The sequence below is a fragment of the Mugil cephalus genome, chromosome 12, assembly GCF_022458985.1.
Source record: "Mugil cephalus isolate CIBA_MC_2020 chromosome 12, CIBA_Mcephalus_1.1, whole genome shotgun sequence".
NCBI lineage: Eukaryota > Metazoa > Chordata > Actinopteri > Mugiliformes > Mugilidae > Mugil > Mugil cephalus.
Window position 1 is genome coordinate 19,238,160 of NC_061781.1, and position 111,554 is coordinate 19,349,713.

General features: G+C 43.4%; 4 protein-coding genes and 1 long non-coding RNA gene across 11 annotated transcripts; all 5 read right to left on the reverse strand.

The window, feature by feature from the left end:
- Positions 1–19,483: 19,483 nt before the first annotated feature.
- impg2a (interphotoreceptor matrix proteoglycan 2a) lies at positions 19,484–43,858 on the reverse strand. 5 transcript variants are annotated; one of them, XR_007113818.1, is made up of 23 exons: positions 43,500–43,858; positions 43,173–43,403; positions 40,797–40,963; positions 40,674–40,699; positions 40,545–40,577; positions 39,666–39,712; positions 39,363–39,427; positions 39,114–39,269; positions 38,100–38,158; positions 37,995–38,015; positions 35,182–35,393; positions 33,754–33,797; positions 32,756–32,939; positions 31,599–32,491; positions 30,002–30,289; positions 29,677–29,896; positions 28,642–28,852; positions 27,335–27,523; positions 24,778–24,979; positions 24,153–24,232; positions 23,614–23,677; positions 21,770–21,991; positions 19,484–20,095 (listed from the first exon to the last, which is right to left on the reverse strand). XR_007113818.1 is itself a non-coding variant. In XM_047600008.1 (22 exons), exons 1-21 carry the CDS (start codon positions 43,576–43,578, stop codon positions 23,635–23,637), a joined length of 3,450 nt encoding a protein of 1,149 aa, XP_047455964.1. In that variant the 5' UTR covers positions 43,579–43,858; the 3' UTR covers positions 19,484–21,991; positions 23,614–23,634. The 5 variants fall into 5 exon arrangements, 3 of the variants coding, with proteins under 3 accessions (XP_047455964.1, XP_047455966.1, XP_047455965.1); XM_047600008.1 differs by having other exon boundaries at positions 19,484–21,991; XM_047600010.1 differs by lacking the exon at positions 40,545–40,577 and having other exon boundaries at positions 19,484–21,991.
- Positions 43,859–46,202: 2,344 nt separating this feature from the next.
- Positions 46,203–63,868, reverse strand: senp7 (SUMO specific peptidase 7). 2 transcript variants are annotated; one of them, XM_047601538.1, is made up of 23 exons: positions 63,703–63,868; positions 62,558–62,637; positions 61,860–61,925; positions 61,640–61,755; positions 60,216–60,467; positions 58,431–58,555; positions 57,824–57,942; positions 55,983–56,283; positions 54,840–54,985; positions 53,662–53,793; positions 53,547–53,580; positions 52,365–52,592; positions 51,790–52,208; positions 51,241–51,380; positions 50,378–50,494; positions 50,165–50,281; positions 49,967–50,062; positions 49,702–49,880; positions 49,568–49,614; positions 49,426–49,469; positions 49,235–49,303; positions 49,003–49,153; positions 46,203–47,563 (listed from the first exon to the last, which is right to left on the reverse strand). In XM_047601538.1, exons 2-23 carry the CDS (start codon positions 62,612–62,614, stop codon positions 47,408–47,410), a joined length of 3,111 nt encoding a protein of 1,036 aa, XP_047457494.1. In that variant the 5' UTR covers positions 62,615–62,637; positions 63,703–63,868; the 3' UTR covers positions 46,203–47,407. The 2 variants fall into 2 exon arrangements, with proteins under 2 accessions (XP_047457494.1, XP_047457495.1); XM_047601539.1 differs by lacking the exon at positions 61,860–61,925.
- A 1,382-nt stretch (positions 63,869–65,250) lies between these two features.
- On the reverse strand, positions 65,251–67,383 carry LOC125017553. The gene is made up of 3 exons (XR_007113852.1): positions 67,236–67,383; positions 66,723–66,812; positions 65,251–66,347 (listed from the first exon to the last, which is right to left on the reverse strand). It is a non-coding gene; the product is annotated as an uncharacterized LOC125017553 (long non-coding RNA).
- A 449-nt stretch (positions 67,384–67,832) lies between these two features.
- atp6ap2 (ATPase H+ transporting accessory protein 2) lies at positions 67,833–72,356 on the reverse strand. The gene is made up of 9 exons (XM_047601640.1): positions 72,203–72,356; positions 70,633–70,763; positions 70,413–70,541; positions 70,204–70,299; positions 69,974–70,111; positions 69,824–69,877; positions 69,579–69,728; positions 69,374–69,493; positions 67,833–68,705 (listed from the first exon to the last, which is right to left on the reverse strand). Exons 1-9 carry the CDS (start codon positions 72,276–72,278, stop codon positions 68,511–68,513), a joined length of 1,089 nt encoding a protein of 362 aa, XP_047457596.1. The 5' UTR covers positions 72,279–72,356; the 3' UTR covers positions 67,833–68,510.
- A 3,309-nt stretch (positions 72,357–75,665) lies between these two features.
- On the reverse strand, positions 75,666–109,935 carry bcor (BCL6 corepressor). 2 transcript variants are annotated; one of them, XM_047600593.1, is made up of 14 exons: positions 108,546–109,935; positions 99,754–99,835; positions 96,465–99,644; positions 94,915–94,971; positions 94,152–94,326; positions 92,668–93,000; positions 91,251–91,541; positions 89,481–89,794; positions 87,864–88,154; positions 79,954–80,120; positions 79,355–79,500; positions 77,295–77,372; positions 77,016–77,169; positions 75,666–76,906 (listed from the first exon to the last, which is right to left on the reverse strand). In XM_047600593.1, the coding sequence occupies exons 2-14, from the start codon at positions 99,754–99,756 to the stop codon at positions 76,576–76,578; spliced, it is 5,520 nt and encodes a 1,839-aa protein (XP_047456549.1). In that variant the 5' UTR covers positions 99,757–99,835; positions 108,546–109,935; the 3' UTR covers positions 75,666–76,575. The 2 variants fall into 2 exon arrangements, with proteins under 2 accessions (XP_047456549.1, XP_047456550.1); XM_047600594.1 differs by lacking the exon at positions 94,915–94,971 and having other exon boundaries at positions 108,546–109,933.
- Between the last annotated feature and the right edge of the window lie 1,619 nt (positions 109,936–111,554).

Sequence of the window (111,554 nt, forward strand, 5' to 3'; positions counted from 1 at the left end):
GGATCAGGCCTGCAGCTTAGGGCTGACAGCAGATAGGATACTAGACAAATCCACAGACTTAAAGTAAGAATCTGGCTCCGAGACTGCAATACAAAAACACACAGATGTCGGGATCATAAAAGTCCCACTTTCTGTTCTGCTACTGCACCGTAATTTTATTCTCAACAGTTTAAATTGACCTCTATACACATGCTCCCTTGTCCTGACAAAGAAACTACACTTTTTGGACATATTTGTTCACCTGATTAACAAACAAAACACACAGTATTATTCTTTGTCATCAGTCATGACTGATTGTAGGTGAAAAACAACAATAGTGGACTTGCATAAAACTCCAAATTAGCGTTTGCATCATCACACATGTGCATGAAAGAACACTTTCACAGTATATGCTATGTATGTATACACACCGATCAGCCACAACATTAAAACCACTGACAGGGGAAGGAAATAACTTTGACCATCTTGTGACAACACAATGTTCTGCTGTTTATAAATGTATGTTAGAATATATTTACATGCATATGCATATACATGTGTGGGTAAACTAATTGTCCATACAGCAAATACCTGTCTATATATTAACATTAATATTACATTTGTAATACAACCAACAGTATGCCAACATATTGATGTGTATATGTACAGTGGTTATTTCAACATCATTTTCCTTTAAGTAGACGATATGAAAAACGATTCTCACCCTCGAACCACCCAAATATATGAGTTCAAACTATTTTTCTTACATACATTTCTGATGGGACTGTATTCAAGCTGAAACAGATTGTTATATTATTCTATGACAAGGTATCTGGAAGTAAACAATGCTTTGTTTAAGACTTTCTAAAAAAAAGCTTTAGTGCAATTGCAATATCAGTAGTGTATAATGGTGAGCTGGTCAGTACATGACCAGCTCAATTCATTATTAGACAATCATATGTGAAATGCTCCATGTTTATTTCCTTAGTATGAAGCCAATTATAAACACATGAGCACATTTTTTGAGTGAATCCGCAGCTGTAAAACAGATTCAGCTCAGATATTTCTATATCAGATTTCACAAAGATAGGAAGAACTGGATGCACATCTAAAGTTGGACGTTGTCTGTTAAATCAATACATGAGGGGAAAGAAAGGTTGTGTTGGACTTCAGGGAACTGCAATAATCGCTCAATATCTGTCTTTTTGCACAGGATAAACAATCATAGTCAACTGTCGTCATCTGTGTCCAATCTTTGTGCTAAGCTAAGCTAACCGACTACTGCTGCTTGATATGAAGCACACAGATATGAGTTCTCTTTAATCGAATTATTTGCAAATCACGCAGTTTAGAATATTACCCAAAAGGTTAAACTGTTCCTTCCATATCCTCGAAGGTTTCTGTGACTAAAGCAGAAAAATGGTAACAGTGAATTAAAGGAAAATGTGGATAAAGAAAAAACATTAGCTGAATGCCAGTGAGGTGTGTTATTAACCACTCAACGATCATATATTATAATATTGACTGAATTCTCCCAAGATTCCATGATTGCACCGGTGCATTTAGGGTCCAAATTCAAAACACAGACCAGTCAAACACAGAAGAAGATGCATCCTTCACAATAGTTTAAACAGCAACGCTTGCGTAACATATTTATGGCTAAAATCACATAGCAGATGTGCATCATGCTAAAATCATCTTCAGGCCCTGACACGCTGAAAACTATTTACCTCTGTCTTCTGAAATCGAGCATCACATTTAGTTTTAATGTTAAGGCACGCGATGAAATAACATTTTACGTTGGAGCATTGGGACGGCTATGAGAGGGCAGTCTTGTACAGTACATGACTCCTGCAGAGTAGGTTAGTGTGCGCAGACGCTAGGAAACACAGGAGGCGTTCAGAAGCCAATGGACAAATTGTTTAGATGTGTTTGTACACACCATACGTCCACGCACGTCATTACTTACTGTGCCTAGACATCATTGTTTGCGTTATTGTGAAAATAATTAATGTGCTGTAAATAAATGTCTTTCTATAAATACCACAAAAGATTGTGTAAGCATGCATGTCTCGGATTCAACAGCTACAGAATAGGTTGTCTCAACAAGGAGAAATGTTGACCACAAAATGTATTTTTAATGCTTTCTTTAAATAAGAGAGATGGGCTCAGCAGCGAGGAGACATAACCTTGACTGAAGTGAGTTTGTTTTCCTGGCTCTGTGATATGATTAAACTAAAGCCTTCTTTTCTTCTCGGCTCCGTCTTTGTTCCTCTGGGTGATTAATACAAATAAACCATGGGACCGAAATAAGACAAGCTCTGGAAGACAGAGTGGAGGAAGACAGAAGGGATTTCAACATATTTAGTGCTGTTCAGCCCTGGAGGTAAAAGTAAACTCGCCGCTGCTGCAGTGGGTAGTGGAAAATAATCACCCACTCCACATCACATCTTCAGATCATTTCATACTGACTGAACAGACTGAACGCCGCATTTTATACAGTAAGGCCTGATAATCGTCACTGTAACGCTTTCTAGAAAAACGAACTGGTTGCGCTTTTCATTTTTCTATGCGTTTATCTGTTAAAACATCTGCACTCTGAAAGGGCCTCTTTCAGAGAAGAATTTAGCTGGATACAACCCAGAGTAAATCAACATGTGACAGATGATGAAGTAAGAGGCACTAAATGGATACACAGCAGTCCTTGTTCGACCTCACAGGAGATGCATATAACTCTCAACAGGTGTCTCCGTAGGGTTTCATCTATTTGTCTTCATGTCAAATGGGGGAAGGTTGGCGCGGCAGCAGAGCGGGTTACTGCATCGTGCGCTGGCTGGGTTTGGCTTATAATTTATTCACAGAATGATCGATTAAGGGAAAGAAAGAGGAAAAGACTGAAAGAATTGGTCTGTTTAAGCCACAGAAAACAATAGTTAATAGAAGAAATTGATTCTCTGCGCAACATGGAACAAAGCATAATTTCTTGTAGGGTGCTGAAAATATGAAAATATAAGGAATCAGATATGAACGTTCCGCCTTTTTACGATATTTTCCAACAATACGTCCTTGGTGAGCTTGTCCATGTGGCAAAGCTGATGGAGAATGGATTATGTCAAAGAATTGAACTTAAAAAAAAAAAAAAAAAAAAACACAGAGGGCACATGCTAGGTTAAGCTTTAAGCAATTTTTTGAAATTACCCCATGAAAAAAAACACACTCAAATTCAGTCCATAACAGCTCCACATCTGTGCGGCCAAAAGGAACAATCTTGGACTTTATGTATGAGAGACAGTTGGGGTAATTTAATGCTGGGCTCAGACAACGGCATTTTGGAACATTTATCCTACAATCCACAATTAGCGAAGATATCCGGTCTGGACCTCACTCTGTACCGAGGCTCAGCCCAGATGAACTGGTAGCGCGCGGTGTTTACAGATCTGCTCTTAAACCTCCACAACCACTCACTCATAAGGTTTATTATTGGAAACTGTCATTATATATCGATTATGAGTAAAAAAAAAATAAAAATATGGATTAATAAGATCAAAAAGGGTGAATTTGGGTTCCTTTGAGCCTCCTTCTGCACATCACAAGCCCACACTGAGATGTGAAATACTCAAATCAATAAGGTAAATTAGTTGCAACTCTAAAACCTTGGATGCAGCAGAAAGGAAACACAACAAAGCTTTTTTAGACATAGAAGTACTGAACAAGCCGCCTGTACATTGAATGCACCACACGCAAATGAAAATGTATTACAACTATTTTATCTTATCTGTGTAGTTTTCACCTGGTAACAATAACACTGCGCTCACGTTGCAAATATTAATTGTTGAGCTCTGTAATCATGACATCATTTAAGAAGTGAGACATGACAGGAAACATGAGCGGACTGTGAAGCATTCAGATTGGAGGCAAGCCAGCATTTTAGACATATTCTCTAAAAGAAAGCACATGTGAAATGTCTGTATTAATTCCTCACTGCACAGGGAGACTGCTATGGTAAGTACAGTAGGTCAAAGGTGACGGGGAAGCCTGTCTGTAAGCTTTGATAAACATTTGGAACAATTTTAATGTGTTCTTCAACATAAATTTGGTAATAATAGTCTGAATTCTTAACAGCTGAGCTCTGGACTGTTAAATTTTCAGTTTTTCTACCCCTGTTTACTGTTATTTACATCCAACACTTAGGACACAGTTGGGACACAAGCAGTATAGTGTGTAAGCTCATGTTGGGTGTTAACGGACAGGACAGAGATAGTAAAATTATTTATAAATCAATTTAGTTCATTGGACTCTAAAGATGGACCCAGAAGAGAATCAGATAAGAACAACTGCAAAGAGAAAATAATAATAATAATAAATAGTGCAAAAGTCATGAGACCACTAGCCTGAAGTAACCAGACTCATTGCTGAATAATTATCTTAATAAGCACCAAGGGGAAAGTGGGGTTTGTTTGCAATTACCCACAAATACTCAGTGATGTAAGTGATGCAGATTTAGATCTGGATTGGATTAACTCAATCAACACAGACACTGATGCATCTTGTCTTAAGTGAAAAGCTTGTGAGCAGCAATGTGAGCCAGTAAAGCAAAACTGTCGCTCAAAGTAGCACTCCTGGTGGAGACGGACATCTTTAAACTGCTAGAGACCTGTGAGCCAGTGGTCAATAGTTATTTACCATGTTTTTAATCTCCTCTAATGACAAAAACACCCTGTTCTAATTCACCACAGGTAGGGAGAGTTTCTCCTCTGCAGGGGAGGATCACAGAAAGGAAAAGTGTATAATTACAACTTATCAGAACCACCCTGAAGCTCCAATAAAGACCAGCAGCAATCCTTACACAGAATGCAAACGTATCACGATCAAGCATAACATTATGACCACCTTCCTGATAGTGTGTCTGTGTGGTGTCTGGAAACAGGATGTTGTTAGTGGGGAGGGACCTCTGTGGATCGGGCTTGTTCCAGTGCATCCCACAGATACTTGATCAGTTTGGGATCTAGTGAATTTGGACACCAGGTCAACACCTTGTGTTGTTCTTCATGTTTTTTGGGTTATTCCTAAAACATTTTTCTGTGCGTGCCTGTGTCAGGCTGCAGGCAGAAGCAACTCAGCACTACCAACTAGAGATGGCAATCAGCGTTACTTCAATATTAATTCGTTCTCCACAGAAACAAACCACTGGACCACACACATGGTTTTGCATACTGTATCCGCTGACTGCAAATCATATTGAGTTTATTTTACTTTCCCCATTTCCCATTTTCCTGACATTTTCAATTGGATATAAAAACAACAACCTCCAGATACTTTTACTTACAATTTGCTTGAGAGTTTATTTTGCCAGTTTCACAATACTTCATTGTCCAACTTCTGATTTCACTATGTGCAGAGTGCATCCGCATATTGCGAATGGATAATCTGGGACACTGACAGAGTTAAGAGTGTCAGCATCAGGAGAAAAGATAAACAACTACAGTCTCTGATTCACAACATTCATATTTATTTAATTTTTAAAAAATGACAGGAAGTAGGAGCTTCAATAACAATCCATCTCACATTATCAATGTTTTTCTTGCTGGTTGCAACGCCCCCACCCCAACCCCTGCCCAACACTCAGCTCATTGGTGCAATCAGAAGAACAGACTTCATTCTTTCTCATAAATAAATGTCAAGAAGAAAACCACATTTCTGGCACAAACCCTGACTTCATCTAAACATGCACATGTATGTCCAACAGACATGTAAAATGTGAATGGATATTCACGAGAAGCAGAGAACTGCAAAGAACCTGACAACATGTGCAGCATGTGGGAGATATTCTCCATGGCAGCAGTCGGGGTCAGGTCTGTAACAACCATGCTAATGCTTGATTGCGTTTAATTTGATACAAATGAGCACATTATTCAGCCATTTTATCGGGAGCAATTATTACATAATACTTCAATTCATTACCAGACAGGGTTTATGACTGGCATGTCACAATAAACACAAGAATAAAGACTGATTTGTGAATGTGTTTAACTCTCTAGGGGGAGTCTTCAATGTGGAGAGAAGATGAGCCACTGGTGTAATGAACTACGATTCCCTGAAATACTGCTGAAAGATCCCTGACAGAAACAGGCCAACCTCTAATTGGGACTGGAGGAGAGGGACGTTCAAGCTCTTAACTCTTTTTTTTTTTTTATTATCCATCGCTGTGTTTCCCATTAAAATAGTTTCCAGCCACTGAAAGGAGGATTTGAAACAGCTAGCTTCAGGTAGTACCTGCTTCCGCAATTGCCAGGCAGTTGGGCTGAACTCTAGACCCTGGTTCTGATGGTTAACACTTTCCAATAACATTTCAGCCTTTGAGCTGCAAAACTGTCTTCTATCTGTCCTTTTTTGAAATCCAAAGCTCTGCACATTATAGTCACGTCGAAAATTAGTGAGAACTGTGAAAGCTGCAAACGTTCAGACTAACCCTAACATAAATGTAAGTGCATGTCAAACTTTAACTTTACCTTAGGAACAGACTAATACCAAGTGCACTGAGACAAAGTCACATAACCATATGGAAAATGTGTTGTGTGTGAAATAAGACATTTGACAAAGGAAAAAATGTACTCCAAAATAGTTCCATCTGTGGGGGAAGGGGGGCACAGGACTATTATCCAGCTGGAAAGCCTCTCTCTGTTAGAGGAGAGTTATGCTTACGGGACCATTTTGTTTACAAATTTGAATCCAAAGAATAGCAAATGTAAAGAATCAATCAAACAAAATCTACCAAATTAAGTTAGGAAGTCTTTAAAAAGACAACTTTTATAAGTGGTAGCGTATTTTGTAGCTTACTAATGCTGGACTGAGTCTGCAAACATATTCTCTGATTTACCCTTCAGCAACAATCCCAAGACAAATTTAGTATCACATTATAGGCAAATGTGAGGTGATTAGATTCAAATCTGGATACGTCAGAAGATACGGTATCGGGTTTTTCACAATACCCACTGAGAAGGAGGACGCTGCACGGACGCGGAGTAAGTGAAAACATCAATGGTAAACATTCTAGCCAATTTTGTTCCCATTTGTACATAAAAAGTTGCACGTCATCATGTTTAACATGGTGAAATAGGACAGAATGGAGAAAAGGTAAAGAGAAACGACAGGGAACCAAGAAAGGTTAATGGACATTGATTATGTTGAAGATATTTCCTTGTGTTGATGATCATTTTTGTAACAAATTATGAGAATTCTTGCAACTATATATGGCAAATGATCAGAAAAATAAAAACTAACCTAAGATCTTTCTAGCCATACTTACATATACATTGATCACCTCCAGACCTGAATAAAGAACATGCACCATAGAGGGAATAAGGAAAGAAATGCAGGTCTAATTGTGAGCAGGTGACCAACGGACGGGCTGGAAAATCTGCCTCTGCTTCAAAATGCCACAGCCACCCCGACTGGTTCTTCTCCTTCACAGGGCTTTTTAATTTTTCATGATGCACACGGTGTACTCAGGCACACACACACAAACGAACACGCTTACTTCAACCTTGAATTATATCACTAGTGGATGGATGTGTGTGGGCAGCTTTCACTGATGCATGAAAACCACGGAGAAAGACCCACAAAAATTAGTAAGTGAAGGACGACCAGGACACAAAGAGGTCTATGCTACATACCAACACATAAATGCATTACGTCATAAAAGATTGCATTTTTTTTTTTTTTATCTTTAGCCTGCAGATTGTTGCATGAGCCGCAATTTCTTGATTACACTCACTGGTTAAGCCCTTGGAAAATTAGTTTGGGCACAGGACCATCTGGTTTCCATATGTCTGTCACAAACAACTCTTACAATTGGCTGGAAACCAAACAATATCAGCAGTTTGCCCGAGCAGCTGGTCCCTTTCTGAAGCGAACAAGAGAGCCCGAGTCTGAACTATTAAACAACAAACACAGAGAGGGATGGTTCATGCAAGTTATGTTGCGAGTGTGAATGAGCGTCAAAAAAGTGTCTTTATTCCCATGACGCCCAAACACTACAACTGCAAATGTACTAATTATTTATTAAAGGGAGTTAGATCGGAGAATTGACTCAACATTTATATTGTTCTGTTATATGTGATGCCACGGCCAGATTAGTTTAGCACATACACAAGAGATAAGGGGACACGGAGGTCACTGTTATTGAAAACAAACTGTTAATGACATGCCCCCCACTTGGTTTAAATGGGGGATTATGTTTGGTTAAGTGTTATGATCTGGCATGTCTGCTTATCTGGCAAGACAGGACATAACTGCACTCAACCGATAAATAGTCTGACACATAATCCCTAGTAAAACCACAATGTGTCAACTTTCTGGGCAGATATTATCTTGTTTCCAAAAAATAGCAAAAACCTCAGACTATACTGTAAGAAAATATGAGGTCTGGTGAAAACATCGAAAAGTGTTCAAGAATTTGTTTTCATAGTGGAAGAGTTATTTTAGTGCATTGCTTTTATATTTCTTTAAAAAAAATAAAATTTACTGAAGTCATTTCTGCTACATAAACAATTCTTTGTATAATATGAGTGTTCGCTCCAATTTGTCACCAAGTAAGTGGGAAATTAACACTTTGATGAATGAAAAAGACTGCGTTAACCTTTAAGTTTGCTAAAGCGACTGAGACAACAAAAAGATAAAGAGGATCAGACAAGAACAGGAGGCAAAATAGTAAAAACAACATCTGTGATGAAAAAGAAAGACAACTGTAATCACAGATGATGTAAAACATCCCCTACTGTTGAGCTTTGAATAATACTTATGCTTTAGATCGGTCGGTGAGCCACTGTTTCCTCCAAAAAGCCCCATGTACCTAAAACATTATCGCTGTCAACCACAGATATGATGAGAAGTAGCTCAACAGAAGGGCCAAGCAAAACAAACTTAAGGATTGAAACACAGCAGGGCAGGTACAGAAACAGTTGTACAGACTCTGTTTTCCTTCATCCTCCCTCTAAGCGCTCCTTGAGACATCGTATGTTTAAACATGCTCCCTCTTGTTACAGATGGAACCAGCAGCTGGTTATCTTAGCTTAGCATAACATAAATATTACTGGAAATAGAGGTAACACGATCTGTGCACCAGCATGTCTAAAGCTCACTAATTAAGTCATTATATTTAAGTGTGGGTCTATTTATGTGATTTGACTTCCTGTAAAAATGTCCTTTCAAGGTATAAACTTTCCAAGATCCATTAACTGTTTGCCTTTATATTTATGGAATTTATTTTATTTATTTATTTTTTCAGTGTGAATTAAAACAACTATTTTTTATTTGTTTGACAATACTGGAAAAGTGTGGGAACTGGGATTCCTCTAGGTCTTACAAGTTTGACACAGTTATGTAATGGTGTTAGGCTGTGTTAGCTTGGATTCCTGTCAAACTCAGATTATGTGTCTACATAAAGAAAGCCATACCAAAATAGTTTGCTACACTGTCTTTGGTGTTATTGTCTTGGCTTACAAAGATTAAAAATCAAACGCGCTGTTGAGTCAGTTAGCCGGCTTTGCTGCAGTAAGCTGTGCTTGTAGTTTTCATGTGTTCTGACACTGTTTAATAGATGGCCCCATTGGTTTTATAGCTGTTCCGAGGCCTGGGAGAGCATCCAGTCCCAAGAGGACAAGAGAGAAGTATAATGTGACCGACAGAACTGAACTGTCTGCTCCTCATTTATCATATAACACAGTTAAACCTGCAACACAGCAGAGAGTCCAGTCTGTTTTTATCCCATAGATAATCAATTCATCTGTGACAGTGACATGGAGGGTTTTCCCTATCACTATAAAACTTATGCACAGCATCTTAAGTTTTTTTTTTGCAACCATTAAACCAGATGACAGGGAAAAACTATGGTGAGGGATTTCTACTAATCTGGAATGCATTCATTCATGCATTCATTACACAGGATAAAATGTTACAATCCCTTGTGCCAAGAGGCAAAACACATTTAGAAGTCCAGTCCAACTCAGCTACTAACTAGCAACCAACAAGAAGACACCAGCTAACTAGCCTAGCCAGCAGCAGTAGGCAGTATGCAGCACCTCATTGGGGTTTTCAAGTGGGCACCTTCCTTTACCAATGTTTCGTTATGTTAGTCCCATGACACCTCAAGAAGGCGAATGTGAATTCCAGCGTCCTGGAGTCACCCCCCTCCAGGCTGCCACCACACAACCGTATGACTTTCAACCAAGAGATTACTACTAACAACTAAAAGTATGCTCCCCAGCTAGCATGTTTCCTCCTTAGCCCCACTCACTTGCTCACTCTGCTGCCAGGGACATGTTGTTTACTGCGACCCTCTGTTCTCTGTTACAAATGCCCAGCTCATACAGGAGAGCAATGGTGGATTTTGCCACAAATCCACAGCAACCCACCTCCACCAGTAGCACACGGGCGCTCCACCCTTGCTGCTCAGCTCCTGGTGCGAACTCTGCATATCTAGCTCTATTGTGCTCATTAGCCTCCTCGACTCTGTCTCCTCACGAGACAGTAAGCTCAATAAAAACACTAACTTCTCTACTTAGGATACTGTATTGGCCAGAATGAGGCAGAGGACATCATAGATAATGGGGCAAGACAATATAATGTTCAACAAAATGTGTTTGGTTAGCCTGTTAACCTGTAGGATTAAAATGCTTGATGTGATAACACTGCTCCTTCAGTGTATAGACATTTTACCAAGCTAATGAGCAGTTAATCCAATAGGTATATAAGGCAAAGGTATCAAATACGACAAGGGGGGACTTTCTCATGGACTCATTTAACAAATACAGTAAAGACAATGGCACACAAAGACACCAATTATGTAGAGTTTTGTAACATGTTTACCATTATGGAAGAAGCAAGTATGTGGAAGTCTGAAAATGTGGCACCTATGACCTCCAGAAAGCTAAGGAAAACATTGGCGTGTAGATTTAACTAAGGTCTGTGTGACACACACACCAGATGTCCAACCTTAATTACATTCTTGACAATGGATGGACGGATAAAAAGAATGGCTTGGTGCGCTCTACACCAGACCATCCAAGGTCTCAGACTGATGTCTTCCCTTCAGGCATCAGCACGCTATGAAACATTTAGTTGAGATAATCAATCAGTCACAGCAGGGAATATTAAACCACAATATTAAATTCATTTTTTTCCCCCCAAAGTTAACCTGATGCCCAGTAATACAGTCAAAAGCTGGGCGTGCACGAAACTCACATCATCCTTTTCCTGACATCTATGTTTGGTCATTGTTTATCTACAATACATGCTGCCAAGTACAGGCTTTAGGTAAATCTCTGCCAGCTGCTAAGATTTGAACCACTTCAACATGCTAGATTATGTGTTGCACGTTTCGGTCCTCGTTCATACCACAACCAGAGACCACTGCTACCTATAAGGCAGGAAGTCTATACAAACGTGCCTGGAGTGCTTTAGAATATTGTGAGAAGTGATATATGACCATTTGGTGAAATACATCACATTTTATGTTCCATTAAATACAATTACTGATGATTAGAAGGCTGGATTATTGTATATTATATTCTAGTATTTCATTTAAGGCCACTGGCCAGGCCAGAGCATCAAACTACTCAATTTCAATTTTAAGTGCTGTAAAAACAATAGGCAGTGAGAGGTCTAAAAAGTAAAAAAATGAGAAAACACAAAAAGTCCCATCTTATTCCTACCAAGTGTGTTTGGAGGTCTTTTTATAATGAACAATCACTCTTTGATTCTCTAAGTTTATGAACTTCAATCAGACACTCCAGCTCCTTTCCATATAAGCACAGGACCTCAGAGGGTTTTTGGTCTTCTCTTTTTCCACACCTGCATACTGTCTCAGAACATTTTCTTTTCCGCAGAGTTTTTTTTTCATCCGCTTTTCCTTGAACCTCACAGCAGCAGGTCATACAGATGACACATGTGGGGTTCAAAACGAAAGGATGAACTGCAGCCATCACAAAAAAAAGTATTTGGACATTATTAGTGGACAATGAGAGCCAAACTAATACTTAAGGATCCAGATGCTGGGAAAACCTCATTCAAAATCCCTGTGGCATTTAACTAAACGTCCAACCTTGGAATATGGTCTTTCTGAACAACTATGAAGCTCACATCATGTGTCAGGGTCTGGAATGATTTACAAAACAATACAATGTTAACATTTATTTAAGAGTTAATTAATAAATAAATAGTACTGTAATAGTAGCGTTCTGTTTCTATCAGTTACACTTAACACAAACCAGCTATGCAAAAATGACAAATACTGAGGATGTACACACTTGTCAAAACATTAGGTATACAAATGAAAATAAATATATCAGAGTATAACATGATGGAAATGTGGCTGTCAATCGGTTTAAGATGCAAGATGGTTTAAGTGTCTTGCTCAAGGACACAACAGACAGACAAGGGAAGGACAAGATAGAACCGTTAAACTTTCGGTTATTGGTAATTCAACTGGACAATCATTATGGAGAATGAAGTTTGTGGTATTGTTAAACACAAAAGTGAATCTGTTGTAGCCTAGCCCATTTACTAAAATGGGATTGTCATATACATGTACCTCAAAAATGAAAACACAGTGGAATCAACAACTCTCTCAGTTATTTTAACCAAATGTTGAATAGGACGATTATATTAGGATGCATAATTTTCACTAGTGTCCAGTGCAGTTGATGCTTCTATGTTAAATGACACACAGTCTCCGGTGTTAACACAAACCCCTATGCAGATCTTCGCTCCATAGCTGACGTGCACCTCCCCGGAAATGTACAACTACGCGCTGTGACTGGTCCACTTGAGAGTAGTGTGTTTCCAATTTAGTGGAGTAGTCAGTCAGTCCAGTCCAGTAGGCGCATTTTAAAACTGCCGCGCGAGCTGGGAACGAATTGGGTGAGCTGCGAATGAGGTGAGCTGCATCCGGACTGTAAATAGCACTGATGGTGGAATGACATAGGTCGGGGCGTGTTTTCCAGGGGTGTGTGTGTCGGCATAATGCAACTCCCTGTAGTTGTCACAAGGTGTTTGGCAAATTTTCTGTGAAACTTTGAGTCACCATTGTTGAAAGTGAAACAGTTCATAACTTGTACTGTAAACTCTTATTAGAACTCAAAAGTTTCCATTTGTAACAGTAAAAATATATGAATACAGGTTGTGATTGTGAATAAGCCGTGAAAGTCAGATCTGGTAAACGGAACATAAAGCTTGGCTTGATTTTAGTCATGTTACACAATATAATGTAAGACCATGAGCAGATTTTTGTTATTCCATACAGGGAGCTGACTAAAGTAAATAGGGAGTGACATTTAACCTTGATCTAAATTTGTCCAGGATTGTGCCTCTGTGACAGTCTTCCCTCATTAACAACAAAGAGCCGACTGTTACGCAACCAAAACAGACGACCTCCAGATGATCATGCACAATGTAACAAAGCCAGTACTGTAAAATTATAATTTCAGACAGAAAGCGCCCTCATTAATCATGCGGGAGTACCAGGGTCATTAGGTTTTCCTATTTTCAGCAATTACCAATAAAATCTGACTGACATCAAACTGTGAGCCCAGTGGTTTGGTGAGCAGCGTCTACATGATCCAAAGAAGTAATACCTGTCCCCTCTATAAGATGAGGCATCAATGGGACAGAGGAGGTTTCCCTGTGACATCTATTCTCTGTGAACCGCTTGTTTCCATCCGCCCCTGCTGAGGTCTCTGCTGACACAAGGTCTGGAACAAGGCGGCTGAGATCATGTTTTTCACACTGTTGATTTGGCTTTTCCAGGCCAGTTATAAATAATGTCACAGAGCAAGTACTCCATTACGCCCGTATAACAGAGAAGGAACGTGATCGGAAAAAAAGATGAAAACTAGTATTTGTTTTGCATTTTTTTATGTCAGTGGGGACAAATGCCTCATTGCATCAAAGGGGTTTTTCCAAGTGTTTGTACAACTCAACAACAATCACCAAAACAAAAAGGGACAATCAGCGCCAAACATCCAACTGATCCTTGCAAAGGAATAGTCAGCTGTTAAGTGTTGTTGCCAAAGAACCTGGTCTGAATCTAACCGTGATTAAAGAAGGATGACTATAAGACTTGTTTTCGACAGAAAGCATTTTAAGATCAATCTGAGCTTCTTCACTGCAGGTAGAAAAGCTACGTTTATCATAAAACATCTCTTCCTATTCAGAAAATTAGAGTATCAATCAATCTGATGGCGAAGACCTTACTTTCTAAGAGTTGGATCTGCTGTACAATCTACACCACCTGTGCTGGATTGCTTTAAGAAATAAGGTTAGGAGGCGTACTTGGGATAAAGCTTTCTGTGTAGACACAGCTTTACCCTCAATCGGAGTGTTCATCTGATGGGCTGTAAGACTAGTGCAAAAAGATTGGCTGTAATATAGCATAACGTGTATTTCCTTGATACTCCAAGGATAGAGTGAGGAAAATGTACAAAAGCTCTTTTCATTTCAGTGCCATAGGACCATAAGGGTTTCCCTTGCAGACCTATTTGGACACCTCTGCATCACAGCTAATGCCATTACACAAATCACACAGACATGCATACACTACTTCCCAACAGCATGACCGCTCATCCCAGAACATCTGTCTGGTATAAATCACAGAGAAAGAGGTTACTTCACAAACCATCAGGTCTCAGGGTGACAAAGAGAGAAACCCTTGGCGGCGACCGCCAAGCAAGAGAAAGGAATTTAACTATCACAAACAGCAATACATCATTTTTTAATTGCCAAAACACTTAAATTATGGTCAGCGAGGGATTTGAGGCTGTAAAATGGGGTGATGCAACAGAAAGATGAAATCAATTACTCTAAATACATCTCCAGCGGTCTGAATAACTGAAGATGTTAACCTACTTGCTTAAGATGACTAAAATGCTATGAATAATATGATGCACAACAGGAAGGACACATACTTGACTGGTAATCAGCTGAAGTTCACCTGCAGCCTAGGTTTCTGGGTCAGCATCAGTGAAAGTAAGAAGACTGAAAATGCAGAAGACATGCACATTTATCAACAAACTTATAATAAAGCAAAGGAGCACGGCTTAAAAGCAGGAATACTGCGTATCCTGGAAGTTTAACAATCACAAAGAGTGTATTGGCTTCCTTGCAAAGCAAATATTTCTCACACATTTTGAAACCTCCATGTTTATTTTCTTCCTTTGCTGGCCCATTGCAGCATCTGTTGTCATCTCGTTTATTCCATAGGGGAATTTTGTGATTCTCTAGTTACTAAATGCTCCACTGAGTTCAGCTGCTGGTAACCGTGTCTAATGAGCATCTGGTGATAAGCAGTGGACTTTTACACCCACTACTAATGACAATGATGAGAGTTAACCAAAACAGTGAGCTCATTAATACTTATTTAGTTTGACAAATTTGAGGACTTGTCTGTTTTTTTTTTTAATAATGGACAGACTGGGGCCTAGAGCAATATCTATCAGGCCATTAGGACTTTGAGAAAGCTTATGATGACTTGCAATCAGCCAGTGAACTCTGGGCACCCATTTCAAGCATTACACCGCTCGTGTAGCACGTGGGCTGAAAAGACGGAGGTATCCAGCCACGTGTGTTTTCTGAGTCTTTGTCACTCGAGCCGATTTGCTCTACTCTTACATCCCTCTAAGACACACACAGGAAAAAAAAAAAAAAAACACTTGAGACATTTATGGGCCCACATCAAGCATTCAAAGAAAACACTTAGGGACACGTTAGAAACAAACTGTGACCATTAAAGTGTTTGGAAAGTCAAAGATGACTCCATTTGGTGTTGGAGTAAAATATCTCCTGATCTCCAGACACAACAAACTGTCTTAATCTTAACCAACAAAAACCTTTCTAAACCTTGAATAAGAGTAATATTTGTAAATAGGGTCACATTCAGAGATTGTTTGTAACAAACATCAGGTACAAGGAATAAACTCTACGTCTGACCTGTGTTTCACGGCCAGCTCATGACAACCAGGGTTGCACTTCCTGAGCACTCTGTCATTTATCTGCTCATAAATCAGCTGACATTTATAGGACATTTAACAAGAGTCTTCACAGACATCAGGGAATGAGCTGCAGGCTTATTGAGATATCAAATAACACCTCTGCATCAACATTTCATGCTGTTGTTGAGACGCAGATTTGTTCACTTAAAGAATCCTGGAACTCATTACTGTCCTGTTCGATCACACGTTAATTCAACATCGCGCTGTGTGTACGAAAAAATCGTGTATACTGTAACGAGAGGTAAACATCCATAAAAGGCTTTTCATCGCCAACCACTGAAGAACTCAAAGAGGTAGTATGGGGACAAAGCAAAGTTTAAAACAGCTCTAAATTATCTTTTCCTACGTGAAATACGCACGGATGTGCAACATATGATTCACAGTCCACTGAACAGAGATTGATGCAGCTGTCATTTAGAGGCAGACGAAGCAGATGTACGGCCCTCTTGTGGCTGCAAACAACCACTTCCTGCACGCTGTACATAAGCAGCGCAACTAAAAGGTTTCTTCCTTTACAAGCACGACTCCACTGGTAATTTAGAGCGACTGGAGACCTATCAAAAAAACATACCTTGAGGAAGTTGATGTACCGCTCACCGCCTACTCTTGCTGAAGTTTTGATATAGTTAAAAAACTTTCACAACGTCAGACCTGAAAACATGAAAATATTCATAATAACTTATCTTAAAATGTTCCCCTAATATCCCACTGTTAAAAGCTAAAAAAAAATGTATTCATCTTTAATCTAGATATGTATTTTTAATGTTGGTATTAGTAAACAAGCCTTGGATTAAATTTAATTTTTTCCTTAATTAGATTAGGAAATTTACTATATAGTACAATACTGTGTTCTCCTATAGTATATATTGTATGATTAATACCAAAAAAAAAAAAAACATATTCCCTCAACTGACTAATACATGTTGTCACGTTATTTTCCAAAAACAAACATGGCAGCCCACTGGTTAGCTGGAAAAATAATTAAATTAAAATCTTTTAATTACTGACATTATTTGCCTATATGTAAACCATTCATTAAGGACTTCTAAGGTCCTTGTTGTGTTATTTAGATCGTTGCCATGGTTTAATGTTACTTTTAATTGAGCTGAGTCACAATTAACACACCTGTACTTTCCATAGCCAAAATGGCTGCCATGTAAAATACTTGGCTATAGGGTTTGTAGCGGCCTTGTTCGCGATTAAAATACACACTGACAACCACAAAAAGACATAAAGAGAAAATATCAGACTCACTATTTGAGGAGGAAGTCGTGTGTCTTCCTTTCCGTGGAGATAACGTGTCGTATTAAATGTTTTTCTGGTCAGTTTGTTGTCCATCCCTGCTAGGTAGCTAGCCGAAGCTAATATCATCAACGTCGCCTGTAACGGTTGTTCCATTACATTTAAATAAAGTTGTTAGCTTTCTGCAGCTAGTGAAGGCACAAATTAACTGGCTTTACATTTCACTTCGTAATTTCTCCACAGTTTCGTACTGACCTGACCGCTGATCGAACACGTCGCCGTTTGATTATTGATTGTTTTAATCACAGGTCACCTGTCGTCGCTAATTAAGACTTCGATAAGACTGCTGCAGTACCCTATTTGACCACAAACTGACTTGCGTTTACCAGCCGTTACAACTCAGGGGGGCGCTGTTTCACTCATTCCAGAAAAACTCTATTTAAATTACTTAAGCAAAAATTATTCTTCCACCTAGACATACTCGCAGCTGTAGAGTAACACCATGTCTCATTCATTCACAATCAACAAATGTGCTATTACTTTTAGAATAAAAGTTAAAATATGCACTATTTTCACTCAGAGTCCATTTTGGTATTTGTGCAATGCGGGGTTTGGATTTTTGCACGGACAAGGCAGTTGCAGGTACTAAAAAAAATACAGCTTGAACTATAGATCGTTGATCAGCTCAGTTAAACTATACTTTTAACAGATGAATTTAAGATTGGACTTCTAGTGTCAAACGATATAATAACTTTAAACAAGTGAAGTGATGTTGAAGATAGAATTTGCACAAATTAAATGCCCAGACACTTGGCAGCAGGTTGACTAAACGTCTGAAGCCAAAGTTTTTTCTCACATAGGCAACCTCAAATGACCTGGCCAGCAACATTCCTCACTACTGGGACCTTTCATCTGTTCCTCACTCCTCCGTCCAATTATCCTCCAGCATAAAATAAATGACATGTCAATCTGTCAGTGGACGGTCATGATTTCCTCCCTTACTTGCTGTTTTCCATTTTTCACCAATGTTGTCCTACACTAAAGTGACATCATGCTGGTAAACGGTCCAAACTGGACCGGTGCAGAGCGACTTGTTGCCGCCTGCCACTCTTCATCCATCATTAATATTTAACATGATAAAAACCCAAAACAGCGACACCCTCCTGCTCAATGGTGATTTTTAAATATTAAAATTAAATGACGACACCGCTGGCGACCAACGTGACCGCTGACCTCACCAAACCACACCAATATAATCAAAACCTCTGGAACAATGGTAATACTAAAATATAACAATAAAGAGGCAGCTGGAATGTTTTTTTTTTTCTGCTTCCAGTTCAATGACACAGTGTAGTATTGTTTCACCAGACCAGTGGTATGTTTACACAATGTCCTTAGCGTGTGCATAGGCATTAAAATGCACAGCCACTTCCTGGCACATGTGCATTTTATGTGTGTGACGCAGGCTGATTACTGGCATGCACTCTTTTAGAAACTGTCACGGCTGCAGACGAGCCTATAATCCATACCTGCTGAGAGTAATCTGCTCTTTGGATTATCCAGGAGCGGCTAAACACCTGGTCCAACAGCCCAGTGGAAGAAGCCAATAAATCAGTGACTCTATGAGGAGGAGAAGAAGGAGCAGGGTCTGTTTGCACACTTTCTGTGAACTAAAGTAAATTTCACTTTCTTCATTCTATTTCAGATTTAAACAGCAAAACATGTGTTATGAACCAAATGTAAAAGCGAGGGCGTTGTTATACACCGATCAGCCACAACATTAAAACCACTGCTTGGAAACTTCTGGTTCTGGCATTTCTGTGGATGTTACTTGGACATGAACGCTGTAGGAACAGCTCAAAAACATGGAAAACAGCGCACGGTGTTGACCTTCAGTAGATCCCAAACTGATCAAGTATCTGTGGGATGATCCAGAGAAGATCCTCCCCTCAAACCATAGGACCCAAAGACCCCTACTAAGTGTTGCCAGATACAACAAAACATCCTCAGAAGGTCCATGTCGATTCTCTGATGAGCCACAACCGTTTGGGATGTACACAATATTAGGGAGGTGGTCATAATGTTATGTCTGATACCTGCTACATTATAGCGTTGTCACAATGTTTATTTATTTGCTACTGAGCAGTTTAAATTAAAATAAATCCCTTTTCACGAGCTTACATTGTTTTAAAGTTACATACCACCACTGGACCACATCCTACTTTTTATATAAAACATTTTATTTTTGTACCGTTACACCTTTTTCTTAGTCATTTACACAGCTGCACAATACGATAACCGCGTTAACATGTGTTATCAGTATAAAAAAAATATGTTCATATATTTAAACATGGGAAACACACATGATTTACATCCTACTGCAGTACAACTCCTCTCATACAATCATCTACAATGTTATTTACATGACGGAACACTGTATACTGGGGTGATTGGCTGTTTTTACCTATGGACAAGCTGTCCACGTCAAAGGGCCGGGACGGAAACTGTATGCAGACACACACACAAACGGATACATATAAAAATAAACACACAGATTGGAAAAGGCAAGACACTGTCCCAATAGTCTGCTACGCCCCGGTCTTTTACTTGTGTTAACGTCTGAAGTGGAAGGAAAAGACAAGAAGGAGGTGATGTAAACAAGGAGCTATCTCTGAGTGATCTATGCATGTGATTGTGGCCTCCTAAGAGAAACACACTGGCCGACAATGAACTGAAAGTCTACAGATCATAATCAGCTGCAGCTGTGAGGATCCACTCGAGGGACGAGAAGGGTCAAGTACAACAAGTCCAGAGCAGAAGAGATGAAAATACTAAAAAAAAAAACAAAAAAAACACTGGAATTAGTCTGTCAGAATGTTTCAAATTGAGGAGCAGGATCGTAGCCGAATAAGTAGTCACAGGACTGATTTTAGTTTTTTTTTTTTTTTGAAGAATCGCTGGTGTCTTTAAAGTTTCTTTTTAAGCAGGAGACGCAGCTTGAAGTTGTCTTTCCAGACGGCATATGTTGTTTATCAGCTTGCTTTTTCCTGGTTTTCCTGCTCTTTCAATTGCATTACATATGACATCTGAAAGCAGACCATTTGATCAAATCCCTGGGCCGCCTGCCTCAGAGCATTTTTCCACTGAAACGTGTTTTCACTTATTTCTGGATCACGGAGCTATAGAGGGTTCATGCTCTCTGCCTTTCTTCCCTCACCACTGTTTTTTCGCTCTAGTCTGCCTTGTCATACATTCACAAACTCTGAAGCTTAACGCTGATGGAGCTCTTAAGAAAAAGGCAGAACACCTGCCAGTAGAAAAATACCCGAAATGAACCATCTACTCAACATTCAGACTGCGAAAGGCTGTTTTTATCATAATGCATGAATGTAAAAACAGCCTAACACATACAGGAGCACTGTTTGGCCACGTTAAAGGAATAGTTTGACATTTTGCGAAATGATTTGCTGTCTGGCAGAGGTTTGGATGGGCAGAACAATGCTACAGCTTGTCGCCAGTTAATTTAGCTTAGCATAAAGGCTGGAAACAAACGGGAACAGATAGCCCGGCTCTCTCCATAGGTTGCGTAACCAGCCTTGAAGGCAAATCCAAACAGACAATGTTTTCAGAAGGCTAGCCGTCATGCTTCAAGTCAATTTCACTTTCTGCGTTGAGCGTATTATATAAGCGTAGTCTCCAAGGACAACCATGTAAATCACACAAATTTTATTGTCCGATCAGGCTACTAGTGTCGCCGGGAGCTTTCTGAACACCTCCCAAGAAAATTTCCCCCGGCTTAAATTAACGAATCCGCTCGTGAAAACTGTGGCGATTCCTTCCAGCCGAGCCAAAATAAAAATAACTCTTTTTATCCCGTAAATTTCTGGCGTCAGCATGTGATCAAAAGCTTCAGCAGAACTGAATCAATGCCAAAGCTCACAAATTAATCCAATGAATCTTGTCTTTTAAAAGATGTGTAAAAAAAAAAAGAAGTGTAAAAGCAACCATTTGCCATCTAATGAGCAGCTTTAATTCACTTTGTAAAGAGTCGTACGTGTTTCCAGCCTTTGAACGTCTTGTCCAACTCTAAAAAGTGCATTTAGCAATAAGCCGCTTTATTCCTTTAATGTAAAGCAGTACTGGAATTTAAAGGAAGGTTCTCAAATTGTAAAAACTGCTCCAAAATATTTAAAATAATGCTTATAATTACTTGAAATTGAAATAGCACCATTAACTACAAAAGACCTAAATTTGAGCATTAGAGTGACAAAAAAAAAATAAATTAAAATTTAATCTTATTTACTAACAAAAACATCTGTTCAGCTATGTACATTATTCACAGTTTAAGTTCTTCCGTTTTAAGAATGGACAGAAATGACCAAAGAAACCGTTACATACTACTTGTTATAGTGTTTGACAACTTTTCAAGTAACAGGACGCGGTAAGTTTTTTTTTTTTCAGTAGACGAGCAGCAGACACGGCCCCTGATGTCACAGCGAGCTCACCCAGTCAAGAGAAAGGCACCGAGGACGGAGGAAGAGGAAGAACCGTCGTCACCTGTGTGCGCACAGGGTGGGACAGATGCAGACTTATTGCTGAGATTATAAGAGTAGTACAATGAAAGACGATCCCTTTTGTGGAAGTTTGCAGTCCAGGCTCTGAGAAACATGGTGAATTAGAAGAAGGTCTTGACGAGGAGCTTTGTTTTATAGCACGGGGGCATGTTTCTGTGAAGATAAAGAGGTGTGTAAATAGGAGTCTCAACCTCAATCAAATGTACAGCACATTACACATACATGCACATAGTCTCCAAACACCGAAATTCCTACTTTACTTTTATTTATGCGCAAAGAGGATACAGGTGAGAAAGCAGTTAAGCGTTTCAAATTACGGGAAATAAATAATTCACTCTCTTTTGCAGAGGGCTACATGAAAAGATTGATATCGCTCTCATGTCAAAGTGCAAAATATGAGGCTGGTGCCAGCAGCAACAAAGCTTAGACTAAGACTGAACACTGGGTTCTGCCAAAGGTAAAAAAAAAAAATATCCATACAACTATTTCTCTGTTTTATGAGGGAATATGTGCCAGATTATTTTCCTGAAGTTTCCACCATTTACCTTGAAACTGCTCCCAGATGAGATATAGCGTGGCATATAACCTCCTACAGAAAGGAGCAATTTATCTCTGCTTTATGTTCATACTAAACAAATAGGATATAATCTGTTTATTAGCTGGCTTTGAAGGGGTGGATGCTGTTAACGTTTTTTCCCCTTCTGTTTTCCATTACTTCCTGTCTTTAAGCTGAAACTAAGCTCTTGGTGGTAGCATCGAATTAGCTCTAGTGTACAGAATTTATGACAGTGCAGTGAATAATGGATTATCTTATTTTATCTCATCTTATCTTCAATTGATAATATCTTTATGCTTTGACTGTTGAGCCTTGAAGGGACAAACGTGACACTGGCTCTCGAGGGGATCTGTCGCATCTCTGCGATGAAGTGGAAGCAACGCTAGGTCCTACACACTGGTCCTTTAAAGATCATTTTGAGTCTTAAAAACTACTTCAAGTTTCACTTACAAGACATTTGTAGTGTTTTGATAGACCATGGTTAATTTTTAGTGCAGAATTGATGACTAATCATTAATTTTTTCTCATTGCATGGTGCATGCAAGCGGCTGGTCTATAGCAATCCTTAAAAATTAGAAGTGATAGCCTCCTGTATTTGCTTCTCATGTGCCCTAATTCAGGGGTCTTCAGTGTTTTTCAGGCCACGGATCCCAAACGGATGGAGAGATTAAGTAGGGACCCCCTACCTACTATACATGTTCTATAATAAACTCAGCCTAGTGCTATTTATAAATATACATTATTATCATCATTTTGCAATCAAATATTCATTTTGTTAATTGCTCAAAAGTAGGGTGGTCATGCAACTGCTGTAAAAATAAACATACTTGACATAAACATACATGCATACACCTGAGGACTGATCAGGCTCTCTTTAAATTTGTGGGGGAATTTTAAAAAAAAAAAACATAAAAATGTCTAATCAACCAACGATTTTGTGACCCCACTGCAGTACCTCCATGGACCCCTTGTTGAAGACCTATACCCTAATTTGTTCCCTTTCCAGAAACTGGAAAAAACTTGAATAAAAAACAGATTAAAATAAGAATCTAATACAAATCCACCCCAATTTCTCTAATTGGGAAACTAAATGTGATAAATTTAGTGTATCTGTTACATACAGAATATGTAATTACCTGAAATTTTTATCATAGCTGTCAAGGAGGATAATTCAATAAACCTATAAAGCTCGCACAGTGTTCACACGAGGGATAAATACCTTGTTGTTAACAGGAGCGTTTCATGCCTGCACAGAGGAGCTCTCTCTGCGAGTATCCAGGACACTGCAGCACATGAAAACACGTAAACAAACACATTAAATTTAATCTTCTCAAATCTGTGACTTTATTTACTGTACAAACTTCGTCTGGCACCAAGTCTCTCCAATGGCACACAGAGGGGTGATTTACAGCCAGATACGACTTACAAACAATCACTGTCGCTACATACTGCTACAGCACCGCAAGGGCTGTTGGCAGTGGAAGGAATGTCTGCATCTCGTAATGGTTTCTGGCTCACTGCATCAGCCTCAGGCCTGGATGGTGAAGATTTAGGAATGATAAATCCATCTCCACGCCGGGTTTGGCACGGCCCAGACCTCTCATCTCCTCTCCACTAACAAAGTTTCTTCGCTCCGATCTTGCCAACCTCCTGTATCTCAAACTCACTTCCCCTTTTTCCCCTCATCTCCTGTGTTATTTGGCCCATTTCTTTATCTCATCACAGTCTCCAAGGGGTAGAAACAAGAGAGGCACTTACGCTTGATGCTGCCGTACAAAGTCAGCAAACTGCCGGTCCTTAGCGTAGAGCTCAATGATGCGTATCCTGTCTTGGATTTCCTGCAGAAAAACACATGATATCAGTCAGGAGAGAGCATTACATCACTGACAGATAAACAGTAAACTGAACAGGCTGCGGTTCAATCAAAACATGACATTTTAAAGTCAGAAAAACACAACAATGGCTTTTTTCATGGGGCTGCGAAAATCCAGATGATGTTAGCCACTTGAGATTTCCTGATCAGGTCCTTGACAGGTACAATTTGGATAAATAAATGGGAAGTAATGTGTGTTGCCTTGGGTCAGTAACTGGAATCCAGAAACCCTTCAGCAAAACACATTTCCCACCTGCTCTTTCATAAAAACTGTATAAATTAGGGACTAAGGGACTAAACTCATTGTTTTTTTCTGCATAAAACTTGAGCTTTTCAAAACATTCTTCAGTGCATGTCATTCTTCAAAACCAACTGATTTTGTCAGGGACCACGGTATAAAATAACCACTGCACCAGCTCCAGAGGTGAACGACTTGGGTGTTACTTCTGGTTAATGTTCGGCCAGACAGCAGAAGTAACGGTGTGTGGAAGAAGACACACACACACGCACCTCCTTCGTCAGTTCGCTGTTCTCGTAGATGTGTCGTATCTCCTCGCTGCTGAAGTCAGTGGAGGCCTCCGCGCTGGCGCTGCTGTACAGCGTAGCTTCAGGATAGCGCCGGTAGTAGTGGCTGTAGCCTGTGGTGGCCTCGCTCTCGTACATGGGGTTGTACTTGGTTGCTCTCTCCAAAGATGGAAGACTCTCTGTTCGCCTGCAAAATAACGTGAGAAATCATTCACAGCGTGGAGACAGGATTAAAAAAAAAAAACAGCTGTAGATCAAATAGGGAGCCAGAAAAGAATATTTAGGTGCAGTGAAGAAGTCAGTAGTGAGGATTTAACCTTGAATAACCTTAGAAATAGATTAGCACAATATCAGATCGCCATCAGGACCAAAACCACCCAGGCCATCGCTCTCCCTCACCCCCGACCATTCCCTAAGACACCTTTCCATCGTCATTACATCACTGTATATTTTCAGCTTTTTATTTTTCTGAATTGTATATATTGCTTTTTTTCTTATTTTTTTTGCTAAGTTAATTAACAAAAACAGGTAAAAAAAAAACAAACAAATAAAAAACGTCAAATTCAATAGAGGGTAAGCACATGACGTCACATCCGGCAGAATCTCCGTGGTTACGGCAAAAAGTGACAGTTGAACATAGAGATTAGCCACAATAGTTTGAATCATAGACTTTAATAGTATCTAATTTGTAAAATTTTAATTTAAGAATAGGTGAAGAGTTGTTGTGTGATTGGCTGTACCAACAGATTTGAAAAGCAGTCATTTATTTATTTTAACAGACATCTCCGACTTTGAAAAGAGAAGTAAAATTATCGCTGCAGAAGAAACAACTGGAATCCAGGTACAGAAACTTGCAAAACTTGCAGAAAGGTGCTGTGGTTCACATTTAGTGTCAGGTAATATTAATTTATGCTGTATTATACTGTATGAAGTCATACTTTAAGTTACTTCTTCACTTACGTTCTGGAGGACTGTCGGATATTTGTCGATGTTGTTGTTTTGGCGTAGTTATGGCCGACAGTAACTATTTAATTTCCAGCAATAACTAACAACAAAACAAACGTAATATTTGTGATCACTCCTCGTCATCCTTTTAACGTCTGGTCGGATGCTACAGTATTGTATTGCTAACGTCACGTCTCAGTGAAGCTCTTAGCATTAGCATATTTTATTTAGCAACAATTATCATACCTCAAATGAACAAAAACTAACCGAAACCGAGGCTAATCCACTTTTCCAAATCCATACTAGTTCATATGCATCATTGTCGAGTCCAGTTGTCCTTAATTTGATCTGATAATGCACATTTTGTTTTCTAGCTGTATTTACCGATACGTTTCACCGTGTTTTTACCACTCAGAGGGGCGTGGCCTCGAGCGGAAGTGACGTCACGATATATCCTCTATAAAGAGATTCTGATTTTGATTCTGATTAAATGTTTGAGGTTAACGCAGGGAATGTTAACAGGCAACTCTGAGATCCGTACCAGACACACAGGCATACTGATGGATAGCAAACAAACACTTTATGCTTGACTTTAAAAGAAAGACTAAATAAACAAAGGAGCAAACAAAGGCATCACCAGACTCCAAACACCCAGGCAGAGGTAGCTGCACTGCTCCAAGTTAAGAAGGATAAAAAGATGCTCCCGTGGATAATTCTGGTCACCTTACTGACAATGCAGACGTGGGATTTCTCAAATGAGTTGAAGAAAATAAGCAGGCTTGTTTCCTAAAAAGCCCACTTACATTTAAGGAGGTAAAGTCATCGGACAAAGTAAATCTAAGCATATCTGTTGACTATCAAACAGCCACAGTTTGTTTGGATTCAGGGACACAACTCACTCCCTTGGAAGGCAGGTAAGAAAAAAAACTGGCAAGCCCCAAATTGAATTAAAACTGCATTTAAACTGGTGGCAATGTGTTTTTTTTTTATGCAACTTCAATAGATGCATCTGAGTCTTATAAACATAACTGAGTATTTGTTATTCTTAAAATTGAGCTTTGTGTATCTTGTGTCAAACACGAAAATTTGTTAAAATGTCCTTTAGGGTCATGTGCCGAGAAGATCAAGAGTTTACAAGATGGGAAAATGTTCTCGAAAGTACAACGATTAGTTTCAAAATTGTTTGGCTACAAGAATCGACGTCATAATTTAAAACTCTGACACGTGTATATTTGCACAACTGGTTTTCAAGTCGGATGATTTTTTGGCAGCTTCATCTGTCTGTTTCTTACTGTTTGACGAAGTGTAGCCCCATCACTCAGCATATTTACAGAGTTCAGTTACTGCTTCATTTATTTTCTTTCAACCTTTTGCAGTTTCAAATTATGCCATAATATTAATCCCATAAGAACCCTTCTTTTTTTGGCCATTGTGTTACCTCCGTTCACGTGAAAGTTTGCAAGATACACGCGTCTTGTAGACTCACAAATAACTCTTGCTGCTCTGTGCCATTTAAAACAGTAACATAGCACAGATTACACGTCGTCTCCGAGGATCACCAATGACCGTTTGAGGGCGTTGGACCGGTAATCCTCACCGTATGGGGTCCTCTGACTCATCCTTGTCGTACTGATCCCGCAACGTCCTGGCCAGGAAGAAGATGACACCGGAGGCCACCAATAAGAAGCCGGCTACGGAGGCGATCGCTATGCCGACCACAAGCGGCTCGGATACGTACTCCTCGCAGTGTTCTCCTCTGTACCACCAGTTCTCCCCAACGCGGCACCTGGAGGTGAAAAGTGCCAAATTCAACAGTGATAAAATAATTTCCACTCAAGCTACAAGAGCCAAAGGTTACACAGTGTAAATCATGTTAAAAAAATGTTGACTTAATGCTCAGTGATGTTGGTCCTTAACGAGGTTCATAACATTAAGTTCTGTATTCAATTACTAATACTTTGCTTTGGAATAAAAATCTCCCTCACGTGTTTGTTTCCTCTCTCCATGGAGCACGGCTCTTGGCTGGACGGCACTAGGTAAATAACAATCCAACAGAGCTGCATGCTTGTTTTATGATGTGGTAGTGGGTGCGAAACAAAGGTTAGCAATCGTCTTGGCACGCGATCTCGTCTGTGTCTGTTCGTAATCACTCAATTTAAAGCTCGCCACACACAAAAGCCTGAGCAGAGCCAGCAGACATGTTTCTGACACTGATTTCCATATCATCTTGCACACATTAACCCAACGACAATGCGTGTTTGGACACTGGAACACATGCACACACATTAAAACACACAAAATATGTTTGTGAGGATTATAATGATCTAAAAAGTATGGTTGTCATGGCATGCGCAACATTGCAGTAAACACAATCTGATAATATATGTCCCAAAGCTGAAAAACGGAACAAAATTCTAATTAAATCTTAGCAATTATCCCTCTGCAAATGGTGGTCATTGTTTTCATTTGTGTACACCACATTAAATGCCGTAGGGTGTAAATAAAAAATAACACACTGGTGCCAAATGTTGACTTGACGAATTTATTAAAAGCCAAAAATATAAATCTCCTTTAGACACTTAATTGGTTTTTGCAGCCAGAAAGGGTGCAAAAGTAAATCTTTGTTTCATTTAGTTGTTTACGACAATAATTCGTACAGATATATATATATACAGAAAAACAAAGAATGATTTGGGGTGCATCCCTCCATCTCCACATGTCCAACTTACTGCCAAGCGCACCAGCTTTAAAACTAGCAGACTCTGGTCTCCTGCGTGAACTGCAATAACACTTGAAAATCTGTTTAGTGTTACGTGACGGAGTCCCAGCCTTACAAACCTGCAAACTCAGACACTTTTTCCCCACACACACACAAGCAGATCACTTCCCCTAATCCCCACCCACCTGCAGATGGCTCCCTGGCCAGGGATGATGTCACACTTGCCGTCATTGAGGCAAAAGTCAGTCTGCAGCTCACAGATACTCTGACAGGGCAGGCCGTCCACGCTGAAGTAGCCAGCATTACAGACGCACTCCGCCTCCCCAGACCATTTGTTCACTTTACACTCCGCATATTCGTTGCATGCCTGGAACTTGCACGGGTCGGCCTGGTCGCCTGGAAATTACAGACATGGAGAAGTGCTGACTTAAAAAGTTGGAACGAAAGCGTTTGAATCTTTTGAAACAAAAGAGATCTGTGTTTTGTTTTGTTTTTTTTGTTGTTGATTTCTTGGCAGCGTTCAGTTACGAAATGGTAATGACACATACAGTACGCACAAATCAATATTGAGCAACATGTTTTTAAATGGGATGACGTCGCGCTTGTGACGCAGACTTATGTCTTTAGCACTGGGTGTCGATTAGTCATGATTGTTACAATGGAAAACATTTTTTTTTCGTAACCAAGTTTTCAGGCTGAGATGTCCCAATAGTTTAATATTACTGGCAGCACGAAGGAGAAGGACAGCTCGTGGCTGGACAGACTGATACAGAAGGCGAGCTCTGTGGTAGGGCCAGAGCTGGAGCCCCTGACATCCAGTCCATCATGAGCAATGTCCACCACCCTCTAAATGAGACCCTATTTAAGAGATAATCAAGTTTACTGATGTCCTCACATCGGTTCAATATGACATAAGGAAATGCTATTATACAAACTAATAGGGATGAAATGCGTTCCGTGTGAAACTGCTCACACAGTAAGCCTTTAATAATATGTGTTAGCATGGCTGCAGTCCAATGTAGCCCTGATTAACTCATCTCAGCGGATGTGACACCTTATGAAACTACGGTGTGCGATGCGTCACAGCTGAGAGTTAACCCTCAGGTCCTTTCAATAATGCTCTGAGATTGAGTTAAGAATTCTTCGACATTTCTGGGAGATAGCTTAAACAACACCTCGCTGCACTGTGAAGCGTGAAGCGTGCATCACTGACAACCCACCTGATTCAACGTCCAACGAGTACTTATCGATGGCGAGGTTCATGGTCTGGTAGGCTGTGTTACAGAAGTCCTCAAGGATCAGATAGACGGTGGTCGTAACCCCGCGAGCCACGGGCCTCCCGAATTTCATCCGACTGTTGACAACAATGCTCCCATTCCTGAAGTTCAGGATCTCCAGGTTCTCAAAGTGGCTCAAGTTCGATTGAAGGTAGGGAACAAGCTGGTAAAGATTGAAAAAAATGTGTAATTTGATGTGGCATGGCAAAGAATATGAGAGAACAGCGGAAACAATGAAAGTCACAAGTAGTGTAAAAATGGTGGTTACCAGCTCTATGAACCGTTGCTCCAAAGCTTTGTACTCTGGAGAGCTCTTGTTGAAGAGGTCCTCTGAGAAGGCCATGTTGGTCACTCTGAGGCTGAAGAAAACAATCAGCGCTCGTCCAGGGTTTATAGGCATGGCGATGCTGGCCTGGTCCGTGCCGTGCCCCACGCTGAACGGGAATCCGGTGCTGCCCTCTTCCGAGTGGTTAGTCAAGCCGTAACCATAATGAATCACGTCAAATCCGTTGTCTCCAATAGTGGCATCGTCCAAGCCTTCATTACTGGTCTGGATCTGAGGAGAAAATGTGCCAGTAGGTTGGTGTAAAAATCTCTATTGACTATGAACAGTTCAAATATATTAATTTGGTTTACAACAAACAAGTACAAATACAAGTTAACAAGATGCAAGGCCAACGTTAGATGTTATTTAGCCCTAGCTGTGATTTGAGCACTGTTCATAGGTTAATGTTTGAATAGCTGAGGTGACATGCGTTTACATGCACAGCTTAATCAAGCTATGCTCGAAATTTGACATTCTGAATGCGGTTCTTGTCCCAGTTTACATGCAACGGAGAAAATCGAATAACTGACGGGAACATGTCCTCCTCCTCCACACCAGGTGGCGATGTTGATGTCTTTTCAGTGTTAATACGCCCCCTTTCCGGTTGACCTATTACGTCATATAATAAACAACCAGTGTCGGTACCAGATCTCCTCGTGTGAGTATTGGGAGCTTCCAGATGCTGCGATGATGTAGGGGACTTTGACGTTGCGTTTTATAATTCGTTGGACAACAGGAAGAAGCGGAAGTGAAGAGAGGTTAGCAGTTTTAGCGGTTAGCGGTTGTTATCGAAGCAGAGCAACTTATCGGTTTTGTTTTGTCCTTTTGTTCTTTGGATAAATTGATAAAAGCTGTATTTTACTTAATCTACTATACAAATGAATGGATTGAACATATTTTACGTTACTTTTTCTGAATAATGTGCAGTCATTGTATTTTTTGCGTTTTATGGAAAATTAAAAATTATAAATAAAAAACTTCATCAAGTAGGCAAAAAAAAAAAGATAAACAAAAAATAAATGAAACACGTGTTGTCTATACACAAACTGATTTCGCAGTCCATGTTGAATGGAGTTGAATGTCGAACTGGAAATGCTGGATACTCACCCAAGCAGATCTGGTACCTACGCTGGAGTCTAATGTGGCAGACCACCATGTCAAACAACAACAAGATGGATAATAGTACAGATTTTTTAATCTCGTACATAATGTGAGAAAATCAATTTCCAATCACATTAACTGGGTGTCTTAATTGAATAAGGAGAACTCTGATTTTAGTCGGAGTAACGCGTTCACATGCCCTTAAGTTGTCCAGTTAAAATCGGATTAAGGCAATCATTTGTTTTTGTTTTTTCATGTGCATGTAAACATACTGAAAAAAAAAAAGCTGTAGACAAAAATGGACAAAAATATATCAGTGGTCAGTAGCTTACAGCAGCATATCTAAAAACAAAAGTAAAAGAGCTGCATCTTTTTCCGCAATTTTTTAGACAAAAAAACGTGTTTAACCCATAAAATCTCCTTGATTCTTTTGCTGTACCTCCACCAGTGAAGGGATGTCTATGTCAGGCAATCCCTCAGAACCAGGGCCAACGTCAGAGACACGAGTGAAAGGTGACTCCTTCTCTGGAGACAGGGCAGTCGTTTGGGCAGGGCTTGGAGAGTCGGTCACTGATGGCTCTGGATTTTCTATATTCACCAGTAAGATCTCATCCTCCGTGAGATCCTCTGTCGAGATCACTGGAGTTTCTGTGGTCTCGTCTACCAGCGGAGCTTCAGGTACAGTCTCGTGCTTCGGCTCATCTACTAACACAGGTTCCTCCAGTACCACATTAATGGCTGCATCTTCCTCCGCTTGTTTGGTGACAACTTCCTCTTCTCCAGGTGGAACATCTGGGAGGTCGGACTCTTCCTCCCCAACAGGAAGCAGATCCGTTTCTGCCGCCTCTGGCTCTGACGTTTCACTCACAGTATCTATCGTTTCTGGAGATGGGACTAGCGCAGGCAACACTTGTTCTTCTTCAGTGGTTTCAGTTGATATTGTGGAGACCTCAAGCTCCTCAGGAATCTCCACCTCATTCTCCACAACCTCTTCCACAGATGCAGTTGGTTCTTCTCCCACTGCAGCGACTTCAACTTTCTCTGCTTCAGCTACAGATGTAGCATGTGTACTAATGTGGATTTCTTCTGCTAACAACACATCCACCGATGTGGTCTCTTCATGGGACGCTTCGTCTTCTTCTGCTGCGACTGTAGATGGTTCGAGCAAGCTCTCTATTTCTTCTGTGCCTGAACCAGAGGCCTCCATTTCCACAGGCGGTTCAGGCAATGTGACGCTCCCTGGGAGATCAGCTGGAATTTCTTCGCGTGGGGGGGTCTCGGCAGCAGGAGTCTGCACAATGTCCTCTAGCAGCAGACCCTCCTCCTCGATGCCTGGAAAAACACAGATGAGGAGAAATTCAATCTAATGGTCTCCTTTTATAGCAACTGGCTGCTTCTTTTCAGAGCTCACAAAGAAAATATTTGACTTTAGGAGCTGAAAGATATAAATTTAAACAAGTGGGTGGTTAATACTTCCAGAAAGTGGAGGAAATAGTTTTTTTTTTTTAAAAAAAAAGGCCGGTAGCAAACCTCGGAAGGAAAAATTAAAAGTGACACAAGATAATATATATGTGTGTGTCAAAGGTCAGCGCTTACCGTCAGCTTCAGGTGCAATAGTTGTCAGGACAAGAGGAGGAGACACAACGACACTCTCCTCCAGAACAGTAACATCATTCTCTGCTGTTGCAGCTGTGTTGGTTTCGAAGGGTTCCTGCAGGACATCATCTTTGATGTCCTCTTCTAGAGTCAAGACCTCTGGTGGCTCATCAACAGCACTGACCTGCATCAGAAACAGACTTTATTATCTCACTGTTATCGCTTCCTTTAAGAGCCTAACCTTAGAGATTCTTCCGAACACGATGATAATCATAACTATTAAGAAACTAGGTTCCGTGTTCTCAATTGCATTCAGTAGCAATGACAAAAATCTGCTGTCTATAACCTTTATTGAAGGGGTGTTAAGCATACACGCTGCATACTTTTAATATCATCAAAATGAAAAACCATGCAGCTGAACCTAAAGTATTCCGAATCAAAACAAGGGCAGCAAAGTGCTTCAGTGGCACAGTAGCGCTGAGCTCTTGCTTGTAAATCAATTACTGAGATGAAATTTGCCAAACTGTCCCAACTCATTTAATGAGTCAAATTAATCACAATAAAGTGAACCAGCAGACACATTTAGCGCAACCCAAACTCTGATCACCATTAAAGAGCATACTCAGCCACAAGACAGCACAAATAAAGATGGTATTACTTGTCTAAATAAACTCATATGTGCAGTCTCTCCACTCGACTCGCCGTGGTGCACTGCGCTCCCGTCTCTGCCCCAGAATAGCAGTGGATTATTAGAGCAAGAGCCAAACTAATCCTGAAAGCTTCACTTCATCCTCGCTGGTGAGCTCATCCCCTACCTACACTGGTGGAGTCTGGATAACGTCTCAAGCCTGTTACAGGTTATCGCAACATCACTCATGCTACAGTCGTCAGCATCCTCGAACAAAAAGTTATTCATCAACTTTGCGGCGCTCGGAGCAGCTGGAGCACCTGGAGAGAGATTGTTGTCATGACAGTTGTGGAGGTAACTTGTTACTCACCGTGGCTCCATCTGCAGTGTTGACAGACTCAGGAACCTCAGACACTGTGGAACCAGAGGAGAAATAACTATTAATACAAACTGACATACAAAAGGCAAGTGCGCCAAACAGCCTAAATATTTCTGCCTGCCAGAGTCTACAAAATCCTTTAAACTGTAAGCATTTCAGTGCTGATATCCTGCAGTTTGACAGCGTTACCTTCAGGGGTAAATATCTACAAATCAGTGCAAAAATCTGGAGTGAATATCAGCCACCGTCGGCCAAGGCTATTACTGCACCACCTCCAAAGGAGAAAAACAAAGCCAAGCTGTGTTTTTAAGTTCCCCAGCCACACATGTCAGCCATATGAGAGTGTTTAGCCATTATTTCAGATGTCACAGACTATAACTAATGCGAGCATCACGGGGCATCCATTTCCAGAGGAGCTCAGTAACGCAGTAAACTAATGACACGCATTCTTTGAAAACAAGAAATCTCGCAGGAGGTGGAGGAGATGGTATAGACATTATCACATCATTTAAGGGACGCAGGCAGCAGAAAGTGGGAGCTAGCTAACCTACTTACGGAGTGGCTGAATCTACGAGTGTTGGCCTTGCGTCTGCAGCGGTTGCGAGTTAAAGGAGCGCTCCGCCAGTTTTGCATGAAAAGGTTCACGTGGGGATGATGAGGCCAGTAGCTAGCCAGAGCCAACGGCTACTAGCTTAACACACCTAATCCTTAACCGAATCAACTGAGGTGCATTGTGCACCAAGTCTTTTAGGGAAAAGAGGCTGCCCGGAATATTAAATTAAGGTGTCTGCGCTCCTTCTGCATCGATTCTGATCTTGTTTTTCGGAAACCATCCATCACGAGCACGATAACGTCATGTGAGTGCAACGCAAGATCCGCAAAGTCCTCGTTTTGAGATTGTGCAAGCCAAAATAAAGGATCAAAGCAAAGCCAAAAAAACAAAGTCCTCAAATTTCAAACGTCATTTTTGCTGAACCCCTCTTCGCCGACCATTTAATGACAAGGATTAAACTGCAGCACAGAATAAATACACAGTTCCTATAACTGATGACTCTGTTATTTGTTCATTAAAAATGGTTCACTTTTGGGCTAAAACTTCTTATAAATACATCTCTGTCGACTTTGACAGAAAAAGAAGTCAAATAAGAAACAGATGAGACTATTAAAACCCTGGAATGTTTTCTCAAGTGGTGTACCGTATGTTGTAATATCAATGCAGGGTCTTCTGTGGCTCTATTTGATGTGACACATGGAGGTTTGCCCTGCACTTCATGCGCCACGGCTGCCAAGGCATTCCCGGTGACTTCACTGCCATGCAAATTAAATAAATAGCTACACTGGAGGCATGTGGGTGTCCTGTTGCACTGCGGGGAATATCTTTAGGAAGACTGGCAGCGGTGCGCAGGGCCATTAACTCACCAGTCTCCGGCTCGTCGTAATGAAGGGCGTCAGTGAGGACGTTTTTGACCTCGCTGATGGTGTACGCCACCGTGGGGGGCTCTTTGATCTCACGGTATGAGTTCTCCACTCGGTTCGACTGCAGGGTCAGGTAGTCCAGCTGCTCACCGCTCACTCCCGCTCCATCCACCACCACCGTGACGGCGTAGTCCACCACCACCACGCCGTCCGGCCTGCAGCCACGAAAATGGAGTTGAAACATCCAATCAATGCAAGATGTTAAAAATGCACAAAAACGCAGCCTTAACATCTGGCCCCTAGACGTTTCACCCCCATTCACACCTTGAGACTGAAGCCTCTTGCTGACAATGGATTGTTAAAGCCTTAATTGGAGAAAGAAGACATTTTCCTCCAACTGCACGTACGTATCTGGTCATTAACAGACGCTAGTCACACATGTTTCTGATGAGCAGCATCCACAGATGTTTGTCTTTAAACTCCCAAACCGCTCTCTTAGGAGTGAAGAAGCTACTTGAGTGAGTGCTGAAATGTCTTTGCTGCCCTTGTTTTCAGCTCTTTTTGGAAATTTGGAAATTCTTCCTCTTCTTCTTCTTCTTCTTCTTCTTCAGACAGATTTGACACGCCACTTTGAGCATGTCAAATAAAATTATGATTCACGACCAGCGCCATATTTTTCTATTTCCATTTCTATTTCTATTACTTACCTCCAAAAGGTGGAGGTCTTAACCCTCTCTGTTCGCCTCAGTTATTAACCCCCTCCATCTTTCATTACAGGGGTCAGGCTTTCCAAGAGGTACCCCAACCTCTCAGGAAGTCTCACTCCTTAGGCTCCTTTACACCTGAAGAGCATCCTCCCTCATGTCCTGTGTACCAATAAACCTCCTTGCATCAGTTTTGTCAGTAAAGGGTAGATTTTGACTGAGGTTGAACACAGTTTATCTTAATGGTACATTTTATTTGGCATCTGACAATTGAGTAGAAATCTGCAAACATAACAACGTTTATATTAAAGTTGCGATCTCATTTTGTTTTCTTTGGCGGCTTCTGTGGCGACAAGTGTTAATTGTGAGTGTTTTTTTTCTTTTTCTTTTTGGATCTATCACTAGAAATAAGTTCCAAACACTGTAAACACAAGGATCATCAGTGGGTCACGGGCTCAACAGTTATTTTACTCCCTCCTTAGGGGATGTTTGCCATTCATAGAAACTTGTGAAATTTACTCATCCCTCCTCCAATTTTTGTTTTGTCCTCCGAGACTGCTGCTAAAGATGTATACTGTGGTTTTCGCTTCAGCCGTCCAGAAGTTATTATTGGCGTTAATTAGCGCAGTGGGTTAGCCGCAGAGCTAAAGGGCAGCTAAATATTTAACTAAGAATGAAATGGTTTCTCATTCACTGTCATGAAATTCCCCAGTCAATATATCACCACCATAACATCTAACAATGGCCTCACGTGCACAATAACAAAAAGAGAGTATGAGAGATCAGAGTTCTCTGAGAGGACGAAAACCATTCGGGCATTAGCTTGATTTAACGTCAAACCTGTTAAAAGAGTTGTAGCGGGCTAGCACATGACTGATGACCGCGGTGATTTATTCCTGTTTGGAGCGCAAGAGCGCGACTGTATAGGGCAAAAACAGCCGAGTCAGCACAATGATCAATCTCATCATAATAAACATGGAAACCTCACAAGAGATTCCAGGCTCTGGAAAAAGCCATCTATCAGCTTTCATTTGACTACTGGGAGCCCTCCACTCTGACCTAGTTTGTTGAGCAACGTTGTTCCAGCCAAAAGTCGGCCCTATTTAGGAGGAGATCCAGTCCCACCACCCCTTTAAGTTTCACAGACAGGCTGGCGGAGCTTTACTCCTGCTGAGCCATGAAATCTGCAGTTAGTAGCTGCATTGATTAATTGCAGCAATAATCATAATTCTAAATGCATTTAATGTGTATGTGTGTGTGCACCACTGTGATTAGATGATATATAATGTACAAGGAACGTACGTCAGAAATCTCTTTTGGTTTTACTTCAGCGTAAATTTTCTTTTTTTACTACAATTTACATAAAAAAACGAAATGTAATGAATTGTTATGATATAATATCAGATTTTAAATGGAATATTTCTTTTGAAAGGTGATGACGAAAACAACACGATACAGGTCCTGGTCGAAAAATAAAATGATAAAAACCCAAACCACGCACTTCGGTTTTCGTCACGATTAAACAAACCAGATGTTGGTGTGTTTTAAAAATGTCAGCCAGGCAGTTTTTGGTACTTGCGGGCAAAACAAGGCTAGATGTTTCCTCTTGTTTCCAGTCGTTGTGCTGAGCTTAGCTATCAAGCTGCTGGCTGCAGTTTTATATTGACCCTATAAACTCATCTGAATCCCTGTATATTTTCCGTAATGTAAACTGATCCCTACTACTTACTAATTGTGATTGTAAGTGCATTTGCGAAACTCTTCCCGAGGTAACCCTTCCCTCCCCGCTGACCACCCCGCTCTGCATCCTTCCACCGGAGTCTTACTGGTGGGGCCGCAAAGCTCCGATAATCGCCTCTGTGGAGGAGCACCTGCTCGCTGGGTCCGACCCATCTTGATCCCACTTAACAGGTGAGTGACCGCATTAACATCATTAACACGGGCAACTAGTGACACACCTTAACACGTGCCCACGCTCACAGGTAAACACGGTTTGAGGATGAGGGTGAGGCGACACACACACACACACACTAACGCTGATAGGGATCTGCGGGCTTAAATACAGGATAGAGACAACTATGCGAGATCAAATTGCCACTACTGATGACTCACCCTTGAGCGTCCTTCTGTGGTCTATATAAAACAAGGAGGAGCTCTTTAATATCTCCTGATAGATGGTGTTAGTGCTGCAAAGACATGCGGACAGTGGGAACTCACCTGAAGCTGATCACAGACACACTCTTAAACCCAGGAAGCCCCTCCAGCGCGTCTTCTATCTGCAAAGACAAACATTCAAAAATAAAAACAAAATAAAATCAAACATCAGACTAAAGCTAGTTTGTTTCTTATTTTAAGTGGTTAGAATAAAACTGCTTCCACAATAACTCATATTTACTGTTCCAAAATAATTCTTGCTGTTCAAAGTAAATGAAAGGTCCTTTGTGCTATGGCCCACATCATTATTCCGAAAAGGCGAACCACTGCCCTGCAGTCAACTGGCAAGGAGCTCTTTTTATTGGTGCCGATTATTGGTCTTTCTTCTCCGCACAATGCGAGAAAAAAACAATACAAACACTGTTACACAGACTTGCTGACCCAGTTAATTTAATTTTACGGGGGAGAAAAAAAACACGCAAATAGGTCTCCAGAGCCTTTTGTCTGTTTACTTGTCCTCCAGTCCTCCCATCTCCGCACTCGTTTACTATCATGTCCTCCCCTCCACTCGGCGGCACACATTGAACTTTAATCTTTTCAAGGCCTGTGAGCATGCGTGTGTGCGGCGCGTGCTGGCACGCCAAGGTGCCTGCTGATCTAATGAGTCTAGCAAATCCCCAACGACAATAAAAAAGCAGGTTATCACCCAGAAACGAGAATGTTGTTATTTACAAGCGCGCGTCGGTGCGCGCACTGCGTTCATGTGTCGAGACGACTTGCCAGGAAAGAAAAAGCCTGTTAATTTTCAGAGTAGCTGTAAAAAACCGCTGTGGTTACAAGGTGAGTGCCGGTGCATGCATGCACAAAAGTATATCTATTCCCCAGATGTTTCATAAAGCTGTAGTCTCCACCACAAACAACTATTTGCCTTGAAATCTGGATGTGTTTTAAAACCAGGCCTCACATTTTGGGTTCCCCTCCCGCTGCTGTTAACCTACATGTTATTGTCTCAATCACGGACTGTAAACCAGTGGATATATCAGGTACAGGCCTGAATCTAAGGGGGGGGATGCAAACCTTTTCGGCGAGCTGTCTGCTGAGTGTTTGGTACTGGAGGCTCGCCGGATCTTTAAGGTCATCGCTGTACGTCTCTCCGGTCAAGATGATGCTCAGCTCCACTACTTGCTCCAGCACAGCTGGCGTAGGAGGCTGGAGGGCAATGTCATTGTCCAGCTGTTGCATGAAAAAAAAGAAAAGGATGAACAGTCACGCTTGCAGTTCAGTGCACACATCAGTAAAGCTTCCATATCTGTGTGTGACACTCACTGGACTGTCCTCCTCCTCCTCTGGTGAAACCAAAGCAGCGTCCTCTTCTACTTTAGCTACATCTTCTGGATGGTTGACAAAGAAAAAAATTAAGAAAAGATTGTTGGTTTATTTGAATTGGATGCGAGCTTAAACCGTTGGCGTGTGCCGTGTTGGCTGATTAGACTGTTCTGACCCCGGGTTCAGTCTAAATCTTGGACAGAACTGGCCTAAAGCCAAGCGCGACAGAAAGTGAAACAGCACAAGAAGATTAAATGGAGGCAAGTGGACCTCCCGTGCAGCGTTATCAGGAGTGACACTAACCGAGCTCAGGAGCTTGAGTGACTTCTGCGGCGGCTGGCATCGGGGTGCTGCGAAGTAGTAGAGGATCAACAAGGTGAAGTCACATGTAAAGTAAAAAACGCACACAAAACACAGTATTTAAGGAGTTCTGCACACTGTGGGATGACACACGGCTAGAAGGTGAAGGATTTCAACAAAGAGTTGTTTGCTGCTAACAAGTCTCGGGGAAAACCAGAAGTTATTACAGCACATTAAAACGGGCTCGCTGTCGTATTTTTGTGTGTTATGACGACTACCGGAGCCAGAAACAATGCAGTTTTTCCTCTCTTTTTTTTGACATAATTGAGAACGTTCCGGAATAAGATCCGTGTAATATTACGGAAAAATATACTTTAATGGCTCCCACAAGCTACATAAACGTTTAATAAAAGATTTTTAATAGGCCGTCCTGTGTTGGTAGGTAAATACTGTAAAGACATCCAAATTAATTGATAACAAAAGACTTATATCTGCTTAAAATTACATTGTAGTACGTTGATTTATGATTATATTGTGCTTATAAATCCGTACAGGGGAGAAATGCAGTATAATAGCTCCTCTGTGTATTTTGAATGGTTTATGGATAAAACAATGATGTGTTTTATCGTGCTGCAACCACTCAGGCAGAACTCGCTGACGGTTTTGTCTTTTGACTGGATTTGTTGAGAACAATAAAAAAGATAAAATACTGCAAATATTGTTAACCTTCAGAGAGGAAACTCAAACAGACAGCTGGGACACTTGGATACTAGCATCCAAGTCTGGGACACAAAAACTCCAAAAAACAGAGAAACGCCAGAAATCTGAAGTCTGAAGTGGGAATATGAACAGATAAGGTTGAAAGAGTCTTGACAACCTCACCTGCACATATGCTGCCAAGACCTGGTGGGCTCGCTAAGGATCGAAGGAGGAATGACACATTTACAGGCTTAATGAGATAGGACATGTACTGTTGAAATGTTACACTTAAAGGTGAAGAGTTTATTTTACCTTTTCAAACCAGGCATCGACATTCGCTGGAAATGGAAAAAAAAAAACAACAACACAATGAGCAGAGTCATTTATTAATCCGCTCTGACTTTGGTTTAATCATGTTAAAAGTTACCCACTCACCTTCTCAACCAGAGCCTGGTGCTCCTCCGATTGGCTGAAATAGCTGCCGATATCCTGCGCAGTGACCGTGCCCTCCTGGCACCGGCTCATCCAGCTCTGGTACTCGTCCTGCTCCGGGAGGCGGTCCCAGAAGATCTTGAAAGCCTCCCATATGGTCTCCTGACACACTGGTGATACCGGGCAAAGACACCACTTTAATAGCCCGAACGTGCAGGACCTGCTTCCGTGTCTGGCGAATTACAGCTAATCAACGCTTGCTGATTAGCGGTAGGACTGATAGGTTCAGGAGGTCCTTTGTCCCCACATCCATCAGACTGTACAACACCACCGTTTAAATATTCCCTTGTAAAAATGTAAAACTGCCAGTGAACTGTTCATAGTTTGGAACGGCCACTACTCAGACATTCAAGATTCAAGATAACTTTATTGATCCCCACAGGGAAATAGTTTTGTCCAAGAGTCCCAAGATAAGAAAGAACAAATATGAACCAGACATAAACATAAGAATAAAAAATGAAATGAAATAAAATAATCTTAAATATTGAATATAAGAATGAGGTCGTAAAGAATTGAGATATATAAGCATTTGCATAAGATATACAGACAATTTAGCCAAAGTGTCTCAGTGTGAGGTTAGATAAAGTTTTTTTTTGCACGTTAATACAGTCCCATACATATTAACAGTCTTCCATTAGCATTGCTCATACTGCATACGTTGATATTGCTGTTATGTTATTTTCATGTCACTTGAATTTCCCCCCTGGGGTTGGATAGAGTGTTTTTCTGTTCCATTCTTGTATTATATTCATAGGTATTATTTGCCTCAGCTTTACGTCCACGTCATGACACAACGGCTTCTCATGAGTCAGACGACTGGGCACTTGTCCAAATGCACGGACATGTACGCTCCAGTCTTCTTCTCTAATCAATGCTGCCTGTGAGACCTGAGAAACCGGAGTCCACATCCAAATGTTACCTAACTGACCTCAACTTTTTACTGTCACAAACTGGCACAGATCTCCTCTTAGTGCCAACAAGATCGTCTTAACATCCAGCAGCATGAGTTCAGTTACCGGTATGGCACCTTGATCTCAGCCAACACGCACACATCACAGATAAGACTGTCCATGCACTTCTTCCAACGATGCATTTGTTTGAGGGGTCACCTAACCCAAATCCACTCAAAATAAATAGAAACAATAAAAATCTATGTGGAAAATGTGCATGAAATATTTAAGTTGAAATATCAGCACCATCAGCAAGTTTCAACATAAGTATTTTTATATTACTGGTCAGTTATTGACACTTTTAGGTTTTACTGTTTTTGCAAATGCTGGAATAAATAATTTTATAAACATTTATCATCTTATACAGTTAGAGATTTATGTTATAACAGCATCTCATATTTTATGTTTAATTAATACATGATTTAATACATGACTTATTCAATTTATTATTATTATTATTTAATATAGTATTTAAGAAGGCTTTGCTGGCCCGCCACTGCATTATAAGATGATTTCATGAATCCAGGTGATAAAAATATAATAAGATTTATACATTTAGTAAAGCAAAATGTCAAAGATTAGTATATAACCCTCAAATTCATACTTCAGTACAGAACGTACAACTTGTTGTTGGTATGCAGCCTCGCTGACAGTTTTGTTTTTATGTGTCTAGGGTTCGAGTAAGTACGTAAAGGAATAACCACTGAAAAATTGCACTTTAAAAACCCAACGGCAGCATGACGTTGACTGGAAACAAACAAAACAGGCCGCAGTAAATCTGTGGCTTTGCTGTTGATTCAATGCTGTGAGCAGCTCAATTTAAATTACATTCAACCCCACACAAATGTACACACAGACGTTGGTTTGTAGGTTTTGGGACGGACTACTATTTACAGCAGGTGAAAAAAAAAAAAAAAGTTTGAGTTTCTAGAGAGAGATCTGTCAAGCTGATAAAATATCCCAAGCTTTGGTTTTTGGCTGCGTTAGTTGGACTTGAAGCCAATTAACTTAAGAAATAAAGTTATTCTGAAAAGTCAGACCATGTGGGTAAAGTTAAAGGAGTATGACACTACAGTACAACTCGCTCCTATACCTCAACAACACATTAATTTATAAGTAGATTGCAGTTTATTTAAATGCAAATCTCATGCGGTCTAATTGCTACAAGTCTCCAAACAGATGCTACTAGATTAATGAAGTGGATGAAGTGGAACAACCTTGTCAACTACTTTTTGCACACCGTGGACGTGAAGTAGAGGGGACGACTGAATAAAATCCTTGAAATCTGTTGGTGTGCCCTCACCTCTTTTGTAAAAAAAAAATCATCTACACTTAACTGAGATCTAAATTCACCTATGTTATCTCCTACCTCTGAGGTGAAAGTAGCTCAGATGGTTTGCAACAGCTTGCTGAGCAGTCTCTTGTGTGCACAGTTTGACTCCACTGGGGAAAAGGATGTTCCTTTTGCGTCGAGAAATAACTGCATGGCCTTCATGAGCCGCCTTGACTTCTGATACACGAATGAGGTGTGGAAGCACCACGGACTCCTGAGTATAAGGCAGGTCCAGGTATCCCATCGAGGAACCTTCCAATGATGCATCTAGAGTGACGAGAAAATAAAATATTTAGGACTTTAGCATTTGTCTACGCTTTGGATTGTCAGTGCGCAATAAGATTTTAACTTCTGATACGTTACCTGTCCTTATGTCCAAAAATATCACCACTAAACTGAATACAACAGAGTAGAAAACACATCTCCAAGCTTTGATGTTCATGTTAAATCCCGTGATTGTGTTTAAATCCTTGGACTCGGGAAAGGATCACGCAGATACGTAGTTCCCCTCAAGTCACGTGAAAACGATATGAACAGCTTCTTACAAGTTTGCATAGTTCAGAATTCCTCAGACACAAAAAAGAAAAGCAGAACCCCAATCAGAAACCATTTGATGAACATACTGGTTTCTTGCCTTCCCCTGGGGCTGATGAGAGGTGTGTCCCATGGCGGAGTGAGGATAGTGCGTGGCCTCAGGTAGAAAAGGCAGATGGCTCTTGGAGAGCGGGGGATTTTTTAATGCTCTCTAATCCTGTTTACTCTAAGCCTTTTAGAAGAGCTCCAAGAAGTTACTGGAGCAACACGGGGAAGGGAGGGCGCTTAGCGTGGAGGAAACATGGACAGTGAGGAAGGCCATACGGCCAACGTCAAGCAAAGAGTTGCATCAAAGTATTTAGATAAATATGAGGGAGGATGGGGATTAGGCACATTTGATTCTTAATGAAAAGCATTGAACTCTGGTCAATCAGTTGACATTTTAGCTGCTACCAACCCACTGCAAACTGCTGCACAGGCTATTTAAAGAAGTGCATTTACAACTGATGCTGTATCAAAGATTTCCTACACATGTGACATACACAAATTAGAAATTGAAATCCTCTCACTATGTCTACTCATTTCAATCATTTCTACAGAGTTGGTACTTTCTGCCTCTTTGAACTTGTATCTGCTGCAGTGGATCATAACTTGTCAACATTTGCTTTGGAGAATATCTACAATAGTCATAAGTTGTGTGATTATAGCATGACAATGTCTACACATTTCTACATAATTTTGAAAAGACAGAAAAAGACAACTATAGAGCACTTTCGTTTAGCATTAGCATGCTAACGTTTGCTAATTACCACAACGTACCTTGTAGGCTACAGGCCAGAAGAGACTACAAAAAAAAACTTTTACTGGTGGTAAAGCGGGGTTTTTCTGAAAAATTCTCCTTGGAAAGTGGACTTACACTTTCCAAAGTAAAATATCTGGACAAAGCATCTCTGACGAAATACAACAATTCAGTCTGAAGAGATTGAAAAGCTAGCGAACAGTCGGCGTAGCTCACTGTTTGTGTACTGAAGTTAGCATGATGCTAGACGGTTTTTATAACGTTTTGTATATTGTTGGGAATATTAACAGTGACCAGAGTCATACATAAAACTCTGTAACTGGCTGGAAAATGAAGCCAACGAAGAAGTGCCAAAAATAACCTCTTGTCTCAGACCTCTATGTTAAAATGCACAACGTTACAGCAGAATTAAACATGTCTACAACCTTATTCTTGTGTCAATAGCTATAATGTTCCCATTCTTGACAAGTATATGGGGTTGAGTTTTTAAATAATTTGATTATTTAGATTTTATTAAGGCTGAAAGTTAAGCTCTCACTCCTTACTTTTTTTGCCCATTTGTGAAGAGAAGTCAAAATGGCGACCACCAGAGACATCCACATTGAATTTCAAAATTAAATGGGTACTTCTGTTGACGTCACAAACGATTTGTCCATCTGTATATACAGAAACTTGGCATGATAGCAGTCTCGTTGTCTTCCAAACCTTGCAAAAGATCCAGAATAATTAAGAGTGCTGGATGTTTTGACATATTTAGAAATGGTGGCAAAATCATTTTGGAATCTAGACTGATCCTCTGAGGATCTTAAACATCAAGCTGTTGTTGAGATATTTCAAACCTCAGCTTCGCAGCTGTCAGACTTCACTGTGGTCCTTCTTGACCAGGAAGTTGATTGCATCCGATATTTGTTTAGAGATTTCCATCTGGACCACACAAATACACACAAATGGAGTGGCATCATTTGAGCAACGCCACTGACACAGTTAAAAACACTAACCAGAACCATTTTTAATAGCAGAAATTGAAGCTATTATTCAGTGTTTTGAAGAGCTATTTGAAGTCAGAGGTGAATTTGCGTTCCCTTACAGCCTTCTACATACTTCGGGCACCTAGACAAATAACCTACTAGTAATGTCTATGTTTAACTCTGTGAGTGTTTGATCCTGTAAGCTGAAATCATGGAGCCAAATAGGCCTGCATGGCTTTACTCTGGCAGTTTACTTACAGTTTGGTTGCGTGCATCCCTCACTGATGCTACTCATCAACATAAAACAATATTGTAGACAGTGGAAATGGCTTAGCGTCCATAAACTTTAGATATTGTGGTGGCAAAATGGCTGAACAACCTTGCCATGCACAACGAAAGGAGGATTATTGAGTCAAAGTGTGAGGGGATCTGACTAATTGAGACAGTAAATACACCTAAGCTGACCATATAACCCCGTGCACAGATTATACCAGCAAGCAATGCAATGCAAAGCCATTTTCAGACAAAGGCAGAAAGAGAAAAATGGTTTGTGGAATGGGAGAATGCTTTTGCTATGTTAAAACACAGTCTGTTTAACCAATTTATGGTGCTCATCCTCTTAGGAAAAACCACAAAGAAAATAAGTAGTTCAGAAGCCAGAGCTACATCCAAAGATTTGTCCAGTTGATAACACTGGCAGGGATGGTAATTCACTGCAACCATGTCATTTCAAACAGAAAACCAGGGAAAAAAACAGAACTAATGTATTTTTGCTTAACCAAATTTTATTACACAACTGAAACCAAATGCATTTTTGGTTCAGCTACTGTACATTCATCCAGCACAATGCCTGAAACAAAAATGGTCACATTGAGGGCGTCATGGAAGTGTAAAAAGAGAAATAAACATCTGAACGAAAACCAGGAAAACCTACAGAACTAAGGTACCAGTAGGAAACGTCTGCCACATGTGTGAGAAAACATACCGCAACACTTTTTGCAAACTGTATTTATATCGAACAAATCGATTTCTCAAAATGTAAGTTTAAAAAAAAAATAAAAATAGGCTTTACTACAATGAGGCTCTTCATACTATCACAACACACATCCATCTACGTATGGGTAGATACTGAAGCGTAAGTTACATTACAGCAGCTGCTAACTTTTAAAGGGTCAGCTAACGTCGAAGAAATTTCCAAATACTATTTGAGGGTGTTTTATATGCAAAGTGACAGTATGCAGTAGGCTGAATTCATGTAGGCAGAGTAAATTTCCAAATTTGTTTTCATCAGCAAACATTGCAGCATCCCAGTATTAGTTTGTGTCTACGGAGGATTGTAATAAAGATAGAGTGTCACAGATACAGAGGGGCACGAAGAGTTCAGCTTTGTGGCAAAGAGGAAGAGGTGACAAACTGCCACCTCCTCTCTGAGCTCACCATGAGTGAGTGATGCACAGTCCTTAGGGTCCAGTAACATTTTTCATAACAGGATGTTCTGCTGTCTACGTCAGATCTCATCGAGTATAAGTGTAGTCAGGCACACAAAGGCAAAATCAGAATGACTTTGAAAGGATTGAGCCATTAGTCACACAAAACAAATATCAGTGAAGCGAAGAAACAGTTCCCATGTTCCTCTTCAAACTACAACTGTTACACGTAAACTCAATATTTGGCTTGACTTTGATTCTACGTAGAAAATTAAATACAAATGTTCCTCTTTATAAAATATCTAGTCGCATAAAAACAAACAGTAAAAAGTCTTGTGGTGTACAAACGTTTGTCTAGATACACTCTTAGCTTAAATTAGCCAGTGGCTTCGTTCACTCGCAAGACCTACAAACGGTGAAAGGTTCAAGTTAATGCACAAAATGAAAATCTACTTCAAAAGGAAATATTTTCACTTTCTTGCTGAAATGTCAGTCGCTCAGTGTGAGCAGTGATTAATAGTGGCTGCAGGGACTGGGACGCACTCAGCTGCACAGCTGCTTCGAATGTTTATTGTCCAGTTTCTGGTGTCGATAGAGGTTTAGTATCAGATCTCTGATTTCATCTCGTTTCCTCCGCACCTGCTGCCGTGGAAACCATCGTTGAAGGTTTAAAGGGAGGTCAAAGTGCACCACGGGATCCTGAGAGAAGAAACAAGAATCCATTACTCGTTAGGAACATGCTGTAGGATGAAATCAAGTAAAGACGGGAAGCTTCACTTATCATCTATTCATCCTTCCACCAAACCCTTTTGTCCTCCGTTTCAGACACCGTCTTGGGTCCATAGTTTGCCAGCCACTGCCTGAGACAAAGCCCCTTAATGCCTGATGCCATTATTGATTCTGCTTATCGATCCGATTCTTTATCGATCCCCTCATTAATTCCTTCTGTGAATTTTTGGTCTAGGAAAAGAACTCGTTCGTGGTTTTGTGTAAACAATAGAAATTTTATTGAGTTTCTAAGCGAAATACGTGCGCCGTCGACAAATGTTTCAGCATGTCGGTTTTTCTGCCGCCCTTGCCTGAAATCACGGTGCTGCATAAATTGCACGGTGCGTTGTTACAGTCCCTTCTAGTGAAGCGAAGCCACATTTTGGACCGTTTCAGCCTCTCCCTTGTCGACACGTGATGTGAATGACGTGCTTTGTCATAAAGATTCTTCTTCTTTCGTTTTATGGCAGTTGGCAAACAACTTTTAGGTGCATTACCACCACCTTCTGGACTGGGATGTAAAGATTTGGCACGAAAAGTATCGATAAGTGGAATCGAAGCTTATGATATTGATGAACTGAGCCAGTTGAAACCTTTAAAAGAAGCGGTTATCGTTGTCCATCCCTAGTCGCATATATCTGCATTCTTTTGCTCTGTTAGCGTGAACACAATCTGTCCTGAGTCACATTAGAGACGGACTATACTAAACAGGGTTGATCCTAGATTTCTGCCTCATTCATTCAGAAAAAAAACAACAAAAAAAACAACATACGACTGCTATTACAAATGTTTGTCTAAAAAGTAAAACACAGTGAACATGAGTGATGCTTGTTCATTAGTAACGAGAGCCTTTTAAAACTTTTCAGACCCTGCAGCTGTCCACTAACGATGTTTACAAATTCATACTTGGATTTTATATTTATACTTAATATTTATACACAAGTGTGATTATATCATTAAGTAACATATCAGCATGCCATTAGTTACTGATGCAGCCATGTTGACGCTTGAGAAGCCACTTGTGGTTAAGTATTTCCTCAATCTCCGATGTCTTTATTTACCTTTATTACGTGGACATTACGGTGCATGTGCGACACTTCCAGGAAGGAGATCAATAAATAATAACTTAACGTACGAACCAAAGTCATAAAACAGCTCTGTTCTGGGTTCTGGAGCAGTGGTAGAGATCTATTAGAGACAACAGCTGTTAAAATATTCGACTGCACGCTTGTCAGCGCCAGGTCTGAACACACGTAACCTAAAGCTGGTCAGCTGCAATTTGATTGATCAGATGGGATCTTAATAACACCACAAAAAAAATAAAAAATCCTTCTCCTGCTTTTTTTAATCCTGGCTTGTGAAGCGATTACCTTTAAAAAGCATTCTACATATTGTAGCAGGTAGAGGCCACAGTCGCTGCTGTTGTCCTGAAGGGGAACTCGACAGTACGAGCTTTTCATCTGATCTGGACCAAAGTCCCTCGATGAACCACGACGAGCTTCCCATTCTGACTGCAGGTAGCTGTAGGACAGATTTGTGTCGTTTAAATTAAAAACACACACACAGAGCTGGAGGAAAACTGATTCAAAGTGCCGCACTTACTCCCGTATGAGTTTGAAGACTCGCTCGTGAAGGGAAAGTTTGAGGGAGTCCATGATAAGAATAGACGGCCTGCAAAGAAAAGAGACATCTGCAAGTTAGAGTGTATGTATGTATGTATGTTAGCCAGGTTTAAATGAACATATCTTGAAGGGGTCAAATAGCGACTATGGCAGCGGAAAATTGAAACTCACATCTTACAAACCGCCTTATTCTGGCACGTCAGCTCTGTGCAGTTCTACCAAAAGACACAAAATTAGAGCAAATTAGAAAATAAATAAATAAATAAACAATATTATTACTATTTCCAGTGAGTTAAAGTGAATTATTTCTTACTACTGGACCAGGGGGAGGGTCTTTGTTGGATTCTTCTTTAGTATTTTCTAAAACATGAAACAAACAACAGTCACCATTTAATTTAAAGCCAACAGGAGCCACAGTGGAGACACGTGTCATTTACTCAAACGTACCCGTCTCTTTGTCTACACTGTTTCTGTGGTTTAACACAGGTGCTGTTCTTGTGTTATCATTTAAGCGTTTACATCCTTGGACCTTATCTTGACTCCTTCCCGCGTTTGGACCCGTCCAGTCTTCGACTTTGGGCTCCATTAGTCCAGGAAAGCAGATGACAACTAAATACCAATGAGCTCTAAACAGAGGGAGGAAAAGATCACATGTTTAATGACACACACAGAACGACACACACGTTTAATTTTTATGTTGAATTTAACTTACTCCTGATTGACAGGGACAAACAGGAAGTCTTTTTTGAAGATGTCTACATGCCGAGTCCAGGTCTTCACCCGTTGGTGCCTCCTCTGCCTCTGACAGCTGCGTCAGAAAGATGTTAAATGTAACTTAAAATATAGATGTAATATAGATGTAGTACTTCACAGCATCAGAGTCAGTTTAGCTTCTAATAAAACAACTCACGATTCACTGCTGGTGCCTTCGCTGGCATTGTCCCTCCGTGTCAGCTGCTTGTAGAAGAAGCTGCTGAAGATGTGCGAACGCTCGGCCACAGAAGCAGACGCGTTCTGGAGAAGGTACCTGGTTCAAAAACACAATCCATTTTAAAAGCGTCTCTCATTGCCCCCCAACCAAAAAACTGAGCCACTTTGATGCTGTTTGTTCTAAAAAACGTACTTGAGGTAAAAATCTATGATAACATCGTTGAGGTACTGCCCACTGTCAAGGCACTGCAGGTCCTCCATTGTAACAGTGATTCCTCCTTTCAGAGGAGGAGGAGGGAACTGGATCAATCTGAGAACAGGAAGACAGTAGATGAAGCTGAGGCATTAAGTTGCATAGAAGAGAAACACAAAATTCAATGTCATTATTTGCAGTTGCATATACACCAATCAGGCATAACATTATGACCACCTTCCTAATATTGTGTGGGACTCATCGGAGAATGGACATGGGTCCTCTGAGGGTGTCTTGTGGTGTCTGGTAACAGGATGTTGGGTCTGTGTTGGGTTGAGGGGAGGGGGCCTTTATGGATCTTCCCACAGATAATTAATCAGTATGGGATCTAGTGAATTTGGATGCTGTTTTCCATGTTTTTCCTAAACCGTTTTTGTTTGTGTGCTTGTGTCAGGCTGCATCCTGCAAGGGATTTATCAGGATGAATAAAGTGTCCATCCATCCATCCAAGATGGTCAATGTTATTCACCTCTCCTGTCAGTGGTTTGTGTCACACATAGGGGTGGGGAAAAATATCAATATGGCATCACGACATTCTCAGTGAACTATGCAGAATACTGCAATATATCGCAATATCATTATATCGCAATAATGTATCGTATCGTGATTCGTATCGTATTGTGAAGTCATATCCTGCACATAAAACGCAGCTACATCATTAAGGTAATTGTAAAATTCAATGCTGTCGACTCAGTTTTACTCTTGTCTTTAATAAAAAAAAAATGATACACTGTTACACTATCCCAAGAGATAACTGCAAAGCCACTAGTTTGGTAGCTAGATGCTAAAGAAAGATTACTCACCTGTGGGGCAGACCCTGATGTTTGAATTTAACCCAGTCAGAGTTTGGTTTACACATCGACACAGAGCGGGATCCTTTGGTTCTACGATGGCACAGTGTGTACACAGGAGTGGGTTCTCCTCCTTTCACCCCTTTTACTTTCTGTGGGAGAAAAATGGACATTATAACGGAGAGGTTCTCAGCTTATGTGTCAGGAACCCCAGCAGGGGACATAAAATAAAATATAAAATAAACCTAAAGAGAGTGCAAAATGGTTTTGTTCAGATTCAGGGAGAAATTTTGTCTTTTTGTGTTCGGAGCAATTGAAATGAAGTGTGGACACGTCTTCAACCCTACGGTCTTGCAAAGTGTTGCAACTGTTTATAATTTAGGGGGAAATTTTTCAGAGAAATTACTATAATCAAAAAGGGAGCAACATTAAAGAGTGCACTGACATTTATTACTGTTCTGTAGTTTTTGTACTTGTTTTTTGGATATGAACGACACTGAGTGTCTACGTTACATCCAGAAAAACAAGGTTTGTGTTGAGTACAAGTTGTGAACCACTTACATCAGAAGGATGTTCAATCTCTCCTTCTTTCTGATCCTCCTTTAGTTTGACATCAGACGCTTTCTCCAGCTCTGGAACGGGTTCTTTGTGTGAACCGTCCTCCAGCAGAGTGGGTGGTACGTCTCCGTCAGCGTGCGAGCTTTCCTCGTCCACGTTCAGAGCAGGGCTGACGCTCCGCAAGCCCAGTGTGGAGAGAATTTGATCATTCGGTCCAGTTCTCTTAATCAACTCTATGCTATCGGCCAGAGACAGAACAGGAGCCGCGAGGTCCAAACCGCAGTCTGTGCCATCGGTCACAAAGTCTGATTCATGTGTCACATTGTTAAGACAGTCGAGGTCCAGGAAAGAGCGCAGCAAAGCTCCCTCCATTCCTTCCAGAGGTTCTCTCAGAGTCAGCAGGATAAATGGGCTTGCTTTTCCTGTTAAAACAAAACACATAACAACATAAAGCCATTTCATAAACTTGACAACGCTGCCAACAGTTCAGAGGAAATCGAGTCTGCGCCCATTAAAACTGGGCCCTTCTGTTTGTTTAGACTAGATTGTGGTTTTGTGATTTCTTCCAATGGTCTCACCAGTGTTTGTGGCTCCATCTTCTTTGACACACAGCGTGGAGAGGTCCCGCTGCACGGCGGCTGCAGCAGTTTCCGAAACGCACAACAGCAGCACAGCAGCGGGGCAAGGCGCGTCCTCGTCCTGGAAGCGAATCTCCCGTGCCTCCAGTTCGTGTTGCTCCCAAACACTGTACCTCCTCAGCTCGGTTCGCTCAAAGCTGAGGATCACCTCCGACTGCTCGCTGGGGTCTGAGGAAAAGAGGAGGTCCGATTAGAGTAATAGCTTCCAGTGTTGGAATTAAATGATGCACTGACATGTCCCCAAAAAAAACATGGAAGTAGTGCTGAGGTGAGGTTTCACTGTTGGTTCTGCAGGATTAGGTTGTTTGAATAAAGCCTTGTCAAGCAAAACTAAATTAAAACTCATTAAAAACACAAAAACTCTAGTTACCAATGTTCTGTCCATTGCACAGTCTTATCAGTTTTGTTTTGTTTAATGGCTTCTTAGCAAAATAAATATTTAGTAGCTTCAATTTAAGTTTTATGTGTTTCACAATCTATTGATGCATGACACTCGGTTTAACAGGCACACCCAGGTAGATTTTTTTAGGACTTCACAGTTCTTTGCATACTGACACTTATTTTCATCTGCACAGCTGCTTTGCATGTTTTTCGAGGGAAAAAATAAACTGGTTTTCTGTCATCCAGTCTTTCTCCTAAAGAAAATAACTCTCTGCTTCTAAAATAACTCTAAACGCGTGTATGTCGCACGGTTTTCCGGGATGTTTTAACGCTGAAAGTCGACCTTTAACCCATCTTCTTCAAACAGACACATTTGCTGCAGACACAGAGTCGGGATCAAACCTCAGGCAACAACAACCTTTAGTTCCCACTGATAGGCTCAAAGGTGAAAGTGTACGGGGGTCTGGCGGGTCTAATCCGAGGACACAAACACACTTAACTTAACTGTCTGAAATAGATCTCTAAGCTGGGACGTGCAGACAGATCGAGTAAAACAGGATGAGGAGGGTTCCTTTTGTGTCATACTTTGTAAGACCTAGGGCAAAGGTTGCAGCGGGGCCTGACGTCACTACGACGCCACCACTATCCTCCAAATTAACAAGGAACTAGTTCAGATACTCAAGTGCAGTGTAGACCAAAAAAAACAACAACATATACATATACAAATGCAACTTTCATTACCTTTCACTGGGATGATGATATTTTTTTCCATTATCTGTGAAGCGAGAAAACAAACACGATTTTCACACTGAAATTTGGGCATGAATGCAAAATGCAAAATGCTATGATGATTTACCACAATTCTTCCAAATGCTTTGCCTTGGTAACCTCCACAGTACAGGGTAGAGAAGGTAACCCCCACATAGGGGTCCACAGGAGAAGGTCTCCTTGGACTGGGAAGGGGATCCTCAACAACAACCTGAACGACCTGCAACACACAGTTTGTGGCACAAAAAGGAAAACACCGTCACACACGGTAGCACAACACAATAATCCAATAGTGCACAAGAACTCTGTGTGATGTTGATTTAATTTTAAATATTTTCACTGCTACTGTATTGAAGGATTAGAAAAAATCGCTTTGGCCCCATCTAGTGGCGGCTGATAGGAAGTACTGCACAGGTAAATTACCTCAACGATGTCTTGTTACGGCTAGAAAAAGAATAATGAGTCAAACATAGAGTAAACAACTCTGATTAAAAGCAGGTTACTGCTAAACTCACTATAAAATAAATATCAAATGAAGCTCCTGTCTTAAAGTGTTGTGCAAACGTACTGGCCTCCCATTTGTTCTTGGGTCGTTCCCCTCTCATCTGTGTATGTGCATAAATCCAAAACCTCCCGTGAGTTCTAGGTGCAATTTGTTCTGTTTTTGTTCTTGCATGACCTGCAATGTGGTGCATGACCCGGAGTCATTTGATTCATGAGCAAACAGTTGGAGCATGGGTGGAAAACCTGTGCACCCGCCTGTCACTCAGAGCAGCCACATCATAATCTAATGATATCATTTCAACAGGTGAATAACATAACAGTTAACTCCTGTGCAGATGTCCTGAATGGAAAAACAAATAGTTATAGGGATTAAAATGTTTTGCTAAGGAGGCTGTAAACATGTTCACTTCTCTTGTAAAGTTGGACATTTCAACACGGAGTTCTATGGGGACTGACTCACTTTTGGAACAAGCCTCAACTGAGGAACTGCACTTATATTCATTTTTCAGCCTTGGATGTTATTGCTTGTCCCAAAATCCTTCATGTGCATGACTCATCTCTACTCTCTCAGACAAAAGACCAAGTGTCTGTTGCACAGATGAAGACCAGTTCGCAGGTGGTGAGTAGGAAACCCCTGGGGTGAAATAAAACCTTAGGTCCCTGCATGATGCATCTGAACACTCTTGGTGATGTGAGAAACGTGCTACACGAGGACGTGTTGAGGTCATTTGTTTAGAAACCGATAACACACTCTGTACCAACCTGCATGCCCTGTATGTGTTTGACAATGTCTTCCTGGGAGGACTGGTCCTGAACTGCTGCGTCTTCCATGGTGACCAGTGCGCGGACGGTTCGGCTGCTGCACTGAGAAACGTCACCGCTCTCCTCGTCGTCACTCGACAACACAACTGAAACACACGCATCAGGCAAAAATTTACACCCCTGTATTTGAGGCCACACGAAGGAGATGTAATGGGGACACTCAACTGAGAAAAAAATAATAAAAACTCAGACCCACACGCTGCACAACTAGAAGGTTCCACACAAAACATGACAAAAACTAAAAAATATATTAGTTAATAAGGAATTAGCAAATTTCTACACATAAACATAAAGAGGGCGTCCTGTGGTGGAGGTTTTTACTAGAATTATCTACAGTGATGAAATCTACAAGACCACACAAGGTACAAATTTATTAAAATATTCAAAAGTTTTAATTGTTTACTTTAAATATAGAAAAAAAAATACACCATCTAATTACATTTTGCCACATAATTAATCACAGTTTGCCAAAAGGTGCTTTGGTTTTACCAGGCTAATGTTTTTAGCCGTTGTTAGCGCCACATGAACTTGTAGTTCCCATATAACACATGAAAAACTTAAATTATACTATAACAGCATTTCAACATACGTATGTGGAAAAATACCGTCTGTATGACCAATTTAACGCAACAAAAACTAATCAGAAGTGCTAATAAATGGAACATCACAGGACCGTCTAATTACTGTTTACACACGGGGCGGCCATCTTGGAAACTCAATGTGGGGATAACGAGGATTGTACGACTTTCTGAGTAGAAAATCCGACTTCGGGATACGTTCAAGTTGAAAAATCCAACTCGGAACTCGGAAATTACGACTTATGAGTAGAAACTGAACGCACCATATGTGGCGGGGGCGCCTGGTCTGGTGTAGGTGGGTGGTACATGTCTGAGTCACATCCACATGAATGTAATGACATGTTCTCTAGAGTCACATTCAGAAACGGCGAATAGATGCTGCTGCTTTTTGTTTCTTTTTTTAAAATCTGTTAATAAACTACACGATGCCATTAACTCGCACAAGAAAATCTGCAGTAAAATGAAGTCTTAGAGGAGAACCAGACTCCTGTGTGTAGGTACTCACTTGCTTCGTTTGTTTGGGTTGTGTTGTCATGATTGGATGATAATTCTTCACCGTCCAATCTGGGCCTGACGACTGGGAGCAGAACTTCTGTCCCGTTATCTTCCCCCACTGTGAACTGAACAATGCAGCGGTCCAAGCTGTCCAAATCCAGATCTTCCACCGCGTCCTCCTGGCAAATGCTCGGAGGGGCCCGTGCTACGTCCGTCCCCTCCTCCCCGGTGAGGCGAAGAACACTCTGGCGGGGGCGTTTGGGGGTGCTCATTCCATTGCAGTGCGTCTCTGGATCCTTATATTTCCTCTTCTGTTGAGACGAAAAACAAAACACAGTAAAATATTTATCGCTCTGGTTTCCACGGTAAGCTCCATGGATATCTTCAAACCCAGAGTCAAACAAGCAGATTATTAATACATCGCTGGTTTATGGATGGTGCAAATCCTTTTGGTGTCCATTCGAAATAAAAAACAACGGTGCTGCTGTTGCATTTGGGTTCTTGTTCAAATTTGAGATTTCATCGACTTGGTACCAGGTCACTTGTGTCTCTTCCTGTGGGTGAATGACAGCGTTTTGTTTGTAATTAAATTGACGAGCTACACAAGTCCAGCTACACATTTGTTTTCCAGAGAGACCCTGTAAACATATCTCAAGAGAGATAAAGAACCTTCAGGGAAATTCCAGTCTGGAAACGAGACGACTGGCCGATCAAGCATAACATTATGACCACCTTCCTAATATGGTGTAGGTCTCCCTTGTGTCTCCAAGACAGTTGTGAGTCATCAGAGAATGGACGTGGGCGTCCTGTGGTGTCTGGTAAAAGGATGTTGGTAGTGGGGGGCTTTTGGGTCCTATGGGTTTAAGGGAAGGGGCCTTTGTGAATCAGAGCACCCTATAGTGATCAGTTTGGGTGGGATCTAGTGAATTTGGAGGCCAGGTCAACATCTTGTGCTATATTTCATGTTTTTTTTTTTAATTGTTCTTAAACTGTTTTTGTGTGCATCTGTGTCTGGGGATGACTCCTGACATCAAGGAGTGTTATTACTATGGGGTGGGGGTTCCTGGTCTGGTCTAGGTGGGTGCTACATGTCTAAGGAACTTCCATATGAATGTTTCCTGGCAGTGGTCATAATGTTATGCATGATTGGTGTATGTTCACTGGAAAGACGTGGGAGTAGAATGAATTTAGTTGCCTAAAAACTAAAATCCAAACCTTCAGATTACCTTCCAGGACTTCATTTTTTTTGCATTTATTTGAAAATGGACAGACAAGAGGTTCGTCAAAATGAATAAATATCACCGACACTTCCCACTACAGACTTGCAAAGACATATTTAGCGGTCTTTGTTATAATCTACACTGCAAGAAAATGTTTCTAGAAAGCAACAAATCCTTGTGTCAAAGAAATACGTCTTATATTTTGTTCAGAGACAAGAACTTTGTGCTTATTTTAAGAATTTTTGTTAAAAAAAAACACCCATTGGCTGATGTCTTTTCTTGCTACAAGATGATTTGATTGAATATAAGAATATTTTGCTTCTTTCTACTAATGCCGTTTTTTGCAGTGTATGCCAGTGTTAAAACCTGGATTATTTGCTAGTTGCACGTGAGGTATTTCCCAAGATGATAGACTGAAGCGGTGTGGTTACCTAATAAGATAAACACCAGACTTTTATAGAAAGTAGCTAAATACTCTAATGACAACACGAGGCTGAGGTGAAAAGCTGTGTTTACATTATGAGGTGCACAGGTGGCTGATTAAGATATCCTGCAGGACAAGTTAGGTTTATTAACCGTAAGAGTTTAAAAATTAAATAAACTTCAAAAAAAAAAAAAAAAAAAAACTCACCGAGCTTTGCTGCAATTCTTTCTCTGGCTCTGACCACCTGTCCCTGATGCTGGTTGGCGTGAACTCCCCACAGCCTGCTGTATCCTCATTGGGCTCCCAGCTCACTGACAAACCACAATCTGTATAAAAAAAAAAAGACACGTGACGCCATATTAGACACATACAGAGCTGGCAACCTGCAAATGGAATTTCCTGCAACATGCTGGGACATTAAAATGCAGCAAATAAGATTTTCCAAACCTCCTAGCGACTATTTAAAATGGTCTTCTATAGGGAGGCTTGTAATGACGCTGTGCTTTCAATGAAGTTTTTCCGTGTTCAAAGTTCACTTGTGTTGAGCAATACACCACTTGCTGGTTTTTACTATTGTGAAAAGCACAAAATAACACTAATAAGCAGGATCCTATTGCGGCTCCTGTACCTGGACATTAAAAAGACATCTGGGAGAACCCTCACAGCGAGGAGGGTGTGGAAAAGGGAGGAGCACTGGTTTCCGAGGAATAAGACCAATGATTAATTCAAGGTTAAAGCAACAAAGTGGAGCGAGAGGGAGGCGGAGAGCAGCATTAGATCAATAACTGCGTCTGCATTCTTCGCATCTACTTACCTACAACCTCAGCGAATCTGTCGCCTCCTCCGTCGTCCTTGCCTATAACCACCTCCTCGATGTCTTTGCCGTCTTCTTTCTCCCCTTCGTCGTCAGCGTTGAGCAGTTTCTTCCTGAGTCTCGACCTGAAAGACATGAAAGAGAAAACGACATGTTGAGACTGTGCAGCGTGTTCTTTTTTTTTTTTTTTTTTTTAGCAAAGCCACGTGATGTAAATTAACTAAACAAAACCAAACACAGGAAATATTTAAATTTGAACCACATCTCGATGTCGAGTCTTAGTCCGCGAGGTACTACTCCAACAAAAACGTCATCTTCTGCCTGAAAGCCTGCGAAGCCAAACTCCATTAAAAAGCGATTTGTCTTTAAGCTATCTGAAAACAAATAGATGAAAATATCCAAATAAATAATTCCTCACTCTGCATTTGTTGGCACTTTTATTGCCTGGTTGAGTTAAAATCGTTCTCACTTATGCAGCATCGCATGCGGAGACAGATCAAACAAGGCTTCTCTATTTCCAAATAAAAACCATGCCTGAAAAGCAGCAACTTACAAAAGTGTCATGTGCCATCAACCAAAGCTCGGTTTAAACCTCTGCAACACATCTACTCAGAGCCCACGCCGTAGCCTGCACGGTTGGCCCACGGTATCGTAAGCTTTAATCCTTATGCGGCGCTGTATCGTGCATCGTTCTGTAAATGCTACTCAGCTGTGTTGAGCTTCTTTGTGAGCTTCAAACAAGTTTAATAAATGCAGAACAGCTTTATTTTAAACACAATCACTGCGTCAAAAAAAACAACAGAGAAGATGTCGTAGAGTATGTCGTGTGGAGGAGGTAGAAGGAGAATGTTCTGTGCGTATTGTAAGGCTGATGATAAACGTGGACCTATAAATCCCACACACAAACTTAAATCTGGCTTAAGAACAGCCTTTTAAATAAAGTACAGGAATTTTGGGTCCAGCAGGTTAGAAATTATACTATATTTACCATATTTAGAGTTTATGGATATCACACCAATCAGAGAGTCTTCATATGTCTGGAGAATGTTCAGTAGTCACACTGATATTAAAGTGTCCTTCAATAATGTGCACCCTGAAAAGCTTTCATAACAATAAAACAGTTTCTCATATTTCTGTCTGTCACATCCTTAGGTCTTTGTTTTTTTGCTTGGAAACCTAATGTTTATCACAAGACTCAAGGAAGTTGCTCTCCAGGACGTAACTGTAAATTGTAAAGAAGAAACCATTTTGTTTTTTCACTTTGTAAAATTCAAAACAAAGTTCAGAGTTGTTGGTAATTAATCCATCTGCTTCCAGTCTTTGTGTTTTGGAGGCCACATGCAGCCCAATGTGATCTCAAGCAGGCCGGACCAGTAAAACAACAGCACAATAACTCATAAGCAACATTTGTTTTAGTGCAAAGAAGAAGAGGAAAATAAGAAGAATGTTTACATTTAACAAGCTCCTTCAAAAAGAGATGAAATTTCTTAACAAAAATAAGTGTAATTTGGGCACATTGCTTTCTGCTGTTTAGTCCTGGGTCTCACTGTTGTGTTCTGTCCACTTCTCTGACTAAAGATGTGCACAAATCAGGAATAGCAGCAAAAATGTGCAGTCTTCTATGTTATTTTCACACTTTGCAAATTTAAGCTGTGGGTCAGATTAGACCCTGTGACCCTCCTTTTGGCCTGCGGGTCGTATGTTTGACACCTGTAGTGAAGGAAAGTGAGGGAATGGAAACGATCCTTTCTAAGATGGATTCTTCCTTTAACAACACTTCGCTACCTTTGTGATGAGGAGGGTGTGGTCGTCTGGCTGCTTTTAGGCGTTACATTCTTGGTGCTGGCCCTTCTGGTCTCCCTCCGACTGGGCCGAGAGTCTTTGCAGGTCAGAGGTTCGTCTCTACACCAACCACTCTCACTCCGCTGACTCATCTGTTCTCCGTTGCACCCGGTGCTGCTCTTTTTTATCCTTTCCATGTACGCCTTGCCCAGATCGGTCTTCAGGACGTCTGTCAGGATCAGAAGGGGCATCCTCCTGCGGGACAGAAAATATTTATCCACAGCCTTCCTTGAGCAGCCTCTTCTCCGCATCATTACCACCCATGAACGTATTCCGAGTTAAAGACCATCTAACGCCGCACGTGTGAGTTTATGTATACCAGCTGATCAATAGGGAGGGGCTGGCCGCTGTAGATAAGCCACATGTGTGGTCATGATAAGCTCGGCTTAACTCACGAGGTTTTGAAGTTCCCCTTAACTTGGCACCAAGTAATATTGTCGTACAGGAAAATGTTGAAATTTAAAACTTTCTGCAGCCGTGGTTTTACATTTGCTGAGTGGAGTGTCCCTAAAAAATGTCAAACTGAGAGAATCCTTGGGAGAATCATGATCTCTGACACTCAAACGTGACATATAGTCAAGTGATAACAGTGGTATAATAGAAAAGACATGCTGTCTCATCCTAAAAGGCCATAAGGGCTTAACCTATGGACCAGTATCTATAGAATATAGGGGGATGATTAGTCACAACAACTAACAAGGAAACCACTACTACTACGATAATCACCATGTTTATAATTTAAAAACTAAAATCTGTTGTAATTGCAAGTGGAGTTGTTGCATCAGAAACACACAACAATATAAGCACAACAAGTGGTTATATTTCTCATCATTTAATCAATGTCTTTTACCTGATGTTTAATTAAACACACAACATTTGCTCAATAAAAATGTTATCCAGGAAGTAAACCTTCAAAACTGTGTTTAAAAATCAAACCTAAAATAAAGTCAGCTGGATTTGTTTTGAGTTTTCCTGACTACGTTTCACCACTAATTGAACTGACAAACATATTTTGTATATATTATACATTTGTTACTGTTTTATTACTTAACATAATAGCTCATTTCAATGTATGTGCGATTCTCTGGATAATTTACAGGAACTTTCCTCCATGGATTGTTGCTAATTAATATTCCTGGTTTACATGTTCAGTTGCTTAAACTCTGTTATGACTGGAGGATACCTCGACAGCCCCATCTAGTGACAGTTTAATAAATTGCATTAAATAATAGAGGTGAAAACAGCTGACTCGATGAATCAAACGACATCACATTATTAATCTGATAAAGAGAAGCACGGTAAGATATATGTGTGTAATTAATGGTACAGGAAACAATCCAATACTCTCTTCTTGACAGTTTACTTACTTGGTAACGTCCCATGTTACCACAGTCGGACGTTTGTGGTCAGACACCATGGATCCATTTTTATGTTGTGAATTACGAAGTTTGGTCTTGCAACCTGTGAGCGTAGTCCAGGACACCTTTTTAAATGGGAAGACAACAGTGTTAGAGTTGAAATAAATCCACGTTACCAACATGACATTTGTCTCTGAGGTCAGTCAGAGATGCAGCCGAACTGACAGACCTGTCTTTCCAACTTTCCAGTCTCTGGTGACAGACATGTGATGGGAATTCTGAGTGGATTTTCCATCTAAAATTCATAGGGTGATTAGTTACCTTGTTTGCGTGATAACAACCAAAAGTTATTACGAACTACAGCAGAAGCAAAGATGCAAAGCTTCTAAAGGCGTGTGGTTGCAGCTATTAGCCCAACTAGTATTAAGGCAGTTTACATGCGTTTTCATCATTTCTAATGAACTTAGGGGCAGCAATTAAAGCTCCTTTACCCTTCAGCTGATTAACATGTCAATCAACAGACAGTGAAGGGCCGATAACGATGAATAGACCATTTATTTAAGTAAATTTTCTGGAGCTTAGTTTCAGATTCTCGGTGGATTTGCAGCTTCTCTGTATTTTCTGTGATAACACATGTAATTTTGGTTTGGTAAGAGAAAGCATGCAATTGCGGGACAACAAAGACGTGCATAAGCATTGATTAAGCAAAAAATAGCGGGAAGTCAAGCGTCACATCCTTGCAATTTGGGAATGCAGCGAGAGCAAAAGCAAGCGAGAGTACAGCCATTTAACGATCCCAGTTTACAACGAGCTTATGATCTGAATCCGTTGCGACAGCAGCTATAAAGCGAGCATCACTACTGTATCAGGGCAGGGATGAGTGGGAATACATAACATGTCTGCATGAAAACTGTAAATTACATGTACCTGTTTGTCCTTGTCAACAGTAAATGGAATCGTTAGGGCGCTTCGTTGCGCCATCATTTGGTAAGGCACAGCAAAAAACACTGAAAGAAGCACATAAGGGTCTTGGTTAACATTTTGTTTCTGTAAAAAAAGGGCTCTTGAACGCACCACAGGAAGGCACAAACTCTCATAACATGTTAACAAGCGTGACGAAAAGAACAAGCAGGACTGCTCCTTCATGAAAACCTTTGCACGAATAATAATAATAATAATAATAACAGATGCAGTTCAGTTTGATTGTTCTTTATGATACCAGGTCCGTGGAGAAAGTTAACCAGGCAGCTTTATTTATATAGCACATTTCATACACAGGACACCTCAATGTGCTTTAGATTAAAAAAAAAAGAAAGAAAGAAAAGGTGACAACATACAATTAAAGAAATGCAAACAAACACTGAAGAAAAACAAACAAAGGTTATACTCAATAAATTATGGTAGAAACAACAAAAAAGTAGTAAAGTAAGGGATAAAATAAGAGTGCAGCATTTCTTTTAAATGATTAAAAACCAAAATGCTAACGTGCATTAAAAGAGCTCACTCATAAGCACTTGAAAAGAGAAAAGTGTTTTGCTTTTTATTTAACACACTTGGCATCTGACCTGAGTATAAAGATTTCAAAGCTCAACTGGGCTTTTATTCATAACAGGAAACTAAAAGCTAAGTGCTGCTGCCATGCGAAGGCAAACGGAAGATTAGCTCAACTGGACATTTTGTCTTGATTGCTGCTAGTTAAAAAAAAAACATATTTGCATATGCCACCATACAGAACATATTTATTTAACAGCTGGTAAATCTCTGGAATAATCTCAACAAAACCCTACTACACCAGTTTAGCACACAAACACTGAACACTTTGTTCTCTGTCACTGAAGCTGATGTTTATGTTTGTAAAGAGAATTGCTGCGCATTTAAAACAATGCACGCGTATCATTACCCTGGATACCACACCCAGGGGCCACATGTTTGATTTTTAAGATTAATGTCTCTCCCTGGCCACAACAAAAAGTGAAGAACCTGCTCAGCTACCGCTAGCCGACAGAGCTAGCCATGGTGATGGTGTTATTCGTCCACAATCCTAGCCACATGGAGGCAAAGCTAACGCTTACCTTCTTATGCTATGCACAAACAAATTGAAGCCAGTCTCAGCTAAATCGAGAAAGTTATTTTTCCACGAACGACTTTCCCAGCACCTTGCAGACACAGACTGCACACATCTTCCAGGGCCCGATCCAGGCGGTACGTTCCTCATTAGCAACATCCGGTGAGTACCGGAAGTGTCTCCAGGAAGAAAGGAAAATGAGCACTTGTTTACTATTTTACATCTCAGTTGTAAAATTCCCATGGTATAATGTTTATGTATGTGCCTTATTTTTTTTCTTTAATATTTATTTTAATATTTCCTTTTTTTTTAATGTCTGTTGCTGTCTGTTTTTCAATGTACAGGCACTAGACACCATACAAAGCTAATATATAACAAAAATCCTATTGCACTGTTTTCAATAATATTTATTCTTTTTTTGTTTTCCTCTTTCGATGTCTGTCAATGGAAAGGGATTAATGGTGTGTTTGGGTTCATGATATTTGTATTTGTATTGTTATATATTAACAAGACAGTTGTTGTACGTATTATGTTTGGTTGTAGAATAGGGTTTTGTTCCTGTGAGCAGTTTGTCGCGTCAAGTTCATCATATGAGACATTAACACAGTTGTTTACAAACTAATTAAGGTATAAATGACTAATTTAATAGCTAAATCATTATTATATAGTTCAATGAATAAAGGGCTCGAATGCCTTGTTTGATTTTACACGTCAGTCATGACAGCAGTACATTCTTCTAGTTAAAAAGGATTTACAAAATCAACAAAAGCAGTCACTAAGTAGGCTTACAGCATTTAGAAACACAGAAATTGAGCCATAAATAAATTACAGAATTTCAAGTGCTATTTTATCTCAATCACATGGCATTTATAAAGATAATTCATTTTTTCTTTTATTTTCTGAGTGATATACCTTCTCATTTTTGCCTTTCAGTGAAACACTGATATGACACACTCTTACCTGGCATATCATGCAATTAACCACAGAAGGAATAACTCAATAAATGCCATTATATATTTGTCTGACTGTGTTGACAATAATGGTCCAGTTGACAAAGATTATACTCTGACAAGGTTGCTTTGGGAAATAAAAACATTTAGAGGAAGCTGATAGCTTTAGCTTGCTAGATTACCTGATTGCTGTTAAAATATTATAAAAAATAAACCCTCATTGGGCAATCCTACCATAGCATTAACACTGCTCTTATCATATCTTACCAGTAAATGTGTTGGATTGTGAATTGAATACGTCTATTACGGTCTTTGTTCACTTGTTTGCACGTGTGGAAAGTTTAACCAAAGCAGAAATTAGGCCTCTTGGTAATGACAGACAATGCTATTCGTGTAGTTCGTGTTTTGTGAAAGGAAACAGGGTTTAGTGTGGTTTGTGCTCAGCAGCTGTAAGCACGCAAACATGTTCAACTAAACAAAGAGCAATAAATTGATAACATGTTGACTAGCATTGCTATAAGTTGTTGACTGTGGCCTTGAAACATGAATATGGTTTTTGCAGACTTGATAACGAGAAGAAAATAAAGCAAACAGAAAGCCATGAGTTCGTTAGGATATATGTTTTATAACCAGTACATGCCTGGATTTCAGTAATCTTTGATGTAAGACCTTTGGCAGAACAAGGAGCAACATAGCTGTAACATTCATAGCAGATTTAAAGCATCTTTGTCTTAAACCAATTATGTGTTCAGTCTCTTACAATGTTCTTATTATATTATGATATTATTCATGCTTAGAGCAGATAGTTTTGTGGCATTAAAGCAGGGAAAAATCACAGGTGTAGTTAATAACAAACATTAATGAGCTGTGCACTCTATTAGCTGTTCCTGGCTAGTGTGCACGCTTCCTTTTTGGCATGGTTCACTCAGGCACTTAAAAGGAATAGAGCCACCATTAATACTGTCAAATACACCTGAGTCTTTCCTGAAAGGTATATTAGCTGGACCCCAGAAATACAAGAGTTCATTTTTGTTCATAGCAGCGACCCAATAACCTTATATATATATTGCAAGCACATTAATATTGATCCAAAGGTAATTTTCTGGTTTTTTTTTGTTTTTTGTTGTTGATGTAACTGCAGAAACATCAGACCCGCTCAGCCCCTGGAGAGAGGTTGGTGAGTTAGCCTTCAAACGCTGCAGCACATAAATGCAGGCTTTTTCACAGAGGACATTTTGACTAACCAGACCAAAAACATAAATGCCTGCATTACATTCAACATGTGCCAGTGCATGGTCTGTTATCTTGGCGAGCCAAAATGTAGGCTGTGAAAAGGCCTAATGCGTCATCCTGGGCTGGACATTGGTCACTGGATACAACGTGGGCATTGAAAAGTTGGAATAATCTACTCTGTATTCCATAATACAGACTATTTTTTGGCATTTTTTTGTTTGTTTTATGCAGATGTAGCTATACACATCCAGAAATCATCCCTGAGAGTAAATTATCAACCTGAATTGAACAAATTGTATTTTGCCACTGAGCTGACCACGGTCCCAATTTCCAGCCTAATCCTTATGTCAGGAGGATTTACAGTTTTGCACAGCCATCTCTGAGGACGTCCCCACGCCTGCTGCTGCTCCGGCACTGTCATCAGGTTCCAGGCTCAGAGCGGCAACTGGGGCGTCTTCTTTCTTTCCAGCTACAGAGAAGAGAGGAACACAGTGCATCAGAATAATGCTCTTCTATAACACATACTCTGTCTTTACGTCTAACACCCCTAATCCCATGGACATCCTACGTGACATAATGGTCTTACAAAGTATTGCCTTTCATTTCTGAGAAGGGCAATGTACCAAAACAGTTAAATGTCCAGCAAATTGATGTTTAAATAAAGTATAATAGCATGTGATATCATAAATTCTCGTGTATTTCAAAGCATTTCATTAAAATAGCAAATAAAATAAATCAAGGGGGTCGTCTAGTCTACCAGGAATTCACATGCGACAGTCTCTCAACTTCTGGTCTTTCACTTCCTGTGTAGGCGCCGTGGTAGGACCTGTGGTCACTGACTTACCAATAGCACTACATGGTGTGATGATGGGCTTTTCCTGTTGCTCTCTCTCACGAATAGCAGCCCTGATCTTCCTCACCACGTAGATGCTTGCTACGATGAGAAAGAAAAAATGTAACAGCATCAGAAGTCATGTACATGAACACAAAAACACACGCAAAGCTTTTAAAGGGTCGATATGATGATGTTTTCACACAAAGCGAGTGTCTTTGTGTTAATATTTGCCTCAGAGTCCACATAAAACATATTTGCTGGTCAAAAAAAAAAATAAGAAAAATAAAAAAAAATTCGTTATCTGAACTATAGATGCGTAAAACTAAATTAATTTTAAAATACAGCCCTCCAAAATGGTAAAGTACAGAAGTTTTAGACTAAAAATATATAATATTTATACTCGTTTCACTTTAAAGACGGAAGAAAACGTAAACATCACTGTCTCACACTGACATGTACCGTTTCAATAAACACTGACAACACAAACAGACAAACAATCAAAAACAAAAAAGCAAACAATACCTTTTATCAGCAGTCACACCATTGTCTCTTTCGGTTTTAGTCAGTAGTTGTCTGATGGGACTTGTCTCGTACACACACCACTCGCCTTGTGTTTTTCTATTTTAAAACGCGAAGCGTTATAAAAGCCCACAACCAATAGAAAGCCGAGAACAAAACGTGGGCGGGGCTTAGTTCGACGATCGGCCTTCTGATTGGCTGAGCCGTTACGCAACAGGAAATGTATCTGTAGGGTCGGGATGTTTATGTGGTCAAGCGGATTGAGATGAGCCGCACATGCGCAAAATCTGCAGTGATGACTAAGTAACAGGTTCCGGTGTCAGAATCTCCCGAATGAACTAAAACCTCTTTGATGCTGTGAATCAACGTAGTTATTATTTTGTGGAGAGATTTTTACATATTATGATATTCACTGATCAGGTATGACATTATGACCACCTTTGTAACATTGGTTCTCCTGTCACTGATTTTAATGTTGTGGCTGATCAGTGTAGGGGTCCTTATCCTGCACTCACCAGCAGATGTGCAACACCCGTTTTCATTTGAACCACCGCCAGTTGAAACATAGCTTCCCGTACACGATGACAAAGTGAACGCAGGTTAGGGTAATCCTAATATGTAATAATTTATTGTCAGGCATTTAATGCAATTTACAGAGCTTCATTTATCCTCGTCCGATTCCTAATAACCAACATTATGATCAAGTATTTATGTAATCTAATACACAGCTGTCATTTGGAACAGAAGCACGGTGAAACCTTACCCATACACATCTTTTCACAATAAGAGCACAGCAATTTCTCACAGTTACATCTGTTTCATATTCAATATATACACATAGATTTCATTTAACTTAAAACAGTTTCACACGGCCAGAGACAAACACAATAACTTCACACGAAAACCAAACAAATCTCATTCTTTCATAACATTACAATAGTCTTTTTTTTTTTTTTAATACAATAGAAAACGCACTTGCAATCACCAGGGGAAACGAACGAGTTAATGAAGAGTAAGGAATGATGAGAGCTGTGGAGCTGAGGGGAGGAAGTCTGAATTTGTTCAGTTTGTACACCAGTGGAGGATGATATTGACGTAGACAAACATTAGAGCCACTACTGTATGTCAATACATTTTGTCCGTTATCATGCCAGCTGTAAACGAAAAGGGTGATTCAGTGTGACGCTATTCCTTCCATCATTTTCTTTTTCCACATAACAATATCTCACACAAAAACACAAACAGAGGACTGTTAGGGGACAGCACGTGCGCTGATGGTTAGTCCATCCTAATCTTCTGATTGGTCATCCTGTAGATGATGCTGTCGTATCCTGGGTCCATGTTCCACAGGTTGTAAGAGATGACGATGACGGCGAGGGCCAGAACGATCATCAGCCAGAGCACGATGTTGAAGATCACTGCGTACTCAAAGTTGTACTTATAGGCCAGGTTGTAAGGGCTGCCTGGGTTACTCTGAAAAACATTTTCAATGGACAAAGTTATACAACTCAGCAGCACAACGTCCAGAGTGTAATCAACTATTCTCCTACAGAAGATTGTGTTCCAATTTATTCATTATAATCGACAATGGAGATTCTTTATTAAGAAAATATGTTTTGGAAGCTTTCTTCTAATATAAAACTGAAAATAAACGAAGCATCTACCACTGGAACCACTGTATGATCAGCAAATATGTAGTTGTTTGTGCTCTAGAGACACAGCTGAGCTCTGAGCTGCCAGCTGACCCGCCTGAAGGAGTCATCTGTGCTGTTCAAGGCTGCCTAAAGATCGCATATCTGTCATGTTTTAACATTTAGCCTGATACTGTCCTTGAATCGTATTATGCACACCATTCACTTATCATGAAAGGTAAGAGAAAGTATGAAAGAAAACAAGCACGTAGTACATTCACGTTTAAAACATCCACTGATTTACCAGTGTGATGCAGTCTTGTTTTACTCAAATCATTCAAGATAGGTTTTGATTCACCCTCTTCGTCTTAGTACAGTTATATTGTTTTGCATAAAACCGATGTATTTTTGACATTTAGTTCAACCTAAATGATATAGATAATGTGGACAATATCTTTAGACGATACAATAACCCATTAAAACAGCGATGAATCGGCAACTCAGACTTACAATTGGTCGGGTTTGCAGGATCGAACGGGACTTCCTTGTCAAAGGAGCTTCGAAGGTCTTCACTGTAACAACCTCCACCACGGCGCTGTTGCCATAGAGACCATACACATCCTCCCCGAACTAGAATGAAAAATATACACAAGGTTGAATCCTGGTTGAATTAATTGCCCACAAGGTGGGTCACTTTTTCAGAAATGCTCCTCACCTTCTGAAGCACAGAAGCGAGAATAGCTGTGGCGTCACGATACTGAGGGGAGTCTTGGCCATAAACCCGGCTCAGCTCCTCCAGGCCAGACAGCTCCAACGAGTACAAATCAGGGGAGTGGTCCTTCGCCAGATGTCTGTGCCTCTGCAGCTACAGGAGGGGAAAACATGGGACATCTGAGTCAAACTGACAGACTACACTCTTTAACTAAGAAAAGAAAAGTCAAGCTAAACTGGGTGACTTACCAGAGCTGTGATATCATGCAGCACTTGGACCTCAGACAGAAAAAGCAAATCGGCCTAAGAAACAAAAGAACACACGACTTTCCTTGTTAACAAGAAATGGAAGAATGTCAATTTAGCAGCAATATCACATATTTACAGTCGAAAACTGACCTCTGCATTTCTGCTGAGGGAGTTGAGGGGCAGAGAAGCCAGAACGGAGCCATCCTGGGAGAGACGGGCACGGATCTGCTGCAATGTGACTGGTAGGTCCTCAAATACAGCGTTGGCTTTGCCCAGCATGTAAAGGCGCTGAGAGAAATATAAGAGAATTTGAAAAGGTTAGAAAAGAGGTGTCAGATATGGTTAAGTATCCTCGTTCTGTGTCGGTGTGCATTTATTACCTCCTCACTGGGAGCCAGCTGCAGCACTACAGGGGTGTCCTCAGCAAACAAAGAGTGCACAGTCTCTGCAACACTATCCAGGGTGAAGGGTACCGGCTGAAGAAAAGAAAAGACATCGGTGACAAACTAAGTCAACTGATTCAAACCACATTGCAGACTTTCCTCTATTTAAAGGCATGACTGTGATGTACAGAAATGGCCTGACTCACATTTTCCAGGGGGTAGGAGGACACGCTCTGAGGCAGGGCCAGGCTATCGACTCCTCTCACCACCACCAGTATGTTGGCTCGAGGTCGCTGGAACAAAGGACCAGCCTGGAGGCCGGGCCATGACAAATCCTGTGCAAAGTAACACGTTGTAGACATCAAGCTGGCATAATAATGGTCTTAAGATTCGATTAAAATTGCAATATTTTAAACAAGAAAGCACCTCTTGAACAGAGAAGCCCATGGTTAAAGCCACCAGGTCGGGGATCTTCTCTCCAGACACTGGCCAGTCGCCTTTCTGGAAAGATACAAACTCTGGAGCCTGCAGCACAGTCAGACTGTCTCCATGGACACCTGTAGGGAAAAATAAAAGTAAAATTATGGTACAAATACTTCCGAGAAGAAAACAAACATTTCCTCAATCTTATTGCAATTTCACAACTTTTAAGCAGAGATATTTTTAGCTTCTGTGATGATGCTGTGGTTAAAATCATCATCTATCTGCCACATATTGCCCTTCCTGTGACTTTGTTTTGAAAATCTAATTTCTCAATGTGAATTTTATCCACTATGAAGCAATAAAGTCACAAAAGAGGAACAGAAAATAGCGGGTGTAACAGAAAGGCCACATGTAACACTTCATAGTGAAACAAAACAAATGTCACTCTGTGTATTATGTAGAGAATAATAAATGAGTGGTCAGTTTCAATATATTGCCTTTCCATAAATTACATATCAGAAAATAAAAATAATAATGACAATCATTAATGCATCACCCCAACTTTTATACCGATACGGCCTTAGGATTACAATTACAAGTGACTTCTTAAACTCAGGTCAAAGTCATGTGGGTTTTTATCGCTACAATGCTACAACTGACTAACACTGATATGTTAATTGTATGATACAGCAAACAAAAGCAGCAACTTTCTACACCCACTCGCCAGTTCATTAGGTACACTGTTGAAAACATATACATTCTAACATCTAATATCAGTCCTGCATTAAAATTAGCTTCACAGAGGTTATGGTATTCAGCGCTTGTGTAAAATAACTCCGTTGATTCAACTGTGTTTTCATTTTAGAGGATGTGGTTTGTGGTCCTATTGAATCTTTCCTATGATCCACATTTTAAGTGGTCCTCCAAAATTGCCATACAGTTGAATTAAAAACTTTCTAATACTGCTTAATCAGGATGCAATCATTTACACTAGTGTACTTAATGTTTTGACTTAACAAGGGACTGTTAAATGAAGTTAACCTCTTAACATCACAGCAGTGAACTCGTGACAGGGAGCTGATGATGAACGCTAAAGAGGAACTACCAGTGTCACATGACTGTATAGCCTTCTGTGCAATAGTAACGAGCTACAAGTAAGCGCAATTAATGTCCATTTATCTTTAAAGTTACACGACTTCGACGAATTTGTTCAATGGACACACATTTACTGCTCCCGTTTAATTTGCTAATGCGCTAAAGCCACGATAGCAACGAGCTAAGGTTAAGAGCTCGAACCGTTGAGCCTGTTTGTTGGTGTCCAAAGCTCATTAATTATCCGATCACAGTTTAATATTTACCCCATTAAATGCCACTGAAGTGCCAGGTCATAAGAATATAAGAAGTGAGCTATAACGTTAACGCAATGATAGCGATGTCCCTGCCTTCGTTAGCGACCTGTCATTAGCAAAGCTAGCAAGTCTGGCGGATACACGACGCTAAAACGTTAGAACAGAGTTCGGGAAAAACACACCTAGATGTGAATAACGCTAACCCGTCGGTGTGCATTTCTTACCGGTTGTGACAAGGGAGCAGAGGACAAGCGCGATGGGAAAAATAGCCTCCATCCTTCGACAGTTCGTCAGCGACATCTTTCTCCTTCCTACAGTAGCTGTCAGCTGACCTGACGTCACGGTGCCGCAAAGCAGGATGGGACCCGGTGTCGTGCCGCAGTACAGGGGTACTACGCTAAAGGCTAGCATGCAGCTAAATGCTAAGATACCGTATAACATACAGCTAAATGGTTTCTTCTCATTGATCTGAATGAAGTTTGCCACGTATGTGTTAAATATAATTTAAAATTCCCCATATGTTTTATAAAAGTAATAGCATCAACACAAACCTGATATATTAATCTATAAACCATTCCTTAGGATAAAAAACAAACAAACAAACTAACAAAAAAGGTTTATTTTGGTTGATTCAACAGACCAAACTTTAACTTATTTTGTTATTAATCATACTATATAGCCAATTAGCAAGACTTTGAGAAAATGTAGATTTTTTTTCTTGCAATTGTATCTTCTTCACAGGTCTCGTTCCAAATTTAACTCCTCAAGTTTCTCTGTAAGTAAGCTATTTTCCTTTTTTATGAGCAGAAACAGTACATTTTGTCTAACATTAATGTAACAAAAGGGGTGAACAACACATAACGTGTTCTTCTTATTAGTGACCTTATCTTGTTAGTCTTCTTTGTGTAGAAAATTTTCTCACTGTAGTTTTTTTCAACTAATTTTATACATCTACAAACTAAAACAATGCCCATGGCCTGGAAAAATCCAATGGCATTCAATTTACTCTTTTTCTTTTCGTCTGTAACTCAATTTATTATTGCGTGTGCTTGGACGCACACACAGCAACGATCAATACTCAAGCACATAAACGCAACAAAACAGACAATATATTTAAAAAAATAAAAATAAGTGCAGCAGTCGAGAAAAGAAATGCAAATTCTACCATGTCCATTTACAGAAAGAGATAATGCCAAAAATAAAATATAGGTGAGACGGCCCCCATCACTTGAAAGAGATTCGATCTTTGAGTGATAAAAGGGAGACTAAAGAGCTGAAGGCTCTATTCAGCATCAAGGTACGACTTCAGATGAAGTGGGCGAGCCAGTTTTCATTCACCAGACCTGAGACAACAAAACAAGTAATGTAGCATACACAATCAATTTCTTATTGAAAAAAAAAAAAAAAAAAACAGTTGAATTTTAACTTTATTAGACTTGTATAGATGTAGGATAATAATTCATGAATGTTAAACTAATATTTTTATATTTTTATTGTCTTCGTGGTTTGGTCAGATATTCAACTGAAGCAGGTAAAACCAACCATTAATAAACTCAGTTTGGTTCATTAGTTATTAAAATGCTCCTCAAATTGTTGTTTTTCTTTCTAAATTAGTCTGTGTTCTGGAGTGTTGAAAAGATATAAATGCATTGAACACATCACTTTCAGAAATGTATGCATTAGGGTTAATTTGGTTTACTTTGTTAATGGAAATAATAAGCAATGACAGTCATCATTAACTGCCGCCGCTTACCTCTACTTCTTTATGGATTTCCTGTGTACTGAGTGTGGTTTATTATTTGTTTGTTTAGGAAATGGCACAGTGTAAGGCAGCTCGAGCTCCTCAGTGAACACTCTGCTCGCTGATTTTAGTGTTTAATCACACCTGACGTAGTCTGAGGTCCATCCACAGTTTTAATTTATATTGCGTCTCATCATTATCTCCAGAAACAGAAAAGTCTTCTAGAAGTTTTCTGTTGATTGTAAAGTCATTTAAAATTGCAAATTATTGCTAAACTACAAGATCCAAACCACAAAATACATGAAAGAGAATCTAAAGTGTCTTGGCTTAAAATAAAAACAGTGTTGAAGTGAAATAAAAAATGTAGAAAACCAAGAGAAGAAACACAGAGTAACCTTACAAGTTACAAGTTTGTTACAAAGTTTGTATGATTGAAAATATTGAAGATATTATTCTGCCTCTATGAGGCCTGGATCAGCACTAATTTATCAGGATTTAACTTTCTCATTGCTTCTCAGTCGATTTTTTTCACATTTTCGCACATTATACATCAGTTAAAGTGTCAATCGTAATTCAGGAGCTTATTAATAATGCAGTTTCAATCAGTTTTAAGTCTATTTGTGCCACGCTACTGAATTTTACTGACAATTAAGAGGAATAAATCCCTCAAAGTGGAGCAGATGCGCCCGTGCACTGTAATTCTGTAATATCTACTAATATCTATGCTGCAGCGAAACTTATACTCGTTTTTTTCCCCCTTTTCAATGACTTCCATTTATAAACCATAATAGCTGCTTATTAGCCGCTTACGTTCAGAGGCGAGCCTTCAAATCTGCAATTACATCCTACAGTTCACTAAAGAGGGAAGTTAGTCAGAGTGGAGCTGTTCATGCTGAGTGTGACCCTCCTCCTGCCTCGGGACATGACCCCCCCCCCCCCCCCCCCCCCCCAAAAAAAAAAAAGCATCATCATCAGCTTGTGGTTCAACTAAAAAGCCCTGAATTTTGACTTTTGGCAGCCTGTAATGGATCTCTTTGCACTCACTCTGCAGATACCAGACCAGCCGGGAATTTAGTTTGAACCTTACCTGCTTCCAGTCATCATTTCTCTGGCTCGTGCATTCCTCACAGGCTGCTGTTTCTCCTCTACCGCACCTCTGTAAATCCGGATCTTCGCGTTCGTGGGCGAGAGGTCTGATGCACACACTCAGAGAATATTTTAGAGTATATTTATTTAATATTTTAGTTTTGCAAGAGTAAAGGAAAGGCCTGCTAGCCCCCCCCCAATCACCTTATGTCTTATGTATAACAGCTGACTTTTAGTGGTTGCAATTTGTTAAGCGTTAACATATTTCACTCCTGTTCATGCATAGGTTTCTGGTGCTTTGATGAACCAAAGCTTAATTAGGATAGGATAATGCTATATTCTGTACCTTTATTCTTTCCATCCAAGAATTATTTATGAATGCATAGTAGTATTTTCATTTTTTAAGGTTGTGCACTGTATATTTTGGCAAATATAACTAAAAGAGGACTTATGGCAGCATTTCGGTGATTTTGCAGGGCATTTGGACTACGGCTAAAGGAATATGTATCAATCATGTCTTTAAAGCACTTGCTATTTTAGCAGATATTGTAATTAAGAGGTACACCTCCTCAATTAAACGCCCATACTAAGTCCAGCACTAAGATCCATCAACACAGTTCGTTCCGTTTACAGATTCGTCCGCTAGAGGGCGTTGCAGGCCGCCAGATTTTATACACAGCAGCCGTAGGATAGGAGATTTTGTTTTCCTCATGGCTGCAGTAAGGCTTTGCGTGACGCCTGCAGTACTGACGTTTTCCAAAAGATGGCAATGTTGCATCGTGTTGGGCGTTCACACCTCGGTCACTTAAAGGTTTAATTAGGCACGAAGATTGAATTTGACAGAGCACCCATTAAAATCCTCAGAATTCAAATGAATTTATTGGACACACAATGAGGAGCGGCGCACGGGGCTCATCTTGCAGTTTGTATATTTATTTTAAAGCAACTTCTTTTGTAAAATATAAATACAAATTATGAGATATTTTAATTACAAAGTTAAAACAAAAAAATTAACACACCAAAAATTACTTTACTGCAGTAGCCTCCCCGTTATATACAAGCTCCGTGCCGAAGGGTGAATATCAACATTATCTTAAAACTTTATTATACAAACGATTCTGTAGTTTTGCATGTTAAATTACAGACTAAACAGGAAGCGAAGTTTGAACATAAAAAAAAATACAACAAAATAGCCCCTGAGGCTCAAGCGAGCACTAAAGTCTGAGGAGAGGAGGGAAAAAAAAAAAAAAAAAAAAAACAGGACATCATGTGCTTCCTATAAACACAAATACCACATTCAATAGCACAGCGTCAGTACTATTCTGTACAGCTACACACATGCACAATGTGCTGCGTGCTCACACACTCCGTCCAGTCGCTGACAACACGACTGTTGCCGTACAAAATCTTTCAGAGGAGTCGTGAGCAACATCCAAAAAAACAAACAAAAAAAACAATCTCATGATATTTTATATATATATATATATATATATATTTATTTATACATATATTAATTTATAAAAATAAGACCATTATTAAGTCTATTGAGTCACAAATGCATTGATCCTCAGTTAACGGAGGGAAACGTTTCAGCAGCCCAGTCAGCCAGTAGGTCAAGTCTATCTGTACAGTGCACCAGTGCTGGTCCAGAGTCGGGCAGAAGCGCAGGAACTAAGGGTCAGGCTAAGGCATATCATCGTAACCCCATGTCGGTTCTAAAGCAAACTGCAGTCGGTAAAGATCGAGGTCGGGGTCCGGCGGGTCGAGGGGTCAGGACGAGCCCAGCTTGCCGATGGCCTTGATTTTGTCCTTCAGTTTGTCTGCCGGGTGGTCCCAGCGGTCGTCCAGACACTCCAGTGTGGAGCCCAGCAGGGCGGCCAGCTCGGCGCTGTCTTCCACCAGGTCCAGCAGCTCCTTGCTGTCCGGGTGGAAGCCCTCCAGCTCCTCCGGGCACGAGAAGAGCTGCGACAGAGACGCCTGCCGGTAAAACTCCGCCTCGGCCACCGTCACCACCTCCATGTGGGGAAACGCCTGCCGGAAACCCCGGGCAGACATCCGCAGCCGGCGAAGCACGTCGGACAGTAGCAGCCAGTTCCTCGGCCTGATGTGGGGGGGAAAATAGAGGAATGTTTAGGAATGAGCCTCAAGAGAGGTGGAGATGTAAAAAAAAAAAAAAAGGCTGTATGTGCTCTTTATAGATCAAAGCTCACCCCTGGGAGAGGGACACCTGGATGTTGTAGCAAGGCAGCAGAGGTCGGTCGGAGAACTCGAACTCAAACACCTCCCTCTTATCATCCTCTTCCTCATCCTCTGGGCCCGGGGGGTCCGCCAGGATGTCGTAGACGCCGCCCTCTTCGCTCGACTCTATGGGGATCAAACGACACGCACGGGTCACTTTTTAGAGATCGCCCCGACATCGACGACGACGTTTAAAAATAAAGAGTTTGTGAGCGCTGAGAGACAGAGAGAGAGAGCTGATCAGTACTCACCGCACACGGAGCTGCCGTAGAATTCCCAATAAAGCCCCGGGTCGTCATCCGAGCGGCCCTGAAGGTCAGCGAAATAATCTATGGAGGGAAGAGAGGAGCGAAGCCTTAGTTATTCAAGAGCCAGAGCCCCGGGGACAGGCAACGAGGCAAATACAATTGCCCTTGGAGACTACAGCAGAAAAATGGATAAAGAGCACAGTAAAACGGAGGAGAAGAAGGAGGAAGGGAGGGGGTGTCAAGAGAGAAAAGGGAAACAAACAGAGCAAATGTTTAAGGGGAGGAGGGGGGGGAGGGAGTAGGGGAGGGAGGGGGCGGATGGTCAGGGGCCAGCGGCTGTACCACGGGGGAGGAGAGTGACTGTCTCCGCTGGGTCAGAGCTGGCTCAGTTCAGAGCAGGGCTGCAGACGGCTGCCAGGAATCAAACAAGCACCACACACAGTGGCTGAGTGCGCGCACACACATATATATACAGCGCGAGAGAGAGAGCGAGCGAGCGAGCGAGCGAGCGAGAAAGAGAGAGCGAGCGAGAGCTGGAAACAAACAAGCAGAGGGAGCTGGATAAGCGCACACAGCGAGAGCAAAGTGTGTATTCAGCACGCGCACACACACACACACACACACACATTTGCAGAGTGAGAGCTGGGCTTTGTGCCAGCGCTGAGGCGTGGGGCGTCTGGCGTGTGTTTGGAGGGATTAACGGCCTCCAGATGAGTGGGACCAGGTGGAGGGAGGGCAGCAATTGCTCGCTCTCACTCATTTTCTCCGGTGCTCGATCTCGCCATCGATCCGTCCGTCCACGCTCTTTTTCAAAATCCCCCCCCCCCCCAGTCATCCGCGTATCAACCCTCCCTTCCTTCCTTTCGCCACCTGTTCCTTACTTCGTCCGCTTCGCTCCCGGGATCGCGCCTCCCGCACGTCCGTCTCCTCGTTAGCCTCGGGTGTCTCCCGGGCGTAAAGGGTTTGAACCGGTTCTGGTAATATTAAGCAGCTGGCTACAGAGGAAGCGCGTGTGCCTGCGCATGCTTTCATTTCCTTTCTCCTGTACACAGACTTGTGTTGACTCAACTCGCCAACAAACATTCAGGCGAGCCCTCACAGCACACAGACCACGTCAGACGGGTAGCGTGGCAGCCTTGTGAAAAGACAGGCGCTCACATGCACGCATACAAAAGCAGAGTCTCCAGCCAGAGCGAAGCCCATTTCCGCACGTACGCTGAGCAAACAGTTGCCGTTGCTAAGTAACCAGATAGAGGAGCTCAGAGGCAGCAGCACGCACCCCAGCGGGTTGAGACTCCCTGTCTAACAGGTGGTCAAGGGAGGGAGTGGGGGGGTAAGAGGGGGTGGAGGTGGTGGGGGAGCAGGGAGGCGCCGGAGGGGAGATGGGATGACAGAGACGGACATGCCTCGCTGTTGTTGGGAGGCGCGGGATTGAGGATTTACAGAGAGGGACTCACGCCGACAGGTTGCGCAGAGGTCAGAGCATTGAAAGAACAGCAAACAGTGAATGAGCCAAGATGGGGGCTGGGTCGGCGACCAATCTTTTCAGCAGTTTACCCTTGCCCCACCTTGACGTGCGCTTGCTGGTGTGTGTGTGTGTGTGGGTGTGCGTGTGTGCGCTGTCTAAAAATCCGTTCATCTCCTCAGCGCTTCCCTCCTTGTTACCATATGTGATTTTATGGGTTGTGGTTAAAGGCGCATTAATATTCAAATTTAACGGCTGCATATGAAAAGTGAAACTTTGCACCGCTGCACGGCAAGCGCGCTTATATGCAAGAGGATGCATGTGAGTCATAGGCAATAAAAGAAAAAAGAGAGAAAACCGACATCAACGTATGTGGTTTTATAATTTACTTTTTTTGAACTATAGGTTTTACTGTAATTCCTGTGAGACGTTTTTCGCCCTCAAAAAAAAAAAAAAACTAAACAAAACCGAAAAACCCCAACTTATCTGCATGTGAGCGCCGTGCAGGTGCTTTCATTTTCCCGACTTAGTAATATCTAAACCCTTAACAGTTTCTGTGTCTATGTGCAATTTCTCATGCACAGGAAATCGCATTTACCGGTGAGAAAGCGCTCCATGCCGTCGCTGTGGGTCATCTTGAGGAGGCCGCGGCCGGAATACGTGGCCAGGGTGGGGTCGGCGCCGTACGACAGCAGGACTCGCACCACGTCCAGGTGGTCGTTCTCCACAGCGTCATGGATCGGCCTGAACACAGAAAGGTACATTTACTTTAAGGATTAACGGGGCTAAGTTTTCCCCAACACCCAGTCGTCTCCCCATGCCCCCTTTCATCACCGTGTGCACACTCGAGGGCGATACTTTAAAACGTCAGGCTTTACCATACAGCGCAGTTTAAAGCTACTAATACTACAACCATTGCAAATCTGTTTTAATAAAGCTGCTACACAATGCTCCTTTAAGACCTGGGCACGGTTACCTAGAATAGACCCCCTACTGTAAATTTTAATAACACAGCAATGAAAACTGCAGCTAATCTGTCAAATCACTGCTCCTGTATAATACTCCACAATAAATCACAGAAATTTAGTTTTAGGCCACATAATTGATGACTGAGCCGTGGCTTCGCTTTATTAAGACATGAAAAACACATTCTGCATACTCCACGCAAGACTAGGGTTTCTGTGATCGTGCGTTTACCTGGTGCCATCCTGTGCGCTGCAGTTGATGTCGGCCCCGTAATCCAGCAGGTGCTGGACTATGCTGAGCCAGCCGCGGGCGCACGCCTCATGCAGAGCGCAGTAACCCGCGTAGTCTCTGTGATTCACCTCACATACTCTGTTTTCCAGACAGTACAGCACCACCTCCTAAAAAAAAAAAAACACAGCAAAATACAGAAAGAGAGCGGGGTTTAGCGTGCGAGATGGTTTGTGGAAAAAAAAAAAAAAAAAAAACAACCACTGCACCACTGACCAAACACACACACACACGCAGGTCAGACAGTGCAGACACATACGCAAAAACAGTCCTTCCTTTTAACAGTTCCTGTGGGAGAGAAATTAGGGAAAGGAGGAACTGAGTGTGTTCCTGTGCCGGACAAACATACACGCTCGCGCACAAACGCTCCATAATGCCGGCGCTGGCGCCAAACACACTGAGGAGACTAAGTGTGACTCAACTGTATTTAGCCTGCCAGATCCTCCCCGTGCTTGTGCGAGCGTGTGTGTGTGTGTGTGTGGATGTGTGCGTCTTTGTGCCACGGTCGGGCCTGGACGCCTCTGTGGCAGCCAGTTACAATGACTGGGCTCTGAACACAGCATAATGGAAGCGGAACAAAGAGATTTGATAGAGGCGCTCAAGAGCTGGAAGCGTTTTCTCTGGTCTAGGGCTGTGACAGTTAAGCGTCCAGCACCAAGCAGTCAGACTGGTTTTTATTGGACTGGAGCAGCGTCTGCTGCTATTAAACAGAGAGGAGACGCAGATAGAAAGCACCCTGGCACCCTGGATGTTGATATAAGGCCTGTACGAGCCACACAGTGTTTTCGGCACCGCGGGTGTCTGGGTCTTTGAAGATATGCAACTTAGTGCGGGACGGGGCTTTGAGTATTTGCGGACCATTGAAGAAACAAATAATGTGTGTGTATATATATACATACATATATATATATACACACACACACACTACAGGCCAAAAGTTTGGAACCATGATCAAATTTGTACATAAAAGATCTTAGTTTCATTCTTTGCACCACGATAAACATTTTTATCACAACAGTCAGGTATTTGACTTTTTCTTCCTTAGACTTTGCGTTCTTCATAGTAACGTCCTCTGGCTTTAACAACAGCAAAAGCCAAAGAGTTAAAGTGAATAACGCAAACTGTGATTTATTTATTTTTTTGTACTTTTAAACTGAAGTTTTGACTCTAAAAATTACGCCCTTCTTTTCTTTTGCTCACATTTATTGCAGCAATGGTCTGGTTACATCAACGTACACCTACAGGTAAATTGCGGAAAACGGTTCATATCAATAAAAGCAAAGTCTGATCATGCAGTAAACACATTCTAAAATATATTTATATATATAACTCATGCTGTTTTTTAGGAAGGGCATTGTGAACAGAAACTCGAAGTTGCTTCCAAACTTTTGGCCTGTAGAGTATATTTTATATATATATATATATATATACACACACGCATATACGTGCGTGTGTGTGCGCGCGCGTGAATGCAAGACTAATATATCCAGACACATTCATACTCTGTCCCGCTAACAGTCCTGTGCCAAGGGGAGAAGAGCTGCTCATCTGAACCTGGGAAATGACTCCAAACTTCCATTTCTATGCTAATTCTAGGCTGCCATCTAGCCCGAGTGTTTATCTCCCTCACTCTCTCTTTCAGCGCAAGACGGATGGAGGGAGGAAAGGGGAAGTAAAGCGGAGGCGGCGGAGAGAAAAAACAGGCCGACAGAGGGACGGGCAGAGGGTTAAAGAGGACGGGGGAAGAACTGGGGGAGCGAGTCGAGGGGAGGCAACACCCCAACAGATGACAGATAAATGAATCTGTGGATGAAATCTGCCGGGGCCGTCCTCTGGGCTGCAGCTGATAATAACAAGAGATGAAAGGGTGGGGTGTAGCGGGTGGTAGTGCGAAACTGGAGGGGCAAGAGGAGGGGAGGGGGGTGAGGCGTGATGGAGAGAACAATCGGAGCCGGGGAAGGAAGGAGATTGTCATTGGAGGGGAGGGGGCCACCACCAACAAAAAAGAAAAAAAAAAAAAAAAGAAAAAAGTGAGCAAGTGTTAGCAAGAAAAAAAAAGCGCAAAAGAAGAAGGAGACGCAAGGGGGGGTGGGGTGGGGGGCGGAAAGACGCTCCAACTGGTTTTCTCTGGCTGCCAGCACTCTGTTTGCCTGCTGGAGAGAGATTCAGGAGCGCTGTACTGAAGCAAGCTCCCCTCTGGGGGATTCCACTCGCTGTGTGTCTGCGTCTGTGTGTGTGTGTGTCTGTGTGTGTGTGTGTGTGTGTGTGTGTGTGTGTGTGTGTGTGTGCGCGCGCGCGTGTGAATAAGAGCAAGTGTTAGCGAGAGACTGACGGGCTGAGTGTTGATATGCAGCCTGCGTGCGTGCATGTGCGTGCAGATGTGTGTACTTTTGTGGAGGAGCCGACGAGTGTATGCGTGCGTGCGTGTGGTTGCGGAGGAGGCGTATAGCGCTAAACCTCCGGAGCCGTGTTTAATATCGCTGGGAGAGAGCGAGGAGCTTAGCACGAGAGCCCCGGCTTCCCGCCAGACACACATACAGGCACACACACAGGCGCACACGCGCGCAGACACGCGCGCACACACACTCCTCCGCAGTAAAATGAGACACCCCTCCCCCCCCCTCCCTCCTTCTCTCTCGCTCTTTCCCTTCGTCCTCTAATCTCCCTCTCTAGAATGCTTCCCTGCGCTCGCCTGCAATCAATGCATCACTCAGACATTTAACCCCTCGCAGCCCAGCCTTCCGAGTCCTCCCCTCGCGCAGCAGATGTGCGTCGGCCCCGTATGGATTCGTATCGCACGCGCGCATCGTTCGTGCGCGTGCAGCGGCTTTTCCCTCGCGCGATCAAATCGGAGCTGTAAAGTTGGTGCGTGCTCAGACAAGCAGAACGTGCGGATGATTGAATGTGGGCGTTAAGGCGTGTGTTAATTACTGTGGTGGGGTATCGCCATCAGTATTTAGAGTCGATGAATCTCAGTTACGCGCTCGACTGACACGACCGAACTGGAAAACAAAAGTATAATACTTGTTCTCAAATGTTCTCAATATCAAAAAAATAACTTGCGAATCAAATACGTGTTGGTGGAAGCACAATGTTCTGATTACTCGTGAACCGGTTAACCAATTATAACGTGGTGCCAGCCACGTTATAAGTGGTGACGTATTTACCGTGTGCGCGAGTACGTGGCTTTTGAACAGCGACCTCTTGTGGTGTTGAGATTCTATCGTATCTGGATATTTTCGCTTGCGACGTGTTCAAAAATGTCGGACAATTGGTATATGGTAAAAAATACTCATAAAGCTTTTTCGTTATAGTAAAATTACCAAGCTAACTGTAATCAACTAAGCGAAATGGTTATATTCCGAACAGAATCACGCTTTCATCGTGCCTTTGCATTTAGTACATTAAGTTAGCCGCTGGTTAGACCGTAGCTATTTAAACTGAAGCCTCGGTGGCTTCTGGGCGCAAACAGTTTGCCTAGCAGCGGTTCAAGACTTAGAGCTGATGATGCCACTTGAACACAAATCATTTTTTGCACACGACTTTCTTTTCTATCTCAACTAAACTTTACGCGTCTCGTATGAATTTTGATGTGTTTTATACTTTTATGTATGCCGAATTTCCCTCAAGATAAATAAAGTATCCATCTACATATAAATCTAAGGCAACATTGGATTTAAATTGGGTGGGTAGCTAGTCTATGACGCCTTAGAGATGAGGTGTTCGCGTAAAATGTATTTAAGTATTCGTTTTAAGGTATTTTTTGTATTAATTAAAGTGTTTTACTTTAGAAAAGGAGAAATACCAGGGTCGGTCTGACAGCTTTCTACTTTTTGGAGTGCGACTGGGTCTCAAAGGGCAGTTCTGTCGAGACTGTTTGGTCAAAGGTGGAAAATGTGTGTCAGAGTTCATCTCCACAAGCAAACCCAGCAATCACAGCAATTTGGGCTCGAAGCTGATGTGCCATCACAGATACTGGTCCAACTGGGCACTTAAAAGTGCAATCCAGTCTCTTTCCTTGGATCTTACATGGATTTGAAAATCAGACGTGATTCATGGGAGGAGAATAAATGACAGATTGCACCTTTATCTGAGCTTTCTATGGGCAGAGCCGAGGGGGCCCCGAGCCCCGGCACGAGAGGGAGAGGGATGAAGACATCCGCAGAATCTCTCCTCATTACCATTTCAAATGCTCGGAGAGCGAGGCAGACGAGGGAGAGCGAGAGAATAAAAGAGGAGAGAGAGAGGGAGGAAGAGAAAGAGAGAGAGAGAGAGAGAGAGAGTGGGCTTTCATGTGCAGAGGCACGGATTGCGAAACTAAATGAACATGAAATATGCACAGTGTCGGCCGAGCACCGGGAACGGCACAGAAGAGTGCATGAGTGCTAAATTACCTGCACGTGTGCGCGAGGCGTTTCTGCATCCTGCATGTGCAGGTTTATACACAAAAGGATGTGCACGCACGTATAGGCAGCGCTTCCACGTATGCGCTTTTTTTTTTTTTTTTTTTTTTTTTTTATTCGGCGTGTAGGCTGCGCGTGTCTGAGCGTGCAAAAAAAGGTGATTGTCAATTTGCATGTGCAGGTCTGTGTGGGGGTGTGACAGCAGCGCGTGTGGAGCGTCGTCTCTTCCGCGCGGCATACGGAGGAGACGCACGTCAAGATGCCTGTGCATGTGCTTACTGGGTCAGAACGGGTGTTTCTCTGCGCGCGTTTCATTGCGTGCTCATAATCAGCATGTGAGCGGCGCGTGTGTATGTGTGTGTGTGTGTGTGTGTGTGTGTGTATCCGTGTGTGTGCGGCTCTGTCTCACAGGCCCTCATATCTCTCTGCCTGTGTGTGATAAGCCCAGAGCTTGCGGCGCTAAAACACCAGCGTGAGACAAGCGCTCTCTGCATCTACAGGCTCGTATGCGAGAGTGTGTGTGCGAGGCGGTATGCATAAATTGGTGTGTGTCTCTGCGCACGTCCTTGTGTTTGTGTGTGTGGGAGCCCCAGGGGCCTGCCCCAGGCTTATCACACACAGGCAGTGAGAGACGAGCTTCCTGAGAGAGAGAGAGAGAGAGAGGGAAAGGGAGAGAGAGAGAGAGAGAGAAAGGGTGGGCGGAGGAGGGGAGGGGGGGTGTTGTTTGCGCAGCGGTCAGCGCCTTGTTTGTGTAGTCTCAGGTTTTCTCCTCCCCTCCTCCCTCTTTCCCCTTCTCTCCACACGCCGAGCGCAGGAAGGGAAAAATGCGAAGGGGGGAATGAAAAAAAAATAAAATAAAAAAGGAGAAGGAGGGGGAAAAAAACGTTCGAGAGAGACGCATAAATCAGAGAGACGAGCCGGCTTCTCTCCAGCACGGCTGACTGAACCCTGCTGCTGCGCTGCACCCTGCGTGTGTGTGTGTGTGTGTGTGTGATTTTGTGTGTGTGTGCGAGGCAGGGAGAAAAACAGCCGCCGCCTCTGCTAACCACAGTCACCACGGCACATTAGAGGGCCATTAGAACGCGATTATACTCCCAGTGCTTACCTCTCATTCACACTCTTGCGCGCTCTCTCCCATTCAGCCTCGCACACGTAATCACTGACACACACACACACACGCACACACACACATCTCATCATCATAAATGTGTCCGACAAACACCCTCAACTATAAAGCCAACTCATGAATGAGCAACGAAAAAAGACATCCACACCTATTTACAGTTTCGTGAAGATAACCGCTGCTGGTGATAAAAAATCGATCACACAAACACATTAGGAGCATTAGGATTAGATTGAGGCCACGTCCGCGCGCACGAAGACGCGTCGAGTGTCTTTCTCCGTAAATGTCGATCAATTCCGAAATTACGAAAAACCGCATCTAGTTGTGGAAAGGCTGTAGTACATGTCCCTGGCCTGTGCGTGGCGCTGTTTCTGCTACAGACCTCGTGGTGCGTTCCATTTGTACTCAGAAGTCGGAATTTCCGAATTCCAAGTCAACTAGAAGTCGGGGTTTCTACTCAGAAAGTCGTACAATAAGTTTCCAAGATGGCCGCAAAACTCTGTTTATTTATAACTCCGATTAGTTTTTGTTGCATTGACAGTATTTTTCGTAATTTAAGTTTTTCACGACGCGTTAACCTCGGCTAGCCTGGTAAAACCAAAACAGCGCGAAACATTTTCGTGGCAAACTGCGATTAATAGTGCATTTTTTTTCTACATTTAAATGAAACAATTAAAACTTTTTGAATATTTTCATAAATTTTCGTCTCGCGTGGTCTTGTAAATTTCGCTGAAATTAACAATTCTAGCAAAAAAAAAAAAAAAAAAACTCATGAGCTGGTTCAAGTTATCTCTTCGACTTACAATTTATGTAGCTTAAATAGCCTAAATTACGATTAACATAATAGCAATAATTTTAATTAAAATTTTAAGCAAGATTTTTTTAAAAAATCCATTCGGCGCTTAAAAAAATGATATCATTGAAAACACACCAAGCACACTCGTGGATATGGCCGTCTAGTTTTCCGACTTCTGTAACTGGAACAACGAGAATTCAACAAAAAAACGCCATATACAAACATACAGTCCGGATCACAGTCCGTAATCCTTTTTAGCTCATGGTAGTAACGAAGCAACAGTACATATTGGACCTAGCCAACCAACGAGGGTCAATATCTGATGCAGCACCATCACAAGCATGTAGTTCGCTATTGATTATGTTGTTGTTATGAATGATCTTGACTCTGGGATCTGGATTTCCAGTCAGTTCCAGTCTCAGGAAGATCCGGATCCGTCATTGATCGTTGGCAAAACCATGCAAGACCTACGCAGTTTCACCTAAAAAAAAAATCGCATTCGTGTAAACGTGGCCTGAGAGACAGAGCAGGACACACGCAGGACAATCCGCAACTCAAGTGGCATTAAACCACTTGGATCAATAAATCAATTTGTAAAAATCTGTCGACAAATGGGGGGGATGGTTGTGGCGGCGGCGGGGGAAACGTTTACAGCTCGCAAACGGAAACACAAGGGGATACGTGAGAACGAGACAGCGGGCCATCCAACTTTAATTAAAAGCTTTCAGCGCGAAGGGAGCGGAGAGATTCAGTAGAATATACACAAGTCTCGTATGCGCGCGGAATGAGAGGATCTGGTTTAGCGGCAAATGATCGGCAGCTACACACAAAGAAAAGAGGGGAGGGAAGAAAAAAAAAGAAAACTCCCGATGCTAGAGAGAGGCAGCGAGCATCAGTCTCCGTATAATGATCCCACCGATCCCTCATGCTGCCTCGTGCGTGTGTGCGCGCGCGCCTGCGTGTGTGTCACACTTCGCCTCACGGAAAATTAATGAGATGTGAGAGCGGAGCGAGGCGAGAGGAGGGGAGGCAGAGTGTGTGTCTGCGCGCGTGTGTGAGTGCACTCGTCGGGGGGAGGAGGAGGAGGAGGAGGAGGTGGAGGAGGAGGAGGAGGAGGAGGAGGGGTGCCAACGACAATCTGAGTCACAAAGGGAGGAAGAGAAAAAGAGCGCTGAGAGGAAAGGGGGGGTGGCGGCGAGAGGGGGGAGAGCGGAAACCTGAGAGAGTAGCAGGCGAGAGCGGCGAAAAAGATGGAGTATGTGAAGACGAAACCGCGAGCACGGGTGAAATAGAAGGAAATGATATAAAAAGCAAAAAGAGGGAGCTGGAAGAAAAAAGAAAGAATGGGACAGATGCCGGAGAAGGAATTTGAAGAATTCGAGTCGCAGACAGTAAGAAAATAAGGGGTGAAAATGAGCTCAATTTAAGAAGATAGAGAGTGGAGATTTGGAGGAGACGAAGCCTGGGAGTGTCAAATGTGAAGAGAGGAAGAGATAAGGAGGGGAGGATGAGTCTGAGCGAAGCCTATTACCTCGTAGCCGAGACGCGCGGCTCTCTGGAGCAGAGTCTCCCCGGCGTTCTTGTTCACGATCAGCCGCCGAGCCTCCGGCGGGATCGGGCGCACCACGGAGGGCTCGGCAGGGGGGGTCCTGTGCAGCCCCGCCACCTCCGGAGGAACGCCGCCCTGCGCTCTGCCGTTCGCCTGGGGCTGCAGGCAGGGCGGACAGAGCTGCTCGGTGGGGGAGCAGGGCTTCACTGGAGAGCAGGGATAATGATTAGGGGAGGCGGCTCTCTTCCTCGGAGCGCCGCGCTGCTCACTCAGCTGAGGAGAGAGTGGGAGACGGGGGAAGAGGAGCGTTAGAGCTGCGGCCGCATAGCAGACGGGACACGCACTCACACAAACACACACGGGAACAATCAAGGGCACGTGCGTGATACCACGCTCCTCTGCGCGCGCGCGCGCAAACACACAGAGGGAAACGCAGTTTTTGCAAGCGTGCACACACAAATCATGACAACATCTTTTAAAATTAAATTCATGAATTAAGTGTGGCTATTAGGAACTGTTCCCCACAGCGGTGCAAAAAAAAATATCCTGAATTTTTTTTATTTTTTCCAAAGTTTACAGTTTACTCATCTTATCCTCACACGACTTTTTCTACCTCTTTAGTATATAAATAGATTATATATATATTTTTTGTCCCCCATGTGCAACCTGCTCGTAGGGTGTTTTTCTATGATCGCCGTGTTTGGAAGACGCACTACGCACCAGTGAAAAACACACACAGCTTTCACACCCCAAACACTGCAGGTTGGCACGCCACTTTCCTTTAACCGCTAAACCAACAGAGCCCTCAGAGCGCAGCGCGCCAGAGAGGGAGTTGCTTGCCTGCCTTTGTGTACGTGTGTGTGTTTGTGTGAGTGCGTGTGCGCGATGAGTGCGTGACCTCTCGGTGGAATTCCATGCCGAGGCAGCTGTCAGGCTGAGGAGGAGCAGGGGAGGAGAGCGGCGCGGGCGGAAAACGACTAGCCTTCTCGGATTTTTTTTTCTTCTCTCCCCCTCAATTTTTCCCCCCGTGCTCGTTTTTTTTCTTCCTTTTTTCCCTCCGCTTTTGAACTCGGCGCTTCGTATGCTCGACCGTAGCTGCCACATTCCTCGCCGTGTGTGAGCGCGAGAGAGAGAGAGAGCGCGCGCCTGTGTGTGTGTGTGTGTATGTGTGTATGTGTGTGTCTGCCGACTTGCGCGCAAGGGCCGAGTGCGATGTATAATTGCTTCAGGGTTTTTTTTGTTGTCAGGAATGCTCGCAAACACGCAGACGCTCACATCCCCGGCACGCACCTACACACCGCGCCGCGCCGATGACACACGTTCGACAATTAAGGCCAGAGACGAACACACGCGCACGCGGGGGCTCCGCGGGGAGTCGCTAAGGGCGCGAGGAGGTCAAAGCTCCAGCAGCCCTCTAAACATTGTAAACATACTTCCTTCCTCCTTCCCTCCCTCCCTCTCCCAGCTGCATAATCAGAGGCGCCGACAGGCATAACTGAAACACACCGCGCTGCTGCCGCCGCCGCCGCCTCCGCCGCCGCTGCTGCTGCAAACATCCCAGACGCCTGTACCGCGGCCAGACACCCTATCAGCGCTCACCTTGTCATCCTCAGCTGTTCCCAGATCAGCCACACAGCGCTGGCCCGGGCTGTTAGGTGTGGCCTCTTTCCGCTTCTCCCGCTCTCGCTCCCTCTGGCTGGTGTGTTTGGTCTTGCACGGCCGCTTGCCCTTGGGTTTGTCCGTGTCGCTATGGCGACGGGGCTTGAGGGGAGGGGCGCCTCCCACGGAAGGCTCCGGGGCCGGCGAGGGGGGCCCCCTTCTGGGCTCCTTGAGGCCACGGTCACCTGAGAAGGGGTTCGGCGGGTGCGCTCTGTCCTTCAGCTGGGCGGGGGCAAGGGGGGAGGCAGCTACTCCTGGAGCAGGGAAAAGAGAGAGGAAAGAGGGAGGCAGAGGAGTGAGCGCTCGGTGGAAGGGGAGGATAGGAAGGTATTGCAAGGCCATCTCTCACCCTCTGTTGGTTTATTAATGAGCACACAGAGCTGTCTGGGAGCACAGCATGCCTGCTCGCCCAGGAAAAAAAAAAAAAAAATTAAAAAATAAAACGCACACACACTCGCTCGCTTCGCACGCACAATGCAGGCTCACATAAACACCCCCACAGTGACTTGTGTGCGCTTACTCACTGCAGCAAGGACACTGCTAGGAGTAATCTCCTTAAACAAATGTGGCACTGTCTGGTTTTAGCCTCTTATAGCACGCATTTACACAAAAAACGCTGCCCTTGAAACCACAATGTCAAAATACTACTTTTTTTTTTTTTTTTAATATAAACAGCTTATAGAAAAAACATTTACTCCTAAAGATTGTTGCAAACCATTTCCATCCACTCGGCGGTGAGATTTTGGGTAAAAAAAACTATGTTCTAATACAAGTTTTAGAGCTAAACTTTGAACTTAATGAGGCTGAGGACCAGCGAGGAGAAAAGTAAAAATGAAGCTTCTTGCCAATACTTGAATAGATAAGTACTTTCCATGTAATCCCAGATTCAGAAAAAGACAGTCATTATTAACAGGCAGATTAAAGTGTTTTATGTTATCGGTGATACTTAGCGACGCTGGGAAAATTACTACGTTCATTGCGAAACACAGCTGTTGCCAGGGCGATGTTTGATCTAAAAACATCAAAAAAACAAAAAAAAAAAGAAAGAAATCAGCGGCCAATCAAGGCCTTTGGTTTCTGTAGGAAATCTCAACCCAAAATGTCCCCTGCTTTATTCACTTCCTTTAATCTCTCTCCTGCACTTTTTATTCTCCGCTTTCCTCTGAGCCACATTCTGCCTCCGTTCGGGCACATGAATAAGGGAAAGCCCTGGTTTTAATAAGACAGCTGCCCCCCCACACGCACACACACACCTCCCAACAAATCCCCTGGTCGTTCTTTCCTTGTGACTGGTCTTGAGAGGGGAAAAAAAGAAAAATCATTGATCACACATTAGTCACACTACACCTGCCCACGCATATCTCCACCAACCACTTCCCTCCGTCGCTCTTTCATCGGACTCGCAGAGCCCGCTGCAGACCAGCTGAACAAAAAGCCCAAAACCACAGGAGGTGGGGAGGGATCGCTTGCGTTTTTAGCTGTTTGGTCCCTAGTTCCCCTTTTCTTTCTGATTCTGAACCTTTCCCCCGTGGTAGGAGGAAGAATCCCCTACCTCATTTCCTCTGCCCTCCCCTGACGGCTCTGGGGAAATCCCCTAAAGACAGGCTGCTCAACAAGAAAGCGAAACGTGAGCCAAAGATAGATTTCCGTTACCCTAGCTGAACTCGCAGAAAAAGGCAGCGGTTTGTACGGCTGGTGGTTCATTCTTACCATTAAGAAGTTTCTCGCAGCCCCATTTCCTGTTGATCTCGGCACGCTGCGCCTCAAGCTCGCCAGGCCTAACCTTGCGCTCTCGTGGCGTCTGGGCTGGGGTTACCAGTCGCGGCTGGGGCCACGGCCTCTCCTGTTTGATCTGGAACCTGTCGGGCGAAGTGGCACCAGCGGCAGGCTTGCTGAGTCGCAGGCCTTTGAGCTCGATGCAGACCTTGAGCTTGCGCACCTCCTCGTCGTCGTCGTCGTCATCGTCGTCGTCTTCGTCGGGACTGGCCAGCTCACTCTCGTCTGTAGAGAAATAGAAACGTGGAACTTACGCCGCGTCTTCTCATATGCAGCTGTATCGTCAGGAGCATTGCTGTGAAAAACTTAACATGCAACTATTTAAAAGTTTTAACCTCAGTTAGGATTCAATGAGAAAAAGGTCCTTCTTCTACTTGGTCTTATAAAAGGTCATTACATACCCATTAGATAGCCTTAGAAGTGCGCTGTGGGAAAACTTAAGAGTTTTCTTCGAGTTTTATTATGGATACATAAGAATTTAAAAATGCACCACTCTAGCCATCTGCAACGCTCAAGACTCCTGTATGCACATGCATATTATCTGACATGCAAACTACAAAGGAGCGCAAAGAACAAAGGCCATTAATCATTACATTCTTATGGTCGGTAAAACCCCATCTAAGCCGCGCGTTTAACTCCCACAGAGGCAAGGGAGCGTGATGTAAAATGGACAGACTGAGGAGTAAAAGGCGAGAGAAGTCAAGAGTCGGGAGGAGAAACAAAGCAATAAAGGGCCGGAGGAACAGAGGGAGGGAGGGAAGGTCCCCCCCCATGAAATTCACGGGAAACGGGAGGGAGCGGGGGGGTGGGGGGGCATTTGACTCATCTCCCAGTGCAGAGAGGAGCAAGCACGAAGCACGATACTGCACGCCAGAAAAAAAAAAACAAAAAACAGGAAACCCAAACAGATGAGGGGAAAAAAGAAAGGAGATGAAAAGGGAAGAAAAGAGCAGCTTTGAAGAGGGTGGGTAAGCACAGCGGAGGAACGGCAGAGCTGGAAAAAAAAAAAAGAGAAAGAGAGAATGGCTGTCCCTCTTCCTCCCTTCTCTCTCTCTCTCTCTCGCTCTTGCGCTCGCTCCGCTCAAAGGCAGGATTAAACACTCCTCAGAGCTGGCTGCCACACAGAGAGAAACACGGGACGGAGCGCGGGAAGGGGGGAGGAAGAGCGAGGGGGTTTTGCGGCGGAGCAGGTTTAAGGTTGGAATTGATTGGGAAAGGAGGAAGCGACAAAAGGAACAGAGCAGAACAAGGGGTAAGACTGGGCTTAGCACCGCGGGATGAAGGGAGGAGGGGATTCTAGAGGCGCGTGGAAATCAGTTTTTAAAACGTGCGGCGTTTGTGAAATCCTCACCTATGGAAAGTTTGGCTCTTTTCTCCGGGTGGTACGAGTCCTCCCTCTCGAAGTCGTCCGGCTCGACCTTGGGGCCGAGCGGGCGTTTCCTGGCGACTCCGAAACCGGAGCCGTCCTTCTCTTCGGGGTACCCTTTCGATGGCGTCAGAGTGGGAGGCATACAATGGATTTCTTCGGACTCTCTCATCGACTTCCTGGCCCCGTCCTGGAGCCCTCCTTGGCCGGCACCTCTGGCCCCGTCCTGGAGAGCGTGACCCGGGGACAAAGGCTCCCGCTGGCCCCCGCACCTCTGGAGGACTGGGACTCTGTTGTTTGTGTACGCCGGCCGGACACCTGAGAAAAAGAAGACGGAGGCAGACGGGGGGAACGGAGGAACGAGGGGCATGAGCGGAGGCACAATACAACACGCACACAGAAAAAAAAAAAAAAAAAGATCAAAGAGGAGACAGACAGACAAACGGACCACAAACCAGACAGACAGACAGAAAGCGATTAGAGAAACGAGGGGTGGGGTTGAGACGAGGTGGGTGGGGGGGGGGGGATTGACAGAGGGAGAATGCCAGTTAAACACCAGCCAGCTTTTATTCCGCTTTAAAGACAGGCAGTAAAACTTTGATGGGGTAAAGACTTTTTAATCTGATGTGAGCCGAGCCAGAGGCCTGATGGTTCAGTGCAGCCGCTCGCGCTTCCAGCAACGAGAGGCAAGAAAACATCCTGTGCGCTCGCTGTGCACCGCGACTCCCGTCCTCCCCCTCCTCCTCCTCCCCCTCCGTGCGTCCTCTCCCGTGGCATGACCGCACCACGCCCTTCTCACACAGAGCGTGACTCGACCCCCCCCCCCCCACCCTCCCCCTCTCGTCCTCACACACCCCCCCCCCCTTTCTCCCCGTCTCCCTCCATGCCATAATTAGGCTCACACGTCAGCCGCGGCCTCGCTCCAACACACAGCTGGGCTCCCAGCCAATGTAACTACCCCTCCACCCCCGCTGCCGCTGCCGCCGCCGCCGCCTCCTCCCTCCCTCCCTCCCTCCCCCCCCCGTCTTTCCGTTGCGCTCTCCCATCCGCTTTCACCCACTAACTCTCCCCCTGCTTTCACTCACGCAATCGCCACCCCTCCTTCGCCTCTCCCCCTCCCTCTCTCCATCGTCTCTCTGCGCAGATAAGCACAAAAGGCTTCTTGAAAATAAAACTCCCCCTCTCTGTCTCGCTCATTGGCTTGCGCTGCCTGGCTTGTGTAAGAGTGTGGGTCCGTATGCGCGCGTGGAAGCGGAGTGCGTCTTTTTTTTTTTTTTTTTTTTTTTTTTTAATTTTAGAGTGACCCTGTCTTGCCTCAGCATTTGCTTGCTGCAAGTGCATGCGAGAGGAGAATGTGTACGTGCACCTATTGTTTGTGCGTGTCCCTTTTTTTTTTTGCAGGAGTGTGTGCGCCTCACAAGTGCGTGTGTGTGTGTGCGTGTGTGTGTGTGCGGTGCTGGGTTACTCACCCTCCCTCTCTCCCAGCCTGGTGGTGTGTTGGCAGTGCTCCAGCGCTCTCTCTCTGCGCTGGCCGTCTGCCAGCTCCCGTCCTGCTGCCGCCGCTGCTGCTGCCGAGGCAGACACACACACACCGCCGCCCTCCTTCTCCTTCAGCTCCAGCTCCGAGAACCGCATCATTGCCCGCTGCGCGTAACACACACACACACACACACACACACAAAAAACGCAGAGAGAACCCATGAAAACCACTCATCATCTGCCCACGCCACGCACAGGCACGCACGCACTCACGCGTGCGCGCACACACACACCTCTCTAAGCCTCAACCTGGCCTCAACAGCTACAGAAGCAAACAATTGCATCAGAAATCACTTTGTCTTTAAAAATAAAAAGAAAATGCCAAAGAAATTAAACCCACACACTCACACACGAAAAAAAAAAACAACAAAAAAACAAACACACACAGGACAAAAAAGGAGGACAGGTAAAATCACAAGCATGGCATCAAGACACGGGTTAGACTACTGCAGCCACTGTGAGTCCATGCGCTCTGGGGCTTAAAAGTCCTGGCATCTCCCTTCCTGAAACATAAACATGGCTAGGAAACATATACATCTAAGCCCTGAGGCAGAGAGAGAGAGAGAGAGAGAGGAGATGAGAAGGAGGAAAGAAGGGAGTGGGGAGGAAAAAAAAGGAGTGTGCAGCGGAACAGAGTACAAAGGAGACAGAGCCCATCAGAGGCAGATGTGATAAGAAATGTAAAGAACTGACCTCCCAGTTAGCTGCAGGTTGACTTATATTACTCCCCTCTCGTGATATGACTTCCATCTAAGCAATTAGAATGGGGGGGCTCAATATATCTGTCCAGCATTTCATCTTTTCTTTATGAATTTATGTTTCTCGACATGTTTCTTTACACACACAATAGGCAGCCACAATCCCACAAAATAACACAATCAAATTAAAGTGACTCAACAGGTCAATTAACACTGCAGCAAAACCATCAAATTATTTCTGAACTTTTTTTGGAAAGTGTAAGAAATGTGTAGATTCCAGGCGTTATTCACAGCTCTCGTTTATTTTTTTAGCCCACTCTTTTAAATTTCGTCCAGAAATGCGATGTTTGATAGCTTTGTGTTGCAGCTGTACATTGACAAGCTTGACACCGACAAAAAAAAAAAAAAAAAAAAAAAAAAAAAAAAAAAAAATCCCACAGTTTTCTAGGATTCATTCACAACATAGACAGACATGTGAAACCTATTAACATATCTGCCTCTGAGCCAGTGGATAATATAGCAGAGGGGGTTTCTTGGCGTTTCTATGCTGAACATTGAGCGTAAGGCACCCCAGAGATAAGCGTATTTTTTTTAATAATGAACAGCTCAATGTGCATATATAAATGAAAGCGGATGATAGCCAAAGTGTAGGGAATATTGCTGTAATTGTGTGTTTATAGATGTCACATGATGCGTGTTAGGGGATAGGGTATTTCAGCCAATTAGGGGTGAGGAGAATTATGACCTTGGACAGCAACCAGGCAGGGCAGCACAGGCCATCAGAGGGGAGGTGGGTTGTGGAGGGTGGGGGGTGCGGGGTGGGGGTGTGGATAGTGACTCGTGGTTGGGGACATGCAGAAAGCCTTAGAGGAACCCCAAAGAGGGCAGCTGTTGATTGTTAAGCACACTGCAAGCCCTCCACAGCCCCTAACCTTGGGGTTAAGCATAGCCAAAGGCAGTGTGAACCGTGAGGCTGCCACAGTCATGCACTGAAACTACTGTATAGGTCTCTATAGCACACTCAGCACTAACACATGCTTTAGCCCCAGGGCAGTAACACAAGGACAAGCACGTACGGACACACAAACACGCACGCACAGAAATAACCTTTACGACGGCTGCTCGCTAATCAACATTCAGAGATGGCAGCCCTGGTTAACCTTTGAACTGCCCACCCCTTAAAAGACGGTCTCGACCGGCCTTGCACCAATTCACTGAGACAATGATAAACTAAAAGGGAAGACCGAACCTATGGCCAGAACAGTAGCATGACAGCACTGTTATTCTGCACTGCGTTGTAAAAGCAGAGTATGCCAATTTCATGCAGAGTTTGTTTTACAGGCATATTGCAGCAAGGGAATAAAAAAACAGTGGCTCTTGGGATTTATTTCCGTGTGGATGGTAGAATTGAAGGCAATGTTTGAAATGTCTGCAGGTAAGAAACATTGATTGCAATGACCTCTCTCCAGCCCACCTCCAACTTTAACCCGACACGTCACGTACAGTAATATGTATACACACACGCACAAATCTGACGGCTCTTACCTGCAGGGCTCTCTGTTCGCGGCTCAGCTTGCTGGAGTCAGCATACAGCTCAGTGGTGACACATTTAAAGCGGTCGCCAACGTAGCCTGAGGAATTAGCGATCCTTTTGGCCAGGCTGGATCTACGAGAGGCTTTTGAGGAAGCCTGGCTACCGTCGTCTTCGTCCTCATCGCCTTCTCCTTGAGACTCCCCTAGGTCAACAATACTGTCTTCTTTTTCAGTCTCTGTCTTGCACACGTTTTCCCGGTCTGATTCCTTCACCACGTCTGCGTAGTGCTGTATGAGGTGGGGAATTTGGCTGTCCCTGTCCCCTTTGTCCTTACCAGAGCTGCGCTCCCCTGATGTGCGGGCGCAGCGCAAAGTGCTCTGATCGTGGTCTACAGGGTCAGGGCTGAGGCTTTGTTCATCTGAACTCTCCTCCTCCGCCTGGGCAACCTGCCCTGGAGACACTGGGGATGTGCTAGACGTCACCCCAGGACAGCCCGTGTCCTGGAGAACCTTTGCCTTCCCATAGGGAGTTTCTGACTGCCTGTCAGCGTGGTTGGGTTTTAGGTTGGGGCTCTGTCCGGAGTGAACCGGATAAGGACGGGAAAGGTGGTGTTGGTGTTTTGGCTCATAGTCAGTCTTTGTCTGATTTTGGTTACTATGACAACATTCATTTTGGTTAACCTTGGAGCTGGTCTCGGCAGACGGCTGTTTGTGTATTGTTGGGGTGGACTCAATATCTGTGTCTGAGTGTACAAGGTCAATGCAGACAATATTTTCTCTGGGTGTTGCAGAGAGGGCTTTGCTTTGACTGCCAGTCTGTCCTTGCCCTCCCGCTTCCCTATCAGGTTTTATTTGGTTTCCTTCACCTATCTCTTTCCCAACACTGTGATCTCTGTGACTCCCACATTCATCGACAGCGCCCCGGGATTTCTCCTGTCCCCGGGGCTTCAGTGGTGCGTCTGCTCTTTCTGGCATCTTGTTGTCAGAGAGCGTTTGCATCAAGGGATGGGACATCTCTTGTGAGTTATAAGTCAGATATTCCCCCCCTGGACCAGCTGGGAGGTTGTGGTAGGGTAAAGGGTGTTTTGCTGTTAAATGCGATGGGTAAAGGCTGTTGCTGCCCAGCAATGCTGGGTGAGGGTACACCGGAACTTTTCCCGTCAGCGGCATAGGGTGTAGCGCCATGCCGTCGGGGATAGGATAGTGCAGGTATCTGTTGGCATAAACTAAACCATGATTCAGATAAGCGTCACTTTGAGGAAGGTAAAGGTGGCCCGGAGGGTGACCGTTCTCTAAACAAGCCCTCTTGTATGAAGACACGTCTGGAGTCGTTTCCCCTCTCTTAGTGGTCTGGGAGGACTTCTCTGTTCCGTCCGTGTGATGGCTCACAGCTTGTGGATGGTCGGATTGCCTGGGGCTATGCTTCACCCACTCGCCATTAGGCTTGGGAGAAAGAGCCCTGGAACCGGCCATAGAGGAGCCAGAGTGTTGAGTGGAGGAAATGTTATGGTTAGGCTCACCTATCCTCGGACAGGACGAGCTACGTGGCTGCGGGAGAACTCTCTCCAGACCCTTACTTTTGATGACCGAGGGAGAGGAGCCTTTGGCTTGCGAAAGGCCCAAGTCCGTGTTAGGCCGCGGGGAGGGGGGCAAGCCTGGTGTGTGCTGTGTGTGAGAGGGAGACGGGCTCGGTACAACCCAGGAGGAGTGTAAAGTGCTGATCATCTCAGGCCTCTCTGAGACCTTTGAAGAAGTGCTGCTGACCACAGAATGGGGATGAGAGGAAGGAGAGAGGGACAGGTTTTCCTTAAGGATTTCTCGGCTGGGGGGGTGTACGTAGCGCGCGCCCGGCGCCATAGTGTCCATCTTAACTGTGAATCCATTAGGAGACAGCCCAAACTCCAGCATCCTCGCAGACAAATCCAAGGGCTTCTCTGCCGAGTCTTTGGTTGCTTGGGGTTGCTGAGCCGGCCTCTCGAAACTGACTTTGGACGGCGACCTGCTGGGTCTTCTCTCGACCCCTGCACTTCTGTGCTCAGGTTGCCCGTCTCTTGGCCTATGTTTGTGGGGGCTGGGTCGAGCGGGAGAGGGCTGCTCTGACGCCATGCTGCTAACGGAGAAAGAATGAGGAATGGGTTGTGTGGACGAGGATGAGGCAGACACTGAAGAACTGGAGGAGGTGGGTGGCTGTCCTATCTTTGCCACTGGCCTTTGTAAATCCAGTGAATTGTCAAGAACGGGAGGAGGAGGCTGGGGAAAGCGAGAAGACACATGAGGAGAAGAATCAGTGGGCAGACTATTACTCCCACTGCTGGGGCCACTAGTGCTCGTACTATTGGTATTATTGTTGTTGTTAGAGCCCTTCCTGGAAGGGGGTCTGCTCGGCCGGCTGCTCTTGCTTGGGGAACGATCTCTATCTATAGAAGTCTGATGGTGCTGAGGATGAGGGGACGGTTGGTGAAGCTGCTGTGCAAATGGAGATGCAACACCAAGCCCCTTGTCTTGACAGTGCACCAGTGACGTGGGGGCCACTGTGACTGCAGGAATCCTCATAGGGGGTGCCACCAGGGGAGAGGAGATGGGTGAAGGAGGATAGGGGGGCATATAATAGAGCCTCTCAGCAGCAGAGGCAGCTGCAGCAGGTGTAACATTGCCTCCCTGGGGTGCGCACAGAGGTGAGTAGGTGAGGTGCTGCGGGAGATAGGGGCTGGGCTGGCTGAGCAAGGAGGCTTTGTACATGTTTATAGCTGCGTACTTGGATGTCTCCATGAAGGAATACATGTTTGCTTCGGGATAGGGGCTGAGCCACGGCATGCGGAGGTAGCTGCCACCAGCACTCGCCAAGCCCAATTCAGATGCCTTTTCTCCAGGCCCGACCCTGCGTTCCAAGCCCAAACCTTCAGCTCCAGGAACCACCACAGGTTTGTGGAGACTTGGGTGTGTGCCCTTGTAGAGGCCAAGGTATCCGTTTGCGGCCTTACGACTGTCCAGAGGGCCGTCAGGCTTGTAGATGAGCTCTTGGAGACCATCCCTGTTATAAGCGAGCGGGAGGGAGGGTGTCTCTCGGCTCTTCTCTGCTGGCAGTGCTCTGATCCCTGGATACACAACCCCGCCATGGAGGCGAAGACCATCGTGTATCAGAGTACCTCGGTCCAGCCCCATTGCTGCCAGGGGCGTCAACCTTGCATCCACCTGCAACAATAGCAAAATGCGTGCGTTAACGAAGAAATCAAATCCCTTAAAAAAAACGAGTCGTGACAAATGAGTATAATCAGCACTAAAGACGGGCGCATTCACTTGCCATGTTTTGTGTGATGTGGTTCCCTTGTCTTAGTTCCAGGTTGGTTTGTGCCTCAGCATCGACATCACGAACAGATGTTGCCCTGCGGAGATGAGCAAACAGTTAGCAGTCAGTGCCTTGGCTCTGCCGTATACACACTGACAGACACCACACCACATATATGTGGCGCCAGCGCTGCCAAAAAAGCAGCTTATGAAAGTTGCAAAATAAAAATCACGGTAAATAAGCGTTGCATTAGTGGAGCGCGCAAATCTGAATGAAAAAGACTGAACGGGTGTCATATATAAGTGAAAATCCAACGAAAAAAAAAAAACATAATGCCACATCCGCTCAAGTGCTCGCAGGAGATGAAAGCACTGTGTGGGCTCCCCTCCCCTCTGTCAACACCCCCCTATCCGTCTATTCTATTCCCCCTCCCCTCAACACCCGACCTGCCCACCCTGTGGGCTAGACGTGCACTGTGGGGCTGCGTCCATTCAGTCACGTTCCTCACACACTGGTTTTCCTGTGCCCTCTCTGACCTGCTCTCTCGGCTGCCTCAGCCAGCCGAGCGAGGGAAGATTATGCATCACAGACCACTTCAGTGGGAGACCATTTACCACCCGCCAACACCGAGCCACAGATCAACAAATACTCGCGGCGGAACACACGTAGAAAATTATAATGTGCTGGAGAATGGACACACCTACACAAAATTTCCCAAAAACTATAGATTGGGCTGGAAAATATATAAAAAAGGACGGGTATGAATATTAAGAAAAATCACGCGGGTAAACTAGATCACTTTAAAAGACCTTAATTCATAAATGTTTATATTTACATTTTCTATACACTAGGGCAGTATTAACAAGGTGTTATTTTAATTTTAAGGGAATTCTGCAATAACTTACAAAAAAATTTAAATCAACAATCGATTACTATGTGCTCTTATCGTCTAGGTGCTCATTAGGCAGACTTTAAATGAAACAAGAGAAAGAAACATGCCTAAATCTGCATTTTGTTGTCTCTTGGTGTATAATCCTCTGATATTTAAGAGTTGTGACATGTTAAGTGGCATCTTAACACTAAGAGTGGTCTGCCTAACATCAAGAGGCTTTTCCAAAAATTCTCAAAGCTGACGCAACGACACTGGGGAAATGTGGAAATATTGCTCCACGTGGCAGATTTGATTTAAAAGATTTTTTTTTTTTTTTTTTTTTTTTTTGGATTTGACTTAATTCGGAGTGGTCTTTTTTCCCCCAAGGCAGCCCCTGTTTGGAGGGCTAGTAGAGGAATGAGCCGGGAGACGGTGAGTGAGAGAGAGAAAGAGAGAGAGAGAGGCGGCTTTAAATAGAAAAAGTGAAGCTTTGCGGTGCTGAGAGCAGCAAAGAAACCCGGCTCCTCGATCACTGAAGAGAAACGCCTCTGCGCCTCGCTGCCGCGCCGCTGGCACGCCACTTTTATTGCCGTGACCCGGGGCACATTAATCAGCCTGCCGTGGGCCCCCTCGACAACGGCTTCTCTGCGTCCCATCCCCCCTATCTCCCCTCTACAACAGCTCCCCGCGGCCAGTCCTGCTTCAACAACATCCGCGACTGACGGAACTGAAACGGTGTGTGCGTAAAAAGTGCAACAGAGCGTGTGCACGACCACGTGTGTGTGTTTCACCAACTTGCACAGACGCCGTTGACAAATCACATAACTCCCGTTTCCTGTCAAGTCTCTCACATATTCACGTACACACACGCGCGCGCGCGCAGACACACACTAAACGGTCTGTGCTCAATGAGTCTGAACACGATAACGAAGGATTAAGCCTCATTCAAACCCAGATATTCATGCGTTAATGGACATTTCTGTTCAGCTTCATCGCAACCGCAGAAACAGTCAAATATTTCTCTTTGGCAGAAATATGCATCTGTTGCTTCTCCCGTAAGAAAGTAAAAAACACATCTGAGAAACAACTTAGAAAGTAATTATTTGTTCAAGCCCCTCTGGTTTCTTATGAAATACTGTACTATTACTTCGCAACGTACTCACGCCGTGCCGATGGCCGAATATTTGCAAAATGGCACCTGTTTTCTCCATTAAAGGTCGAGCCAAGATGGGGGACTGCAGGGCCCAAGGTCAATCACCTGACGCAAACTGAATGTACCGCTGGGAATTAAACTTGCATGCTGCGGCACGCACACTAAAACGTCTACTAAACTGCGCCAAAATGCACCAGAAAAGGTTCCATTAGTCTTATCGTCACCCTGGTGGTCTCTAATTATTATTAAAGCGCTAAAGGTGAGGGAAGTGTGTGCACATTTATGTTTTGATTTTAACATTTAAACATTCGTGTACGTTCTAGACGCCTTAGAGAAAATACTTTACATTTCACATTACATCATATTGTAAAGATGTTAGGCCTATGGGCTATCAAATGTCTAATAGTCTCGCATTAGGAGCCAAATGGTGTCTGAGGATTTTCTGGGAAGAAATCCTGACATAATATCATACTGCGAGTGGAAAGACGGAGAAGGAGGGAGGCGGGAGATAGGAAAGGAGGAAAGGCAGAGTGTTGACGCCCATCCCCGCTGCTAAGAATAGTTTGCGCAACAAACAACTCCCGACGGCCGTCCAATCCATCACGCTGGTCGGCAGCAGCGGCAGCAACAGCAGCAGGCAGGAGGCAGGGGGAAGGGGGGAGCGCAGCGGTCGGTGCAGCGCTTATAAACCAGACCGCTGGAGCGCAGCCCGGACTCGCACCATTAAACAGAAAACCACCGGGTGTTTTTTAGCGGAACCTGGTCTAAGCCCTGCATTCATGCTTTGTCTCCAAAGAGGCACAAGGGCAGAGGGACAGACTGATAAAAGACGTAGAGGGAGAGGAAAAAAAACAACAAACTCGCTTCTCCTTCTTTTTTTCCTTTGTTTCCTGTTTCTGATGACAGCGACTTGAACTCTCCGTGACCCGCGGTGTGCGCACCAGAACAAACACCGGCTCCGCTCATCATTTCCTCCAGGGCTGAGGCCTCTATTCCCTGTGCAGCGCAGCAGTGGTTACGCACATAAAATAATATGTTGCGTAGGTCTGTGTGAGTGTGTGTGTGTGTCACCATAACCGGCCTCATCTCTCTTTGCAAGTTGATAACTAGACTAAAACGCAGATATATATATTTAAGGATCAGACAGCGTCCCGTCTCCTTGGTCTGATCGCCCCGTTTTAAGTTCGCTGGAATAGCGAGAAACCGGGAATTTAGGTCTTCCGTATAACCGGAGTGTATAGGCGCCCTCTCGCTCTTTGTCCCTGGAGCTTTGCCAGGCTCTCTGAAGCGCAGAGCTCCGATCAGCTCTAAAAAAATGCAGTGTGACGCAGGATAATCTCCGCAGCAACGGGGGTGGGGTGGGGATAAACACGGATTAAATGCGGGCGCGCGCGCGCACTCACGCACACTCACACACTCGTGTACACCCCCCAACACACACACACACACCACCGTGTGTATGTCCCAAAACTAAAGGAATTTTGCGCACGCCGCCGGTGAACAAAGTAGAAATCAGTGGGAACAAATCTGAGAAAACGCACGGAGGACGTGGACCCCGGCCACTAAGTAGCCTGCGCCGCCTCAGGCCACAATCTCACCACCATTAACAGCCGGCGTCGTAATGAGAAAAAAAGCTAGGAAGAGAGCGCCAGCCCAATTTTAATTGTTATTGATTATCAGGCCGCCGCGTGCCAAATGGTCCAATTGATCATCTGAACGTAGACTCGGTGCAGTCTACGGAAAGCTGACATGCTGTTTCTCATCGCGGTTTCGGATTTAACAGAGCTGTAGCGGAGCGAGCAGAGGGGCACTGAGGGAGAGATGGAGGAGATAAACGCTGTCGAGAGACACGGAGGGAAGGGAGCGCGCTGCCGGTGGAGCGCAGAGCTGGAAGGAGATGGCGGCGTCTCTTCAGCTGTCACATTATTAGCGACCGAGTTGTAAACAAGGGGCCCCTGCGGCCTCCCGGGCCGCTGCACAGCCGCATGCAAGTCGGTGCACGGTTCAATTGCCCCCTTCGGCAGCACGGCCGTCAACAACGGGGACATTGTGAGTCCCCCTGTGCTGTCATAGGGCCCGGGCGGCGGCTGCTGAACTGTCTCTATTCATCCCGGGCCAAATGGGGACTAAATGGCCCTTTATGCCACCAAAGGACCCGATTGTAATAGAGATGCGCATGCACGAGTGGGCCCGTTTTTACCGGAGGTTTCTTGACGTTTCTGAAATGGGGGCATTGCTTTCATGTGTTGGAAAACACATGACACTAAAGTACTCATTCCCCTTTACAAGGGCCCGCAGCAAAAAAAAAAAAAAAAAAAATACTAAAAGAAACTTTATTTATGAAAAACTGACCCTACGCCGCGCGTTACTCGGACACGAGAAGAGGATCAATGACTGGTAAAGACGACAATGATATAATAAGAGTGCGATATCTTTCACACCTCTGCGTATATATTTTATATTACGCGTTGATTTATCCCCGCACATCGGAGGAATAATCTTTCAAATACTAATTAATTATTTACCAAAATATACATATTAGGTGATGCGGACCCTATCTGAGGACTCCCAGTTCGAGGTCAGAAGCTTTGCAGCCAACGTGAACTCAGAAGTTCCATTCGGCAGATAAGCTATTCCTGCTTTGAAGGCTACTGGTGTATCGCCATTCCCCCGCTGCGCTGCCAAGACTCTGCGGGATTTCGTCAGAGATGCCCGAGGCACCGATGTCTAAAAACAAACGAGGAGGCTTGATCAAGACCGTGCCTGCAGAGGCTCAGAGGAGGGAGGCGAGGTGTGTCATCGCTACTCTGCTGTTAAATCAATCTTCCGATAGGCCAGGCAGGGGTCAGCGCAATCATAGTGAGATTTAATCACAGTCCCTGTATTCGTATCACATTAAGACGCCGCGCCTGACATTTATCAGAAACACCTTCCAAATATTGCCTTTCCCCGTTCCTTATTAACAAACGCGACGTCTGAAACCACGACTTTAAACTAACATCCGTGGGCAATCGGCCGCAGAAACATCGGTTTTAATATGCCAGACAGTTGCTGGAGTAGAGAATAATGTGATGTGGCTCCGTCCTGACCGTCAGCACCGGGGGCCGACACATCTCTGCGGGGAAGTGACCCGTGCGCTCCAGACCTCGTCGAAACAAAAAGCTTTGTGGAGCGCTGAGAGAGAGGGAGGCGGGTGGAGAGAGGGTGGAAGAAGGGGGAGGGAAAAGGAGGAGGAGGAGGAGGAAGGAGGGGGGGCTCTCCCGTTTCATCGCGAGGTCCCGGGAGGCCAGCACGGAGCATAGCTTCAATCAAACCGTGACGTCTCCTCCGGGAGCTGCGCAGCGCCTGGAAAACCGATCCCTCCTCGTCTCTCTGCCGCCGTGCCTCCGCTTTTGTTCACACGCCTCTCGCACTAGCAGCGAGGAGCGCAGCGCCGGCAGCGACGAGTCTGTTGTTTTATATCCAGGCGTGAGTGAGAGACAAAAAAAAAGGAGAAAAAAACAAGCGCGACAACAAAAAGGAAAAAAAAAGAAAGAGAGAAAAAAAAGAAAAGCCCCCGCGCCCGCGTCTGCTTATAAAACAGAACATGGAACATTTCTTTTGACGAATTTTACCCCACTATTTCTAAACACATTACGTCTGATAAGCAAAAGTGGCCCCGTGATTGTATCGACACGGTCTCCCTCTGAGTAATACCCCTCGCGTGGTCCCTATTGATTCCAGATTAGAAAAAAAGGGACAAACAGGAGGTTAATGGGTTTAAAATGGAGGCGGTGTGGTTGCCTCTTTTCTCTTAAACGCAGCGGATCGCCTCGGCCGCCCTTACGGAGCACCACGCTGACACATTCACTGCCACACATCAATCAGCATGACAATATGAGCTCCAGCGGGCCCGGGTTAGGCTGTCTTCAGGTAAACTTTGGTCACAAGCGCGCACGCATCCGCAGACGGCAGCAGAAATATGACCCCTCCGATGTCTGTGAAACATCCACGCTTTTAATTAAATCTACCTCCGATGATTTAAAACCCCGTCGCTCCGTTGATGGAGGTGAATGCGATTAGAAAAACATTTTTCGCACTTTAGCAAATAATTCTACGGAATAAAATCAGCACCAAAATGAAATCCCATTCCGCCTGGGGCCCCGCTGAATTGAACATTTTAACAACTACGGCTAATGGGCCCGGGCCATAAAATACTGTTTGTGGAAGAAGTGTGAAGTCCTCTCCCGTGAAAGGAGCGAGAGAGAGGGGAAAACAGTATGTCAAATCTATGGTAAGCAGCCCTCCCCCTTCTGTGTTCCAGCACCTGGAAAACAGATCAGTCCAACGCAGACTTCACAGCGCACGGCGGAAAAATGATGCGCAAAACGGTCCGACGGGGCACACTATAAATAAACCCCGGCCCACACAAAATGTGGAGTATTTGTTTTCGGGCTTCCGCAAGGCGTGCCACTGACGAAACAGACCATTAGAGAGAGCAAGACGCTTAGTAGTCATCAAAGTTTGTGGTTTACAACATCAAGCAAACGGACCGTGGCACAAAAAGATTCACAAAAAAAGGATTAAAGCTGAGATCATATGTGAAGTCTGGGTTTCTTTATTTCGAGTAAAACAAACGGAATCGCTGCAGCCAAACAGCACGTTGTTAGGTGAGTGATTAGCTGCGTTCTTTTGAATCGCTGTCCTTAATCTTCAGATAATTCCCGCGTCTCCAAATATCCTTTAAAAGATCAATTTTAAAGTTCAAATCATTCCAGGTGTCCTTTTACCTTTCCATACCAATTAAGACCGGCGCTTCATTGTAATACAGCAAAGGTTTTATTCTGCATCAAAGCGCGCTCAAGTAGCCTCCACCCCCCACCAGTTAATCCCTGCTCTGTTCCCTCGAAAGGTCCCAACACGAGGTCCTGCTCCCCCAACCTCCCGAGCAGACGTTTGCGTTATGAGCGATTCTTTTACCGCCTATCCTGCGCAGGATTGGCTGCCGGGGGCTGAAGTGGTCTTTTAGTAGCTCCTTCCCTCACTAAGCTCGTCAATGAGCTGGAGCCAGCCAATATGAGGCACATCGATCGTCCTAAGAGAGCGTCCCCTAATTAGTGCCCGTGCGGCTCCCGGACAGGCAGCAGGCAGGGCGGCACGGGAAGAGGACGTAGCCACATTCGTTCCGTTCTCGAGTCACGAAGAACTGTGGTCCTTTTTGGGAAACAAATACATCGGTTAAGTGCTGATTTGCTCAATGAGAATCGCACATTATGTAGCCCGCAGAGGAGCGTTAAAGAACAGTCAGACGGTTCCTTTTGGAACACGTCCAACATGCCTTGCAGCACTTATTTCAATTAAGCAGCAACTTTAGAAGGAGTGGTTCATAGTGATTTCTGTCACGCACAACGGTGCAGAAGGGGTGACTTAAGAAGTCGAATAAATATTTTAAAGCCGTGGTTTTATGGTGAAGTAGAAATTAGTATTTCGGGTTGAAAGCGAGTCAAAACGAGGCTCGCTAAAATAAGGAGATTTTTTTCTATTGTAAGAGAGCCCTTTAAATTATTTCCAATTAAAGGATGAATCGTGCGTGAGGCTATTTCCTTACAAGAGCGCAGCGCATCGGAGCTCCGGGAGACGGGAGTCCTAACAGGCGCGATACATCGATCCTCCGTGCGCAAAGACTATTCCTGCAATGCAAAAAAAAAAAAAAAAAAAAAAACGCACAACAAGACTGCGTGCAAGAGTGGATGACAACATTCTGCAGCGCAAAGTCATATCCGAGAAGAGAACACCTGCAAGACACGGTGTGTGTGCCTGTAGAGGGAGAGAGGGGGGGAGGTGGGGGGGGGGGGGGGGGAGAAAGGGGGAGAGAGGAGATGGCACAATGCCAAAGCGGTTTCCATCAACTAGACAGGAAGGTGAGCGGTGCAGTCTCGTGTCCCGTCTCCACCCCCCCTCCCCTCCTCAACCGCCCCCACACCTTTCCCCAACACTATCCCGTGGACAGATGAGAAGACTGATCAACGTCCACTCTGTCCAAACAAAGCACCCCCCCCCCCTTTCCTCCCCCACAAATACACGCACACACACTCAGCTGTCAATACGCACACACCGCGGGGATGCCCTCCAACTGAACTGAACTGTGTAGAAACGGAGCACGGCTCTCGCTTGCCTTTGGCAGGGCGAGGCTGGATTCCGTAACCTTGTTTAGCGCAGAAGCTCCGTGTGCGCGCACGTGCACGCGGGCACACACACTGGCTGCCTCCGCCATCCATCGCCCCACAGGCGCTCACACTCTTCGTCACACAACGGGGTGCGAAAAGCCTGAAAATTCACCGTCGAGATCGGCGCCACTTTCAAGTTCGCTCATCTCTGGGACGTCCTTCTCACCTCCGTCCGGTTGAAAGGACAGTTGTTAAAAGGCCAAACTCACGGTCGGATCATTGTGTGAGAGTGTGTGTGTGTGCGCGAGTGTTATTTATCAACCACATGCCACTGCCCCGCCGAACCGCACAAAGACCACCCTATGCGCTATTCTTAGAAGTGGCCGATCCTCTCCCAGTCTCTGCGCACAACAACACCGGACTATCGGGTCTGGATCGGCGCGCACAAGGAGACTGTTTTTGATCAGAAACACTCCACACGAAAACACTGGATCTCACTGGAAGCATCTTTACCGTTACACTACTATTAAAGAAACGGAGCGCAGCACATTTTCTGTCCCTCTCACGCAGGGGGATTTCTCATCGCCACAGACACATGATAGCGAAAATACATTCCGATTTTCACTGATTGCCTCACCTGGTTAATTGGTGCAAGTTCCCGTCGCGGTCCGAGCGCTCCGACTCACGTCTTTTTCTTATTTTGTCAAGTTAACTAGGAGGGCAGCGATCCGTGCGTACGTAGACCAGCCCGGTTACGGTCCTGTCTGCTGGAGACAGGCGATCCCGGCCACAGGAAAAAAAAAAAAAACTAAAAGTGTCTAACAGGTTATCCACTTGTCACGAAACAAAAAAAAGTGTCACATTTAACGTTCTCAGTCTTTATTCTATTGTCTATGGGAAACTCTCATCCCTTGCTCTCTATTTCAAACGGACTTTTTTGCAGCTGAAAATGTCACTTGGGTTTTCGGAAAGCAACAAAAAAAGATCCTGCGCTGAGAGAGAAAAAAAGGACTGAGAGAAATCCACAAAGAAAATCCGCTAAGGTCCTTTTTAGTTTGAGAGCAACGTGCCGTATGGCCCGGGCCCCCAAAGGATACAGGTGGCGAGGTCGGCGGATTCGCGGAGAAATTAATTCAGCTCGGCCGTACCTCGCAGCAGCGCCATGTTGGGTTTCAGCGGAGCACGCCGTCCTCGGAAAAAAGCCCCTTTCTCCCGCTTCTCCGTCACTCCATGTCCTCTCCGACAGCGGAATCCGTGTCTCGGGAGGTTCGCTGAAGGTTATTCCGTGAAGCCGTTCGTCCCGCGTTTTTCTTCGAGAATCGCAGACAACACTCCGGTCGGAGCCCTCGGTTCGCACCGAGGACGCACGGAGCTGTACGGGGAGTGCCGCACAGAATGGATGAACGCTGCCGAGACCGAGCGACTCGCTCCACTCCCACTCGCGCAGACTCTACCCAGAAGGCCAGTCGGGAGACCGCAATTACCATAAGCCTCCAGCGCACGGCACTGGCTGCGCGCGCACGCACATTCGGAGACACACAAAAGCACACGAGCGCACACACACACACACACACACACACACGAGCTCCGCTGAAACTCCAAAACAGGAATAGAGGAGGTTTTAGATAGATAGATAGATAGATAGATAGATAGATAGATAGATAGATAGATAGATAGATAGATAGATAGATAGATAGATAGAAAGAAAGAAAGAAAGAAAGAAAGAAAGAAAGAAAGAAAGAAAGATTAGAGGGCCATTATATAGTTTACATTTTTATATCAAATGAAGCGTTTTAGTTATAACTGTATAGACGAGACGCATATACTTTGTATATATGTATGTAGGCCTATAAATAAAATTAAAAAATAAATAAATAAATAAGAGACGATATACATCTAGCCCTGGATAGTCCAGTGGATACTCGTCCGCCACCCCTAAAATGTTTTCTTTGTTTTCTTATTTTGTCCATATTTTTAATATTTGTCACATTTTTAAATCACAATTTACACCCGAACGGTACATACGTCCCTTCCTCTTACCTAAAGAGAAGGTAAATGTGTGGCGCACAAGGCAGCGGAGGGACCGAGAGAAAGAGAGGGGGAGGAAGCTCAAGGCCGGGGCACATCTGTTAAGGCTCCCATGTCAAGTAAAGGAGGAGGAGGAGGAGGAGGAGAGGGAGGAGGAGGGGGCTATGAATATGAAGCCTGAGGTGTGCGCATCACGTGCCCGCATGTGTGCAGGAGACACAGAGGGAAGGGCGGACGTGGAGAGAGAAAGGCCAGCAGACAGACAGACAGACAGACAGAGAAAGAAGCAGAGTAGGAGTATAAAAAGAGGGAGACTTGGCAAAGGAGGGTCTGGCTGCGTTTGCCACAGCTGTTCAAAGTAGGAGTCAAACCAGACGGTCATACACAAACAAACACAGCGCGCAAAGAACACTCACATATGGACACGTTTAAATCCAAACTCATCTCGAAGGCCATATTGTTCAAAGGTTTGAAGTCAGAGGCTCAAGGATGTGAGAGAAGGGCTTCCTTTATCTGCGAGAGGACGAGACTGAATGCATTCATACGGGGTCGGGCCAAAAACGTATCCTTCTCCTTCCTCTTGGACAGATCCCCAGAAACTCCATCGTGCACGCGGGTTTCTGCGACAAGTGATTCGAAAAGTTTTCTTCAGACTTTAATAGGAGATTTAACCCCACCTTTCGTGACTGATGGTTGCCCACTACCGCCACAGCTGCTAAACCACGAGACGATTACGTTCACACTTAACAATCTGAAAGCAGTGTTTGTGTGAAAACATTTTCATGCACAATGGAGTCGCCAGATTGTTTCCATTCACGCTGAAATGTTTAATCAATAGGAAAATGGTTTAATCACGTCTCACTCCTCCTCTCTGGAACTATAAAATTAGGCATCTCAGCCAACATCTGGCTGGAAGTGGGACAGACTCACTCTGGTTACTCCGCCGAGTCTCAGCTGGGTAACCCTCTGATCAGTTCCTTCCTCTTTATGACCGCATATGATACAACCAGACACACCATTTAGTTGCATACTTTCCTGTGCCCCGTTTTGAAAGAGATATGACTCCACGCTGTTACCTGACGGAGTACGGCTTCATTCAGAATCAATTTGCGTCAAAAAAAAAAAGAAAGAAAAGAAAAGAAAAAAAAAAGCGCAGCGCCGAAGTTCGTTTGAAGGATGCACGTGCGCCGAGGCAGCAGGGGTTCAAACTTAGGGCTCCTGAAAAGAAAAAGACAAAAACAACAATAAAAAAAAAGAAATAGTCCAACACTAATCTCTTATCTATGCTACACCACGACTTCAACCGAAAGACTGCGGCTTAATTAAAAGGCAAAACACACTGATGAGCCATAACAGTATGACTGATGATCTCATTTTCACAGCAGCAGTCTGTGGGTGGGATATATTAGGCAACCAGCGAACAATTTCTCCACAACACCGATGTTAGGAGCAGGGCAACTGGACAAGTGGACGGATATGAGGGACTTTGACAGGGTGCAAATTGTGATGGATAGACGTCAGCAGCTCCGGCGCGGAGATCTCGGTCTACAGTGGTCAGTACCCATCCAAGTGGTTCAAGGAAGGGAAAGAAGTGAATGGAAAACTGGTCGGTGTGGTC

Bases quoted from the DNA above. Each gene is read 5' to 3' on its own strand.
- impg2a (XM_047600008.1), bottom strand. From the start codon at position 43,578: ATGAACATCAAAGCTTGGAGATGTGTTTTCTACTCTGTTGTATTCAGT. The intron at 35,394-37,994 runs GTGAGTCATCAG...TCGTGGCTGCAG, and splicing joins CCACAGAAGGACGCTCAAGG to GCCGGACGGCGTGGTGGTGG. The intron at 27,524-28,641 runs GTGGGTGGGGAT...TTTCACCTCCAG, and splicing joins GGCCAGGGAGCCATCTGCAG to GTGCCGCGTTGGGGAGAACT.
- senp7 (XM_047601538.1), bottom strand. From the start codon at position 62,614: ATGATGGCGCAACGAAGCGCCCTAACGATTCCATTTACTGTTGACAAG. The intron at 50,282-50,377 runs GTACGTTTTTTA...TTTTTGAACCAG, and splicing joins ATCATAGATTTTTACCTCAA to GTACCTTCTCCAGAACGCGT. The intron at 50,063-50,164 runs GTGAGTTGTTTT...TTTCTGACGCAG, and splicing joins GAAGGCACCAGCAGTGAATC to CTGTCAGAGGCAGAGGAGGC.
- atp6ap2 (XM_047601640.1), bottom strand. From the start codon at position 72,278: ATGTCGCTGACGAACTGTCGAAGGATGGAGGCTATTTTTCCCATCGCG. The intron at 70,300-70,412 runs GTGAGTCAGGCC...TCTTTTCTTCAG, and splicing joins CCTCCTACCCCCTGGAAAAT to CCGGTACCCTTCACCCTGGA. The intron at 69,878-69,973 runs GTCAGTTTTCGA...TTTGTTTCTTAG, and splicing joins CCCTCAGCAGAAATGCAGAG to GCCGATTTGCTTTTTCTGTC.
- bcor (XM_047600593.1), bottom strand. The intron at 91,542-92,667 runs GTGAGGATTTCA...ATTTCTCTACAG, and splicing joins AAGAGCCAAACTTTCCATAG to ACGAGAGTGAGCTGGCCAGT. The intron at 76,907-77,015 runs GTGAGCTTTGAT...CCCCCACATCAG, and splicing joins CAGGTGTCCCTCTCCCAGGG to GCCGAGGAACTGGCTGCTAC.